Source organism: Cnephaeus nilssonii (genome assembly GCF_951640355.1).
Source record: "Cnephaeus nilssonii genome assembly, chromosome: 7".
In the NCBI taxonomy this organism is placed as follows: Eukaryota; Metazoa; Chordata; class Mammalia; order Chiroptera; family Vespertilionidae; genus Cnephaeus; species Cnephaeus nilssonii.
Genome location: NC_137078.1, coordinates 95,830,803 through 95,966,201, shown reverse-complemented (window position 1 = coordinate 95,966,201; position 135,399 = coordinate 95,830,803). Strand labels below are relative to the sequence as shown.

At 44.7% G+C, this 135,399-nt stretch overlaps 1 protein-coding gene across 7 annotated transcripts; it reads left to right on the top strand.

Moving 5' to 3' along the window:
• Positions 1 to 21,708: 21,708 nt before the first annotated feature.
• On the top strand, positions 21,709 to 131,501 carry PRDM2 (PR/SET domain 2). 7 transcript variants are annotated; one of them, XM_079777447.1, is made up of 10 exons: positions 21,709 to 21,726; positions 38,209 to 38,280; positions 52,216 to 52,333; positions 53,948 to 54,051; positions 64,727 to 64,879; positions 71,936 to 72,062; positions 96,161 to 96,271; positions 101,397 to 105,768; positions 127,276 to 127,419; positions 130,875 to 131,501. In XM_079777447.1, exons 2-9 carry the CDS (start codon positions 38,272 to 38,274, stop codon positions 127,394 to 127,396), a joined length of 5,115 nt encoding a protein of 1,704 aa, XP_079633573.1. In that variant the 5' UTR covers positions 21,709 to 21,726; positions 38,209 to 38,271; the 3' UTR covers positions 127,397 to 127,419; positions 130,875 to 131,501. The 7 variants fall into 7 exon arrangements, with proteins under 7 accessions (XP_079633573.1, XP_079633571.1, XP_079633574.1 ...); XM_079777445.1 differs by lacking the exon at positions 21,709 to 21,726 and adding an exon at positions 22,229 to 22,339; XM_079777446.1 differs by lacking the exon at positions 21,709 to 21,726 and adding an exon at positions 31,997 to 32,013.
• Positions 131,502 to 135,399: the final 3,898 nt, after the last annotated feature.

Below are 135,399 nucleotides of genomic sequence, written 5' to 3'. Positions count from 1 at the left end.
TGGTAGGACTTTCACCAAATATTCATACAAGACATTATTGTAATCTCACACACATTCTTTCACTCACAAAAAGGAGGGGATTCCCCAATGCCATCCTGTGAGGCTAGCATCCCCTTAATACTACCCAATACCAGCCAAGGAAAAGCCCAAAAGCAGTCCCTCTCACTCATGAACAAACAGGCGAAAGTCCTATAAACACATGAGCAAACCAAATCTAGTATCATTTGAAATGGATAAAACGCGATGAGCCAGTGGAGTTTGTACCCGGAACGCCAGGTGGTTTATCCTTAAGAAAATTACTGTTATTCACAACATTCAGAAAGTAAAAGAGAAACAGCATATGATTGGTTTAATATATGCAAAAGGAAGCATTTGATAAAATGCAACGCATCTATGATGAAGCTTAGCAATCTAAAAACCTGCAGCAAATACATTAATGGTGAAATGGGAAAGCTCTTCCCTGGCCAGCAGGAGCAAATCAAGGACATCGGCTGTCATCCTGTCTCCACGCGAGCACAGTAAGACAAGAAAAGGGACAAAATCGTGCATCGAAAATATAAACATGAAACAGGGGGAGAGGAAAAGAGCCCTGTGGTGTTGGATGGAGGGCATGATGCTGATTCATTAATAAATAAAAAAAAAAGCGCTACAATTACATCCCATATTTACGTGCCCATGTAAAATTGTAAAATAAGAAGAGAGTTCTAGCTAGCTGTCTAGCTCTGTTCCTTCCTTCAAGGAGGACTCGAGCAACGCAAATTGGGAATCAGTGTTTTTCTTAGGATATCTTTGTCTTTAAAAATCTCTAGCAAAGAAATCGCACCAGTTACATAAGATTCAAGAATAATTTTTTAAAAAATCAGTTTATGCGATGGGAGTGACAACACGATTAGAAAATTCTAATGTTGAAGGAGACTTTAAAGATGATCTCATTCAAAAGGAAATCTCTTCGATGTTTGGCTGTTGGAGGAGGCACCCACCCGCTCAGGGGAGGACGGGAGACCTGCTGCCTCCACTCCGGAAGCTCTCCAGTGCAATGATAGAAGGGCTCGGTGTCAAGCAAAGAGGAGCGACCCACTTAGGGTGACAGATCGCAGCTGATTCGATGCAATGGCATGCTTACTAAGCGGTGCCCTAGCACCAGCTAGTGGCGAGAATTAATGAAGACGTTATTTGCCAGGAAAAACAGAACATTTGTCATAAGGAAATTTTGCATTTCAATTTCTCGAGCAGTTTTTAGGCACCTTCCACAGTCCATCATTTTTACCCTCTCGACTAAATAACTCAGACATCTTCATAGAAAACGCTGAAGGGTGCTGTTTTGCTGAAAAAAAAAAAAAGATGAGGGACTTGCATCCGCAGTTGTCAGAATCCTGGGAAGATCGTTGAGGATGGGGGTGGGGAAAGAAGGGAATGAAAAATCGTTGTGTTTGGAAAAAAACTACCCTTGAATATATAGCCTTCACAGAGCTTGTGAGTGCGTAGCAATTTCTTGGTGTTCACCCTAATTCAGTCTGAAGGGTCCTCTAGTTGTCCTTGAGAGCAGTTATTAACTAAGACCCCAGCCCAGGTATCGCCACCCACATGATGGAAAATCTGAAATTTCAAACAGACCCACCCCATCACATTCTGAGCCAGCTCTGACACCGTCTTGCTCTGTTCTTTTGTGTAGACAAAGAGAATTAAGGGCTTCTCCGGCTAATTTTCTTTTTAAAGATATATATATATATATATATATATATATATATATATATATATATATAATTGATTTCAGAGAGGAAGGAAGAGGGAGAGAGAGAGATAGAAACATCAACAATGAGAGAAAAATCATTGATCGGCTGCCTCCTGCACGCCCCCTACTGGGAATAGCGCCTGCAATCGGGCATGTATCTTGACGGGAATCAAACTGTGACCTCCTGGTTCAGAGGTCAACACTCAACCACTGGGCCACCCTAGCCATGCTCTGTAGCTGATTTGACCCTGGTAGCTAGCCTGCTCTGACACCGTCAACGTAGCTTACCTTCGTTATTGCTTCCACACTCAGAAAATCCAGTGCGTCCACGCAAGCACATGCAGCGTTAATTCATGATGATCACGAGGTGTGATTAAACTGCATGCAATAGCTAAGAGCTAGAAGCCGCACATAATTCAACACGTGCTTATTTCAAATGACTCTGCGGTGGGTGCTGATGGGTCGGAGATTAAGTCCCTGACCTCACAGACCTCACAGTTCAGTGGCGAGAAGGAGACGCCCACTGCCAGATAATACAGAGGGGAAAGAAAATGTCCTTCAATTCCTAAATTGTTAATAACTGGCACCGTGCGAAGATTTACAGGGAGGATCTCCTTCAGTCCTCGCACCACAATGAGGTAGATTCCGTTCCTACCTTCATTTCACACGAGCAGAAAAAAATGGGGCTTCAGAGAGAGGAGCAATTTTCCTAAAGCTGGAGGTGGTAGCAGTAAGAGGAAGTCCATCCTTTTTACCCTCTCGACTACATACCTCAGACATCTTCATATAACATGCTGACCACACGGTCCGCGTTGTTAACACGTCTCTAAAAGACTTCTTAAAAAAAATTAAAAATAAGCTTTTTTATCCTTCAACCCAGGATAGATGTATTTACTCTTGCTTATCGATTTATGTTAGCATGGACGCATGGACAGGTATTGTACACTTTGATTTAGAATCCAGCACTACCTTCCTTATTTTGTTGTTCAGCTTGTTCCTAGCCTTGGCCATTGGGAGATGTCGCAGCTGGCTCATGCATCCCTTTGACATCCCCCATCATTATATTTTTTATTTATTTGAGCACCTTCTTACTTTCTGGCACTACAAGACTCCCCAGTCTTATCATGTAAATGTCCTTGTAGGCTGTGTTTAAAAACTATCTTAGCCCTAACCTGTTTGGTTCAGTGGATAGAGCATCGGCCTGTGGACTGAAGGGTCCCAGGTTCGATTCCAGTCAAGGGCACATGCCCGGGTTGTGGACTCAATCTCCTGTAGGGGGCGTGCAGGAGGCAGCCAATCATTGATTCTCATCATTGATGTTTCTATCTCTCCCTCTCCCTTCCTCTATGAAATTAATAAAAATATATTTAAAAAACTATGTTAATCTTATTCATTTGATCAGGTGCACTGAAGCCCAGTGTACATGAGCCCAGATTTGTGGCTATACACTGAGTTTCCCCAGTACATTATTTCTGTATTTCTTTTTTTTTTAAATGTATTTTTATTGATTTCAGAGAGGAAGGGAGAGGGAGAGAGAGATAGAAACATCAATGTTGAGAGAGAATCATTGATTGGCTGCCCTCTGCACGCCCCACACTGGGGATTGAGCCTGCAACCCAGACATGTACCCTTGACTGGAATCGAACGTGGAACCCTTCAGTCCACAGGCCAACGCTCTATCCACCAAGCCAAACGAGCTAGGGCTATTTCTGTATTTCTACCTTCCTTTTGGATGGAAGTGGCAGTCGGCTGGGTTTGACCACCAGCCTCTGAAGCTGGATTTGACCCCGGAGCAGCACCGATTTATGACAATGGCATTAACTCAGTGCTTTCTGTTGCTCCCAATAAACTGAAGAAATTATCAGTCTCTTCACATCATGCTGACTGTTTCATATTCTGCTTTGGTTGAACAGTTGGAGTCAAAGGAGGCCAGAAGAATCTAACAGCGATGTGCCCTCTTGCAAGGTTTCCCAACCTCAGCCCTGCTGGTGTTTGGGGCTGGATACTTCCTTGTTGTGGGTGGGGGCTGTGCTGTCACTAGAGTGTTTGCAGCATCCCTGGCCCCACCCACTAGATAACAGCCGCACTCACCACGTTGTGACCACCAAAATGTCTCCGGACATTGTCCCAGGTACACCCAGGGGCACAACCACCTCCAGTTGAAAGCGCATTTCTATAATAATAGCCTGAGACATTTCTATTTGCAGGCTCGCCACAGAGAGGAGGCTCGGGAGGCCTGGAGTCGACAGCCGGGCCCTTTTACCGTGGAATCTGATCAGCTTTGATTCACTGGGCAAGTCTAGGCAAAGGCAACCTTCCAGGGCCAACCAGGCTGGGTGGCATTTGGGTAATTTGAAAAGTGATTCCGAAGGTGGGGAGGTCGATCTGTTTCGTTCATTGAAACACCTGCACCCAAGTGGTGAGGGTTAGCTCTGCGGTCCTGGCCGAGTTCCAGCCCAGGTGAGTGCAGCTGCCTGCGCTGGCTTTCCTTCCCATATCCGTTGGGCACACGGTGCCTTTCTTCTGTTCGACACTGCGTGACTAAACCATAATTATTATCTTAGCTGCCAGAGATTAGTCAGGGGATATTAATTCCTGATCTGTTTCTGACGTTTCAGTTGGCCAAGCCCTGGAGGGTGAAACGGACAACTTGAGTTTCCCCACTTTGGCTCCGGGGGATGGAATCGTGGAGAGAGAAACCTCGGAATCGTCTTGCCGAAACAGGAAAACGACCCAATAGTTCATAAATCTGCGCAGGACTTTCTTGGGTGAAGACCAGTCTAGAGGAAGTGAAACAAGCTCATCACAGAGTCCAGCACTTCGCTGTTTAGACACAATTGAAGGACCGAGTGTCCTTACGTTCCTGAGGGCACCCAACTTGCCTCTGATCTGGCGCCCTGCTTACACCTGCCCTTTCAGGAAACTGTGCCCTTCTACGACTCTTCTCAATCCTTGTTCCCAGTAAACAGCCAGTCCTCTGTTTTAACCCCTGTAGAGGCCTTGTCCCTGCATAGCAACAGAGTGAATGGAATAAACCTAGGAGACCAACTTGTCCAGGTCTGTTCAGGACTTTCTGATTTTTGCACTGAAAGTCTGGGTCCCAGGAAATCCTTCGATCCCCGTCAAACCAGGATAGTTGGTTACCTTAGCTCCTTGAAGGCAACATCCATATCTCTTGTGCTGTGACCTCACCCCTCGCCAAACACACCTCTCAGCATGTAGGTCTGGAAGTGATTTTGCATCTTAAAAAAAAAAAAAAAGGTTGGATGTGAGAAACGGAAACTAACTGCAACTCTCTGACTGGCCACGAGGAGGCGTGCCCTCCCACATATCCAGTGCTGCCTGTAGGGAAGAGGAGGCCAGTTCTGGGTTAGCAGTGCTCAAGTTCAAATGCCCCGACACTGAGTGATTGTCTAAAGGGTAGAAATTTTTTTAAAAAAAGTCAAGTCAAAGTCATCTTTAGTCCTTAAAAAAGAAAGAAAAAGAGAAACCAGTGTTTATGAAACTTACCCTCCATTCTGAGTACCACCAGGTTCCAGGAGTCTTACGTCCCTGATTCAATTTGCAAAGTGACAACTGTGGCTAAGTAGCCGAAAATCACAGAGTTGGGTGAAACTTCAAAGACCACCATCTGTCCACTACCAACACCCTGCTATTTTAAAGAAGAACCATGAAATGGGAGAGTTACACTCTGTTCCCTTGGCCCGAGGCTGGAGGTGGGGGTTTGGGATGCTTAACGGAGGCCTTGGTCCATGCCGGTCACCAGGAACAGGGCTGGGGTGCAGGCATCACTCCCCAGTGTGCACACCCACAGGAGGCTGGGTGGGAAATGGGACGACAAGGGCCCCAGAGCGATGGGGAGGCAGGGAGTCCCAGGCCTTGGTACTTTCCGAGCCCACAGAGAGCAGAGGCCAGTATTGCTGAGCCACGTGACGGAGCTCAGAGAGCAAAGCGAAGGTGATGTGGACAGAGTCTGTGGCTATTCAGCATGAGAACTGACCGGGAGTCCTTAGGAGAGACTCGGGGAGAAGGGCCAGGGGGCACTGCACGTGCCACGGACGCCAGGCCACCTGTGCTTGCCGCCTGCCAGAAAGAACTGGCAAAGCCAACCCCAACTAAATCCAGAACTGAAATACCAAGAATAACCCCCAGGGGGGAAAAGCATCTGGTGGTCATTGTCATCAAAACGAAGAAAGAGGAAGAGCAGGGCCATTTTTAAAAATATATATATATTTTATTGATTTTTTACAGAGAGGAAGGGAGAGGGATAGAGAGCTAGAAACATCGATGAGAGGGAAACATCTATCAGCTGCCTCCTGCATGCCCCCTACTGGGGACGTGCCCCCAACCAAGGTACATGCCCTTGACTGGAATCGACCCAACCAAGGTACATGCCCTTGACTGGGACCCTTGAGTCCGAAGGCCGAGTCCGCAGGCTGACACTCTATCCACTGAGCCAAACTGGCTAGGGCAGAGCAGGGCCATTTTAATGAGTTGTTCAGTATCTTCCTCCTGGGCTTAGGGCAGAAGACACGCGATGTTCTAGAAAGGGCGAGGGTGGCTGGGTGAGGGGCTCCTCTTAGAAGAGAAGTATTTCAATTCCGTTTGCTTTAGGTTCTGCTGCTTTTCACCCCTTACACACATGCTCAGGCGTCCTGGCCTTCGCTGGCTCTTTCCTCTTCCTTTTTTAATGAAAATGCTCAGCGATAGGGTTCCCTATGACATAGAATTGATTTGTGTGGGTGTGTGAGTCTCTACCATTTTGATAGTCACAGCTTGGGAGACCCGCTGAGCTGTCAGGAAAAGGATTCATCTTTGCATTACCTTAGCCAAAACATCTGTGGTTTTAAAAACTATAAATTATGCATATAAGCATTACCTATGGGCACCTGGGGTGGGGCAGGAACCAGGCTGAAGGGGGCAATGGAGGGAAAGGGGGGTATCTGTAATACTCTCAACAACAAAGATTTTTAAAGAACAAAGAAAGTAAATGGACAAAAAAAGCAAGAACTAGAAAATAAAGAAATAAAAACAATAAATTAGATTACAATATTGGTCCCAGCTTATTTGACTGCCACCGAATGAGCTAGGCTAACATTTCTGAATGGCAAACAATCCTTTTCCCCATGGGTATCTTTTTATCCAGGGCAATATCCCTTTAATTCAAGGCATGAAAAATGAAGCCCGCGTGATTTCAGGATGAGCACTTTCAAGCTGTGAGGCCTAAAAAAGGAAAACATAGCCTTCCAAGAGAATCATCTCTCCAGTAACAAAAAAAAGTCCTTGGCTGACAGCTCTCTTCAAGTGCAAATGAGTGACAGCGAGAAGTTTAAAATTCTCCATAAGTTGGATGGTACTTCTGGCCCCTTCATGTAAATTTTTAATGTAAATATTGATATGTCATCTGGTTTTGCCTGTTGAAAATCACTTATGCATACAAAAATGCTCAGAATTTGATACACGTGTTCACCGTTCCTTTCCTAAGTCCTGTATTCTTCTCTTGGGGAGCAGAGAGTGTACCAACTTCAAGGTGGCAGGACTGAAGGGCACCCCAAAGTTTGCCCATAAACCATCGAAAGACCTAACGCAGGGGTCCTCAAACTTTTTAAACAGGGGGCCAGTTCACTGTTCCTCAGACCGTTGGAGGGCCGGACTATAGTTTTAAAAAAACTATGAACAAATTCCTATGCACACTGCACATATCTTATTTTGAAGTAAAAAAACAAAACGGCAAAAACACCCGCATGTGGCCCGCGGGCCGTAGTTTGAGGATGCCTGACCTAATGTGTTTACGTAAGTGAAGGCCTAATCATTGCCCTGTCCGGTTAATTTCTTCACCAGGCTCATGAGAAAGGAGTCTGAAACCCACAAGAACTGGCATGCTGAAAGGCCACCATGCAAAGAAGGATGAGGGTGCCAGGAAAAGCCTCAGTCCGGGGTTTCTAAAACCAGTAGCCTCTGTGTTTAGTGGGGTTTCCGAGGACAGGCAGCTCTCCAAATGTAGGTCAAGGCATTTTATTATTTTTTTATTTTTTTAAATATGCATTGTATTGATTTTTAGAGAGAGAGGAAGGGAGAGGGATAGAGAAATAGCGACATCATGGATTGGCTGCCTCCTGCACTCCCCTACTGGGAATCGAGCCTGCAACTCAGGCATGTGCCCTGACCGGGAATCAAACCGGTAACCTCTTGGTTCCTGGGTCACCGCTCAACCGCTGGGCCACATCGGCCGGGCGGTCAATGCATTTTAAGTGTCATTATAATTCTTTACTTATAAACAAATAAAACACAATTTAAAATTAAGAATAATCGTTTTTATATCAATGAATAAAATAATGCCGTTCCTTCTCTTTTAAGAAGGTTTCTGTATTTTGCTGATGATAGATAGGTTGAGCAGAAGTCTGAGTACAAATCCAGTTGGTTTGGGTTTTGTTTTTTTAAATGTTTTATTAGTTGCTCTTTTTCTTGGAAGTGATAAATCTTAAATTACCTTAATTTTTAACCCTTTGCACTCGCTTGCTTTTTTCTCGATTCCTTTATTCTAATGCTAACCGTGTCGAGTCACACTTGACATCCGAGTGCAAAAGGTTAAAAACGAATGTATTGTCTTGCATAATCAGAAAGTTCAGGGATACTTCCAACTTCAGGCATGGCTGGATCTAGGTGCCCAAACAATTTCATCAAGAATGTCCCTCTTCATCTATTGGCTCCTTTTCCCCCTCCCTGGGTTGCCTTTATTCTAGGCCTCTGTCCACGTGGCGGCAAAGATGACCCCAAGCTGCTTCAGACTTGCATACCTTCTGGCCTGTGCTCTCAAAAGGACAGAGAGCATCACTTTCCACACGAGCCCCTGCAAAAAGCTCCCCAAAAGACAGATTGGTTATAGATCCAGCTTCCCAGGTCTAAGCCAATAATGGTACCCAGGAAATTCTGGACTCATTGGGCAGACTAGGATTCGTACCCATCCCTCAAACTTAGGATGGCATCCATGTAGACCATCCTGCCTGGAAGAGGAATGGATTATTTCCCAAGAAATTTGAGGATGCTGCTACCAAAAGAACTGGGGCAGTGGTCGGCAAACTCATTAGTCAACAGAGCCAAATATCAACAGTACAACGATTGAAATTTCTTTTGAGAGCCAAATTTTTTAAACTTAAACTTCTTCTAACGCCACTTCTTCAAAATAGACTCGCCCAGGCCGTGGTGTTTTGTGGAAGAGCCATACTCAAGGGGCCAAAGAGCCGCATGTGGCTCGCGAGCCGCAGTTTGCCGACCACGGAACTGGGGCATCGTGCAGGGAAAAGCAACATGTGTCCACTTCCTGTACTAAATTAGAAATTCCTCCTTAGCATCTGTGCCACTGAGAACGGCAGCAAACAGTTGGCGGCTCTCTCAGACAGTTATGACTATGCAGCCAGACCGGGGACCAGAAATTGTGGGCAGGTCTCCCAGGAAAGGCTCTTTCCAGTGCTCCATCCCAGGCAAACTCAACTGGCATGTCACATCCATTCTGGAAGTCTCCATTTTTACTCAGGAAAGAGCAGAGTGTGAATTCCTGTTTCCTGTTTGGTTGTGCGTGACAAGGAAAGCCGTTCTTTGTATTGTGTTAAGCATTTGGATGTGGTGTCAAGATCATTGCCAACAACACACTGAGTTCTTTCTTTTTCTTTTTTTTGTCATCTCCTTTAGAAAAATATGTTTTTATTGATTTCAGAGAGGAAAGGAGAAGGAAAGAGAGATAGAAACGTCAATGATGAGAGAGAATCACCGATTGGCTGCCTCCTGCACGTGCCCCACACAGGGGATTGAGCCTGACCAGGAATCGAATGGTGACCTCCTAGTTCAGTGGTCGGCAAACTGCGGCCTGCAAGCCGCATGCGGCTCTTTGGCCCCTTGAGTTTTTAGCAAAGGCCAGCTTAGGAGTACCCTAATTAAGTTAATAACAATGTACCTACCTATATAGTTCAAGTTTAAAAAATTGGGCTCTCAAAAGAAATTTCAATCGTTGTACTGTTGATATTTGGCTCTGTTGACTAATGAGTTTGCCGACCACTGTCCTAGTTCATAGGTTGACGCTCAACCACTGAGCCGTGCCAGCCAGGCTTTTAAAAAACCTTTATTAAAACCCGGGCATGTGCCCTGACCAGGAATCGAACGGTGACCTCCTAGTTCATAGGTTGATGCTCAACCACTGAGCCATGCCAGCCGGGCTTTTATAAAACCTTTATTTTTATTGAGTTATTTCTTCATTGAGTAGAGAAATTTATTGATTCTGGGGGGTGGTGGAAAGCAAACTCTTAATGGTTGAACCATATACACCACAGTGTATTCTCCTTTAAAAGTCTCATTTATTTTTCTTTTTTAAAATACATTTTATTGATTTTTTTTTACAGAGAGAAAGAGACAGGGATAGAGAGTTAGAAACATCAATCAGCTGCCTCCTGCACGCTCCCTACTGGGGATGTGCCTGCAACCAAGGTACATGCCCTTGACCGGGATCGAACCTGGGACCCTTCAGTCCACAGGTCAACACTCTATCCACTGAGCCAAACCGGTTAGGGCAAAAAGGTCTAATTTCTTATAGCTTCAATGTTAAAAACTATGCAGTTTCTCACTCCGGTGAGAAGCTCCACGTGGCGGTGCCGCTCAAGCGTAGCACCAGCCATGGCCGAAGCGGTCTTTGTTGGATCATCAGCATTACGGGGAATGTTTTCGTTATCATCAGCTCTAAGAATTTTTTACATTTCCCCTTTTTATTTCCTCTGTAACTTATAGGTTATTTGTTAATATTATTTCGTGTTCCAGACATATGGTATTTTTGTGGTCATCCTTTGATATTAAATTCTAATTCTACTGAAATACAGCTGAAGAACATGGTCAATATGGTACCTATGATCCTATTCCTTTGGAATGTATTGAGGTTTCTTTTATGATCTAGTTCATAGTCTATTTTTTTAAATATTTTTTCCATATGTATTCAAAATGTGCAGAAACGTGCAGGAAAAGATGGTGTGTTCTGTTTTTTGGTGTATGGCGTTTGTTCTCTCCCATATATATTCAACATAGCAAAGGTCTGAAACATAAAACTAATAAATGCAAGCATACTGTGCACTCTTGTAGTTCTTTCATCAGTAAAGCAGGAATGAGCATCATGCTGGAGCCATCTAAAGTAATAGCTGCAAAGAGCCACTCCATGGCCCTTCCTCATCCTGTGGTGGGAGAAACCCTCCCAACCCCAACACCCCCGCCCCCCGCCACTCCCCCGACCCCACCCCCATGCTCCCTAGAGTTCTACGTCCAGTCCTGTCCTGTCCTGCGGCCTTTGGAACTTTCTGCCTTGTAATCTCATTATCGGCATACTTGTCTTATCTCCCCCACTAGACTGCTAATTACCTGCACAAAAGTAGAAGCTGCTTATAGGATGAATAAATGAATGGATTCCTGATTTGTTTGGTCAAATCACTTGCCCACGTTGAGTCTGGTTGGAAAAGTGATTTGGGCCGCAAACGCCAACATCCCAGCTCGGTAAGTGTCTGCGATGACAACTTTTCGTCCCGTTTTCCTGTAAATATTTGACCATCTGATTAACCGCATCGCAAGTGTATATGAAAGTCTGGATCCATCCCTTTGAACTGAAAGGGCGCAGAGGAACCTTTTCTGGCTCTTGGTCCCTGCCTTCTCCAGACCCAACTGACCTTCGGGCAGGCAGTCAGCCTGAAGGCGCCTTCCCCGTGTGCAGGGGTTTGGCCCTCCCATGGCCCTTCCTTCCCATGTCCCCTTCTCTGAGGCTCTGCTGACGGCCTTGTGCTCTCTCCCCCCCCCCCCACTCTCACACCCCCCGCCCCCCCCCTTCCCGTCCAGCCTCAGCTCCTTCCACACTGGACACATGGAGTCACAGTTTGCACTTTCCCTCAAACCCATCGTACACTGGCCGACCTTTAACATTTTGGCTCCCCTCTCCCCCCGATTTGTAATGTTCCTAGTTGTCAAGATGCAACTTACCACCTTCTCTGAGAACATTGCTGCTGACCTCCAGGCGGAAGCCCTCCTTGGCTCTCCTGGAATGTGTATTATTTTTTAAAATTTTAAATTCTTTATTGTTTAAAGTATTACATGAGTCTCCTTTTTCCCCCATTTTGCTGTGCAGAAGCTACTCCCACCCTCAGCTACTCCTACCCCCTAGCACATCCCCACCCCCCTACTGTCTGTGTCCATTGGTTATGCTCATATGCATGCATACACGTCCTCTGGTGGATCTCTTACCACCCACCCCACACTCCCCTGCCTTCCCTCTTAGGTTGGATGGTCTGATTGATGCTTCTATGTCTCTGGATCTGTATTTGTTCATCAGTTTATGTTGTTCATTACATTCCATAAATGCGTGAGATCATATGATATTCATCTTTCTCCGACTGGCTTATTTTGCTTAGCATAATGCTCTCCAGGTCCATCCATGCTGTTGCAAATGGTAAGGATTCTTTCTTTTATACAGCAGTGTAGTATTCCATTGTGTAGATGTACCACAGGTTTTTGTTTTATTTATTTTTTCAAAAAAATTTTAATTAACTTTTAAAAAATATATTTTTATTGATTTCAGAGAGGAAGAGAGAGATAGAAACATCAATGATGACAGAGAATCATTGATTGGCTGCCTCCTGCCACCCACTACTGGGGATCGAGCCCACAACCCAGGCATGTGCCCTTTACCGGAATCGAATCTTGGACCCTTCAGTCCGCAGGCCAATGCTCTACCCACTGAGCCAAACTGGCTAGGGCATACCACAGGTTTTTAATCAACTCATTTGCTGATGGGCACTTAGGCTGTTTCCAAATTTTAGCTATTGTAAATTGTGCTGTTGTGAACATAGGGGTGCATATATCCTTTCTGATTGGTGTTTCTGATTTCTTGGGATATATTCCTAGAAGTGGGATTACTGGGTCAAATGGGAGTTCCATTTTTAATTTTTTGAGTAAACGCCATACTGTTTTCCACAGTGGCTGCACCAGTCTGCATTCCCACCAGCAGTGCATGAGGGTTCCTTTTTCTCAGCATCCTCTCCAGCACTTGTCGTTTGTTGATTTGTTGATGATTGCCATTCTGACAGGTGTGAGATGGTATCTCACTGTCATTTTGATTTGCATCTCTCGGATGATTAGTGACTTTGAGCATGATTTCATATGTCTCTTGGCTTCTGTATGTCCTCTTTAGAAAAGTGTCTATTTAGGTCCTTTGCCCATTTTTTTATTAGATTGTTTATCTTCCTTTTGTTAAATTGTATGAGTTCCCTGTAAATTTTGGAGATTAAACCCTTATTGGAGATAACATTGGCAAATATGTTCTCTCATGCAGTGGGCTTTCTTGTTGTTTTGTTGATGGTTCCTTTTGCTGTGCAGAAGCTTTTTATTTTGATGTAGTCCCATTTGTTTATTTTTTCCTTAGTTTCCATTGCCCTAGGAGCTGTATTGGTAAAGATATTGCTATGACATAGGTCTGATATTTTGCTGCCTGTGGATTCTTGTAAGATTTTTCTGGTTTCCCGCCTCATGTTTAAGTCATTTAGCCATTTTGAGTTTATTTTTGTGTATGATGTAAGTTGGTATTCTAGTTTCATTTTTTTGCATGTATCTGACCAATTTCCCCAACACCATTTATTGAAGAGACTGTCTTGACTCCACTGTATGCTCTTGCCTTCTTTGTCAAGTATTAATTGAGCATAATGGCTTGGGTTGATTTCTGGATTCTCTATTCTGTTCCATGACCTATATGTCTGTTCTTGTGCCAGTACCAGGCAGTTTTGAGAACAGTGGCTTTGTATATAGCTTGATATCTGGTATTGTGATCCCTTCAACTTTGTTCTTCTTTCTCAGGATTGCTGTGGCTATTTGGGGTATTTTTTTATTCTATATGAATTTTTGGAGAGTTTGTTCTAGGTCTGTGAAATATGCCATTGGTATTTTAATGGGGATTGCACTGAATCTATAAATTGCTTTGGGTAGTATGGACATTTTAATGATATTGATTCTACTAATCCATCAACACAGTATATTCTTCCATTTGTTTATGTCTTCCTCTATCTCTTTTTTCAATGTCCTATAGTTTTCTGAGTATAGGTTTTTTACTACCTCCTTAGTTAAGTTTATGGAATGTATCCCTTTTTAAAGGCACCTTTGTGTTAGCACCTATTCGTCTGGTTACTTGGTAGATGCTGTCCATAGCCAGGAGGCCATTGGCTTTATGAGAGTAGGGACTGAGTCTTGTTCACCTTTTTAAATTGAGAGGTGGCTCTGCCTCTTGGGTCAGTTTTGGAGTCTGCACTTAGTTATTCCTGGGTTTGAATCCTACTTTGACCATATACTTGGACAAGTCACCAAACCTTTCTAGGTGTCAGTGAATAACAATAATAATACCAAAGGTATAATAATAATAATAATAATAATAATAATAATAATACTTGAGTCATGAAGTTAGAGATAATTATAGAAAGCACTTATCACAATCTCCATCACATAGTAGCAAGATGCTTATTAAACAGGTATCATTTCTGTCTCCTCTTTATCTGTTACAGTGCCTTACTCATAGCAGGTACCCAAACAGGTTTGTGAAATGAACTATGAGAGTTGGGATTATGAGGTTGGTGTATCGTAAACATTGTATCTCTCTGAATAAATAGGAGCCTGAAGAATGTTCCTCGCACTGGCTTAGAGCAAGAAGCCAGAAAAGGTTGAAGCTGAAATGGATCTTGCCAAGGTGATAAAAACAGGTAAAAGTATTTCACTTTTATTGCTTCTCTCAGCATTTCAGATGTTGTGTTATAAAGTTGTACACCTAAAGTTTATATAATGTCATTAACCAATGTTACCCCAATACATTTAATAAAACCCCAAGAAAAGGTGGAAGCAAGCCAAGCATCTACAGGGAGATGAATGAATACACAATATGTACTATATACATACAATGGAATAGTATTCAGCCTTAAAAAAGGAAGAAAATTCTCACATATGCTACAACATGGATGAACCTAAGGACATTATGCTAAGTGAAATAAGCCAAATATACAAACTCATCTAGACAGAAAGTAGAGCAGTGGTTGCCAGGACCTGGGTTTCAGGGAGAGGAATGGGGAGTTATATGTTAAGGGGTGTAGAGTTTCAGTTTTGCAAGATGAAATTCTGTGTTATGTGCATTTTACTACAATTTTAAAAATGCTGTAATCTTCTGTAAAAGATTAATTTCTTGCTAAAATATTTGTTCTTCAATAACTACTATAGCCATAGTGTTTCATAGAGTGTATAGAAAGCACAGATATACATATAGTATACAAAGAGATAAACAGTATATCTATGATATTAAAATTTCATGGTGGAGGAGGCATAACTAGGAATAAATGTCCCCAAAAAGCTTCTGGGGTGGAGAAGGTAATGAAAAAAAAAAAAAGGTTGAGGAATATTCCTTTTCCTTGAGTTCGTGTTCCACATTCCAACTGAGCAGACAGATGGCTGACAGAGAGTCTAGAAAAGCAGGTATAGAATAATCTCTGGTAGGGTTTCTCAACATTTTGGTGTTTGGGACCAGATAATTCCTTGTTGCAAAGGGGGCTGTTCCGTACATTGTAGGTGCCTAGCAACCTCCGTGGCCTCTCCCACTAGGGGCTAGTAGTATCCAGCACCCAGTATGACAAGCAGACTATCTCCAGATGCTGTGAAATGTCCATTTGGGGGCAAAAATCTCACCCTGGTTGATAACCACTGCTCTGCAATTAGGTAAAGTTAATAATAACCTGGCCTATGTGTAGGTTTGAGTAGAGGCTCAGACAGGTTGATGACAATGTCTGGCAGGTACTGGCAGGCGCTATCTTGGCTGTGACATCTGTATGGCTACTGCACATTGTTTAAGTGATGACCTCTGGGACAAAGAAACGCCATGCCTTCTGACCCTGTTTGTGAAACTTTGGAAAGGTGTCATGTTTCTATTGAAAGCCAAAGAATCTGATGAGGACAAGAGAGTTTAAATTTGGGGGGAGGGGTGGAGGAGGAAAACATAGGCAAATTAAATTGGAAAAAAAAAAAAGTGAATTTGATGTGCAGGCCCGGAGTGCTTGCTTAGCTGTAGCTACAGAGCCTCTATTTAAGTGACAAAACAATGCACAGGTCTTTATCAATCAATACTATTGATTGAGAGAGCACTTGTGCCGACCACCATTCGGATAATGGAGGCGTGCACAACTCTGTTTTCACTCTCAAGGGGCTGAGAATATGCTTTGGAATTAAGACGTGCATGTGCAGTAATTAGATCAACATGGGGCAGAGTATATGGAAAATTGCTGGTGGGGGTCACGGAGGAATTCGTAAATAATCAATGTGGGATTTACTCCTATATTGGGCTGACTTGTGTCCCTCCAAAATTCACGTCCACCCGGAACTTCAAAATGTGACCTTTTTTTTTTGGAGATTCTGCCTTTGCAGATATAGTTAGTTAGGATGAGGTCATACTGGAGAAGGGTGGGCCTTAAATCCAATGACTGGTATTCTCTTAAGAAGCTCCTGTGAAGACACAGAGAGACACAGGGAAGAGGGCTATGTGAAGATGGAGCCAAAATTGGAGTGATGTGTCTACAAGCCAAGGAATGCCAGGGCAGCCACCAGATTCTAGAGGAGTGGCCTGGGACAGATCCTGCCTCGGAGCCTCCAGATGGCACCAACCCAGCCAACACTTTGATTTCGGACTTCTGGCCTCCATAACTCTGAGAGAATAAATTTCTGTGGTTGTAAGCCACCCAGTTTGGGGTACATTGTGAAAGCAGCCCTAAGACCGTGGTCGGCAAAATGTGGCTCGTGAGCCACATGCGGCTCTTTGGCCCCTTGAGTGTGGCTCTTCCACAAAATACCACGGCCTGGGCGAGTCTATTTTGAAGAAGTGGCGTTAGAAGAAGTTTTAAGTTTAAAAAATTTGGCTCTCAAAAGAAATTTCAATCGTTGTACTGTTGATATTTGGCTCTGTTGACTAATGAGTTTGCCGACCACTGCCCTAAGAAACTAATATAAGTCCTAAGGAACATTTCATCACAAAGGTGGCTTCCTTGTCCTAACTGGTTTGGCTCAGTGGATAGAGTGTTGGCCTGTGGACTGAAAGGTCCCAGGTTCGATTCCAGTCAAGGGCATGTACCTTGGTTGCGGGCACATCCCCAGTAGGGGGTGTGCAGAAGGCAGCTGATCGATGTTTCTCTCTCATCGATGTTTCTAACTCTCTATCCCTCTCCCTTTCTCTCTGTTAAAAAAAAAAAGGTGGTTTCCGAGGAGAGGCAAAATTGGTGTTGGGGGAGAGAAGGGATGATGAGTGAATTCTGAACAGAAAGTAAGGTGAGAAAAAACAAAGAGAAAAATATTTCCAGAACACAGGTGGGGTGGTAGAAGCGTGGGCTCCTGTAACACAGGGTTCATGTGGATGATGAATGGGCGCGGCCTGGGTGGGTCGGATGGGCCATATCGTCTGTGGACACCCCTGTAAAGGGACGCACAGGAGCTTCCAATCTGGGAAACGAATGCTGGCTGGGATTTACTGCCTCAGTGCGATCTGCATGTTCCTGAGCCTGATTTATCTTCTGTTCCTTCTCATGCTGCTTGCTATTTCCTGCTGAAAAATATTTTCACTTACGTCTGTGTTGCCAGCCTATATATTTTATTCATGCTCTTGTGGTGAGTTAGTGAATTAATTCTGCCTTCGAGGAAGACAAAAGCTACAATAACTTTCCCATTGTGTTCTCTGGAACAAGCATTGACCTTTGAACCTGTTAGCACTAGAGCAGGGGTGAGGGACCTTTTTCCTGCCAGGGGCCATTTGGATATTTATAACATCATTCACGGGCCATACAAAATCAACTTAAAAATTAGCCTGCTATGTTTGGTCAAACATTTAATGAACTCACCCCTACTGCCTCGGCAGGGCCAGACCAAATGATTTCACGGGCCTTATCTGGCCCACGGGCCAGACGTTCCCCATCCCTGCACAGGGGTGTTCTGAAACAGGAGTGAATGTTGTTACTTAGGGACATCTGTGGGGGAAATTCTGAGCCTTTTAATGGATTTATTAACGCGTTTGTTTCTAAAAATGTGGTTTAGGAAGTGCGATGGAAAAAATCTAGAAACAGTGTTGTAAATTTTCTTATAAGAGGGAGTACGTTTATTTTGGGGGCCATGAATTTGAATCGGTTAGGAATGTTGGCATCTTGGAGTTGGTTTTCTTTCTCTTCTTTTACATGGAAATAAAACATTGAAATAAGGAGCGGGTGCAAACCCTCATGGGCACGTAGGGAGCATAAGATGCTGTTGTGGTCTCACGCTCGGCTCTGCTGTGCTTTGGGAGCACGTGCCGTCTTCTCCACGAGACCCCAAGTTCGTGGAGGACAGCGGCGGTGTCTTTGTCCTGGTGTCCTCCCTAGTGCCCGGAGCGTGTGGCACTGAGAGCATCTGGATGACCGGGAAGCAGTGTGTGTGGCCAGTAGACAGATCATGGACTTTGACAATGGACAAGCCCTTGAGTCCTGCCTCGGGCACTCACAGTTGTGCTCAACAGTCTAAGACAGTTGCTGCTGCTGTTGTATCGTAATATAAGGTGCTGGCGCAGACTGGCGCGCAAAGTTCCCCTCCTTGTCCCCCGTTTCACCATGAAATGTCACCATTGCTAAGATTCCCCCTATACATTTTGTTGTTGTTGTTGTAAATCCTCACCAGGGAGTGAAGGGACAGAGGGAGGGAGAGAGATGAGGGGGAGAGAGAAAGAGAGAGAGAGAGAGAGAGAGAGAGAGAGAGAGAGAGAGAGAGAGAGAGAGGGAAACATGAATACGAAAGAGACACATCCATTGCATCCATTGGTTGCCTCTTGCACGCACCCCAACCGGGCTGAGATCAAATCTGCAAGCCAGGTACGTGCCCTCGGCCAGGGCTGATCCCCCTATCCGTTTTGAGGCTGTAGAAATTTTCACACTGAAATGATGCAGCCCCAAATGTCTATTATGCAATAACACGGATCTTTAACCCCTAGAGTTTCTTTAAACTTCATTTATTCTTTCCTAAAGAGAACCCGAATCCAAGTTTCAAATCTTTTGACTAGGTGGGCTTGCTCACAGGCCATTCTGTGGTTTCCATTATAGCCATATGCTGTCTTTTCAATGCACGATGCCTTTAGTCCACACATATTTGCTCTAATCCAGCCACATCAGAAGAGCCAGGGAGACTTTTTCTCCCATTGAAAGTGTCTATGCATGTGCCAGGCAGTTCTGGGTACTGGGATGTTGTGATGATGATCATATCCTCTGTAAAGGTTTCGCACACCAAGATACAAAGCCAGCCAAGTCCCCATACGAGTCATACCTGTGTAGAGAGGAGTTTCATTCATGCTATCCATTTAGACAGAGTGTATTTTACACTTCCATCCCTAATACAAAAAATGGCCCATGAAATGTGGTAAAAATATCTGTTTCCTTCCCTCATCCTCTAGCAGTATACCTCACTTTTTCCAAAGAGGCCAAAGAGTAATATTTGACATCTCAGACGGATGATAAATATTCATGAAATTATTCATGAAGTATTTGTGATAGTTCATGTCTTTTTTAGAGTGATTTGATAAAATACATATATTTGTCCTGAGAAGTAACACAGGTTGTAAAATATAAAAATGGTAAAAAATACACAGGTGAAAAATACACTATGTCTGATTAGCAGGGAATTTAGAAGTGCTGAGGATATACTCAGCATGGCAGGCTAAATAATGATCCCCAAAGATGTGCCCACTTCCTAATCCTATATAATAAAAGGGTAATATGCAAATCAACCCAACAGGGGAACGACCAGTCGCTATGACGCACATTGACCACCAGGGGGCAGACGCTCAATACAGGAGCTGCCCCCTGGTGGTCAGTGCACTCCCACAGGGGGAGCACCGCTCAGCCAGAAGCTCTGAGCTGGGCTCATGGCTGGTGAGCGCAGCGCAGTGGTGGTGGCAGCGGGAGCTCCTTGTGGAGCGGGCCTAAGCCATTAGTCAGACATCTCCTGGGGGCTCACGGACTGTGAGAGGGTGCAGGCCTGGCTGAGGGACCCCCTGAGTGCACGAATTTCGTGCACCGGGCCTCTAGTCCCCACATAAAAAGAGATTTTGCAGATTGGATTAAGTGAAGCATGTAAGATGACAGGATAACCTGGATTATTGGGTGAGTCTTTAAATGTAAGTACATGTATAAGAGGGAGGCAAAGGAAAATTTAATCACACAGAGGAGAAGGTGATGTGAAGATAAAGCAAAGAGAGATTTGAAGATGCTGGCCTTGAAGATTGGAATGCTGTGGTCACAAGCTGAGGAATGCTGATAGCCATCTGAAGTTGGATGAGGCAAGGAATGATTTTCTTCTAGAGCCTCCACACAGAGTGTGGCCCTGTCGATGCCTTAATTTTGGCGCAGTGGTACTGATTTTGGATTTCTGGCTTCTAGAACTGTGAGTGAATCCATTTCTGTTGTTGTGAGTCACCCCAAATGAGGTACTTTGTTATAACAGCCACACGAAACTAATGTGCCCAGTCATTTTAGATTGTCAGGGGGAACAACTACTTACTACTCTGTCAACCACTTCTTGGCATGATGCAATGTAGTATAAATTCTGGTTCACCCTCTCACTTCTAACTTAACATTCCTTTATTTTTCCTTTGCATTCTACTGCAACCGGATGGCAGCTGGGTTTCTTTTAGATTTTTGATTTGTACATTGGTGTTTTGATTGTGGATGGAATGGTGGAGTCTCCCTGACTTTTTTTTTGCAGACACTTCCGGTGATTTTGATGCATGGATCATGCTTCCAGGCACTGGTCTAGGTAAGGGGTGGAAGTCTGATCAATGCTCTGACCCACACCGGAGTATACTATTTTGGTGACATACAGGGGAGTATTACCTAGATCTAGGGTATCTTTGCCTTGAACAGCGGAATAAGCAAACTCATGAGGGTTGATTTCTTTTCTTCTTATGTTCCGTGCTAACCCTGCCATGTTTCAAGGTCTTCATAAAATTTACTCGGATATCTTCATTTGTTCACTATGACCGGATCATTAGGTACAGCATCACCCCTTTGCAATATGCTGGTACATCATGATTTCTTAAGATTAAACCCTAGTTAGCTATTTTCAACCGTTTTCATCAGATACAAATTACTAAAATTCTGAGGCACACCAAAAATATATATATTTTTGATCTGACAGAAAAAAATAGGTATAACTTTGATTCATTCACACCAAATGGCTATTTTTGTGTTGTTTGTTGTCATTTTTTTTCCTCCTGGTTAATCCTAACCCGGGGATATTTTTCCCCTGATTTTTTTTTTTTTTTTTTTTTGAGAGAAGGGAGGAGAGAGACACAAAAACATGGATGTGCCACATCCATTGATTACCGCGGTATGTGCCCTTGACAGGAATTGAACCCGGGACCCTTCAGTCTGCAGGCCCACGCTCTCTACACGGAGCCAAACCGATTAGGGTTCGTTCAGGGCCCCTGACTAAATACACAGGTATTGCATGTTTTACACATTCTTGCAGCACACCCGCTGACAATCGCTGCCCCAGTTCCATAAACGGAGCTGTGTGCCCCCCTCCTAAGTTTCCAAGGTGACCCTGCGTCTAACCTCCTGTCTGTCCCCCAGGCCTCACATTGCCCATTCCATTGAGATTCTTCCTGATTTCAAGCTCAGGTCGTAACTTTATCTGGAAGTGCTCCCAGCTTCACCAGCAAATGCCATTCCTATGCGACAACTCCCAGCTCTATCTCATCTCCAGCCTCCTTTCCAGCTGCCCGCGAGCCATCTCCCCTCCGACGTCAGCCCAGTTCATCGCCAGGAGAGGCCAGGAGAGCTTCTTCCGCACCCACGCCTGTCGCCTAGGGGCGTCCTCCGATGTAAACAAGCTCCACGAGGACCAGGCCAGGGTCCTGTCCGTCCGGGGCCGGAGCCACAACCCCTGGGACGGTGCGGGCAGCAGGGCGGGCGGGCACTGGACACTCGTGCGGACGAGGAGCAAAGAGCCGCAGCGGCGCTGCCCTCGGGGCGTTTGATCTTTTTGGGGTGAGACTAGCCTGGTCCTCTCGAGGCGAGCGAGCGAAGAATGGGGTGGAGGGTCCTCGGTGATAAGCCCATTTCGCTCCCCCTCCGTCTTTTCTCAAAGGCTGTGGATCCCCGTAGTCTTTCAGTTGCGCTGCACCCCAATCCTTCGGTGCGGTCCCGCCCGACACCGCGGGCGCGGGCGCCGGCCGCCGGGGTTTCCGTCCGGAGTCGCCGCGCGGGCTCCGCGGGGTCCCCAGCGCGAGTCGTCGGGGCGTGAGCGACGCGGGACGTGCGCGCAGCTCGGCCAGCCGGGGCCTCGGGGGGGCAGCGCGTCGGGGCGTGTGCGGCCGGGGTCGTCCGGGGAGCGCGGCCGGGGCCTCCGCGACGGCGCGCAGGGTGCGGGCTCCCACCGACGTCACTTCCGACCGGGGCCAAGATGGCGGCGGCGCGGCCGCGGGCGGCGGGGCGTGCGGAGCGGCGGCGGCGGCGGCGCGGGCGGCGGCTCTCGGCGCTCTGAGGCGCGGGGGCGCGGGCGCAGGTACGCGGCTCCGGGTCGGGCGGCTTCCGGGACGGCGGCGGGACGCCCGGCCCTGCCCGCGAGCGGCGAGGCGGCAGCGACACGCCGAGGACCCGGGCGCGCAGGGCCGGGCGGGCGGGCGGGCGGGCGGGCGGACGCGCCCCCTCCGAGGTCCGGGCGTCCCGGGCCGGCGGGGACCCCGGAACCAGGCGCGGCCCGCTGGCGGCCGGGGTCCCTCCCGCGGCGCCCCGGCACCCGGGCCGGCCCTGGGGCCCGCGGCGGCGAAGTTGCGGTTCGCTTTGTCGCCGTTGGTGTGCCGCGCGCCCGGCGAGGGGACGCGTGCGGGTTGCGGGCGGCGGCGCGGGGCGGGCACGGCCGCCCGGAGGAGGCTCGCGCGGGTCCCCGGGCCGCTCCGGGGTCGGGCCGTTGTGCCGCTTCTCTTTTGTGTGCAAACCGAGCGCGTCCCCCCCCACTTGCAGCCCCCGTGTGCGTCTGGCGTCTTTGTGTTCCCCAAAGAGTTTCTGTGCGGGTCCAGCCTGGAGGTGGTCCCCCTGCCGCGGGCCGCCGGTGCGTGTTTCTCTCTGCGGACGTGCGCTCGTAGGTGGTTCTGTCGCTGAAGATGTTCGCGAACCTGCTTTTGATGGTGGCGGGTGGGACCTGACCTGGACCTAGCAGGTCGGGGTTTCTGACCCAACCTCCGAGGTTCCTTCCGCCCCGCGCGGGGTCCACGGAGCCACGACTGGCCACCTTCTGTCGGGGTGGGGGGCGGGGACCTGCGGGACCGACCCCACGGCTGACCGGGGAGCTCGCGGCTGACCGGGGAGCCCGCATTCCCTGCGCTGCGCAGCCGTAATTTCCCCGGAGAGGAGACCCGGGCGGGCCCCTCGTTTCCATTCAGTGTTGTAGGCGGTTTGGGTTTTATTTCCCAAGTGGAGCGCCTTTCGGGGACTCCCACTAGGTCCTTCGGTCCCTTAAATCAGACCCTAAATTGGCCATACCTAGAACGCGACTTTATATATATATATATATATATATATATAATCTAAGTATAGATATATATTTAAGTTCTTGTTTGCTCTAGGTTTATTGTTATAAGCAACCACAACGTTGTACAATTCAGTGATTCTTGTAAACATCCTATCAGTTTGATCAGTTGCAGCTCCTAGTATTGGGGACATGGAGGCCTTTTTAGTGTTTTTTTTTTAACCATGTTTTGAAATGTGCTGTACACATATTGAGGAGGAAGTGAGACACACAATCCTATGTTCTTCCTTCGCAGGCTTCTGTTTTTGACATCGCGTGCGGCCGCCCCATCTTTCTCTAGAAGCTTCCTTGCAAACGCTTACGTGAGCACACTCGTGGCCGCGTAGACTCTCCGTGTCGTCTTGGGGGGACCTTTAAAGGTCATCCCAGTGAAACCTCTCACTCCAGCTGTGGAAGCTGAGCCTGACGTTCACGGCGGGACTGACCTGGTTCCCTGCTTCCCGGGTCCCAGGGCTCCCTTTTACACCTTTTTGTTGTTGTTGTTTTTGGTTGGATTTGGAAAGTCAGTATATTTGAAGTGCATGGAAAAGCGCCAGGCACAGGATAGTAATGCCCGATAAAGATTCGCTTTGGTGGACTCTGAAGGTGGTTTCTTTAATTGAAAAGTTGGCATATTCAGATTGTTTTTTTTTTCTTCTTATTTTGTAGACAGCTCCTGAAACAGTATGGTTTAAATTTGTAGTGATGTATTAGTTTGTAAGTATAAAACATTGCGAGATTCTCACTGTAGAACGATTAGAAAATAGAGAAAAGCACACACACAAAAAAATAGAAATCAGGCATAACCTTCCCACTCCTCAGATAACCACTGTGATCATTTATCTCTATCGCTGTCCATGTGTGTATTTCATATATATATGTGTGTGTGTGTGTGTCTGTGTGTGTGTGTGTGTGTGTGTATATATACGTATATATTCACTTCTGTATATTTATGTTTTATACAGCCCTAGTCGGTTTGGCTCAGTGGATATACGGGGTTGATGTCATCTTGTGTATATTGTTTATAACCTGTTTTCCCGTAGGATATTGTGAGCCTATATCGAAGCCATTAAAGTTTCTTCAGTATGATTTTAATGGCCATGTGATATATAAATGGGCCATAACTTATTTATCAATTCCATATTGATCTGTAAAGTTTCTATATAGCCTGAAATTTTCTTTTTATTAAGATTTGTTCAAAAGGTTTTTCTATTGTGAATTTTAAATTTTTGTAATCTTTCAAGATATCTGAAAATGTAAATTCTATGTTTTTAGCCCCTCAAGATGCATTTTCCCTACCAATGCAGTTACAAAATCAGCACTGTTTCAGCTCCCTCAGCTGGGCCCGTGCAGTTACACACGTACATCTGCATGCGTAGTCTTTTGATGATTATTTTACATTCGGTGTTTTATTTATTCATGGGACTGTTTCTTGAAGCTGCCGCTCTCTTTTCAAGTTCCAGATCTGATGTACAAACCTTTTAAGTCCTGTTAAACCATAGACTTTCCGTGATGGAAAGCACCGTAGGTTATTTACTATTTTCCTGTCTTCTGACTTGCTTTTCGTGCTATTTTTAATACCCGGGCAGAAAAATAAACTGAGCTGTCACTAGAAAATGCCACAGTGGGGAGTGAAAAGGGACAATTGGGGAAAATTGTCAAATTTGCATGGCGATCCAGGGAGTTTCCAGATGATGGGGACATTACCTGACAGTTATTACTGCTCTCAGCTGCGCTGTCACCCTTCAGAGCGTTTGGTTAGAGCAGTGGTCGGCAAACCGCAGCTCGCGAGCCACATGCGGCTCTTTGGCCCCTTAAGTGTGCCTCTTCCACAAAATACCACGGCCTGGGCGAGTCTGTTTTGAAGAGTCTATTTAGAAGAAGTTTCAGTTTAAAAAATGTGGCTCTCAAAAGAAATTTCAATCGTTGTACTGTTGATATTTGGCTCTGTTGACTAATGAGTTTGCCGACCACTGGGTTAGAGGTCTGGACTAGTGTTCTGTTTTTCTTTTTTGAAGTTAGAAGTTATAGTTAAAGCCATAAAAATCATCTTCGTAGAGCGAAGACGGGAAACTGTGGACTCCATCACTGAAAGCAATATTTAGGTTCCATGAAAGCAGGGTTTCTTACTTCGGCACTATTGACATTGGGGCTGGATAATTCTGCTGTGGGTGCCGTCCCGTACATTGTAGTATGTTTAGCAGCATCCCTGGCCTCTACCCACGAGATGCCAGCAACACCTCCCAGAGTGAGACGACTGATAGAGTCTCCAGACATTGCCAGGTGTCCCCTGGGGGGCAAAATCACCCCCGTTCTGGACCGCTGCCTTAAAGGAAAGCTCCTCTAACTGGATGGTAGAGTCACTGAAGCAGTTTATGGAATCTCTTTAGTCAAAATACTAAGAATAGACTGTATGGTTTACATGAAGTCCGCCTTGCAGCTGGGGAAAGGACTTAGTGGCCTGTTTTTGGCTTTATGATTCATTGAATGGTCACTTTCAGCCGTTCTGCTTTGGCATCCCTTTTGTGGCAAGGGATGAAGCAATGGGAGGTAACTTGGAGACTATGCAGTTTGCATGCTGAGGATCAGCATCCCCAACATGTAGATTCAATTATTAGGAAACTTAAATACATTTGCTTAGAACCAATGAATGGTGAATAAGTTAAGCTCATGATCTAGTATACTGAATAGCACAGACACAACTGTCTTTTTCTCAAAGAAAATGAGGCTTATTGAAGATTGATGGTAGAAACCAAACTAGTTTTTCTAATAAAATCTCTCTTTTTTTAAAAAAAAAAAACAACCAGTTCACAGTTAGGTACCAGAAATAATGGATTTATCTTGAGGAGATAAGGTTTACTTATGAAGTGCTTATGTAACTTTAGCTTAATATTTATATTGTAAAGATAGCTTACTGAGCTTCATGGCAAACATGCATCATTATGCAAATTTTCCTGGGTGAAATAAGTGTAAGTTGTCACATCTTTATTTGTAAACCATAAGAGTATAGATAGTATAGATTGAATTTTAATGTGGCATACTAACGAACTCTTTAGTTAGAATTTACTGATAAGTAAAACATAAAAGAAGAGATATGCTGTAGGATTATTTGGTAATAGTTTGGTTTTTTGAAGAACAAAAACAAAAAACAGTATCTGCATAATTTCCCTGGGATGAATGCATGTGTCATTTCAATATTCTTTCTTAAAGAGAATGCCTTCGGTTCTCCACCCCCACCTCCCTGCAGTGTGAATTAGAGTTTTGTACGTAGTAAATCTGGTCATTTGGAGTGAAATATGCTTATGATGTTTTTCTCAGCACTGTATGGTACTTATTCTTAGAGTCTTGGTTCATGTCATACCTATACTGTGTTTTCATTTATTAGTCCTTTGGAGCATGCACTAAAGGAGGTTTCACTGAATACGTTATGTTTGCCAGCCATTTTGGTGAAAAGAGTATTTTGTAGCTCTTGCAGTAAATCATATGATAGGCTTTGCTTTGAAAGAGCTAAATTATTTCTTGGCACAGCTTGCCTGAAACGTGTATAGCTAAGTGCAACTGTTGGTTTGATTATGGTGGACTGCCTGTCTGGAAATTGGTGAAACCTACAGATTTTATAGGTGCTTGTAAATAGTTCTCCTAAGACTACATTAATCTCTGGTGGGGAAATTCTGTGGCATTTTCAAATCACTTAAATAATGCCATCAGAATTTAAAAAGGGTTTTGAGATTCACCAAACACTAAATAACATATATTAGCATGAATCCTGTGCATTAATTACCCAAGGCCTTACTAAGACAATGTAAATTAGGCAAAATTTGGAGTATGAATATAAAAATGATATTCTAAATGTTTCTCACTCTGTGAGAATTATTTTAGGGACTTTGCCATAATTCTGAAAGACCTAGATTTAAAGTCCACCTGAAAGGAGTTTTAAAAAGGAGGGCTCTTGGGATAAATTTAGATTTTTTTTTTTTAATCCTCACCCGAAGATATTTTTCCATTGATTTTTAGAGAGATTGGAAGGGAGAGGGAGAGACAGAAACACCAATGAGAGAGACACTCCAATTGGTTGCCTCCTATATGTCCCCGACCAAGGCCGAGAGCCTGCAACCGAGGTACGTGCCCTTGATTGGAATCGAACCCGGGACCCTTCAGTCCGCAGGCCAATGCTCTATCCACTGAGCCAAACTGACTAGGGCTAAATTTAGATTCTTAATGGTGAAGCTCTATGACCACTTGTCAGAGGTCACTGAGCAGGTCTGTTCACCTATTTGGAGAGAGAAATACTGTATCAACACAGTCGCCTAGTAATTTAAGTGAGCCTGACCTCAGAGCGCTGAATAAGCCGTATCACAGGTGGATCACAGAGACTGGTATTTCTGGCAGTGGCAGGGGCAACTGGGGTGTTTTGAGATGAATAGATGAAGACGAAGCAAGCACTCTGAGATACTTTAGGTCAGTGGTCGGCAAACTCATTAGTCAACAGAGCCAAATATCAACAGTACAACGATTGACATTTCTTTTGAGAGCCCAATTTTTTAAACTTAAACTATATAGGTAGGTACATTGTTATTAACTTAATTAGGGTACTCCTAAGCTGGCCTTTGCTAAAAACTCAAGGGGCCAAAGAGCCGCATGTGGCTCGCGAGCCGCAGTTTGCCGACCACTGCTTTAGGTTAATAGCATTTCTCCTAATGGAGTAGGTATTGAGGGATAATGTGGTACAATGGTCGTGAGAAACCCTTCCAAGTTATCTGAGTCCTCCAGCTCTTTTTCTAAATCTCCATCCCCAGCCTTGAAGGCAGTCGGTGCTGGGACATTTTCCTCCATTGGAGGGATGCAGCTTTCTATGTAGCCTCCCCTCAGTCTCTGAAACAGAGCTCAACCCTTCCTCTTTTTTTTTTTTTTATACAGATATTTTAAAAATATATTTTTATTGATTTCAGAAAAGGAGAGGAGGAGAGAGAGAGAATCATCAGTGATAAGAGAGAATCATTGATTGGCTGTCTCCTGCAAGCCCCCTACTAGCGATTGAGCCTGAAACCCAGGCATGTGCCCTTGATCGGAATCGAACCGGGAACCCTTCAGCCCACAAGGCTATGCTCTGTCCACTGAGCCAAACCAGCTAGGGTTCAACGCCTCTTAATCACTACTCCTGACTGCTCTGCCTGTAAAATCTGTTCATTCTTTCAGTCAGTCATAGTCCATGTGTGGGGCTTTTCACCATCGTCATTTACCTCCTGTTCAGTTAGGAAACATTTTCTGTGTCTGCCCTTTCCCCACCGATGTCCTTTCTCCTTCCTGTTGATTTACTCTTCCTAAACTGTTAGACATTCTTTAGTTTGTGATCTCCCCTCCCCTTCCCCAGTCTGAAAGAACTCCTGGCTCCACATTGCTCCTCCCAGGTGGCCAAGCTGCCTTCCTGATGGGCAGTCCTGAAACCAGGTTCCCCCAGCCTCCTGCCCACATGTGTTCATGGGCTCTGCCTCTAACTCCTCTGCCATGGTTCTCTGAAGGCCTTCAGGGCTGTGGAGTGGGGTGGGAGGGAGGTTGTGTGGGACAGTAACTTCTTACACAATATCTGGGGAGCCCTAATTACAGGGTCAGGTTTACATTTAACCTGGAACTAACTCCCTACCAGCAGGACTATCCCATGTAGTCTGTCACAATAGGACTGTCCCATGTAGTCTGTCACAACAGGACTATCCCATGTAGTCTGTCACTGCTCTGCTCCTACTGAATATGGGGCGGGAGGGGGGGGGGGGAAAGAGCTGTTCTCCCCAGTCCCTTCCACACCTTTCACAAAGCCAGATCCTTCACCATCTCTTCTCTCTGGGTATTTCTTCTTGAGTCACACTAGTTTTCCACAGCCAATAGCACCAAGAGACCATCTCTCATTTTTATCACAAATGGGGAGGCATTTATTTTTACCTTGAAACAAGGACTGCAAATAATTTATTTTGAGGAAACGTACTTTCCTTTAAAAAATAAAAACTCATGTATGTACGAGAGCTTCTTAAACTGTATAGAAATACACCGGCATTGCTATTTAAAAATGCTCTTGAGAACAGAAGTAGGGACATATTTAGAGGATAGACTTCAAACCTCAGATTTTACTTAAAGTAGAAGAGTTGCTTTCTACCCAAATAGTAAATACCTTAATAACCGTGGGAGAAGACCTATAGAATCTTGTAGTGATATGTGTGGCTGCGCAAAAATAGATCTGGCGTAACTTCGATTTTGTTTTAGGTTGTTTACTTATGAATTTAGGAAGCCCCCTTGTCTCTTATGTGTGGTTTGTAGAACATGCGTGTTCCATGTATTTTATCCTGTAGGAAAATCCCAAAGAGGTCCGAGTGGCCAGTTGTAAGGTGACTATATTAATGTTTAGAGAGTTATACGTGAGAAAATGAATACTTAGTGCCAGGACCAGTGTGTGATATTGCTGAAGCTTTTGTCCCTTTTTTTTTAGGAGATGCAGAAGACTTCCTAGGGTTTCTGAAGAACTCTCAGTTTTGACTGTTTAGTCACAAATGTAAATCTGCATTGGCAACTCCAGTGGAGAAACAATAAAGGTGTTAACTGAGAATGCATTTTATTTTGGGAATTGTGAAATGTGGCATCTTACTTTAGAAATTTTGTGTTTAGCATTTGAGTGTTAGGAAAGAATTGACTTAATTTTCCTTTTATATACCCAAAGTTTTTACACATCTGACATGGGGGAAATGTTAGAAAAGTATAGTTTTACTAGTATAGGAACTTCTTTGACTTTAATGCTGTTTTTCAGAATCTGCATCCAACAGTTGCTTAAGTTGTACTGTTCCTAGGAGAGATGGCAGTTGTAATAATCTTGAATCTGTGGCACAGTTCTCATCAGAAAGTAGTGACTGGCTGGAAAGCATTTGTATTTTCACCCACCCCCTTTTCATTTGGATTTTTACCAGTTAGTATTGAAAATAAGGAAAGGAAATTAACTTTTTAATTCAAGAGTATTTTGATTGGATGGAGTTACTTCATCCAGGAAAACTGACAATTTTTTTTTGTTTTTAGCATCATAGGAAGGAGTACCGTTAGTGAGAGTAATATGTTGTAATTTCTGTAGAGAAACTAGATAGTTTTAATTGTGGGGTGGGAGGGATTATTGTAGGAACCCTAAACAAAACGTGAACTTTGTGATGTAATGAATTACATGTTCAGTGCAATGTAATGACATGATGCATACATTTAATCAAAAGAAAAAGGGAGAGCACATGTTAATAGCTATCCATAATGTCAGCCAGGTAAATGGTAAACAATCAGCAATTGCTATACATTTATTGCTAAGCTACCTCTTTATTAATGGAGGCTTGGAGCAGTATATTTTGAAAATTTTGCCTTTAGTCCCTCCCCCCCACCCTTTTTTTTTTTTTTAAGTAAATTCTAGTGGAGGAAAAAAATCCCAGGGGGCCATAATCTAAATTTAGACTTATGGTGCTTTCCTAGCATATCCACAGGCTTCTTATTTAACACTTTGCTATGGTGTTTAACTTACATACTGCAAACAAAAGCTCTAATCAGTATTATTTTCTCATTGGCGCTCTGCGGCTCTAAAATCATTCGGAACAGCAGACCCTCTATGTTTCCTGTCTGTTAATGCGGAAACTGTGTTGTCTGAATCAAATGCCCCACCTGGAGAAAGTGCTAAACTCTGCTTCCTTATTTAGGTTCGTGTCAGGACACTGCTCTATGAATTTGGTGAGTCAGGTCCCAGGATATATGTCTGTGGTGTTGTGGGCCTCATTGAGGAAACTGATTGATTGAAATGGGAGAAATTACTGGTTTATTTGTGAGCTATTCTGTTCTCTGTATCTCTCACATACTTTTTAGGTGGGGAAATTCCTGTGTGGTCTGCTCTGTTAAACCATTGCCTTTTTGCCTTGGTAGAGATCATTCTAGAGGGTGAGAGACACAAGCAACCAGTTTCCAGGAGTAAGAGTTCACGCCCTTTGATTCAGCAACTCACCAAATATTTGCTGTATTCTCAGTCTCTGTGTTCTTCACACACTCACACATGATCTCTTTATTCTTTCTTAAAAAATATTTTTATTGATTCCAGAGGGGAGAGGGAGATAGAAACATCAATGATGAGAGAGAATCATTGATCAGCTGCCTCCTGCATGTCCCCTACTGGGGATCGAGCCCGCAACCCGGGCATGTGCCTTTGACCAGAATGGAACCCAGGATCCTTCATTCCACAGGCTGACACTCTATCCACTAAGCCAAACGGGCCAGGGCTGATCTCTTTATTCTTAAAGTGATAAACATGTCAGGTTTGATTTTTTTTTTTCCACTTTAGCTTATGTGGTAATATAGTCTGCTTTTAAAAGGAAAGTTGGCGGTACTTTTTTCAGTGTGAAACTAGATGTACTGGATGATTATCGTGAAATTGTGCTTCTTACTTTACTTTTTTATTATTCTTTAAAATTTTCACCCTAGGATATTTTCCCATTGATTTTTAGAGAGTAGAATGGAGGGAAGGGGAGAGAGAGAGAGAGGGGGAGGGAGGGAGGGAGGGAGAGAGAGAGAGAGAGAGAGAGAGAGAGAGAGAGAGAGAAACATTGATGTGAGAGAGGCACATCGATTGGTTGCCTCCCACACACACCCAGACCTGGATTGAGTCTGTAACCAAGGTATGTCCCCTTGATCAGAATCGAACCCGGGACCCTTCAGTTTGTGGGCTCATGTTCTATCCACTGAGCTAAATGGGCCAGGGGTGTGTTTGTTATTTTAGAAAAGGAAAATGATTTTCCATTTAGCAAATTCTTGGGCAGATTCAATATTTATGAATTACATGCTTTTGCTTAATCCAATGAGTAGTAGGCGCTAAATGTTTTCATATTGATATCTGGAATTTATAGGCTGTAATTTGGTGATTTCATTCTTCTGGTAGGAAATTATGAGTGGTAGTTGTTTTTTTTAAAATAACATATATTAGTTGTGTTTGTAAATTAATAAAAATGGCTTTTGAGAAATTGTCACAGTTTAGATTATATTTCCCAGATTTCCCCCAGATTTTCCAGACTTTTCAGATTATTTTTCCAGAAGTTTCTGAATTGCAAGAATCTTTTAGTCAGAATAAGTGAAGAACAGTGTTAAACATTATAAATCTATTCCACTAATAGCTTAATCATCTCTGTGTTTGCCACAATGATACTTTTTAACATGAAAGCTCTACTTGATGTAGTTTTAGAATAATTCTTATGTAGGTCATAAACTTACCAAGACTCCTTTCACAAAATGATTTTTAACACTTTTGTTTATATCTAGTCCATGATTTCAGTGCATTTATGATCTTTTATATTTTGCTATAAACATATTGTTCTCTTGTTTTTGTTTACTCTTTGTCCATAAGCTATATACTGCTTCCTGAATCTTAAAATTTACAGTTTCTTGTGAGTCGATGCTTCAGTGGAATTCTTTTGTAACTTCAGAAAGTAATATTTAATAATTAATATTAGGGACCTCTAAGTGAATGTTGCAAATTTAATGAGTTATTTTTCAAATAGCCCCAAAAGATCCAAACTTATTAAAAAAATAATTATAAAATGCCAGCTACTTATAGGTGAATATACAAATTAAATCAAATAATTATTTTTCTAGTTCTCTCCTCTCCCTCCCAGACTTAAACTAATCTTTAAAAATCTGTTACTGCTTTTACTCTGCCTTTCATATAGTTTTGTAGTTTTTACAAGACTCCAAAGGGCAGGCATGATAGTTCAGCCTGGTGTGTGTGTTACTGTTTGTCTTTCCTTCAATCTGTCTATTGCAGAGGGTGCGTGATAGAGAGATGGCTGGGGCTGCAGGACGGGGCAGCCTGCATATCTCTCTGTTTTCTAGCCTCTCACCATCCATTTCAGATGACAGCAGCTTAACAGTTGTTGAAGTTGTCTTGACACTATAAGGGACAGGATTTGAATAAAGACCTTACATTTATTATTGCTATATTGATACTGTTCCTGTATAATCAAATAATCTTTATGATATTAAGTTAAATATTTGTAAGGATGATTTGTCCTAGAATTCGGAAGCAGTATATGTATATTATTAAAATCTTGGATGTGTAAAATCAAGATCAAGCTCTTATTTTTCTGGGAGTGTATGCTATTAGTAAAGAATAGTTGGTGATAAAAAGTTACAGGCCCTATGTCTGCCTACTGTCCTTTATTTGATAAATGTCAACAAGGTGGAATGAGAGGGATATATAGAAATATTCGAGAAGGTTTAGTCAGGCATAGGAATCCAGACAAGAAACTAAGGCATAAGCCAGGGTCATAGAAGCCCTAGGGATTTTTAAGTATTTACCTTTGGGAAGCTAGAGGCACTTAGTTATTTACCACTTAAAAATTTTTGATAGAATTTTTAAGTTTTAGTGGCATGCGTGGAAGAGTCCTCTGTGCCTCTATCAGTGTAGAGTTTACACTGATAGGATTGATAGTTCAAGTTCTCACATGTGGTAAAACTTTGACCTTGAGGTTTCTGTATTGGTTATGTGGGTATGTGAAAACAGTGCTGTGACGTCAACACCGAGTATGAAAGTTAGGTGGGATGGCCATGACACTGGCACAGGGCTTGGCGGTGCTGGAGGAATCTTAAGGAAGTTACTTCAATAACTGATTTTAGAGTTTTAGAGTACAGTTTGTAGGTGCTCAATTGGGATGGTATTTGGGGATGTGTAGATGGTTTGATTGTCAAAGTGTGGGAAGGCACTATAGCATTGATTGTACAGGGCAGTGCTAAATGGCCTTAAAGGAGGGGACAGTCGCTCACAAGAGTTGCCCAGTCCAAAATGCAGTGGTCCTCAAAGTCTCAATTCTTTTGTTGTAACATCCCTTATTTTGAATAAAAAATATAACTTAAAATGTCATTTGAGAAGTTAGTGTTGGATTTGCAATGCGTTTGATATTGTAAAAAATTTTAGATATATTATTTGACATTGTTGTAAGCTAAGAGGGAGAGAGAAAAAAATATGAGGGTCTGGTTTTTAGCCATTAGGATTTGAAGTGATTGACAGAAGGGTCCAAGCATGTAGGTATGTAGTGAACTCTAAGAAAAAGATGTTAAGGTCCTTTTGTTCTCTGGAAAGAAATGATGAATGCATTCCTATTTGGACAAAGAGGGAATGGCCGTGTAAAAACAGAGAGAAGATTATTAATCCTGTAACAATCTGAATTATATTGTAAAATTTTTCATTAAGAAAAAATTGAGATAACAGTAAAAGAACAGTTGGCCCTCTGTATTTACAGGTTCTGCACCTACAAATTCAATCAACCAAGGATTGAAAATATTCTGGGGCAGGGGTGTTGGGGAGGAGGTGCGGGGGAGTTAGGTTGTTGCAGATGTGTACCATGGAGTTAGACCTACGATGGTTGATGATTGCATCTGCACTGAATATTTACAGACTTTTTTCCCTTGTAATTATTCTCTAAACAATACACTGCAACAACTATTTACACAGCATTTACATTGTATTAGGTATTATGGGCAAGCTAGAGATGATTTAAGTATATGGGAGAGTGTGCCTATGCAGGTTATATGCAGATATGCCATTTTATTTAAGGTGCTTGAGCATCTGAGGATTTTGGTATCTGTGGGGCCGTTGGGGGTGGGTCCTGGAACCAATCCCCTGAGATACTGAGGGGCTACTGTACGTGGATATTTTGGATATGTGGTTTCAGATGTCAGGGTATCTCAGTTGTTTGAATTGTGCCTGTGAGCTAGCAATTGCAAAATGGGAAGAGAGAGAAGAACATGTTTTTTTGTTTTTTTGTTTTTTTTTAAAATATATTTCTTTATTGATTTCAGAGAGGAAGGGAGAGGGATAGAGAGATAGAAACATCAATGATGAGAGAGAATCATTGATCGGCTGCCTCCTGCACGCCCCCCACTGGGGATTGAGCCCACAACCGGGCATGTGCCCTTGGCCGGAATCGAACCTGGGACCCCTCAGTCCACAGGCCGACGCTTTATCCACTGAGCCAAACTGGCTAGGTCAAGAAAATGTTTTTTAAAAAAGAGGGAAAAACAAATGGAAAGCACATGAAAAGAAGGAGGCAGCATCTGAAAAAATGGCAGTTCTATTCTTTTATGTCCTTAGGATAAAAACCCTGGTGTCATTTCTGACTTCCCTCTTTCATACCTGGAATCTAATCTGGTATCAAATCCCGGGACTCTATTTTGCAGATTGATCCAGGATCCAGCTACTTCTCATATTTTTTTCTACTACCTGGGTCAAACCACTGTCGTCGTCTCTTGCTAGGTTGGGCCATTAGCCTCCTAAGAGGTCTGCTCGCCTTCTCCCTACTCTCTTACAGTCTCTTTGCAATATTATTTTGAATTAGCAAAACATAGTAGTTAGCCTATCTTATACTTTACAAAGTGCTCCACTGGATATTTTAAGTACCCACCTGGCATCATACATAGTTACTATAGTTTTATTGGGCATATTCCCTATGCTGAAATTCACATCCTTGTGACTGTGTTGTAACTACCCGTTTGTAGTTCTTAGTCTCTCTAAATCTAAGTCACGTTAGGTCATTCCTGCCACCTTCAGCCTCCCAGTGGCTTTCCATCTCTGGATGGAAAAGCCATAGCCATTCTGGTGAACAGTGCTTACCTTGCAAAACATTGTATAGCTCTTCCCGAAGATCTTTCATTAAAACATTTGCATTTTATTGTAGGATTTTTTTCGTTCTGTTCCTCAAAGAGAACATCCTGTGGCCAATGTTATTAATTCCACCTCTAAAAACTTAGTGAGAAGCAAGTGAAAAACATGACATTTTATTCACTCCAGGACATTTTATTCAAAAGATTTCTCCTATTGGGACCGCTCATCAGTCAGTAGGCATTTGGGGTAGAGAGCGTCAGGCATGCACACCTCCTAGGCCACTAATCTCATCACTGTTAGACAGTGATTGTGCATTTTTAAATTGATAACAATCTTCAGTATCATAGAAAAGGATCAATTATATTCAGTATAGAATGAATACTAAAGAAGGACATGTATCTGAGAAAAAAGCTCAATATTAAATTTGAAAAGAATGGACTTCATGGGTTAACCTTCAGTTTTCTGAAATTGTGTTCACTGAGTATTTACTTACGAGCTTATATTGGTTTGGTTAGACTGAGCTCTTCAACAAGATGCAAGTTATGGAATACATTCCCTGTGCCAAGTATGAATAAAAGCTAGTTTAGATGACCAGGCCCTAAAGGTGATAAGGTGAGTGTGGTTAAGTAGCTCAAGGGAAAAGAAATCCCAAACTGTCCTTGTTAATGAACAGGGTAAAATGTAAAAGCCCCGTTCTGCATGAAGTGGGCAGGCAGTGTTTTCTCCTCATATGCAGAATATCATTGAGTTACAAGTTCCTTGGTTTAGTAACAATCCTATCTAATAAAAGAGTAATATGCAAATTGACCATCACTCCAACACACAAGATGGCCGCCCCCATATGGTCAAAGATGGCTGCCCCCATGTGGACACAAGATGGCTGCCAAAGGATGGCCTGCAGTGGAGGGCAGTTGGGGGTGACAAGGCCTGCAGGGGAGGACAGTTGGGGGGGATCAGGTCTGCAAGGGAGGGCAGTTGGGGGTGGTCAGGCCTGCAGGGGAGGGCAGTTAGGGGTGACTGGGCCAGCAGAGGAGGGCAGTTGGGGGCAACCAGGCCTGTAGGGGAGGACAGTTGGGGGGGACCCAGGCCTGCAGGGGAGGACAGTTAGGGGCGACCAAGTTGGCAGGGGAGGGCAGTTAGGGGGTGGTCAGGCTGGCAGGCAGAAGCAGTTAGGGGCAATCAGGTAGGCAGGCAGCGGTTGGGAGCCAGCAATCCTGGATTGTGAGAGGGATCCCAGATTGGAGAGGGTGCAGGCTGGGCTGAGGGACACCCACCCACACACACACACACACACACTCCCCCCCCCCCGTGCACGAATTTCGTGCACCGGGCCTCTAGTTAGAACATATAGTTCTAAGATGAGCAGTGTCTTTGGGGTGTAGGAAGAAGAGATTATTGTAAGTAAATTCATGAAGAAATATAATTATGCTTAATGGTGTGTGTATGTATACATGCTGAAAACTTAGAATATTACAGTGGAAGTGCTCCTGAAAGTGGCATGATTTTCATTTATTGTGAAAAACTTCAATTCACTCGCAGGATGTATATTGCAGAGAGGACCATCTTTATAGATTGTTATTTAGAAACAAGTATGTCACATTCGTTTGTAAGAAACGATTTTGTATTCTTGTTATTTTATTATACTATGAGTATATTGAAGAAGAAATTTAAAGGAACAATTGTAGTTCTTTCCAAACAGCTTTTAATGAAACATTTGCATTTTACTACAAGGTTTTTGTTCTGTTTCTCAAAGAGAACTCGCTATAAAAATGTTATTGAAATCGCCTCTATTTCAGGAACTTGAAAAACAAAATAATGTAAAGGGGTCTAATTGTGTTTGTATTCAACTCAGGATTGATATAAGTAAGAGAAGGACAATTAAATTGCATAATTTATGCAACAAGGCTTTGTGTTTCTATGAACAAAGCTAACATTTCTCTTTAGGAATGATGCAATTCCAAAGCAAAAATTTGATGTCATTCTAATGAGTCTGCTTTCAATTGTAGAGTACAATGAAGCCCTGGTAAAGATTAGCAAGAAATCTTTTTTATTGTAGCTAATAAATCTGTGAAGTAAGCTCTCAGCATAGATCGAAGTTGATCTGGCATGGAGTTGCTTTATGAATAGCCCTTTGAGCAAACTCTACAGTTCTGTATGTGGTTTTAAATCACTGTAAATTTGTAGGCAGGTACATATTACAATTGTCTGTTTTTCTTTTTAGGGCTCATGTAATCAAAGAAGTTTTTGTTGTGTGTATCTTTTCAGAACACAACAGGAATTGAAAATGAATCAGGTGAGTTTAAATATAAGAATTTATACAAATACATTACCTAGATGTTAGACCAGTTCTTGATTTCTAAAAGATAGTAACACACAACATTCATTCCTCCCAGGTTTTCCTTTCTGTTCTTAATGCCATTAATGAATATATTGCTTTCATGGTGTGCGTTTTGGGGCGTGGGTTGGCATTTCTATGGAACCCTGAGTAGAGGACTCATTCATTCTTAGGGGACCTAATTCAGATTTTCTTTCTTTTTTACCCCTCCCTTGCTACACTCTGGTGTTATTAATTATTTTGTTTTGAGGCTTACTAAGCTTTTATTTTTAATACTTTTTATTTTGTAATACCCATTGACTGAAAAGAGAGTATTAAAAGTTTTGTTGTTGTTTTTTAAAGACCAAAATTGATCAAACGGGAAACTTTAAGATGCTCTGTCTTTGAAAAATACCTGTTCATGGAGTAGAAACAAGAGGGCAGATATTAAAATGTAAGATGTGCTTCACCTCAGAGGGGTTTGGGATTACCTGGAGATTAAACAATTCTGCTGTGGACATTTCTGTAGCCTCAAGGGTGTTTTGATAAGTAGAACCTGTTATGTGGATTTAATATGTTCTAAAGTAGAATTCTTATTTTCTGATCTTAATATTATTCACTTGCAGTTACAGAAATTTATGGGTGTCAGAAACATTCTCTTTTGAAATCTTTATAAACACATTTTTTAAAAAAGGACAGAACTTAAATATGTGAAGTCTATAATTTTTAGTGCTTAGCTTAAAACTACCAGTCTGGAAAATATTTTGTATCCCTCATCAAGTGGAACTTGGGACACCTTTTTATCAGTTGCAGGTGCCTCTAACTGAGATCACAAGTCCAATTTTATTAGGTGGCCAAGTTTAATAAATTCAGTCCTGTGTTGGATTGAGAGATGTGAAATTTTTGGAATGGATTCTTTGATTTCTTTTTATTACTTTCTTTATCAAAATATACTTATTTTAATGCAGATGACCATACGTCATAAAAATGAATCTGGTGAACACATGGGGCACGTGGTTTCTATTATTTAAAAACTTGCAGATTTACTGACATGCTTTTGAAGGCAAATGGTTTTTGAAATGGTAAAATGGGGGCGGGAAAGAGAACAGTGGATTTTCACAGTCAGTGCCCATAAAGTTATATGCATATATGTGTCATAGATTTCATATATTTTCCCACTTTAAGACTGATTCTTAATGTGAACCTTGTCACCCAAAGGAGCTTGCTTTTCTAAAATGGCCCAGGAACTGTTGTTAGTTAGAAGCCTTGATTTTGGATTAGAATGATCATGCAAAAAAAAAAAAGAATGATCGTGAAAGTTTCCAAAGTGGAATCTAAATGTTGACATTGCTTTTGTTGCCTCATTGTTCAGCAGTCATTATCTCAGTGGCTACAGCTTGCACCCTAGGCTTAATAACGCTTTAATTCTTACATCTTATTAGGCTAGTCGTATTTCTGATATTTTATTTCTTTGACACCTCACACATTCGCTTCAATATTTCACTTATATCAAATGAACTTGTATTTAAAGAAAGTCTTCATGCCATTTAAAAGAGTTGTGACCATTTCTTTTTTTGGCTTTTTTACAATTTCATTTTGCGTTTGACAAGTTTTAATATCAGATCTGCGGAGGACTGCCTTTGATGCTAAACGCCAAATATCAATGGAAAAGGGTCCTCTTATGTTTCTAATGGTTAGCACATTTCTGATGTGGGTATAATTTAAATGGCCTGGTAGTAATGCAACTTTTATTTGTATTATAAAAATTGTCCACTTTTTATGAGTAAAATTTCAGCATCTTTAGTTATATTTTCATTATTTGAGGAATATTAGTTACATGATATTTAGTCCTGATTATTATGTCATGGCAAAAAAAATCTATGACTGTTTTTCAATAGTTGTCCCAGTAATTTTTAAAAAATAAGAATTGTTTCAGTACATTTTATGTTTTTCCCTCTTATATTTATTCTTCTCATTTGTAGCCAGTGAAAATGAGCAATGCATGCTTGAAAACTTCAAAATAACTACACAAAAGTATAGATATTCAAAAAGTTTTAACTTGAACCAGATTGATTTGTAATTCAAATCTTGATGGTGAGATTAGGGTTAGATTTTTCTCTCTAAGGACTGATCCACATAGCTTTGATGAATGTTAGCTGTCAGATATGTCCCTTGTGATGGGTGTGGTCTCTAAGACAATAACACAGCATCATTCATTCATGTATGTCTGACAGCCGAGTTTTAAGGACTCAATGACCCTAGGAGTGAGCATATCATATTGTTTACAAGTTAGTCCTTTAGAGGAAACGAGACTCCAAAGCCCAATGCCTGCTGGTGTTTTAAGCACCGACTATTGAAGCAGCATTCTGGACTGCTCAGTGTTACCAGTGCATTTTGAGTAGTTGCTTGCCAGGCTTCCCCTCCAATCCCAGCCCTGGAGCATGTTCTTTTCCTTCTTTCTCTTCTGGTCTGTTCTCCACTCAGCACTTACCCTTTCTTACTATCGCTTGTCTTCCCAGTTCAGAACCCAGCTTGCTTTCCATGTGAGCCTTTGTTCTTCTAACTGAGCCCAGGCCTGAGGGGCAGGCAGGAGGAGCAACTCTCCACCTCCTTCCCTCGCTGTCCGTTTTCTTTTCTCTCCGTTTGCAAATCATAGATATCCTTTACTCCACTTACTTTACACATCCATCTAAATAATTAACTGTGAGATGTTCCACTATTTTTCTTCTTTTTCCTAGATTTATCTAGGAGAATACAGAACTTTATAAATGGTTCTCTCCCTGAATAAAGAGTTTAGAATGCTTTATAGCAGTTCCTCACCTCCTTTCCTTCAATGTCCTTTCCTTATAATGTTAATGAGATGCCTTAGGAAGTTAACTCCTGTTTGTATCACTTAAGCCCAGTGGTCGGCAAACTCATTAGTCAACAGAGCCAAATATCAACAGTACAACGATTGAAATTTCTTTTGAGAGCCAAATTTTTTAAACTTAAACTTCTTCTAACGCCACTTCTTCACAATAGACTCGCCCAGGCCGTGGTATTTTGTGGAAGAGCCACACTCAAGGGGCCAAAGAGCCACATGTGGCTCGCGAGCTGCAGTTTGCTGACCACGGACTTAGCCCTATGGTAAAATTGTTTCATTTTACCAAATTTCACTTAATGTTGCACAATCTATGGAATGACATTAAATGAGGACTTACTGTACTTTCATAGAACATCCAAGGTGAGTGAAGTTCCATAATGCAGCTATGCTCATAGTAGCTTAAAGTAGGTATGTTAGAGTTTAATGCCATATTCCTATCTATTGAGTGCTTTCCCAACATGCCAGGCATTTCGTTATCGCACATACATTTTCTTATTAATTCAGTCTTCATCGCTACCCTATGAAGTATAGGTTTTTTAACCATTTTATGGATGAAGACATTAAGGCCCAGAGAGGTGTTGCCCATGATCATTCAGACATGTGGTAGATCTTGGATCACCCCCAGGCCTGTAGATTCCAAAGCCCAGTTCTTGCTCGCTGTGCTATATTGCTATATCAGGATAAGCTGTGTGATGCTGTGCTAACAGGCTGCTCCAAAATCTTTGGGGCTTAACAACCATTTATTTCTTGTGCTCAGTATGCATCCATTGTAGCTCTGCTATTGAGGTTGCTCAAGAACCAAGGATGATGGAGACTTTGTCTCAACACATGTCACTTCTGTTTACATTTAACTGGCCAAAGTTAGTCATATGGCCACATCTAACTTAAAACTCAGGTGTTTGTGTGTGTGGGGGAGCAGAGCATTCTGTCAAGTGCCTAGGAGAACAGGAGAACTGTAATATTGGGGTACAGCCCAATCATTCCAGCTTTATTGATATATATTTAATATATAACATTCTGTAGGTTTTCACCTTGATGTAATACAATGGCCTTGATTACCATTTATTGAGTCACACTCAATTTTCTAAAAAGAACCTTTGTATAACTCTTACTACTAATATTTGAAATTTCTACCAGTATAGTAGCTTATGATTGCAGCATCTCTCTGTCCTGATCAATAATCTGTGGTAATGCCAGTAATTTAGCCTCCTAAACTTGTTTTAAAGTTTTATATACAAAAAAAAAAAAATTAAAGGAAGGTAAATCACTTGATACTGCAAATGTAACCCTGAGAATTGTGATAAGCCATCCATATTTCCAGCATCCCATCACTCATCCTGCGTAGACTGCATCCCAGTATGCTGTGGATTCTGCAGTGCAGCAGATAGGTAAGGGCTCTGCTCTTCAACTTACACACTCGCAGAGGGCAACCGTGCAAAAGCAGGAAGGTCAGTTCAGACAGTGAAAACTGCTGTGAAGACAGTGCAGCGAGGCAATGTGGTAAAGAATGCTGGGCGAAGGCAGGGGGAGCTTCTCTGGATTACATCGTCAGAGAAGGCTGTTCCAGAAAGGTGGTTAACAATAGAATCATAATAAATTAATAGAGTTCTTAATAATAATAATAATTGAATAATAGGCCCAAGTAATAAGCAAGAACCAGATATATGAGGATCTGGGGAAAGAAAATTCTAGGCAGCGTGAACAGACAGTGCAAAGGCCTCGAGGTGGGAATGAGCTTGCTGGTTCAAGGCATAGGGAGCAAGCCAGGGCGGGAGCTTGGCAACACGTGGGACTCTGGGACAAGATGAAGTTTGTATGTGAGGCAAGGGCCAGATTTATAGGTCCTTAAAGGCCATGGGAAGAAGTTTATATTTTATTATAAGTTCAGTGGGAAGCCACTGGACAGGGACAGACTTTGCTTTCCATTTTTAGCATATCATGCTCACTGTGCCGTGAGACTGGATTGTAAAGGGGCAAGAGTGTGGTAATATGCTTGCTCACTATTGAGATTAACACCATATTTGAGGGCATTTTCTTCACTCGGACAACTTAACGGACCTGCCAGCTTTGGGCAAGAGGGTACTTTTTAATGTTTCAGTACTGTTTGACTGCTTTTCTTTTCCAAAGGCGGTATATAAGATTTTCTTATCTATGTCCCCATCTGTTTATTGTTATTGCAGTCTTACTCATTCCTTAACCACATATAATTTAATGCTATTTCAGTAAACTGAAGCTTGTTTGATCCCCACCCCCACCCATTTCCCCCAAGAATAGTGAAGTATTTATTTCAAGTTTCATTGGAGTTGTTCACAGAATTTGAGTATTTTAATGCTCTTTAATTCTTGGATATTATTTTTTTTTGCTGGTAACAATGATTATTATGGTGGTTATTAGTCTGTGGCAGCAATAATATATCTCTTATTTTGAATATATAATGATATGTCTTAATATTAAGCAGTATTACTCTCTAGTATTAGTTTTGATCAAATGGTATTTAAAAATTTTGGTGCTTTAATTAAATCTGATAAAATAATTTATGGCCATTGTCTGGGTAGAGTGTGTGAAAGAAGTACTTCCGTAAATTTAAATGAAATACCAGGAAAATTGGCTTATTCTTATCTTTTACACAATGAAAACATGAGTATATGCTGTCTGTGTCGGGGTGCATGCAGCCTTATGTCACAGGAGGCAGTGCCAGGGTCATGCTGTAGAGCAGTTACCTCACCCATCCCAGTGAGTTCATCTGAGTGAGGAGAGGGAGTGGAGCAGGCTGCTTCCGAGGAGCAGAAGGGGGGGGGGGGCAGTGAGTGGTCACTGCAAGGACAGGCCAGAGTAGACTTACTCAGGGAGAAGGGAAACTGTTCGAGGGTTTTGAATTGGTTTTTAAAAAATCTCAATTAAAACGTGTTTTTTTCCTATGACATTGGTATTTTTGTTTTTTATTTCCTTGGAGCATTAAAGTTTCAACATGATTTAAAGAGAGTGTAGGATTTATTTACTTATTTATGTGCAGTGAAATGTACTCGTTTGGAGTGTATGGTCCTGAGTTTTCACACTGATGTTAACTACCACCTCTATCAAGAGACAGGACATGTCTGTCACCCCAGAAAGTTCCTTTTTGTGGCTCTGAAGTTCTCCCCTCAACCTCTGCCTCAGGCAGCTACTGATCCGGCTCACTGTCCCTGTGGGTTGGCTTTTGCTGTTCTAGAATTTTTCATAAATGGAGTCAGTAGCTTATTCCTTTTATAGAAAATATTTTATGGGCCATCATCTGACCATCTAGATAAATCTCTTCATACCATATTTCTAAAGGTTAGGGGAAACCCTGGGATGGCTTTCTATCTTTACTTTTAGATAGCTCCTCTACTTTTTTCTAATTCTAAAAATATATATTGTGTAAAAAATTGAAACTACTTTGGCTATTTTAGCATATTCTTAACATTGAATTGTATTTTTATAAGTAATAACTTATTTCTATAAGTATAAATGCAAATTTTATTTTTCATTCTTTTTAAAAAAGACTTCCAACTAAGATGGTTTCTATCCATGATGATTTAAACCTCAATTAATGAGTGTATAGTTGAGGAAATTAATGTGTTTAATAATGATTACACTTAAATTTTATTTTGAATCACATATTCTAAATTTATAAATTCGCAATTTATAAAATAAAATCAAGTTCAATGTCTTTCTGAAGATAATTGAATTATTTTTGAAATTTGAAAAGTAATTTAGGAACTTTAATAGCATTTCCCTATGCAGTATAGAAGACGGTGGCAATATAGAAGAAGGCTTGCATTTTATGTTACCCTGATATTAATGCTTTGGTAGAGAAGGTTTCAGGATTGTTTAGCTCTGCCTCACTTTAGTTATCTTGTGACTCACATTCCACCTTCAGTCCTGGCTTTGCCAATCCAGCTGCGTGACCTTGAGCAAGTCACTGACTTCTTGGTATTTGCTTTCTTACCTGTTAAATAGGAATAGTAGTGGTGCCCACCCCATGCGGAGTGGTCAAGAGCAAAGTTAATAAACATAAAGCACTAAGGTTAGTGCCCGGCATATATGTAGGAAACACTGTGTATTACTATTATATCACCATTCTTATTTTCAGGCAGTAACTAAGTCTTGATTCTGCCTTTATAAAATACCTCCTTATCGAACTCACTGCTTGATTACTGGTCAGGGCACATGCCTGGGTTGCAGGCTTGATCCCAACTAGGGGGCATGCAGGAAGCAGTGGATGGATGATTCTCTCTCGTCACTGATGTTTCTATCTCTCCCTCTCCCTTCCTCTCTGAAATCAATAAAAAATATATTTAAAAAAAACTTTAAAATAAAATAAAATACCTTCTTATCACTGTCATTGCTTGAGTTCAGACCCAAACATCCCTTGTTTGGGCTGTTATAGAAACTTCCTAATTGATTGCCTCGCTGACATCTCTCCCCATTGAATCATTTTCCCCAAGCCTTAAGTCCTATACTTACTTATACAGCATAAAACTGACCATATAGGAAATCAGAGAGGTGGACAATCATCATGAATTGTTTAGAATGTCTTCATGGATGAACTGGGATCTGAACTTGACCTGGACGGATGTAGAGAATATTGACTGGCAGAAGAATTGAGGGCCATAAGGACCAGTGGCCTGGGTTCATTATCAACTAAAAACCTGAATTGCAAAAGCGCCCCCCCCCCCCCCCAGGAGTAAGAGACCTAATTTGGTGAAGGGAGGAGGAGCCAGAAGTTGGTGCCTGTAGGGGCCAGGGAGTCGACTATGGAATAGAAAACCTCTTGACATCCTGTCACTCCCCTGAGCAAAACCTTCTGGTGGGGTCCCACCACTCTCCTATGCCATCCAGTCTCTGCCCTGGCCTCAGGGCTCTGCAGATTCTGGTGGTGGCCACCTCTGCTTTCTCCCTGGGTCACGCTGACCTGGCCATAGTGGCCTCTTTTCCTGAACATGCCAAGCTCTTTGTCTCCCCAGACATTTCCCTGGAATGCTCAATCCTTAACACATGGCCTTATTCCTAAATCAGAACATTTTGAAACCTAAGATTAATCACATACCATTAGCCAGCAGAATGTCATAGCTTCCCCAACACTTCCCTCTCCATACCTAAGAGTGAAGAAGGTGGATAACATCTTAGTATTATTATAAAAACTAGCTCCTGGTCCCCGGAGAGGGACTTCCCAGGCATCCCCGGACTATAGTGTGAGACCCCACTGGTTATAATGTGGACTCTGGAGTCTGACTATCTGGACTTGATCTTGGCTCCACTACTTTAAAATCTTGTAGCTTAGGGAAGTTACTTGACAGAGCTACTCCACTGCATCGTATTTGAAAGTCCAGACCCAGAAGCCTGCCTGACTGGGTTTGTACCCTAGCTCTGCCACTCATTAACTGCAGCTCTGGGCAGGTTTCAGTTTTCATCTGTAAAAGGGATCATAAAATTACAGCCAGAGTGGTAGTGTAAAGGTTAAACGAGGCAATGCGTAGAAAGTGCTTGGAGTAGTGTCTGAGTGGCCTGCACACTTGGTCAGTGTTAGCTTTGGTGGTTGTGAGGTAATGCATGGACAGTGCTTAGCATAGACCTTGGCCCAGAGGAAGGAATAAATGTCATACTCCCTAAGTTCTCCTGCACCCCAACATGGCAGAGGATAGTCATCCTGGGCTAGAGGAAAGGTGTTAGGAGGAAGCAGCAGAGGGGCCTTTCAGATGCCCCACAGCTGGAAGAACTGGAGAATCAAAATGTCTCTAAGGTTTCTGTGTGCTGGGAAGCAGGAGAAGAGCAGTTCCTCTAGCCAGTGAGCTTTGTGGGGCGGGGGCCAGATCAGCTTTACTAACCATTGTTTCTTCACCACTCAGCACAGGGCCGAGCAGGCACCCAGGAGTGTTTGTTAATCATTGAGTGGTGGACTGAGTGCAGGAGGGCCGCTTGGCCATTTATTGGGGAAGGGAGTGAATATCAACTACATTTGAGATTGAGGTAAGAAGTTGGAGACATCAAATTAACAAGATCAATTAATAGTTAATAACTAAGTAACTTATGGAATTAGGTATGTTAATTAAATTAACTTATATTTAGTGTGTTAGTTACATTCAATACATTCCATTCCACATCAGTTCATTGAAATAAAGGGCTCTTGTGTTTCCTGTTGCATAGTAGGGAAGTCTGGAAGTCCTTGTAACTTCCTCCATACTTGTCACAGCGATCAGGGTTAAAAAGCCTTAAAATGCGAATGTGCCTTTATTCTGGGATAGCAAGGATGGGGTCCTGGGAGAAGGAGCAGCCAGGGTTCCTTCCGAGAGCTTGCAGCCTGGTCTGTGGTTGGTTCCTTCTCTGTAGATCAGCAAGTGGTGATGCATTTCTCCTAAAGTATTATTACTCCTGCCTTCCTCGCCTTCTCTGCTCTACGCACATTGGTCTTTTGCCTGTCACACCTAGCTTTTTCCTAACTCAGCAGTGGTCCTTGCTGGTTCACTTTCCTGGCATATTTCACCCCATATCATCGCGTGATTCTTCCTAGGTGTAGAGAGGTCTTCCTGAGCACCCTGTCTAAAGTAGCACCCTACCCTCTCCATTACTGTCTTTCTTGTGCTTGGTTTTCCTTTAGAGCATCAGTATCTACCAGGCATGGTATATCTTTGATTTTGTTTGCCGTCCTCACTAGAGGGAAACTTTGTTAAGGCAAATGTGATGCCTGAAACATTGCCTGGCCCATAGGAGGGACTCAGAAATATTTTACTAAATTAAATGATTAGATATTGCAATGTCTTGTACACAAAATCGATCTGGGACCAAGATAGATGACCCTGTTTACAATATATTACATCTGATACTATCAAGATATATGCAAAAAAGAGATTCCAGTTTATTGAATGTGTGAGGGAGAGATTTTTTTAAGCGTTCTTTTGTTTCAAAGGTTTACTTTATAAATTGTTTGCTTGAAATTGAGAACATATCACATATTCCAATAAAGGGTTCTTGTATCAACCCAGGAAAACACCTATCGCAGATGCAAGAAATTCAGGCACACATGGAGAAAATACTTTCTGATAGATGACCCTGCTATTTTATTACTATCCCTCCTTTTTCTAAAAAAGATTTCAGTTAGCTTACAAGAATCATTTAGTCATTCAAGTATTTAAGTGACAAACATTTTATGTTCCTACACAATATGTCTTTATTGCACTCTGATGGGGAGGTACGTTAAACTTGAAATTATACAAATAATTGTTTAAAATTGTGATAAGACCTATGAAGGAAAAATAAGGAAGGGGAGAGGATGGTTTCCTTGGACAGGCCAACCCACCTTCTGCTTCTCGAATCACTGATTTTCTAAAAATGTTCTATGCAGGGGAGATTCCGACAGCCCGAGAGGTGAGAGGAAGGCCTTGGAGCTGCCAGGGCTGGGTGGCTGCGTAGAGATAGAAGTTGAATTACGTTCTAGTGTAAAGGGTAAAGGGTTCTAAAATAAACAGAGAACTAGCTATTCCCAGCTAGGTAAACGAGCCCAAATTATAAAGAATGGATTGGCTGAAAGCAGGTAAGTAAAAGTGTAGGAATTTTCCTTACTTCTTTCCCCTGTGGCAGCTCTGCTGAGGTCCTTTATATTCACAGTGTTTCACCAATTTTAATATACCTGGTCTGCAACTTATACTGATGTTACAAATTTCCTGTGGGAATGGCCATTCTGTCTTAGGTACCATCTTCTGCTGACATTTCTGTGGACATTTGGAGGTTTCAGGGTAGATGTTCTTAGGTTATCTTCCAGCAGAATCTTTTTTTCCCCCCATCACTCCGCTACATAAGACACGCCCACCAGCCAAGCCACGCCCACCAGCCAATCAGGGCAAGTATGCAAATTAACCCCAGCTAAGATGGCTACCATTGGGTTTCCCCGGCAACAGAAGAAGTTAAGCTTTCCACACACTCTGGCAGGCCCAGGCCTTCACTCAAGGATACAAAGTTTCAATTATAGAAGGTAAACAAATCCAAGCGGCAGCCACGGATCCAGCAGGAGGCTTGGCTCCGCTCCAGGCTACAAAGTTTCAATTGTAGAAGGTAAATAAATTCCAGATACCAGGGCCTCTGCTTGGGTCACCAGCAGCTTGGCTGGCCTGCAAACCACCACAGGCCCCTTGCTCAGGCCTCTCCACGCCCCAAGGGAACTCCCACCCTGATCCAGGACACCCTTCGGGCAAACCAGCTGGCCCCGACCCGCGCACCAGGCCTCTATCCTCCTATCTAATAAAAGAGTAATATGCAGATTGACCATCAACCCAACACACAATATGGCTGCCCCCATGTGGTCAAAAATCCTGTCCCTATGTGGACACAAGACGGCCACCACAAGATGGCCAGCAGGGGAGGGCAGTTGGGAGGCACCAGGCCAGCAGGGGAGGGCAGTTGGAGGTGATCAATCCTGCAGGAGATGGCAGTTAGGGGTGACCAGGCTGGCAGAGGAGGGAAGTTGGGGGCAAACAGGCTGGCAGCGGAGCAGTTAGACATCAATCAGGCTGGCATGGGAGTGGTTAGGGGGTGATCAGGCTGGCAGGCAGAAGTGATTTAGAGGCAATCAGGAAGGCAGGCAGGTGAGCAGTTGGGAGCCAGCAGTCCTGGATTGTGAGAGGGATGTCCGACTGCCCATTTAGGCCCAATCCCACTGGGCAGTCGGACATCTCTTGGGGGTCCCAGATTGGAGAGGATGTAGGCTGGGCTGAGGGACACCACCCCCTGTGCACGAATTTCGTGCACCGGGCCTCTAGTTAAGATATAATTGACAAATCTGTAAGATATTTAAATTGTACATTGTAGTGAATTGATATACATACATGTTTTGAAAGCATTCTGACCTTCCAGTTAGTTAACATATCCATCACCTCTCATATCATATTTATCCTTTTGTGTGTATGTGTGAACATTTAAGTTCTATTCTCTTTGCAAATTTCCTTCAGTAACAGTGTTATCAACTGTAGTCATCCTGTTTTACATTAGAGGCGCAAACCTAATCTAGCAGAATCTTAACTGGAAACACCACAGTGGTTATGAGCTTGGGCTCCGGGGTCAGACAAACAAGGTTCAAATTATGGCCCTGAGCAACTTAGACCATTTCCCTAGGCCTCTTCATGTATGTTTGTGTGTGTTGTCTGGAGGAGGCACTGACAGTCCCTGCCTCCTGTTCTGTTTGGAGTAAACTCTGTCATGCATGTAAGATGGTTAGCACAGTGCCCTACAAGGAGTCCCCGGGGAGCTTCTGAGTACATGTTAAGTTGTTAACATTACTGTGATATTGCCTGGAAGTATCAGTTTAGGTTAGCTGACACTGTCTTTTCAAAGCTCCTGGGGAGGTTAGATGATGTCAAATTCTTTAAAATCTTTGCTTAGGAGTCCTTTCTCTTACTGGGAGTGATAGGACTCATAACTTGGACTAGTACTTGTTAATATTGCTTAATTTATCAGTGTTAAAAAAAATAACTATTATATAGCCTAGGGCAGTGGTCGGCAAACTGCGGCTTTTGAGCCACATGCGGCTTGCTCTGTTGACTAATGAGTTTGCCGACCACTGGCCTAGGGTACCAACTACCAATTTTATACCTTTCTCTGCTTTGAAATTTATTCACATTTCCATAATTCTAGTTTATACATTAAAATTTAAAAAACGGGCACTATATTTAGAAGTGAGAAATTTTTATACTTTAGCTAATTAAAAATGCCAAAGGGTCATTTTCTGGAGCACATTTGGTATTCCCAGGCTTTGGAAGGCACTTAACTTGTGTGTGATTATGTTGGGGCCAAAGCTTCTGAGGCATATGCACTGTCGACTACTCCATGCAAGGCAGGCACCCAGGTCTTCAGTGCCTGCTTTTGTGCATTCAGCTCAAAGCAGGCCAGAGAGACCTTCATTATGTCTTGCTCATTGCTGTGGGATTTCTTTCTCTTGAAGCAGCCTATTGGTAGTTTTTTAAAAAATTGAAATTCTGGGAGTACTCAAATTTGGACGATATTCTTTTCTTGGCACAAAACTTTCTTAAAAACTACAAGAGCTTGATTGTTGTGGGAAAATTAATCTTTTTAGCTTAGAGTTTGCTATTTGCCCACGTTGGTTTCTTTGAAAGTTCTTGGGGAATGTTTCCCTTTGCAGTGAAATAAAGAATACTCAGACTACAAAACCCAGAATTCTTAGGTGTCATGATACACACATGAGCTCTTTAGGGTATATGTGGTACCAGTTAACAGATGCTTGGTTTCCCTTTGACTTGAAAGTTATTTGTAAAATAACAGTCATGTTTTACCAGTTGACTTACTAGTAAATCTCCCCTTTTCATCCCCTTCTGTACATATCTAATAGTAATCTTATTTCTTAAGATTACAGTGAATTTGAACATATACTTTGGTTAGTATAAAAATGTCTTTCTTAGAGACTGTGATATTGTGGTGACTTTGCTGTTTAATGACTTGGTAGATGGTGGTGAATTACCTGTTTCCTGGAAAGTCGCACTCCCCATAAAGGGCCAGAATAAGTTATAGTATTCTTGGTTGGAATAGTCAAGGCTCTGCCAGGGGTATTGGTGGTGGAGAATGAAAGCATGGATCGGATGGGGTCCGGCTGGCCATGGTGGCCTTTACAGTATGTGCTGAAGGCATTCATTTAATAAGGAGTGTTGATTATGAGTTTTTAAATGTTCTACTATGCTGATGGTAGCCTTTGATTTAGGAGTAAGTGTAAGCTTAAGCTGCCTGATTCTCTGGGAGTTTAAAGCAATGTGGTACCGGAGATTACATATTTTGAAAATGGCTGTGGGTGGCTGGAACAAAACAGATTAACAAAGACATGCTTGAAGGTCAGTGGTTTCCTTTGGAGACTCACAAACAGACATCAAAGCAACTCTGAAATGCTTGACATCATGCTCTTGGTCTTGGGCTTGGCTTGCCAGATTTAGCTTTCAGTTACATGTTTGCATATTTGCTTATTGGACCAGAAAAAAACAAAATGCTAACCGGGATTTCTTCGTTTTGCTATGATCCTTCTGTTTCTTGACTTGCAGAACGCTACTGAGCCTGTGGCAACCGCTGAGACCCTGGCCGAGGTGCCTGAACATGTGCTTCGCGGACTTCCCGAGGAAGTGAGGCTTCTCCCATCTGCTGTGGACAAGACTCGGATTGGTGAGCACTAGGGCCCGGAAGGAGCAGGGCAAGGGACTGCAGGCTGCGGGCGGACTCCCTTTGAGGCATTGAAGGCAGGGAGCTCACCATAAAAGCAACAGTTTGTTCTCTGACTTAGAAGATTATGTGGTGTTCGTGCAGTTTCCAGACAAGAATCCAGGGTGGACGTACATCTTGTGTGTTTGATCTTATTTTTGTGTTTTAATCTTTGGTCATAAGGCTAAGGAAGTAAATGATAAAAATTGAGTCAAAGTACAGTCATGTTTATATCCTGTTTTCTTTTTTAAAGATGTGCTTTTGATATTATAATTTATGTATGTATATGTGTGAATAAATTTTTAATAAATGCTTTTTCTAATCCTCATTGGAATCTATTCAGTAACTTGAGCATTTAAATTGTATCATTCACATGAAAGTGTTTGATTTTATAGCTCCACTGATTTATTATTAGCTGTGTTATCAAACAGGATTCATAGCAGACTTACAGAAAAGTGGGATTCGTATGTCCTAGCTGAACAGGACTGGCTGAGATGCCACCATCCTGTATGTGAGGAAACTGAGGCCAGAGATGAGGGAACCTGTTGTCAGCAAGAGCCACAGCTGGGCACCGGTTCCCTTGACTCCCATTTTAGCCACGGCTGCTTCATCTGTCTGTCTGCCTTATGGCCAGTTCAGAGGAAATAGAGACACCCTTAAGAATACCCAGAACAGCATACTTCTTGGCTGTTTGAAACTCCGCAAAGTGAGTTGTCCCGTAGCTAAGATTTTAGGAAACAGTGAGGAGAGGGTTTTTCACTTCGAACAAACAAACTTCAAAAATATTTATTAAAAAACCCTATATTTATAACCCTTTTTAAAAGCAACTCATGTTTATTGGAGATCATTGAAATATGTAGAAAAATAGAAGAGTTTAAAAATTATTTGTAGTTTGACTACATTCCAGTATTTTTCTCTTTAATTGTGCTATTTTCCAAGTATTTGTGATTGTACTGTCCAGCTAATTTTACATGTAAAAATTAAAAACAAGCAAATACATAAAACATTATTTTTTATTATAAAACAAAATAGGTTTTTTAGAGGCTATTTGGAAAATACAGAATATAAAGAACAAAAATCACTTTTGAAGACTTGAGTTAATTTGCTTTCACCTGCTCTTAGTTGATTTAACATTATCTTGCCTTTTAACTATTTTGTGAAACTGAATGATTTTAGTGCTTCAATCTTTTTTTTTCTTTCCACACCGAGAAGGGTGGTAAGACAATCTGAGTCACAGCTCCAGATGATAGCGGCACTGTTAGACCTTGGTTCTTGAGTTTGGCAAAGACAGAATTCAGAGCCAAGAACTTGAGTACAAGACGTTTATTTAGCCTTTTAGAAAAAAGTCACAGAGGCAGAAGAAATGAGCCAGCTGGGCTGTGTGACTCAGAAAACAAGTTACAGAAGCGAAAGAAGGGCCCTTGGAACTTAAGAGAAAGAAAGCGAAAGATACGGGCCTAAGGAAAAGAAGGGGGTGGGAAGGCACAGGTGTGCTCTAGAGAGAAAGAGAGAGCACACTAGTGCTTCAGTTTTTAGGGTAACCACATACATTATAAAAACACTGGTTTTCTTTTCTAGGTGTCTGGGCCACTAAACCAATTTTAAAAGGCAAAAAGTTTGGACCATTTGTCGGTGATAAGAAAAAAAGATCTCAGGTTAAGAATAATGTGTACATGTGGGAGGTAAGGAAGAATTTTTTTTTTGTCTATCAGAGTTCTATACATTTAAACAAAATCTATTCTCTTAAGGATTTGACATTCGGAAATTAAAACCACCATTTTATTGTGTTCTTTAAAAATCAAGAATACTTTTATTAAGTAGAAAATGTGTTTCCATGGATGCAGACTGCTGTTTACATTTGTATTTTGAGACTGCTTGGCCATCCTCAACAATAAATGTCAAATCCACTCTTTATATTCCCTGTTCAGGGCTTTTGCTCTGCAGCCAAGACTTTCGTCTGTCACTTTACAGGCTTCCAGATAGACACCATAAAAGACACCCCAAGGTGGCCGCAACTAAAACACTGTTCGGGTCTTCTCTGTATTTTAGGAAGTCATCTGTGTTGCTGGAATATTCAGAGTTGAATATATTTAGCACATGGCACATTTATATTGTGCTTTGAACTTTTCAAAAGCCTTTTATTCGGTTTATTTCATGTTCTCCCAACAATTCTGGAAGACAGAGCAGAACATTAGCACCCTCCTTACAGAGGTGAAGTGGTTCAGAACAGAGGTGAACTCCTCCTTCCGGTGGGGCCCAGATGTTGAGAGTGGTGTCGATGCAGAACTAGAATCCACATCTACGGACAGTGAGGCAATGAAAAACGTTTCATTGGTTCATATCCTACCGTTAGCTTTGTGACTCTGGCTAAAACCCTCAATTTTAAAATGGAGAGATTAAAAAATATCTCATTAAGGTAGCTGTGAAGACAAAATACGTTGTTAATTGTTTCTTGGAGAGTTGCATGGGAATTCACCAATTGTGTGGAATTTAGTTCAGATGAGGTACCCTCTGGAAACTCCTCATGTTCTTACAGGAACTGAGTGGTGTGACTCCTTTTGAAAGTAAGTGGAGTTTTTTGCTGGTGAGGAAAAGCATTCCAACCAGATTGTCTTAAATTGAGTCACATCTGTTTCACATGTAAACATGCAAAAGCCTAAAAATAAAATATGCATAGGAAGTGTCTGGATACTTTACATCAAGAAGTTCTGTGGCATTTGTACGTTTGAAGTATATTGCGGTTCTTCTCAATGTTATAAGCAGTGTTTCTTAACTTGAAATTCCGATGAATTCTCCCAATAATTTTGAGTTTCTTTGTTGTGAATCCCTTATAATAAATCTAATGGCAGTTAACCCAAGGGGCCTTAGGAATGAGGACTTACCCTGAGAATAATTACATTTGCTATTTCACCACTTTCGAGGTAAGAGAGTGCTATATTTGTAGAAAAACTACCCAGCCAAAATATGCTATTACCCTAAGTGATCACAAATATCTTGCCTACAAAATTATGCTCCAAACCACATTTTTAATTTTACAAGTTTCCCAAGGGAAACAACCAAATATGCTCTTCTGGGTTAGTGCTCACCTGAGTGAGGATAATGTCAGGGACCCAGGAAATGTGTGCTTTAGTTCTGGGTATAGAATGCTAAGCTTGAACAAATGCCACTGATATTAAACCCAAGTTTATGGTACCTATTTCACCCAACATAGCAGTTTGATATTGTTGGGCATATTGTATAAATTATTAATGGTGCCTTTTCTCCATTAAGCTTCATTTATATTGAAATTCCTGCATAGTATGAATTCATAGTAGCTTGGTGAAAATTGTGATTTGGAGCCATGGCATGCTAGGGATTCCATTTCTACTATAAACCCATTATCATTCCCTTGTTAACTTAAGATACTTCTGCTTACGGACTACCACAGTTTGTGAACCTTCATGACATTGCCAGTTCTTGTGGGGCAGGTATGAAGATTTAGTTTTTGTCAGGGCTGGCTTTTCCTTCCTCCCGTTTAAAAAGAAAAATCTGGAGTCTGGGTTTCAGGGCTGGGTGGAAAAGGTGAGGGGATTAAACAAACAAAACAAACCTCTAGACACAGACAACAGTGTATGGTGATTACCAGAGGGAAAGGAAGTTGTAAGAAGATAAATGTTGATGGAAGGAAACTTAAGGTGGTGAACGCACAATACAATGTACAGATGATGTATTATCGAATTGTACACCTGAAATGTATGTAATTTTATTAATCGGTATCACCCCAATGAATTAAATTTAAAAATCTGGATATCATTCACGTAGTTCCAACCACAAGGTATATATTCCATACAGAAGCCCTTAAACTTTTTGCTCTGTTAAAAATAGATATATATGACATATATATGAAGAAGTAGCATTTGGCAAAGTACAGGGCGCAAAAATTATAATGAACTTATCTATATACTAGAGGCCCGGTGCATGAAATTCGTGCATGGGTAGGGTCCCTAGGCCTGGCTGGCAATCAGGGCCAATCAGAGCCTTCTGGCTGCTGGCCAGGGCCTTCCTTCATTCCGCACCGCCCCCTGGTGGTCAACACACATCATAACGAGCAATCGAACTCCCGGTCTCCCGGTTAAACTCCCTGTCGAGGAGACAACAGAAACTTATCATTAAAGTCTCATCTTGGCATTTGTTCTTCAATTAAAGCCCCTTATGAACAGCTTATCTTTTAGCAGCCTGGTCTTTTGCCCCCACTAGAACTCCATTTTAAAGCTAATCAAAGACAGTGTTAAATTGTTTTTCTTGAGCCCCTGATTATCTGTCACAGTCTTAAGTCCTCTAAGCTTTCACTGGAAACATTCTATTAAATCAGACATAACAGGAGAAAAACAGTAGAGTATCCTCAGGGTGAATGCACAAAACAGGTTCTCCAAAGAGGAGAACATTCTGTGATCAGTTCCTGGTGGGGAGCTGCCGGCCAGGTGACATGCTGGCCTACATGTAATGAATGCTTCCCCGACCACCCCACACCCGCTGGGCAGTCTGCAGGATTCCTAAAACAGCTTCTGATGAAAACCTTTCAAATTCACTTCTGTGGGGCTCATATTGCTTCTGATGAACAGAACTTTTGAATTGCTTTAATGTCTTTTTAAAAAAATAGGCTTTTAGAGCACTTTTAGGTTCACAGCAAAATTGAGCAGAAAGTACAGAGTTTCTTTATAAACTCCCCGCCCTGCCCCTATACACAGCCTCCCCCATAACATCCTGTACCCCAGTGGTACATTTGTTACAATCAATGAACCTGCATTGACACATCATTATCACTGTTTTATATTATGGTCCGTTCTTGGTGTTGTTCACTCTAATGTTTTGTTTTGTTTAACTTATGAAGGTTGTACACACTCAGTGCAAAATGACATAAACAATATAGAAAACTATAAACAGGAAAGTAAAAGTCATCTGTGAACATGCTGGTGGACATTCTTTTAACTATTACTCTGCCTCTGTTTTTTCTGTCTCTCACATACACTGATATAGAAACAAATGCTTCATGCAGTTGAGATCAGACAGTACATGTAATTTTGTAATGTGCCTTTTTCTTTCAATATGTTATGGACATAACTCAGATATTATTTACATCATTGTTTCTTTTTTTTAATATGTTTTTATTGATTTTTTTTTTTTTTAGAGAGAGGAAGGGAGAGAGATAGAAACATTGATGAGAGAGAAGCGTCATCGATAGGCTGCCTCCTGCATTCCCCCTACTAGGGATCGAGCCCACAACCGGGGCACGTGCCCCGACCCGGAATCGAACCAGGTGACCTTTTGGTTCCTGGGTCGATGTTCAACTGCTGAGCCACACCGACCAAACTACATCATTATTTCTTATGCTGCTTAGAATTCTACTGTACCTTCCATGTTTAACCAGTTGGACATTTAAATAGTTTTAATTTTTTCATGATATTAACAGTTCTTTAAATATGGAACCCTGTGTACATAATTGCTGATTTGTCTGCTTATCTTCTTAAGATAAATTCCTAGAAGTATAATTAAGTCAAAAGCTACTTTGTACATTTTAATTTTTGATAATTTATTTGTTTTGTTTTTATTGATTTCAGAGAGGAAGAGAGAGGGAAAGAGAGAGAGAAACATCAATGATGAGAGAGAATCATTGATTGGCTGCCTCCTGCACATCCCCTACTGGGGGGATTGAGCCCACAGCCTGGACATGTGCCCTGACCGGCAGTTGAACCTGGGACCCTTCAGTCCTCAGGCTAACGCTCTATCCACTGAGCAAAACCAGCCAGGGCAATCTTTGATAAATTTTCTTTAACAGACCTCTAGAAGGATTGTGGTAATTTATATAAATATCATGAGCGCATATTTCTTAGCTTTTTAAAACCCAATATTAATCTTTTAAACAATGTTTTCCCACATTCTTATAAATGAAAACTGATACTTCACTGCTTCTGTTTGCATATTATTCATTCAGGCCACAAATTTTGAGTCAGGAGGATGGAGGATGCATTTCAACTGAAATTGATAGAGAAATTATATCTATAATGAGGCTTTAATGTAATTTTTTAAATAAATTTTTTTCTTTATTTCCACTTTTACATGAGGATAACAAGCTCCTCATAGAATTGTTTGGCTACAAATTAGATGGTGTATATGAAATTACTTGATATAGATGTTGCTGGTTCAACAAATATTAGTGGAACCTGAATATCAAAGATGAACACTTGAATTATCACATAGAGTATAAAACATTTTTTTTAGTTGAGTACTTTTTAAAAGATTGCCAACGTTCGTTTTTGCTTAGAATTTCTTTCTCTTCTAATGTCAGAAGGTATCCACAGTATTTTGAAACAAACTGTGGAGTGAAGGGCGGATCCTGGAAATGACTTTTGAAAGCTCTCTGAGTTATTTACTTATGCAAACGCATTGGTGGGAAATGCTATGCAAGTTGGGCTAGTGGAGAGGTAGACATCCTGTCCCCCCTTGAGTCCTTTGACAGTTTAAACAAATGGAAATATAATTAGGTATTGTCTGTCTTCCAGGAACAGATAGGGAAAGGGGGAAGTGGTGTGTAGATCATAGTGTTGGATTCAACAAGCTAGATCCCCAGAGAAATAAAGATGAAAAGGAGCCTCAGACAATATGACAAACTAGAGCCACTGGAATGGAGCTGGGACCCCAGGAGAAGGTCCATCTCTAATGTGTTAGAGCCATAGTGGGCGGGGAATCTGTAGACTCTTAACTCAGGGGGGGGGGGGGGGGCGGATGGCGGGGGGAGAGCTGGTTTAGGTGAATAAAAGGTTTATCTCAGCAGGAGACTATAGGTATGAAGAGGTGTCATAATTGCCCCGTGTTAACTCCTGGGGTGGTTATTGCAAATTGAGAGTAGGTAAGGACCTCCTAGGCAGTCAGTTTAGGATTCTAGTTATGGTACCTTTGCATTAATTGAATAAGATTTTTTTATTTGTAACATAAAATGTTACAAATTGGAGTGTGTACTAAATTTTGAACTTGTCATAAAAACATGGAAATAGATTTGCTACATATCATTTGCTGAGTTTGAGCTGGGGGGGAGTTTCACCTGCCTTTGCATTGTCTTTGAGAAGGGATGGTAGTTGGTTCTCCACTTTCCACTATCCTAGAAGGTGTTACGGCACTTTTGCAGTCTAGTAATGTGTAGTTTACATTTTAAAAATTCTGTGACATTTTAGTGATTAGGTTCTGTGTGCCAGCTACTGAAAGTAATTGTTTGGAAAACAAGGTTTGACCGAGATAGGAATTGTATGTAAACACATTTTTTATTGCAGTTCTTACTTATAAGGTTGAGTCTCAAGACAAATGAGAAAGCTCCATTATTTTTTAACCTTTTGCACTCGGATGTTGAGTGTGACTCGACACGGTTAGCATTAGAATAAAGGAATCGAGAAAAAAGCAAGCGAGTGCAAAGGGTTAAAATGTGTATGTGTGATGATGTTGGGAGGAGGAGGAAGAGGAATATTTTAGCTTAGCATTGAGCGGACCTTGGCAGCTTTCATTCAAACTTAGGTTTTCTTTCAAAAGACTAACTTGCTCTCCCCACCCACTTCCTTTGTTTACTTAAGAGATTATACTAAATCAGTGGAGAAAAGGTAGAAAATTTAGATAAGCAGCAGAAAAAAAATATGACAACCCTACTTCTCAGAGAAAACCATAATTTATTAACATTTATATTTACATAGTTTCAGGTGTTTTTTTCCTCCATATAGTCATATGTCTAAAACAAAAATGGTATTATATAAGCCATACTTTCTGTAAATGGCTTTATTTAATCATCAATGTATTGTGACTATCTTTTATACCAATAATTCCACAACTTCTGGTTATCTTTGTTTTCTTCTAATTATAGAATGTGTGCTTATTGGAAAAAATTCTTAAGGAATACAGAAATATGTAACAGAAAGTAAAAATTTCCACATAATTATTTATGCAGTAGTACTTGAAAATTTACTTAGTATTCTGTTGTGTGCATGTATTATTATACTCTCCGAATCCATAGAGATTTCTGTCTAGGAGTGAATTTGAAACAGGTCTACAGTAAACTACACTGCTGTGTACATCTGTGTACATACATCCTGGTGTGATGGCTCCAATGTCTCATGAGACTAATTCCTTTAAATGTATATGCTGGTCAAAATGCATGTACATTTCAGTTTGTGTGTGTGTGTGTGTGTGTGTGTGTGTGTGTGTGTGTGTGTTAAGGACTGCTAAATTCCATTTATTTATTCTTTGATCAGCATTGGGGAATATTTGCTTTTTTTTTTTTTTTTTTCAAAACTGTAATTGGGTAATGCCAAACAAAGTAAGTGAACAACTCTTAGAGTGCAAAATGAAAGCACCTTATTGCGTAGAGGTGCACAAGCAAGAAAACACAATATAAACTTACCCATATTTTAAGTAGTTGTGTGGTGGGTAAATGCCCTTTAAAAACATTTTCAATAGAAAAATGACTTACAAGTCAGTTTACAGAAGATGAAAAAATTCAGTGCGTATTTATTTATTTGAGAGAGAAAAAACCATCAATATGTTGTTCTGTTTATATTTGCAGGAAATGTTTACTTTCTAATCTTGTTTTTTTTTCCCTTAAGAAACAATTGTGACCAGTTTGATAGGTGAAACAATTTTAATTTGAAGTTATTTTTTTATTATTATTAGGTAAGTTTAATTTTTATGTTCACAAGGTTTTGGCCATGTGTATTTCTTTGTGAATTAAACTTGTTTGCACATTTTAAAAAATGGAAATTCTGTAAACTTAAGCATTTTAGTTTAACCCTTTGCACTCAGATGTCGAGTGTAACTCGACACGGTTAGCAGTAGAATAAAGGAATCGAAAAAAGCGAGTGCAAAGGGTTAAGTATGACTTGGCAGATGCCTTAGTCCATTTTGAACCAAAAGGAACCATCCTATATAATAAAAGGCTAATATGCAAATTGACTGAACAGCGGAACAACTGGTTGCTATGATGCGCACTGACCACCAGGGGGAAGACACTCAATGCAGGAGCTGCCCCCTGGTGGTCAGTGCACTCCCACAGCGGGAGTGCCTCTCAGCCAGAAGTCTGCGGGCTCACAGCTGAGAGGGTGCAGGCCGGGCTGAGGGACCCCCCCTCCCAACCCCCACAGTGCACGAATGTCTTGCACCATAAAGAATTCACTCAAGTGGCATACCTTGCTGTTTGCAAAGGTCTGTATTGACCTGGGAGCCAAAAAGTTGGGCACAGCCTGTGTTGTTAGCCTAGGTCCGTGGTCGGCAAACTGCGGCTCGCGAGCCACATGCGGCTCTTTGGCCCCTTGAGTGTGGCTCTTCCACAAAATACCACAGCCTGGGCGAGTCTATTTTGAAGAAGTGGCATTAGAAGAAGTTTAAGTTTAAAAAATTTGGCTCTCAAAAGAAATTTCAATCGTTGTACTGTTGATATTTGGTTCTGTTGACTAATGAGTTTGCCGACCACGGGCCTAGGTGGATGGGTAGACTCTTGATTCCTCTCTCCAGCTGCCAGCTGGAACTTGGTGCCGTTTTCCGGTCTCATCTCTGGCTCATTGATGTCTGTAGCCACGTCAGTATGTGGGTTGAGAGTGAGTGGGATTTCTCCATCCATTGTGATATATCAAAAGACTTTTATCCACAAATTAGTAAAAAATAACTAATACAGACTGACAGTGTTAAAGAACAATTACTCCATTTTCCTTATCATGCTGACAAACATGATAAAAATATCTCTTAAACTTTTTAAAGTAAAACAGCTTATATTATTTTGGTGTGTAAGGTTTAATTTTTGCACCATGATGCTCTCTCTTCATAATATACCACTTGGGGGCTACTCTTTATCTTTATTTTAAAGGGAGAGGAGTGTGTGTGAGTCCTGAGGGTGAGTGTGACAGTAAGTTTTGAAAAGGAGTCTGATATGACATGGATAACCTCTCTTTAGAATGGTGCAGATAGGTGTTTTAGTAAACAGCAATTTTTTAATAAACTCACTGGGGGTACTTACAGGATAATGAAAATATTCTCCTTGGCACTTATGGTGATTAAATAAACTAACTGAAAGCCCCTTCCAGCATGGTTCCTGTCACATAGTAGGTGCTTATTAGATGATGGCAGTTATACATTTGTATAATGGTATCCTTTCATTCATCCCATAGTCATTTATTGAGAGCCTACTCTTTACCAAGTGCTGGTCAAGGTATTGTAGGCATTGCGGGGAGTGGAAAGGCTAAAATGTCTTCTCCTCCTGGAGCTAATACTGCTGTAGGGAGACAGTCACTAAGTCAAATAAGTACGTAGATGACCTCATACTTTAAAAGAGCATAATTGCTATGAAGAAAAGTGAATCGGGGGTGGGGAGACGGGCTGCTGATAGGAAGAGAAGGCTTTGCAGTTTTAGCTCGATGGTCAGAGGAGGGATGGGTACGTAGAGGTCAAGCAGACCTGGGGTTCAACCCATATTTACTACTAATTAATTGAGTGACTTTGGGAAAATTATTTAACTTTTGATCCTCAATGTTGATGCGTTAAAAAAAATGAATCTGCGGCATAGGGTTAAATGAGATAATATGGAAGGTATGTAGCATTATCCCCGTATGGTTAGTGTCCAGTAAGAGGGGCATGCCCAGTGAGCGGAGAGTGGAGGGGGGAGCTTTTTGTTCCAGAAGGGAGGCTGCAGTAAAGAAGAGTTAGTGTGGGTGGGAAAGAAAAGAAGTGAGTGGCAGCAGTCTCGGCTGTGTGTGCAATGGAGGCTTCGAGGTTCTTCTTCCTAAAGAGAAAGTAGAAGACTCATTTCTCTTGGTTTGTTTCTGACAGGTCTGTCACCAGTTGGTTCTGTAATTTTATTTCAGTACCTAATCAAATGTCTTGTAGTCTAGTTCTGGGGAAGTAAAACATGTATATATGTATATGCAAAGATAAAGTTAAAAATAGTTGCTAAATAGATTTTCTTTAAAAGGAAGGAATGTTAAGTGATGGAGGCACCTGGGAGAAGGAATTGGCTGAGATTGGGTGATCAGGGAAAGCTTCTTGCAAGCGTAGATTTGATCTGACTCTTGAAAAGATGGGTTGGGTTTTGGTCTTTTTTTTTTTTTTTAAGGACGCTGATATTTTCCATTATGTTCCATAGTACCTCAGTCCTGACAGGTGCTCTAGATAGGGAAGTGTTTAAAGATGAGCTGAGTTTGCAGAAGCATCATACCCTATCACCCACTTGGAAGTTAATGCAACTTGTTTACTCACTAACTTCCTGTCAGCCCTGCAGTGAAGGGACCTGCTGGACTGTGGCGCCTGCAGGACTGGGCGACATGCACAGCAACCCAGGAAGCCAGGGGTTAGGGTGCTGTCAGCTCATTCTTCCAACTCTGTCTTCAGGGAATAGAGCTGTCACTTGTCTTTGTGTACATATTTGCAAAGCATTTGGAGATCATTCAGCATATTTACTATAGCTCTTCAAGTTTAGGAGAGAAAAAATTACTCAAGCATAGATAGAAAAATAACTAATGAGGATTACACAGTTTTTAAAAAAATATGTTTTTATTGATACACACACACACATACACACACACACGTATAGTAGTACATTTATATTTAGAGGGAGAGAGAGATAGAAACATCGATGAGAGAGCATCAACATCGTTCAACTGCCACCTGCACACCCCTTGATGGGGCTCAAGCCCACAACTTGGGCATGTGCCCTGACCAGGAATTGAACCAGTGACCTCCTGGTGCATAGGTTGACCCTCAACCATTGAGCCACACCAGCCAGAAGGATTACACAATTTTGGACCACAATTTTCATCTTTTATTTTTTCTTTCATCTGTTGCTTATTTATTTTGTTTCTGTGAAATGATTTTATATAGTATCTATATCTATCTATCTATATAAAAGGCTAAGTGACCGACCGTCCGACTGATCGGCCAGTACATATGACACGCACTGGCAATTTAAAAATAAACATTGACTCGCACATGCGTGATACATATAAAGCTCTCACTGGTGTCAATTGCACGTGTGTGTTTCAATCTGTCATTGTCGATCATGAATTTGGTTGTTTTTGTTGACATTCTGAAGCTGAAAGAAAGCAGCGTGGTGAACAGAATATGAAGACCAACTATGGCACAGCATACCTCTGCAGCTGACAGAAGCCTGCGTCATTGACAGAATGCCAGCATTTGCAATGACTATTTCTTCTGATTATTTTACTTTCAGTGTGCACGAATCCATGCACTGGGCCACTAGTTTGCATATAATGAAAAAGAATTGTCTTAAAAATTGAAAGTGGAAACATTTTAAAGATACTGTCATTTTAACAAAGGTATTTTCTTTCTTCTCCCAAGGTATATTATCCAAATTTGGGATGGATGTGCATTGACGCCACCGATCCAGAGAAGGGGAACTGGCTGCGATATGTGAATTGGGCTTGTTCAGGAGAAGAGCAAAATTTATTTCCACTGGAAATCAACAGGGCTATTTACTATAAGACTTTAAAGGTAAAGAGTGTTAGAATTAGTCTCTGTTACTCTGCATGCATTTTTGCAAATACCGTCCTTAGCTGTGACTGACAGTACAACTTTGCAGACATTGAAAGGATTATACTTGAAAGTGGTTCATCAACACATTGAAGGTCTGTGTTTTAAAATATCCGGTTACCACCGCTTCATGTGCATAAGAGCACCAGAGCATGAAGATTATGTTAAGTCATTATTTGCTGCATCTTTATAGATACTGATGAGTTAAAACGTGTGGCAGCTACTTCCCTCCTCCTAAGATACTGATGCATCAGGAACTGTCTGACAGGCTGATTTATCCAATGTAGGAAACCGCCAATAGCTCTGGCAGTTCTGTGCTAACTGAAAACAGTCTTGGTCTTCAGTGTAATGTAGCCTTGGATTAGGTTTTTCCTAAATTTTATTAAGAATTGGGATTAAGTAGAACATGTTTCTTCCTTTGTGAAATTTTTATTTGGAGACATTCATTGCTGAGATGAAAAGAAGAGGAAAGTAATTTTTTAGGGTTTGAGGTGATGTCAGAGGTCACTGAATACATCAGGGAAGTGAGTTATTGGGAAGCATTGAGTGTGGCTGCATTTCTGCAAGAAACAGGCCCCTGTCTGTCTCTTGTCACTTCTCTCTGAAAACAAATCTGCACGCGTCCTGCATGGACATGTTCTCGAAGGCGGAGTCTTGAGGCTCTAAAGATAGATGATTGTTGCTTTTTGGAATAGATATGTTTGCTGAAATTGTTGTAAGGCAAATTTCTCTTTATTCACTGACTTCTATTAAAAATGTCATGGATTAGGAGGACAGGCCATGAAAAAATGATCTCCACGACATTAAAAACTCTAGTTGAGCATGCATTTGGGGTCATGGTCAGTATTGTGGCAGGCTGGGTTTTGCCTGTCTGGTAGCACTAGAGCTTCTGGAAGTTTAGTGAGCATATAGCTGCTTAATTTTCCTGTCATTTTTAGACAATTGGATTGTCCTCTGCCTCATACATACCCACATTCTTGCTTCCAGTCCCTGTAGGAGCGGTATTTTTGTTGTACTTTCTAATTTAATACTTCTATAGCCTTCTCATTTTCTTTCTGCTGTGTTGTAATAGCATGATTTTCTAGTGGGTATTACTATACAGTTTCATTACACTGGAATTTGAAATTAGATTTAAATTTGATTCAAGAATTCATTGTGTTTCTCAGATTTATTTAAAGTGGGAAGGTATATCTGGTTGAATCAGTGTGGCAGAATCCTGGGGGAGATGAAATGCCAGCACAGGGATGAATCTGAGACAGTCAAGGAAGGAGAAAGGAGGTTTCAAGGGAGAACAAGCCCAGGGAGATGTTAGGACCCTTTGAAGTTCCGTCATCAGACTGCTCTCTCTGATAGCAAATCTGAGAAACACTGAGAAGCAAGAGAGAGAGTATTTGGGAGAGTGAACTCTGAAGCCAGGCTTCTGCATTAGGTCCCAACTTGCTGTGTGACCCAAGACAAGTTCCCTTATTTGTGAGATATAGATAATAATTGTATTCATAGAGTGATCATGGTGATTTCTATGTACTGGTGGAGCTCTTGGGCCTAAGAAGTGCTCAATAAATGGGAGTGCTATTTTTGGCGAGGTGGTATAATGTGGTTGGGGTGAGGACTGTAGCAGAATGCCTTGTGAGTGGATTTTGGCTTCCAGATGTGTGACCCTGAGAAGTTAATTAAACCATCTGTGTCTTACTTTTTTCATCTGTAAAAACGGAGTCAATAGTAAAATTAGTATATAGTTGTTGCAAAGATTAAGCAGGATGGTATGAGTAAGGTTCTGTGATGTGTTCCTAGTCTCACCAAGTACTCAAAGTTGTTTACTAGCTGCACTGCTACGATGATTTCTGTCTCTCTTCTTCCGAAGTAACATAGTTCCGATCTTTGCAGACCTCCCCCAGTCCCGACCTTAGATGTTTGCTCAGGTATGCACAAGACCTTTCAGAATTCTTCTAGCGATTATCTAACTACAGATTAGGCTTTCTGTAAGTTAGATTTTGTAAATAAGTTACATGTGATGCTCTTCTGGGCTCACCTCAACTGTCACCTTGATAACTGGAAAATCCCAATATTGATTTAGTTGGTAATAAAATTAAAAAGTATTTTAAAGCTTTGAAAGTTATCTGTTAACCTGCTATCCATTCTTTTCTTCATTAGTTTGACAAATATTTAGTGTCTAGTAGGTACCAGGTATTCTTCTATAGCAGTGAGCCAAACAGATAAGAGCTCTGGTCTCAGGGAACTTCTAATTTATGGGGAGGAAGCAAGATAATAAGCAAGTGAGTAAGTAAACAAAATAATTTCAGATCTTGAGGAGGGCTTAGAAGACAATAAAATGTGATAGAGACTAGGGAGAGGGCTGCTTTATCTCTGGTGGGCCAGGGAAGATAAGTCAGAATGAATTCCCCTCACTGGCCTGTGTGGTCAGCCAGCCACACACAGATCTCTGCAGGAAGAGCAGTCCAGGCAGGGAGGCCCCAAGAGAAGCAGAGATCTTCAGGTGGGAATATGCTGGAGTTTGTTGTTGTTGTTATCTTTAAGGCCATTGTGGTGGGAACAAGGGAAAGAATGTGAAATGGGTCTGGTGAGGTGGACAGGGGCCAGCAAAGGTGTGGCGGAGTTGTCAGAAGGGAGAAAAAGTATGAGTTTCTACTCTTCAATTCAGTTCACGCATTCCAGAGTTGAGGTTTCTTACCTGTGACTTTTAAAAGGTCAGGTTGGGGACTAGATTATAGGGAAAGCATGGACGTGCTTTGTGTTCCTGTAATTCTGGAGTCTTTTATTTTGACTTAGTGTCAAGAATGTTTTTTGGAACCTTTGCCTCTTCCTATTTGGTCTTAAAATTTCAAGTTTATATTTACTGGTATTTAGAGAAGAGAGTATGCTTGATTATGGTAAGCCTGTGAGAATCCAGAGGAAAAGTTGGAAGAGTTTAAAAGTCTTTCTGTTTTTCTGGTTATATTTTTTTGTTAAATATCAAAATACATTACAAAAAAAGAGGTTGTTTGGACTTTTGACTTTATATTTTTTTAATGCAGCTTTTATATTTCCTGTGTTTAAGAACAAAAATTTTTGTTTATTATGAAGTTTGACTTATAAAATCTTAAATGTGCTAAGCAGTAAAGACAAAAAAACAGTAGAGGCAAACAGTCATTGATTTAAAAAGAGAGATGATATTTTCCTCGTCATAAAGGTCTATTATTTGTGTATCTGTTTTAATATGAAGTTGGGAAGTAATTAGTTCAATAATGTAATCCAGGGGTCCTCAAACTTTTTAAACAGGGGGCCAGTTCACTGTCCCTCAGACCGTTGGAGGGCCGGACTATAGTTTAAAAAAAACTATGAACAAATTCCTATGCACACTGCACATATCTTATTTTGAAGTAAAAAAACAAAACAGCAAAAACACCCGCATGTGGCCCGCGGGCCGTAGTTTGAGGACGCCTGATGTAATCACCTCAGTTCCTAAAAATTTTGAAGGTTATTCAAACAAATCACATTGCTTTTAATTCATCAACTCATTAGCCATTTAGAAATTTTATATTAGACTAGAGGCCTGGTGCACGAAAATCGTGCACGGGGGTGGGGTGGGGTGGGGTGGGGTGGGTTGTCCCTCAGCCCAGCCTGCACCCTTTCCAATCTGGGACATCCCTCTCACAACCCAACAGCTTGCCTGCCTGCCTGCCTGCCTGATTGCCCCTAACTGCTTATGCCTGCCAGCCTGATCACCCCCTAACCACGCCTCTGCCAGCCTGATCAATGCCTGACTGCTCCCCTGCCGGCCGGATTGCCCCTAACTGCCCTCCCCTGCCAGCCTGGTCGCCCACAACTGCCCTTCCCTGCCAGCCTGGTCGCCCCCAACTATCCTCCCCTGCCAGCCTGGTCGCCCCTAACTGTCCTCCCCTGCCGGCCTGGTCGCCCCTAACTGCCCTCCCTTGCTGGCCTGGTCACCCCCAACTGCCCTCCCCTGCAGGCCTGGTCGCCCCCAACTGCCCTCCCCTGCAGGCCTGGTCCCCCCCAACTGCTCTCCCCTGCAGGCCTGGTTCTCCCTAACTGCCCTCCCCTGCAGGCCTGGTCCTCCCTAACTGCCCTCCCCTGCAGGCCTGGTCCTCCCTAACTGCCCTCCCCTGCAGGCCTGGTCCTCCCTAACTGCCCTCTCCTGCAGGGCTGGTCCCCCCCAACTGCCCACCCCTGTAGGCCTGGTTGCCCCCAACTGCCCTCCTCTGCCAGCCTGGTCACCCCTAACTACCCTCCCCTGCTGGCCTGGTTGCCCACAACTGTCCACCCCTGCCAGCCATCTTGTGGCAGCCATCTTGTGTCCACATGGGGGCAGCCATCTTTGACCATATGGGGGCGGCCATCTTGTGTGTTGGAGTGATGATCAATTTGCATATTACCTCTATTATATAGGATTGAGGTAAGAACAGATTCTGGTATGGTATTTTTTTTTTGGGGGGGGGGCATGTTTTTATATTGTGTTTTTTTGAAGTGAAAAGTTTGTGCTGATATTTAACGTCATCCATTGCTAGCACAGTTGGTACCCTCAGAAGACTGGAGTGGATTGGCCACGGAAGCTTATGCTGGGAGTCTGGGAGGTACCTGGGACAGGGCCAGTGGGTGTCTTCACCCTGTGTCCTGCTTGTGTTGTTTGGATTAGGAATAAATTGGGAATGCTTTTTTTCCCTCACTCCTTCCCATGTTCATTTTTACTTTGGTTTTATTTAAGTCTTTACATGTTTCCATGAACTCTAATCATTTCAAATATTTTATGATACCACCATTTCATAAATGCGACTTAACAACAAAAAATAGAGAAGCAAACTGTACATTTGGAACTATAAATGGTTTATTTAAACAAAAAAGCCTGTTCCTTTAACAGAAACATATTACCTCATCAGAGTGCCAAAAAGTATTGTAATGGCTATTTAATTCATAAAAAATCTTATATGCAACTCATAAAATCTTATGTATTTTAACTCATTAAAATCTTATACATATTAGATTAATATGTTTTTTGTGTGTTTGTTTTGTTTGTTTAGGTTTAACAGACTCAAGAAAGGAAATGATAGTACATTGGCTTAAAGATAAGAAAATGGCAGGTTTTAACCATCCTTGGGGGAGCAAAAGAAACAGTGGCTTGTTTATTTTAAAGACTTTAGAATGTTTTAATATTTGAACTATATAAACAGTGAGTTTTGCAGAGAATGAAACAATAATATTTAAAGGGCATTATCTAGGTCTGAACTTAGGAACTATGTTGTTTCTAAACTGACATCTTAGTTTACAAACAAGGGCATCTTCTTCCATAACCTATAGTGCAGTGATCTAAAGCAGGACGCTGATAAGGTGTATAGTTTATTAGCTAATCTATATACCTTATTCATATTTTGTCAATTGTTCCAATCATGTCCTTATAGGAAAAGAAAACTCAGTTGCATTCAGTTATAATGTCTTTTTCTTAGTCTCTTTAGTTTGCTTTTATAACCTTTCAGTTTTGAGAGAGCTGGTCACTTATTTTGTAGAATGTCCCACAGTTTGGGCTTCTCTTGTGTTTCATCGTGATTAGATTACATTTATTCATGTTGGGCAGAAATCTCCAGAAGTGATGCTGTGTTCTCTTCTGTGCATAGTATCAGGAGGCACATATGTCTAATATCATTTATAAAGATATAGTTTTTATCTTTGTGATTAGTAAATGTTTTAGGGGGAGTATTTTGAAACTTCACAAATATTGTTATTCTTCAAATTTGTGCTTATAAGTTCCATCAATAATTCTTGCCTGAATCAATTATTACTGTGATGATTACCAAGTGGTGATTTTCTATTTCCATTTATTTTTAATTGAATTTGTTGGGGTTATATTGGCTAATAAAATTATATAGGTTTCAAGTGTATAACTACAATACATCATCTGTATATTGTATTGTTTGTTCACCATCCAAAGGCATCTCCTTCTATCACTATTTATCCCTCATTTACCCTCTTCTACCTGCCTCCATTATTTCTTTTTCATTGATTAGTTGGGATCTGCTTTAATGAAGAGTTTTCCTTCTTATTTATTTATTTGTTCATTCATTTATTCATTTATATCAGTATGGCCTCATTGATTCTTATTTTATTCATAAGGTTTTAGGTAGAAAGATACTTGTGTTGACCTTCTCAGAAGTATTTGAACAGATGAGTCATTGTGAGAGAAACCAGTAAGACATTTCCCTAAATTCTATTTAGGAGTGTAATCTTTACACTCAGTATATTTGTTCTTCAGGGTCTTGTTCTAGGTGTAATCAGTATGTTGGTGGTATATGTCCTCACTACTGACATGAAAGTTAAGAATTAATGTTTTAGGAGCATAATACATGCGAGGTATTTTTAGGTTTTCCTTGTAAATTGTCACGTAAACTCGATGTGTGGTACAGAGGGCGAGACGGTGAATTAATTCTCTATGGACCTGAGTAGGGTGGTGGCAGGGCACAGATAATACACTGCCAGGACGCTTTCCTGTCCTTTTAGCTTTTCCGTGATAGAATTAGCGGCGACTTAAAAATGTGCAGTGGCATATAGTTCTTCCTTATCAGGCTTAACTTGCTCTTGGAATCTGAACCGTGCACTGGAAATTAGATTTCAGCACTTCTCTCTCCGAACCTCCTGGTCCTTTCTGATTGTGCTCTAAATTGCTCATCAGCTACATTTCATGAGCAAAATGGTTCCGGGCTTTTCTTTTTTCCCTTCTGTAAGGGTAGTCGTAAGGCTTTGAGCAGTAAGATTCGCAGCGTGTGGCAGTTTTGAGTTTACAGCAGTCTCTCTCAGATCCGTAGATGGCCATGGACCGTGGAAAGGAAGCGGGCGGGAAGTGAGGTCCTCCCTCCAGCAGAGGGTTCCTTCCCGCAGCCGTCCCCGCCGCCGCAGAGGGTTTGGTAGCCCTTCCTGCCCGGCTGGCCTCTGGCTCGCGGCCCCTCCCTGCCCCCGCCCCACCAACAACCGCCGCTCTGATTGGCTCGGCGCCTGTCTCTTCTCTCCCCGCAGCCAATCGCGCCGGGCGAGGAGCTCCTGGTCTGGTACAATGGGGAAGACAACCCCGAGATAGCAGCTGCGATTGAGGAAGAGCGAGCCAGCGCCCGGAGCAAGCGGAGTTCCCCGAAAAGCAGGAAAGGTAGGAGCCCGCCGCCGCCGCTCCCTCCCGGCTCCGGGCCGGCAGGATCCAGGCTGGGGCGGCGCCCGCAGCTCTCGGTGACCTTTTCCGGACTGACCGCCTGCTCAGGATCCGGCCCCCCCGGGCCGCTGCTGAATCACGGCGCCGGACGCTGCGTGGGCTCTTTTCTAACTTGGGGCTGGGAATCGGGGCGTGGAAAAGTGCATGGACCCCAGCGCTGCCCGAAGGCTGGTTGTCACTGCGCTCCCGGACGGCAGGCTAGCCGGACTGACGGGCGGGAGCTGCAGCCGGTCTCTTCGGAGCCGTGCACTCCGGGTATATTCTTAGCTTTTTGTGCTATTTGCCAGAGCGCGCGTCATGAAATGTGTTTCCACAGTGACATTTCCAGGTCCGCAGAGTCCCTGGCCTCGTGTCCACCCGGGACTGCAGTGAGGGCCGGTGGCGCTGCGGCCGGGCTGGGAGCTCCTGTCCCTTGGAGGGCAGAGCAGGCTGGCCGGCCGCACACCGCCACTGGGCGCGGGCAGGTCGGGCACTGTCACTGCTCCGCGAGGGGCTGGGCCCTGTCACTCCGGGCCACCCCGCACTCCCCCTCCTCCCGCGGCCGTGCCTTTGCTCTGCTCTCCGGGATGGGCCCTGCCTCTCTCCACCCCACCCCACTCCACGCGGCGCAGCGCGATTGCAACACTCTCCGGGGTGGGCTAAGGTCTTAGCACAGCTGATCTTCCCGAAGTCAGACCATTAGCAAAATGGAAGTTGAAGAGTATGTTTTGTCACTTTTGACTCAACTCCAATAGTGTTGTTTTATGATGTTTTCAAGCCAAGGTAAAGCGTAGTCACGCTTACCAAAGGGAGGGGATAATTTCCGGGTAGGAAAATAGTTCGGTTGCATATATCATATTTCTAGCTGGCATTTTGACACGTTGTTGGGATTTTTAAAAAAAAAATAAAGATTTTTAATGTGAAATTGTGAATCTTCCATAGAGCCTAGTTTGAATATATGCCAAGGAACAATATGGCAGTTTCTTACTAATCTAAAACTTTTGTTTTTGCTCGCTTTAGTCTTAAGTAAATTTTTATGGTCATCTGAACTTAGGAGTCTACCCTTTACTCACTACATTGCAAAGTGAATTGTGGAAATCACACTGTAAAATCACAACATAAACTTGATTTAGGAAAAAAGTAAAAATGATACTTAAAAGTGTAGGCAAGAAATGCTTTTTGACTTTTCCATTACATATTCTTTGTATTTCACAGTATAATGAGAATACAGCTAACTCATCCAAGAGACAGTTTGTGGGCCTTTTACTAAATACATGTTCTGTATTTGTTGAACATGTTTTTGCTAATGTTTTAGGTCATTAAATAATTTAATCCTGAATTAGATGATCAGGCTCTAGGAAATTCCCAGTTTTTTTTTTTTTGTTTTTTTTTTTACTGTTTTAACTGGGTATTGAGATTTTGTTTCCATTAGGCTTAGTGCATAATTGTTTGCAAAGTGTTCACATAATTCACCTTGCTCCTTTATTTAGTGTTCATTTTGTTTGTAACTAATGTCTCCAGCCTCTCCAGGTAAGTTGTGATTTGCGGGGCTAGAGTTTGGGGGGAAGGGAAAGTGTTTGCTCTGCTACTAAACCTAACTAACTGATGTATATAAATATATATATAGCTTAATGGAATCATCACTCTAGGGCTGTTCCGTTTGGCATACTTTGGCGTGCATATTTAGAACATTTTATTACTTTTTGCTTTTCTTCTTAATATATCCTTTAATTTTAAAAATCCATTTATTTAGGTAGATTCAGGAGGGGAAAACTAAAAGTAAACTTTTTGTTTTATTACATGAACTTACACATCTTTGTATTCATACCTGCCTTAATTGCTGTTTTTTATGTTGAGTTAAATAGTTCATATTTCTTTTTATCCTATTATTATTTTTATAACTACTCAGGGTAGCAAGCATATAACCAAACTGAATCTTAGGTTTTAATTAAAATACTTGGGTGAGGCTCATTCTTAGAACTTAGTCTGTTTTTAACATATACTGGTAATGAGTCCTGTTTGAACTTTATGACCTAAAGTTTGGAGAGTTTAAATAATGAGTCAAGCTTTTTTTGTTTTTCAATTAAATACTCTGTGAAGGGTAATTTATAGCTTGCAAAGATCTGAAATGAGAACTTTTTATATGAACCCGGTTTTATATAGGCCTTAGACATTTTAATATCTTTTCAGGTAGTGATGTCAGTGAGGAAATCTACATAAAGCTCACTCAGTAGCAATGTTAACTTAGTATTTCTGAAAGCCAGATGTTGAAGATATGCAGCTGACAGGTAGGTTGCCAGTGGACCTAACTTCATTCCAGTCATGAGGCAGAGAAACAAAGGGCTGAATTCTGCGTCGTTCTGGGCCTCAGCTCCTTTGCATGACAGCTGCTATGCCTACAGCTGTGCATGCATGTGGTGCCTTTCAGAATTCATCAGATCGCTGGGGGATCATGAGGCGAGTTCTGGGCAGTGAAAAGCCCTGATTCCTTTACATTCAAAGTGGTCTCTTCTCTCTTTCCTTCTGAGTCTCTGTCTTTAATTCTTCATTCAACTGATGCTTGTTAAGCCTCTGCCATGTGCCAGGCACTCTGCTGGGTAGTATTTCGTAATGTTGAGCAAAAAAGCAGCAGTAACTCTTCTTATGGCGCCTGTAGTCTAGAGACACATGTTAAGTCAGTAAGTTGCTGATCAGCGCCTAGATGGTTGGCATGGAATAGGCCCTCCATAAATATTCGTTGATTGGCAAACAAAGACACACACAAACCTTCAATGAAGGAAAAGAACGCAGCGCTGTGAGAACACAGTTCACATTGTTTCTGACCAAGGAGCATGCCGTTTTGCCATGGGCCAGAGATGTACACACCTTGGGCATTTTGAGCTAGAATTTTGAATTCTCAGTTTTGTAATTTGGCCTAATTTCTTACATATCTGAGCAGCCCCTGTAATGAGATTGAACATGGGCAGTCCCTTGGATGGGACAGATTAAACTTTTTGGGTATAGAGGAAGAGAGAGTTTTTTAGTGTTAGGTGTTTCTGGTTATTTTAATTTGAACCATAGGAAGGTTATAATCTGGGAAGTAACATAGAAGGGCCAAATTTGGATGTATTTATCATCTTCTCCATCTCTGCCTCCTATTTGTTAGTATGAATTGAATTTGCTTTTTAGCAATAAACAATGACTATTGGCAAGTGCTTTTTTAGATTATAATAGAATATAATCACAGAATGTTTTGTTTCCCTGCCCTCTTTTGGCTACATAGGAGCCCTACCTGAAGTTGTTTTACCCTGAGTAAACAGGGCCTTTATACAATTGGGCTTAGTGGAAGGAAAAAAAAAACACAACGCAGGACCCCTGGGTTTTTACCTGGTAACTGGGTAAATTATGTCACCTCTCTGGGGCATAGTTTCCATAGCTTTAAAAGTGGGTGCCATTGTGCTGCCTAACCTCACATGGTTGTTGTCAAGAGCAAATGAGATTATAAAAAGGAACAGCTCTGTGCAGCGTGTGAGTCCATACTTGTAAGTGCCACCAACAGTGCCTAGCTGACAGCTACTTAGGTGTTTCTCACTGAGGAACGACTGAGTTTGTGACTCATTAATCAATCAGTATTTATGGAGCACATGTGGAAGCTCAAAATAAGCAGTGGGTCTCTTCCGCCTCTTGCCATGGCTGAGCCTCACTTTGTGCCACTTTACTCCTTTTGTAGGCCTAGTTCAGACCTATTGACTTTTCCTGTTCACAGCAGATTAGGAAATTAGAAAGGGAGAGTTACTTATAGCAGCAAATAGTTTTGTTGCTGATAGCTGGACAATAAAGAAGACAGAAATTTTATGAGAAAACCAGTAATGAATTAGAAGGAGCACAGTTCCTTAACGTCACTTATATATATATGCCTGAGCGACCAATACAACAGGTTAATCAAACAACCTGTCGACCAATCGTTATGACGACGCACTGACCACCAAGGGGCAGACGCTCAATGCAGGAGCTGCCCCCTGGTGGTCAGTGCGCTCCCACAGCCAACCTCCTGTGGCCAGCCCTGATCGCCCGATCACTGGCCAGGCCAAGGAATCCCACCCATGCACGAATTCGTGCACCAGGCCTCTAGTCCTTTATAAAAACTGTAAATAGTCCCTGAGAGTATCAGCTAGTTGATAGTATTTATCTAGGTGACCTTTAGTCACCACAGAACAGTTAAATTATAATCAGCTTAAAAAGGAAATTTTATCTGTCTATACAATCACAGCCCTTCAAATTAAAAACCTCCATACTGCGATGAACACTCAATTTTTTTGACATTGTGCATGTTTGAAGTTCTTTCTTCAAAGGTGACAAATCCTATAGAAATTTGTAGTCAATTTAGAGACGTAAAGGATCCACATGGAAAATAACTTGATCTGAGGTAGTTTACAAACAAAGTAAGTGCTAACCTAAAGGACTGTTGGCGTTGAGAGAAGGAAAGGGACCTCTGGGCTGGGATGGCTGGGAGTCTTTATTTAGACAGGGTGGCAGGATGGGCGCATTTCAGAATGGAGAGCAGAGAGGACGTGCAGAGGAGCCTTAGGGACTGTGAGCAGGTCAGTGATATGAGTGTGTGGATGATCTCCCCCAGATATTTAACAAGTAAGTGCGGTTTCTGCATCAGACACTATTCTGAGCGCTGAAGGTACAGGTTCCTGCTCTCACGGGATTGACATGCTAGAGAGTGAGGGGAACGGCCAGCAAGATGAACGACAGGTCCTGTAATGTTAACGAAGTGGGTATGTGTGGGGTGTAGAGGGGTAGCCAGCAATGGCTTGTTAGAGACGGTGACGTGAATGATACAGGGTGGGCCCGTCAAGTTCTAGGGACTGAGCTCCAGGAAGAGAAGCTGTTTGGGTGTTACTATTAGCATTTTGGGAAATTTATTGATGGGCTGGTGCATAGTGAGGGCCACCTAGGAATTCACATGAGTATTTTTGAATTATGAAGCTTAATTTTACAAATGGACATGTTGGCCTCTTTTCTACCAGGCACTGCACTTAGTGTCTGGATTGGTAGGGAATGTTAGAGAGATGGCCCAACTATCCAGGGGGGAGTTTCTCCATTTTATTGCAGCTCAATGCAGGTCAGACTTAAACTCAGTGTTTTAGTTGATGTCTTTGGGGTCCAGGATAGGGCGGGGAGGGTGGGCAGAGGAGGTGATGCTGCTTTGTGGTCACAAAGTGGAGCACAGTGGGAGGGCCTGTGATAAAGTGAGGAGGGAACGGAGGAAAGAGTAACGCATGAGGCGGGGAAAGAAAACTCACAAGGACATGAGGTCAGAGGCCACTGCTGGACAACAGGTAGAAGCATAGAGATGCAGCAAGAGACTCCGATGGAGACAGAGCCTCGTGGGCAGGGGTGTGCGGAGCTGTCGCAAGACACAGTAATGAGCGTGGGGTGGAGCTGAATTGTGCTGAGCACTACCACGGGCATTCCTCGTTAGCCTGTACTTCTGGGGTGTCCAAACCGTCTCCATGGTTTGCACCAGCTCCTGCTGAGGAAATGGAAATTAGTGAGGTTGGATAACTTGTCTAATTGAGTGTCCGTTAGAACTCGAACCCAGGTTTTCCATGCCTTCTCCTCCGTAGAATATGCAGCTATCTGTCCCCTTTCACCTGTGGTGGGCAATAGCAGTGGAAGTGACAACCCTGGTTTCATTGAGAATTAAAATTAGAGAATACATTTAATAAACAGAAAACAGGTGGGCTTCAGTGGCGTTTGATCTCCTCACCTTCCATAGCAGCGGACAGCTATTCCAGGCTCCTTGGCCAAAGCCGAAGGGCAGAGGCCTGGCTGCAGGACCGAGGCCTGGGTAATGATGGCAGACAGACCGGAACCTTCTGGGTGTGTGGTAGGCAGGTCCTCTGTCCACTTGCTCCCCGGCGCTCCCCGGAGTTCTTGTTTATAGGGGGTGGAACAGGGTGTTGGCAGTTGGAAGTGGCGATGTTTCTGTGGAAATGCGGCCCCAGCTAGATGGCTTGTGAGAGGTGTCCCAAGTAGAGGTGGCCTTGTCCCCTTTACAGCTCTCGCTGCCTTGGCGTTGAGTGATACCTTTGCTGAGCATTCAGTGTCCCATCTCTGGTGATCGCCTGCCAAGTCATTTGCTACTACTGTTGTGGTGGTCTGTTTTTGAAAACGCAGTACAGTTTTAATATTTTTTCTAAGAGGAGGAATCAGGTTAAATTTTATAATTCTGCTGCTACTGAATTGCCCCAAATTTAGGTAAATCAGTTGATCAATATTTTTGTTTTGTACCTTTGATACTTAATGTCATAACCTGGTTCACAGGTTAATTATGTGGATTAACTAAAATATTCCAAAGCATTTTTCCAAATTTTTATCCATATTTTACTGGATGAACTTACTAAAATTCCATTGTATACCATGGTTAAAAACTGCTTAAAATATAATTGAGTGAATTAGGAAATATGCTATGTTCTGTCTATACCTGGGTTGTTGTTTTGGTTCTCCTGTCCCTATGTAAATTGGAAGGTGAAATTTGGCCTAATTCAGAAAAAAGTTTGATTATGATTACGTTTTCTAAAAGGCAAGAAAACCCCCACAAGATTCTATTGTAGCGAGTTCAAAATAGTTTACTTGATTTTTAAAATTTCAGTTGTGCTTTTCTTAAATATGAATACTAGGTTCTTTTTCTGAATTACGATTACTTGCTGTTTTTAAAAATCATGGAGTGTTTCCTGGGCATTTTGACATTTTTATTTACAAATAAACTATTATAATATGGGATCGTAAATGTTCATAGGAGAGATACAGAGAAGAGAAGAGAGTTTTATATTTGAAGTTGCCTCTAAAGAACTGAGGAATTGGATAAGTACTCTAAGAACACCATTATGTAGGTTAAAAATGAAGACATTTCTTTCTGTTAAAGGTGGTTGGAGAGTTGCAGCCTCAGGTAGAGTAGCATGGTACTCTATCTGTTCACACTGCACACTGCCAAGGACAGTCCTGAAGTTTGGTTTTATTGATGTTAATATTTTGGGTGATGTCGGTTAGGGAAGCTTGAATGATACATAAAAGCAAGAGTTATTTGAAAACACTACTATTGTTTCTCAAAGTCGAAAAGATATAAACACTGAACTAGCCATTTTATTTATTTTTTAACCACTCAGATTAAACACGTGTCAGGCATTACAAGAGTTTTTGGCTGAGTATTTTGATATGGACATATCTCATAATTTGACATTTATTTGCACATCATGTCATTATGTGATAAATTACTGCTTTCTATTGATGGTGACCATGATGGCAATTGCTTTTGTTTCTTTAGCAAGTCTCGCAAGAACTTAGCACTGTGCTTGGTGCTCCATATAAGGACAGTGCCTGACTTACCATGGTGTCAGTTACAATTTTTTGATTTACGATGGTGCAGAAGTGATGCACATTCACTAGAAACTAGCTAGGGGCTAAGCTGTGGTGGTCAGCAGGTTAAATGCATTCTCGACTACGGTATTTTCAGTTTATAATGGGTTTATCAGGGTGTGGCCCCATCGTAAACCCAGGAGTATCTACCTCATTGCTGATCCTTCCATGGCCCCGCAAAGCAGTGGTCATTTCGATCATTGCCCTCTGAGGATGAGGAAACCGAGGCCCGGAGGGGTCACGTGGTTTGCCCAAGTTCGCCCAGCTATTTAAATTACTTGGCCTTACCTAAATCCAGTTTTTATTAATAATGTTTCTAAGTAGAACAGTTACACTGAGTAAGTAGCAGTGTTTTATAAGGCTTTGCCAATTAGTCAAGATGAATTTTCACTACTTAGTTTGAATGGCTCACTTTAATCCTAAATAATAAGGTAATATAGTATGATTAGGTGAAGTCTTTGGTATTGGAAAGCTAAGTTATGGTGAGAACTAGTGCCTTCAGCTATTCTTCTTGTGGGGGTTTATGGACTGAATAGATTTATTGTATTCCTTTGATCACCTAAAACAGTTTTTTAAAACACTGACAGAGTACATTTTATTCCTTGCTAGCTCTTGTTAAGTGTTTTTTTATTCTTTTTTAAAAAATGTTTGTTTTTTTAAAATTGATTTTTAGAAAGAGAGAAAGGGAGAGGGATAAAGAGACAGAAACATCAGTGAGAGAGACACGTCATCCATCCCCTGCCTTCTGCACGCCCCCTAATGGGGATGGAGCCCGCAACCTGGGCACGTGCCCTGACCGGGAATTGAACCAGTGGCCTCTTGGTTCATGGGTTGATACTCAACCACTGAGCCACAGCAGCCGGGCTGTCTAAGTGTTTTTTAACATATTTGTCTGCTCGAGCTTCTGAATATGTCATTTCTCTTAAGTTTTATATTGTTTTTGAAATCAGTTGAGAAAACAAGAGCAGAGGGAGACGTTGCCTTTGCCTGACTCCCTCGGCAGTTCTGGTGGCAGAGCTGCCTCGGTGGTCTCACCGGTGATTTTAAGAACCGCATGGTGTGGGGCTTCCTCCTCTGTGCCAGTGTTTTTCGTTGAGAATGACTGGCCAAATACTAAGAATGAATGAATAAAATATAATTTTAAATGTTTTTATAAGCTGAGTTTTATGGATCGTGAACATGTTTTAATTAACATACACTAAAAATTAAATCTAGAAACTATAAGTGCAATTCTGATTTGTGAATATCATTGAGTTTAATCACGCTTGTTATTGGTTTCTTTCACTGTCTTCAGTAAAAATTAGGAATTTTGTTTGTTTTGTCAAATGCTTATTTGGGGGGTAGCTTTTTATTTTTTCCTTTTCCAAGAGAATCTCATTTGAAGCAGTACCTTCTTCAAAGGTTTTGTTAACTGATAAAGCTGTGCCTATGCTAGTGACTTGACTCATTCCTGAGAAAAGCATGAAAGGAAGCGAGAATGAGAGAGGAGTTGCCCTAACCTGTCCATGTGCACTCTTGAATTTTCCTAATGAGGGGCAGGGTTTGCTTTCTTAATTGTATTCATTTCACCACAGAGTCTATAGAACTTGTATGTGTTTATAAAGTTTTAAAAATTTCTTGAATTTGTAACAAAATGTAAAATGGCCTTTTCTATCTGCAACTTTTACTAGAGGACTTTATTCAGTTGTTCCTTAAGGATTAATAAGTCCTTAATACCACACCCTTTTCCCCCATGCCTCAGACACATGCTTAGTAATCTGAATTTTCATTTTTCAAATTTCTTAAGTATTTTCCTTTTTGTTCTACCTTATTCTCTAAAGATTATGAAGCAGTAACTTTAAAAGGTTAAAACTCAGTGCATATATTAAGAAAAAGTCTTGCGGGATTATGGGTAAGAGACTAGAAAATTTTCAGTGTTTGTAGCATTTGTTATAGCACTTTCCTCTTCCCATTTCTGTGGTGACCTGACCCTGAAACTTAAAATGTGTTTTATTGAAGTTTTAATGCGGTAAATGTTGTATAGTTATTTTAAATGCTCTCTATTGGTTAACACATTTATTTTTAATATACAGAGAATATTTGAATAGTTTTAGAGGCAAGGGATTTATTCTAATGATAAAATGATATTGTGTGTGTGTGGTATATACAAATGTCAGTTTCTAAAATAAGATTATGACCTCTAAAATCCTTGCTAATTTGATACTTTCAAAATTTTGACTTTTATATGTTTTTATTAGTTTATAACCAAAACCTAATTTTGCCCTTCATGAATGAGCTGTCCTGTGCTAGTTTACATACATTTGCAGAGGATTATCTTTGCTTTGGTTAAAAAGAAAAGCAATAAATACAGCTTAGGTTAAAGTCCCCTCTTTCTTTATTTCTGTGAAGCTACAGTGATAAACAGTCGTTTGCTCTTGTATTTAGAATCCTAACTCTCTTGATGTAGTCTTTTGTAGGTTTCCTAAGCCATCACATGCCACAAAAATGAAGGCAAACTGGTTTGTTCACCCATGTTTAGAACTTCTAAATGGAATATGTGCAGTGTTTGAAGTTGCAATACAGTTTAGAATGGGCAACAAGGTGATTTTTGTGCCTTTTGTTATTCTTTCCACTGTTTGGCTTCTTCCGGTCAGTTTTCATTCTCTTGCCAATTTGAGGGGTAAAATATGGCTCTCTGGTTCTATTGGCTGTGTTTTTTGTTTTTAATATGTGAGATTATCAGGACCTGTTTCTCCGTGGAATACAGTAACTACTGGCTCCAAGCAGAATGTCCGAGGTCCCTGTGAGGGCCTAGGGCTTCCTTGCCTCCACCTCCTGTCTTGGTATCTTCTCTGTGAGCATGTGAACTTGGGATCAGTGGAGACCTACGTCTTCTTTTCATTTCTACTAGGTTTACAGTGTAGACAGAGCGACCTAGTTAGTTGCAGTTTTGATTTTTTTTATACGTGGAACAATCTTGTCTATTTACACATTTTGAATTGTAATTTTTGTAGGGTTAACACATTAAATTACAATTTCCTTCTTACTGGTATCCAAAACAAGTAATAAAAAGGAGTGGCTATCTCACTCTTTCTTGGTTGGAATTTTGAACAAGGGCTTAAGATTCCAAATTTGCTTGTTTTAAGAAATTTTACTAGCTTTTAAAAGTATTACCACAGGAGGTATCTTTTCCTTACTAGGTATAATCATAGGATTATTTGATAATGAGCAAATTTGAGTGTTAAGTTTAATAAGTATCTATTTGCAGTTTTGTTTCTATCAAAATGGTAAATTCAGGATAGGAAATAATGTAAATCACTGTCTGTATGCCAAAGTAAATTAAATTCATGGTTGTAGTAGAGTGTAGAAAACATTAAATCAAAAGAAAAGATGATACTTAACCAACTATTTCTGACTCTCTTCAGTTTTTGAGAGACAGGGTCCTCTAAACCTCATGGACGACTGTCAGAAAGTAAGAGGAATTGGTAAACTATTTTCATAGTTAATGATTGCGTTAATGCCTTCAACCCCAACTTCAATTTTTATGCTCAAGCACATTATAAAAACAAGTAAACAGCTACCAAAAGAGTTGTTTAGTGGGGTGGAAGTATACTGGGGCTTCACTACTGCTTCTGTATTAAAGATAACCTGATTAATACTTTGCAAAGGGATAGCTATTTAAAAGGAATCCTGAAATGTGTGTGCGTGTTGGGTGGAGGAGAGAAGGGAAAAATTGCTGACCCAGCTATACCGAATACGGTGGCATGCTGGAATTACAAGGCCAGATTCACATCCCAGTTCCCATTCACACCAATCAGTAGCAGTGTGACTTCCGACAGGTTACTCTACGTGTTTTGATCTTCAGCTTACCTGTCTGTAAAATGGGGATAAGACCTACCTGTAGAGTTGCTGTGAGCCTTGAGCAAGAGCCTCCTAGGAACATGCGTGGCACACTGACCTTGGTCTGTTCCATTGTCATTGGTGGGCACCAGCAAAATTAGCTATGTGGTAACTCAGCCTGTCCATTAGCTTATCAAGGCACTCTGGATTTAAAAAAATAAACAGTTTCAACATGTCCTTTAAACATGTAGTTTGCTTTGGTGACATGGAGTAGATTGCAAATTAATGAATGAGGTAGATTGCAAATTAGGTAAGAGTACAGAGCTGCTTTTGAGCTGCAACTAGATACACATAAAGGTACTAGAGAATTCCTCAGATGCTAGAGACCTGCTTCTTTCTTAAAAGCTGTCCTGTTTCACTAGTTACCCAAACTAGGACACTGGTGGTTACAGGTTGGAGATAGGGAACTCATGTTTCACTGTTCGCTTGCTGCCCAAATGAAGGTGTGTTTTTTTCCATTTTTTTCCTGTTCTTCGGTCTTACTTTGGTGTGGTCCGAACCATTTGAAGTGGCTCTGTTTGACTGTTATTACCACGTTTTAGGCACGTGACATTTTAGGTAAACTTTGGATACATTTTCTTAGATGTTAAATTATCAGACAGTCTTGAAAATCCCTGTGTGGCAGCGATTTCAGTGCTCTATGTGATAGATGAGGAAGTCTGTCAGCTCACATTCTTCTGGATGTGAATCAGGAAAAAAGTGTGAAAGAGCCATTTTCTTAGGAGAAGTTACTAATTAAGTTGACAATGTCAGTTTTAAGGAAACAAATGTCCTGATTACCTGTGCAACATTCTATTGAGCAATCTGAGCTGTCAGGGTTTTTTTTTGTTTCTGTTTTGTTTTTTTTTTTACTCCCAGGGATCACACACTCCCTTTCATGTGAACTCACAACTTGACTTGTAATAGCATAGAAGGTCCCTGAATCCTCACACTTAGTGTTCATGTCTATGTGTGGCTATCTGGGGACTGGAGCCTTAGGTGTTACCTGGTTTTCAAAGGGGCCTCAGGTTACTTCCTTTGAAGGTTAGGAACCATTAAAGTATGAACTCGTGTATTTAATTTTAAAAATTAAGCAGAGACAGCAATAAAATCAGTGGATTACAGACTTAAAGAATATTTACAGCTTTTGCTGTCAGAGCATTAGTGTATATTGATGGGGACGTGGTGTTTGCCAGCATTCTCACCTCTCAGTTAAACTGCCCTCGTTGGCTTGTACATTTCCTTATGATATCTGGGTGGGATCATGTGAACTGATGTAGAACAAATGAACAAAAAAATGGATGAATTTGGAGTTGTTGGTGGAAGCAGAATGCCATTGTCTTCATAAGAAGGAACATATGCTGACAATCAGGCTTGTAGGCGTGGCGTTTCTGTAATTTATTTAGCAGAATCTGCTGTGGCTAATCCTGACAATTGATTCCATTTATTGAGCCTGTGTCAGGCACTCTGCAAAATTCCTATGCACATCATCTCATTTTTCTCCTCCCCTGGACAGAAGCAGGTAGTTATCACCAGTGTGTATCATTGGTCCCATCTGCCATGAGCAGGATTATTTCTCATTAATCCAGGCATGGCCCAAGACTGCACAGGACAGTTTCAGTTCTGTGATTTCAGTTTTGTGGGCTTCTGTCCTTTGAGGACCTATATTATTGAGAGTGGCACCCAGCAGTGGAGAGGGAGAGGAGCCAGTCCAGGAAGTCCAGGATTGTCTCACTTTAATTGGAGTCAGCTCTTTGCAGGGAACACGGGTCACACAGGAACCGTTTGGGAGCAGGTGAAATGAGTGACTAGATTGAGAGTGAGACCCTCCCATCATGGGCATTGGCCTAGGAGACATCTGTGTTTCAAACCCTAGTCCTCTGTGAGTCCTTTCTCCCTGGGGGCCTTCTTGTAACCCCATACTGAACATGAGAACCATCAACACAGGACAGTGTGGGGTAATCCTTGGAGACTTGCAGGGTGAGACTTAGTGTTTCTGAAAGGCTGTGACCTCAGTGCCGGAGCCTGTTGGAAAAGTTGGAGGTCCAAGCTGTGCTCCTGAGGAGGGCCACAGGTTGAGCTCCCTCAGCAGACTCTGAGCATCCTGCTGTACCGGCTGCATGGCTGTTTACATCACCCAGCTCTCTTCCCAGCCATCACTCTGTGCCTCCCTCCCTCCCTCTACCCACTGGCCTGCTTTCTTCTTCCCTCCTTCCTTCCCTTCCCTTAAAAATTTTGTTTTAATGAAATATAGATTCTCTGGAATATTTTTTCTACTCAGAATTTGCTTCTCGTTGACATTAGTGGGGCCTTTCCTCAAAGGGGCTTGTTTTGTACAAAGTTAGATATAAAACTTCAATTTTAAATTCCACCAGTGCAGACTTCTTTGTAGTAAAATACATAAATTCCCTGTAGCTCTCAACAAAGGGCCTTGTAGATAATAAGCACTCAAGAAAAATTATCAAAATACTTCTACTTCACCATTCTTCCAGAAACTTTACAAAGCATGTAGAGCAACTATGTCACATTTGCCGCCGGAGGGCCACATGTTTGACATGCTTGATCTAGAGGAAAAATTTTTAATCTAAAAAAATAGTGAGTTTGAGCTAAAAAAATTTTTTGAATCCTTACCCAAGGATATTTTTTTTCCATTGCTTTTTAGAGAGAGAGGGAAGGAGGAAGGGAAAGAAACAGCCATGTGAGAGAGACATATCGAATGGTTGCCTCCCCCACACTCCTTGACTGGGGCCAGGATGGAACCTGCAACCCAGGCACGTGTCCTTGACCGGGAATCAAACCTGAGACCCTCGCGTCCGTCCGTCCCTGGACCAGTGCTCTAACACTGAGCAAAACCAGCCACGGTGAGCTTGGGCTAAATTTGAGTGATTCTGTAGTTTGATACAAGCTAGTACATCAGAGAATAGATGTGTTGTTAAATAGGCTAGTAGGTTTGTTTTTAGGTGGACATCAATAAAAAAATCTGGAAGTGAATTTAAATGTAATTTATGATTTAAAAGTAATTACTGTATGAGAATACATTTTAGTTCCTCTGTTTCTTGAGTCTGAAAGATGCCTTGGCAGTTTGGAGTTGTCGGAGTGGGTGAATTTATGCTAGCCAGTGTGCATGCGTCAGCCTAGAGCAGGCCAAGCTCTCTGCTGGAGCAGCGAGTGATGCCTCAGCCCATGAGGTTGGATAGAAGCACATCTGCAGGCCAGAAAGGCACTGGAGGACAGCTGAGGGCTTGGACAGAAGGCAATGAGGTCACTTAGCAATAGTCATGAAGAGTCTTAAAAATTATCCTGGAATGAAAGTGTGTCATTTCATGGTAGATTCAAGGGATAGGGCAACCATGTCAAACTCAAAGGCTAACACGGGCCAAATACTAGTGAATGAGGCATGCGGCTTGGGGCCACGAGTTTGACATGCTTAGGTTAGGGAGTTTCGAATCTCTAATAAATTCTCTTATTTTTATAAATGAATTTCTTCTTCTTCTTTATTTATTTTTCTTAATCCTCACCCAAGGATATTTTTCCCATTGATTTTTAGAGAGAGAGTGTAAAAGGAAGAGGGGGAAGGAAGTGAGAAAGAAACATTGATGTGAAAAAGACACATTGATTGGTTGCCTCCTGCAGGAGCCCAGACCTGGCCGGGGGATTGAACCTGCAACCCAGATATGTGTCCTTGACTGGGAATTGAACCCTATCTCCTTTGGTACATGGGCCAACACTCTTACCATTTAGCCACACTGGCCAGGGCTATAAATGAATTTCTTAAACCACTACCAATGAGGATTATTCAAGTGCCATTGTCTAATTTTTGCACTTTAGGAGAAGCAAAATAAAAGTTAGTATTGTGCTCACAGTCCACTGCCAAAACATTGATCTGGGAGGCACTCAGTATGATTGTTTAATTTAGATTTCTGATTTAAATAATGCTGGCTATAATAACCAAACACACACAGTGAAACCAGGAGAGAGGAGGCATGTGGCTGTTCACAGGAAGACCAATTAAGTTTTTGTTTGGAGTAATGTGATGCATAGGGAAAAAGAGTTGAAGGATGTACACCAAAAACCATCAGTGGTAATTTGAATGCTTAAGCAGTTTTGACGATTTAATGTCTATTATGAATATTTTAAATCCCTCTTAAATCTTTATAACTGTGTGTCTTGTGGATTTGGTGTTTCTGGGGATAATGCTTCTTTTCTGGACAGTTACACTGGGGTGTACAGGTGAGAGTTGGAAAACAGAGAAACACTTCAGCAAGACCTTTTACTGTGCAGGCAAAGGAGAAGGTTGAGGCCTTTTCCAAACTGTATTTTATAAAATTACATATATTAATCTCAACCAAAGAAAACATTTTCAGTTGCCTCACTAATTTTGCTTTTGTAGGTATTTTTAAGAAAAATCTTTCATTTATCTTTCTGCATAACGTAAGCAAATGTTTACCTAGAAAAATTAGAAAATGCAAACAGATAGGAAAAATAGGTATTATACCCTCATCAGTGATCACATCAATGAGAGACATCTGTCAACATCTTAAGGTAGATCAGTTCAGTTTACGTTGATGGATAACCAGTAGACTGATTTTATTGAGTGATTTGACCATTGCTCCTATTAAAATTTCTATAAACATGTAAAGATTGAATTCTAAGTGCTATAATTGCTTCTTGACTCAGATTTATATCTAGTTTTTACTTCCTGGAAATATTTTAAAATTAAGTTTTGTAGTTAATTCATCAGGATATAGTATTATAAAATTTATCATGGACTCTGAGAGGGAAACAACGCCTTTTCCTTTAGCTGAGACAATTCTTTAGGGTGTGGCTGTCCCCTCTGTTTTAGGGGGTTGCCAGGCACTTTTCCCCGCTTAGCTCCCAGTCCTGGTTTGTTTGGCCACAGGGGACTAATACCTGAGCTTGAATTAAATTCTGTACTTTGTATTTGCCAATTCACTTTTTATATGTGAGGTTTCAGACTTTAGGTATATATTATTTCCCTGTAAAATAAAGGCTCCTGAAAATCCACAAGAAGAACGCTAGAAATGAAAATAATTTTAAATTAGAACAGAATAACAGTTTTAAGTTTCAGAGGTATTTAATTAGTCTCTAAAATAATTTTGTTTATGCCACAATATTTTCTGAGGTTCCGAAGAGTATAAGGAAATTTAATGCCTTCCTAATTTGAATTTACAGAAGTTTATTTCTAGTATTTGGAATTATCCAGTCAGAGCCACTAAAAACCTTTTTTTAGAGAAATTAAAGGTCCCTTCAGATGTGCTCTTTGCTGTTTTCCCATCAGCCTGACATTTGGAGGAGCCATGACTGCAAAGGCGGCGCACCCCGCTGGCGGGACGCAAGCATTCCAGGAATTTATACTGTGATCTGCAGCTCCGAAATATCCAGAACTTTTCCATTGTTTCTGTTGGAAGCAAAGTCTAGAGTCCTGATTTAATACCATGACCAACTTAAAACGAGAGAGGTTTTATTTTTATAATTTGCCTCCAGGTTACAGGCAGCTCTTGGCGAGTTTACAAAAAAGATTTGAAATTATGCCCAGGGAGCTTAACAGAATTTCTTACCATCACGTACATTTCAGAGTTACTTTATGTGTCAAAGAAATCTATAGAAAATGTATAGCGTATTACGTTCATAAAAACCAACTGTTACAGCATCTTATTGCTTCAAATGTCTCTCTTTCAAACACACGGACTGGTGGGCTAAGGCCCCAAGTGGCTTGTTTACCCACTGATCTCACCTTGGCCATTTGTAAGGGCCACTTCTGATCAGCTGATAAACACATCCCCCTGTGTAACCTTTGGCCTTTATGGTGACAGTTTCTGATGCCCGGTCCTCATAGTTCTGCACCAGGTTGCCTGATCATCCTGTCAGTGGCTTTTGATGACCTCCCTGTTTTGTTTTTTTTAGCATACATTAAGGATATTGAAATAATTGAAATGGACTGTTATTTCCTTGTGGAAAGTTTAGTTTTATATATGTGTCCAGCTTCTCTCCACTCATCACTCCAGCTGCAGAATGTTAAACTACCACAGAGTAAAGCACAGCTGAGGCCGTGCTCTGACCACCCTTGACCAGCTCACACATAACATCATTTTGGCCATTCGTTAAGCTAACAACTTTGCTATTATCCGTAGATTCTCCTTCCTTGCTACCTGATCTTTTAGAGAGCTTGTTTTTTTTCTTTCTTTAATCCTATAAAATTCATTTAATATGACCTTCATCCCTCCCACTACCCCTGTTCAGCTTTTCATTTGCTTTCAGAATTCTGACTTACCCCTGGGAACCAGATATCCCCAGTGCTGATATCAGTGCCACACTGGCCTACTTTCACGAAAATCACACCCTTGCCTTTCAAAAATTTTAAAAAGATGTATGATGTCTTTATTTAGGATGAATTTCTCAAACTTGCCTGAGATGCAGATGGCACTGTTAATTTGCTCTCTCTTTTTTTGTTACTCCTCACCCAAGGATACTTTTTCCATTGATTTTTTTTTTTTTCTTTTAAGAGAGAGAGTGGAAGGGAGGGAGGGAAAGAGAGAGCGAAACGTTGATATGAGAGAGACACATCAATTGGTTGCCTCCTGCCATTGCCCTGACTGGGGCTGGTGCATGCCCTTGACCAGGAATTGAACCTGAGTGTCTTTGGTGTGCAGGCGGACACTCTGACCACTGAGCCACGTGGGCCAGGACTCTCTCACCTTTTAATGCAGCCCCTTAATTCTGTCATTTGTCTCTCTCCTGTTCTCTATGGTCTGGAACCTCAGTTTAGCAGAGTGCTGGGTCGGAGCCTCTCTTCAATCTCATGTGAAGACGTGCTTCCGATCTTCCAGTTCCTGTGAGTGACCCTCTCATTTGGGGCAGGAAGAAGAGGAAGATTTTATGACAGAATGGTTGTGAAAGCGGGAGTTTCCAGATGATAGTGTCAGGGCTGCGGAGAGTAATCTGAAGAATGAAAGACCCTCCCTCCCCACCTTAACTAACCCCCCCCCCCAAAAAAAAAGGTAGGACCATCAAACGCCAAAGGTGAAGGAGCAACTTGGGGCTAATAAGGGAAGAAATGTTGGGTTTTGTAATTTTGAGAGCAGAGGTAACCGTGGGGAGTGGAGAGTCCGGATGGAGTGGTGGGGAGCCGGGAGCTCACGCACACCCCCCTTTGGAGAGTTGGTGTGGGTCCCTGTTCAAGGCAGCCCATTCATTTCCCCCAGGATCTTGCATGGCTCTCGCTGATGGGGTTTCTCCCGTTTTGGCAGTCAGCTGTGCATCCGAGTAAGATGGTGAGCTCCCCAAAGATCAGATAGACCTGCTGGTACTGAATTCTGATGTTATACTTCATAGCTGAGTAGTTCCCCAGTGAGGAGGCAGCGCATGTAGAGTTACATATGGTTCTACATGTAATTCCTTTAAATCACTGAATGCAGGAGCCTTCGCTGTTGTAATAATTTTTTAAATGTACCTTATGCCATCCTTCTAGAATTTTTCATTCTCTCTGATGCCTGAACATTTTAAAAGAGAAACATTATTCTCTAGAATTTCCTAGTGTTTATTCACTTTATTGGGAGAGTGCAACATAGTCCAGAACTTAATCACGTGGCACTTGAGGCAGTTTTGGCTTTGCACCTCCCATCCAAGCGCCAGCAGTACAATGCTTCACTTGTCCTTCAGCCCCATCATAGCTGTCGGGTTTCCCTCCAGGGCAACTATTTCACTAGAAAATCCAGTTCTATTGATATTACTTAATGGTTAATCGTATTTGCTCAGATTGGTGTTCTGTGCTGTTGACTGATACTTGTTTCTGGCATAAGATAAAATTGAAATGGAAAAATATCTGCATCCCACTTTGCAGTAGAAGTCTTTATACCACTTCCATTTGCCCTTGAAACTGAGTGAAGTAATGGTTGTAAAGTGCTTTCTAAACAATAAGGTATCCTTATCATGACACTTTTAGTCTTAAGAAATAAATGTACTAGTAGGAGCACTTTTAGCATCATCATTCATGGGTTTTAATTCTGACTCGAGAGCTAATTTAGTTCTGTGGCCTGGGGCAGATGACTGCACATCTCTGTTCCTTGGGTGTCTCTGAAATGAGAGGCATGGATTGGGACTTTTTGGTCTTAAATAGCCGAGTGGTGCTTAAGTGGTAAGAACATCAGTTTTACACTATGGGCACGACACAGGCCTGAGAGTAAGTATACTACATCCCATCCCTGACGAAGAACACAGAGGTTATTTTTATTTTTGTTTTTTGGTGAGAACCTTGCAGTAGACAACTGCTGTTTTCCTTCTGTTTCATTTCGTTTTCTTCATCTTTGTGTGTATATTTCTTTTCCTTATATATAAGCATACAGTTTTGTCCTGTGCTTCATTATGTTCTTTGTCATTGTTTCCATTTCACTTTCCTTGTGTTTCATTCCTATATCTTTCTTGTTTAGAGCAAGTGGAGCACGCAGCTGGCAGTAGCCTCTGTGTAGGACCCTTCAGGAACCTGATGGTAAGTGCACACGTGTACTTACCAGGCTCCCAGTGGGCTCTGCCACACCAGCTCGCACAGTAGAAACCAGCTAGTCCCCTCGCCCCTTTGTCAAACCTCATTCAGGTTATTTTTGATTATAGGTTTGTTTTTTATTTTAATTTGATTACATATAGAACAGAAACCAAGTACCCAGAAAAAATGTACTGATGTAAGGAAATGGAGCAGTTTCCAAACCTGTAATTGCAATATTTGGCTTTGTGAGTGACACCAAGCATATCTTAGTGTGAATCGGGACTCTCAGGTTCTAATTTCTGTTCTGTCAGAGACTGAGTAGTCACTGTGGGGGGCCCTGGCCTTTGGTTTCTCTTGCAAAATAGCAGGTAGGCCAGGAGATTTCAATAGCTCCTTCACCCTAGTCTAGGGTCCTGATGGGAAGTAGCTCGAGTGTTAGATGTTCTGATGAACATTTCCTGTACCAGATAATCTCAGGTCCATGAAAGAATGATAATTAGATTCATGATAGTTGCATTTCTATCATAAACTAAGTCTATCTTTGTTCACCAAAAGGTACTTGGGAGGTAAATTTAATTGTTCCATTCCTTCTTTTTTAGAATTGGTTTATTAGTGTTATTCAAATACTTCCTTTAAATTTTATAATAAATGTATGAACTGCAGAGCCTCACCTGTCTTTAGTAACCTATATTATACTAGAGGCCCGGTGCACGAAATTCGTGCACGGGGGTGTGTGTCCCTCAGCCCAGCCTGCACCCTCTCCAATCTGGGACCCCTCTCACAATCCAGGACTGCTGGCTCCCAACTGCTCGCCTGCCTGCCTGCCTGCCTGCCTGCCTGCCTGCCTGATTGTCCCTAACCACTTCTGCCTGCCAGCCTGATCACCCCCTAACCACTCCCCTGCCAACCTGATCGACACCTTACTGCTCCCCTGCCAGCCCAGTCACCCCCAACTGCCTTCCCCTGTCAGCCCGATCACCCCCAACTGCCCTCCCCTGCCAGCCCGATCACCCCCAACTGCCCTCCCCTGCCAGCCCGATCACCCCCAACTGCCCTCCCCTGCTGGCCCGGTCACCCCTAACTGCCCTCCCCTCCAGGCCTGGTACCCCCCAACTGCCCTCCCCTGCAGGCCTGGTACCCCCCAACTGCCCTCCCCTGCAGGCCTGGTACCCCCCAACTGCCCTCCCCTGCAGGCCTGGTACCCCCCAGCTGCCCTCCCCTGCAGGCCCGGTTACCCCTAACTGCCCTCCCCTATTGGCCTGATCACCCACAACTGCCATCCCCTGCCAGCCATCTTGTGGCAGCCATCTTGTGTCCATATGGGGTGGCCATCTTTGACCACATGAGGGCGGCCATCTTGTGTGTTGGGGTAACGGTCAATTTGCATATTACTCTTTTATTAGATAAGATTGGTTTAGCCCAGTGGTTCTTAACCTGGGGAACAACCCCACCCCAAATGTTCCAGGGACATTTGGCCAAGTGTGGAGACTTTTGGTTGTCACACTAGAAGGTGACACTGGCATCTAGTGAGTGGAAGTCAGTGATGCTGCTAAATGTCCTCCGATGCCTTGGACAGCCCCACAACAGAGCGTGATCTGGTCCAATGTCACTTGAACTACAGTTGAACCACTGGTATCCAGCCTCTAGTAGTCTGCGGTGGGATGCTCTAGGGAGCTCTCTGAATAGGATGCAGATATTCCTACTGAAAGTGGCTTCTCTTCACAGGGCATCAAGGTTTCCTGGTTATGGGTTTGAAAGAGGGCACCTGGGGGCAGGAGGGATACTTCTCTTCTCGCTGGTTAGGTTTGGAGAGTCCAAAAATAGACATTTGACATTCAGGATCAGCTAGGTGTTCTCATACTTACTTAGGCAGAGAATAAAACTTCAAGTGATATTTTTACCTTTTAGATAGTTATATGATCTCATTCTGAGTACATATTAATAAATGGTATTATTAAAGTTGTACTTTGCTTTATTATAATATAAATCTAGAAATCTAACTTAGTACTTTGTTCACATAGGGCAATTTACTCTCTTTATATAGCCTGCTCACTAGCCTCTATAGTATTTGAGAAGTTGCAGAAAATCTTTGAGTTGCTTTTGCAAGGGACAGTAATACAATAAATTAATGTCTGTATTTCTATTAAATTGTACAGTGTGATTTTTAAAATTCACGTAAGGTTTAGGCATAAGGAGGGAAGGTTTAGACCATACCTCTGTATTTATGTATTTTGAAAGCTCATACCTGTAGAAAGTAGTAGCAAGTAAGAATTCAGTAAGAAAGGTCATATTTCTTGGCCTGTTTGGAGTACATGAGGTGGTACTGATGTCTTACAGCACATTTGTGGTTTTGATCCAGGGAAAATTTTCTGAATATAACTTTGGAATGAAATGTCTGAGGGGGCAGCAGGAGTCCTGACGTGGGTCTTACGAGGCATGACCTGCGGAACTACAGCAGTTCCTGTTAGTAGCCAGTCACTGAAATTAGCATTGTTTGCTACCAGTAATCTGAGATGGACTGGGCATATGTCATCATGAGGATAAGAAAACTGGTGGAAAGGTTAGAATCCAAACTCCCTAAAGCACAACTGGATTCCTCAGGAGCCGTTGTCATTATCAGATTTACGCCAGTGCTGTTGACTGCGGGAGAAAGACTTGAAAGAGGAGGTGACTTGTGGCCGTGTCATGTGTTTTCATGGCCTTGCCCCTTGCAGAGGGCATGGGTTTATAATCCTTCCCCCTGGAGACGTGAATCTACCTGCTCCATGAAGATTCTGCTGCTGTGCGTGGCTCCAGTGAAGTCCTGAGTTCCCTTTAGCTGCCTTTGGAAACGAATGGATTGACTTGTTTTCAGATTGTGTTTGAGTGAACTCTCTCACACAGTTGCAGAAAACTTCTGTTTTCTTACTGAAGAATTAGGGATTCAAAATGGTGTTTTAGAATCTTCTTTTTAAGACTAACATTAAATGGCTGATTAGTAAGTATTTTATTCATTTTTTCTTGTTGAATCTCTTAAATATTTCTCAAAATCTGGTGATGTTTTTTAGGATTAATATCTGGTTTGTATTGTTTACAAATGTTTCTATTTTTAATCATCATGATCTTTGCAATGATAATATTTTGTGTCTCTGATCTTAAGTTTCATCTGTTACCTACATTTTAATTAATTATGCTGCTCTGTTGTGATTCTCTGTTATGGAGAACACCATTTTCCAGAAACTGCCGATGTTTTCTAGTTTGTCATTTTACTAAATCAGAGATCAAGGTGGCTGTTCGTTGCGAAAGAGAAAGCTCAGGAGGCTGTATGAAGCCTGTTTGAGGAGAGCATTGCAGAAAGAGAAGGGAACTGTTTGGGGAAGGTGATGGGACCTGTTCTGAATCTGAAAACTGAAAAATAAAAGCTACCAGGCATAAGAAACTTGGAATTTAAAAAATGGCCAAGAGGGGTTGCAAATTCTGGTTAAATCCTAACGAGACCAAATGCTGAGCCTCTAGTAGTAGTAACCGGTCTAGAATTGTTTATCTTTACTGAGAATCTTGGTGACTTGAGTTCACTGTTCCAGCTTGTCAGAAATGTGCTGCATTTTCATCTTATCTTCTGAACTGTGGTATCACTTGGAATTCAGTTAATGATTCCTGAATCCCAGCTTCCAAATTGTTAATGAAATATTGAATTGTTCTGGACCTCGAGTTGAGTCCCTCAGGACCCTCAGAGTGCCGTGCCGGCTGGCCACAGTGAATTATTCATAATTACTCTGCTTTGATATTTGAGCCATTGTGCATGAGTATTCCTTACAATTCAGTGGAATCTCAGCTTCTGTTGTTTTACTTTGACAATTATAGGTGTTTATGTCTTAACTAAAAGGGCCCCAAGTTAACCCATATTGTTTTCCCTATGTGCTTCTTATAAATAACCAGATTTCTGCCAGTCCCTGTTATGTGTATGGTATTAAAACTGAGAGCTGTCATCTAATTTTCCTGTGACATCAGTATTGTTAACTTTTCTAGAATCTATTATGCTAGTTTGATAGTTGCTTTAGAGCTATGAGGGAACTGGTGCCCAAGATTCTGAAAAATACAAGATTTATGGGTTTCTTTTTTTCTCTGACATGATTTAAAAGTATTTGTATTCATCATCTATTCCTTTCTTTAGGGATTGAAGTGATAGTTGCCTAGAAATAGACAGTTTGCTCTGATTGGATTAGTGATGGTCTCCTTCAAGAATGCGGGGTAATAGTGAATGAATGAACGAACAAATGAACAAACAAATAAATAAATGGTTTATTTGTTTCAGGGAAGAAAAAACCCCAGGAAAATAAAAACAAAGGAAACAAAACTGAAGACATACAGCTGAAGACAAGTGAGCCAGATCACACCTCTGCCAATATGAGAGATTCTGCAGAAGGTAGGCTGGGGTGTTGGGCTTGCATGATTTGGGTGTGTATCACCATTTATAATTTTGTACTAGAGGCCCGGTACACAAAATTTGTGCATGGGGCGGTGGGGCAGGGGAGGGTCCCCTCAACCCAGCCTGTACCCACTCCAATCCGGGACCCTTCGGGGGATGTCCAACTGCCAGGATGGGGCCTAAAACGGCAATCGGACATCCCTCTCACAATCCAGGACCACTGGCTCCTAACTGCTCACCTGCCTGCCTGCCTGATCGTCCCTAACTGTCCCCCCCCCACCACCGCCGGCCTGGTTGCCCCTAACTGCCCCCCCTGCCGGCTTGGTCGCCCCCAACTGCCCCCCCCCCGCCAGCCTGGTTGCCCCTTACTGCCCCCCCTGCCAGCTTGGTCGCCCCCAACTGCCCCCCTGCCAACCTGGTCACCCCTTACTGCCCCCCCTGCCGGCTTGGTCGCCCCCAACTGCCCCCCTGCCAACCTGGTCACCCCTTACTGCCCCCCCCCCTGCCGGCCTGGTCGCTCCCAACTGTTCTCCCCCCCCCCCCCCCCCGCCAGCCTGGTTGCCCCTTACTGCCCCTGCTGCTGGCCTGGTCACCTCAAACTGCCCCCCTGCCAGCCTGGTCGCCCCTCACTGCCCCCGCCAGCCTGGTCGCCCCACGCAGCCTGCTGCTCAGTCATTTGGTCGTCCCTCGCTAATCCCCCTGCCGGCCTGGTCACCCCATGCAGCCTGTTTGGTCGTCCGTTCAGTTGCAATGATTGCTTAGGCTTTTATTATTATAGATTTCTTTGGCATGCCCGCCTGAGAGTCATTCAAGAAAAGAAACAGCAAGAAGGTCCCCTACAAGCCCTTCACATCCCCCATCCTCTTCAAAAAATGTACTATAGACCTTCCTTGTTAGAAATCAAATTATGCTTGGTTAAAATAAAATGAAGCATTGTATATGATTGCATTTACAAATAATTTACAAAGTTCAAAACCATGAAAAAACATCTCTAATGACAGGAGTCAGACTAGTACACATCAGTACTAGTCCACTGATGTGTGGGTGGGCACGTTGGTGTATTTACTTGTAAACAGTTTATCTTGCTCTATGCTATGATTTGCATACTTTAGGTATGTTTTGCAGTTCAGTTAAAAAATTACTTAAAATATTAAACACCTTGATTTTATATATCAGAATGAAAAATGTGCAGAGTGAAAAATGTTCTTTTGTTAGAATTTTAATTTCTATTTTATCTCTCGTGTTTCTTCCCACTAAATTTTCTGTGGTCTCTTCTGAGGACTAATATTCTAGTCCCTCCATGCTGTAAGAATTCAGAGACATGGGTTGAAAGTTAATCAGAAAGGCAGATTGCTCAGTTGAGCCACCATATCGAGACTATTGCTATTAGAAAAGAGGGAGTTATGTCCTAATTCGTTATGTGGCCAATTTATGCAAAGACCGGAGCTTGGTCAAGAGTTGTTCATAGTGACCCAAATAGGCGAATTTCAAAATGTAGGCTTGTGACTTTCAAGAAACATTTGTAGAGAAAAAAGCCACCAGCAATATTTTTTATTCCTGTTAAGCCATTTTGTTAGCACTGTTTGTGGTGATGACGTTCATAAAGGATTGTAATTTCCGGTGGCATTATATGAAGCAAGAATCGACAAGTTTACTTCCCAGAACCTTATAAAACTAAGTTCTGCCCGCTGATAGCAGATTTGCTAAGACATTTGTTTGAACAACAAAAATACTAAGGACCCTCCCTACATTTAGTGGCAGAATTAAAAACAAAAATTCAGGAGCCCCTTTCCCCCTTCAAAATTCAAGACAGTTATTTTTTTCCTGATATAACATCAGGCCCCATGAAAAAAAGGTACTTAATATTTACCTTTTTGTGGAATAAATGGTTAAAGTGTAATTGGTTCTGTACAGTGTAGTTGTCATTCCTGAATGTTCTGCGTATTCTTAAAAAGTGGTCTGAGCAAGCAGTCCAGACTCTTCCTGTGTTCCCCAAACCTCCCGTTATGTTTAAAGCTCAGTGACCACATGGACACACTCTGGTGTGGGCCTTACTAGTGAGCAGAGCTGTGTTTTGGTTTATATTGCTTTGGACAGTTTCAAATCTGAAATTGTTTACCAATCACAGAGAAAGAAATAATACATTTATATATTTTTTTCCATTAAAAGAAGCCACAGATTTTGGTCCAAAAAGAACTCCATAAAGAAATTTTTGTGCCTTACAGATGTTATTTTCAATTTCTGTAGTCTCATTCCAACTTTTTTTTAGCAACATGTTGGGTCTGTGTTGAACATGTAGTATTTCAAAGGGAGTTAGCTCCTAATTTGAAATACATTACCACCATCAAATGACTGGTTTCTCAGTTTGTGGAAAACTCATGGGATTTATGAAATTTGTCAGGGTGGGGGCGGGGAATGGGAAGACTGGTTTCTGTTTAGAAGCAGAAGCCTCGTTGCCAGTAAAATGGTGGGCATATGGGTAAAAGGAAGACTGATATTCCGAGGAGAGCTTGCATTTAGAGAGCTTGGCACAGTTGGCTTTTTAACCCCCACTTCCCCTGTATCCAGGCATTCACCAGGTCTGTGACAGGCTCTTCTATCTTGACAGTCTGGCCACTGTTTTCTGCCTCCACTGCTTCTTTCCACTGCTACATGTCTTCATGTAAGCAGCAGCATCTCCCTTCTAATACCACTGCATCCGTATTGGTTGCCTGCAGTAATGTGTCTTCCCCGTCCCTTAATCCACATCACAGCCAAAATCTCCCAACTGGCACCCTCCTGCTTTAAAATATCTTAATGGGTCCCCATTGCCCACAGGTGAGTCCAAAATAATTCACAGTGTGCTATATGTTTTGATTCCTCCTGTTGCCTTTCCTTTTCTCTCCTTGACCTTCACGTTCAGCCTGCCCAATACTTTATCTAGGAAGCCTCCCCTGATCAAGCCACGTACAAGGTCCTCTTGTGTGCTTCTGTGGCAGCATGTACTTCCACGGGCGTAACCATTCATTTATTATAGTGGTGTTGCCTGCTTGCTTTCATGTAGCTCTATAAGGATAAGGATCTTGACAACGTTGTTCGCCTAGTACTGGCATATAGTAAATACTTGCCCAGCGAAAGGGGAAAGATCCAGTTAACAAGCCAGGAGGTCCCAGAGCTTTTCTGACTCCTCACGCGTGTACAGCACAAGGGGCCTGGCTGCACAGACAGGGGGCGCTGTGGAGAAGGGACACTCTCTGTCAGCCGTAGGTGCACTGGGACAGCTCCTGTCTGGGAGTCCCCGCTCTCCTTCGGTTTCTCCCAACCGCTGTTCCATCTCTCTGCTTTTCTTTATAGCTAAACTTGAAAGAGCTGCTTATAGTCTCCCTGTCTCTCCCTCCTTACCTTCTTTTAGGAACTCTTACTAGGCATTTGTCCCCGCTACTCCACTGAAACTGTTACCATGATCACCACACAGCCACCTTGGTAAAGGGAATTCTCCATTCTCAGTCCTTACCTTACCCAACCCATCAGCAGTTCTGGACACAGCTGATCACTCCGTCCTTGAAACTTGGTTTATTTAGCCGAAGGCCACCACTCTCTCGATTCTCCAGCTACCTCACGGGTCATTTCTCTGACCTCTAAGTACTGGAGTCATCTGGGGGCAGTCTTCCCTCCTCTCTTCTGTCTGCATTCACTCTCCAGGTGACCTCGTCCAGTCCCGTGCTCCAAATACTATTTTGTGTCTAAGGACTTGTACATTTCTAGGCTCAGCTTCTGTTGAACTCGAGTCATCCATAACTGCTTAACATCTTCACGTGGATATCTGTCAGGTACCTCAAAGTTTTAATACATCAAAATGAACTCTACTTTCTTCCAGCACACACACACACAGCCCAAACCTGCTCTTCCCGCCGTTTCCTACTGCTTAGCAAACAGGATTATTGCAGTTGCTGTGGCTCCTCTCTCTCACCACAGCTAGTCAGCAAGCACATCTTGTTAGTTCATCTCCAAAATGTATCCAGAGTCTGATCATTCCCACCACCTCCCCTGCTACCCTAGTCGCCACCCTGGCCCTTCTCCTGCAGGATGCAGCTCTCGTCTCCCTGCCTCCACCCTTATCCACCTGGAGTTCCCTATCTTTCTTGTACCAAGAGTGATCCTCTTGAATATGAGTGAGTTATATCATATTTCTGTTAGAACTTCAGCTCCCTGTTTCACTCCGAGTAAAGGCCAGCAGCCTGCACGGTCCTATGTGAGTTGGCCTCTGATCGTATCTTCTGCTCTCCTGCCTTCCTCCAGTCTCCTCCATCCCCCTCCCCACATTCTTTCCAGATTCCTTGCTATTCCTTGAACACATCCAACAGGTTCTTGACTCAGAACTTCAGTATCTGCTGTTTACTCTGTCCAGAGGGCTCCCCCCTCCCCTACATATTCACATGACTCACTTTTTTTAGGTCTCTGCTCAACTGTCACCTTACCAGTGAGTCCTTCCCTGCCCACCTGGGTTTCTTCTCGGGCATTGAGACTCCTGAGTTGCTAATCATTTGATCAGGCTTAGAAGAGATGGTCCCTAAAGTTTCTTTTACTTGAAAAAATCCTGATCATCTGGAAACTGTTCTAGCTTCTAAAAATGTAGATTTAGTCAGGAAGGGAGGAGAGAATCATTCCATTCAAGGAAGATCACTAAGAATCTAACCTGGTAGGTAATATATTTAACAACTTTCTTATTTCAGTTTGGAATCCTGAGAAATTGGAATTCACAACTAGTCTCCTGAAATTCAGTGTCTGCTACTCCAACACAATTTTAGGCACTACAATTTCTATAAATAAAAATGTTTATATATGTGTGACTAAACACAGAAAAGATTCTAAGCTCCAAGTGACTCTTTGTTCACGTATGTCTCCTCTCTGCCCAGTGTGTTGCCTGGTTAATACAGGTGCTCTGTAAATATTAGCTGAATGAATGAAATGGATTTAAATCCAATACAACTTTATAAATGAGAACGTATAGCTGTTTGTTGTTAATCATAACCTCCCTTACACATTTTAAGTGCTAAGAGAAATAACTTGAATAATAAGAATTGATCTTAAATCGGCTAGTTTTGCCCTCACCTCCATGCTTCTATTTCCCTCTGCTTTCTAGGTGCCAAAGAAGAGGATGAGAAGCCCTCAGCTCCAGCAGCTGAGCAGACAGCTGTTCAGGAGGTGGTTAGTCAGGATGTGCTTCCAGAACTAGGAACCCCTCTCCCTGCCTGCGAGCTGCACACAGAACCAGACAAGAAGCTAGAAGCAACAAATTGTGAGGTGAATGACTTGGAGGAAGAGGAGGAGGAAGAGGAGGAGGAAGATGATGGGTTGGAAGAAGAGGGGGAAGAAGAAGCTGACATGCCAAATGAAAGCTCTGTGAAAGAGCCAGAAATACGGTGCGATGAGAAGCTAGAAGATTTATTAGAAGAACCAAAAAACATTTCAAAAGAAACTCTCGAAGACTCTCCAGAGGTAACTCCTGTTATCAAAATTCCCAAAACTAAGGAAGAAGCCAATGGTGATGTATTTGAAACATTAATGTTTCCATGTCAGCATTGTGAAAGAAAGTTTACAACCAAACAGGGGCTGGAACGGCACATGCACATCCATATATCTACAGTCAACCATGCTTTCAAATGCAAGTACTGTGGGAAAGCATTCGGCACCCAAATTAACAGGCGGAGGCATGAGCGTCGCCATGAGGCAGGGTTAAAGCGAAAACCCAGCCTAACACTACAGCCATCAGAGGACCCAGCTGATGGCAAAGAATCTGGAGACGGTGTCACTCCAAAAGATGACTCGAACCCTCCCAGTCTTGGGCAAGACTGTCTGATGTTGAGTTCAGAGAAAGCTTCCCAAGAAACAGTAAATTCTTCTGTTGCAGAAGAGAATGGAGAAGTCAAAGAGCTTCATCCCTGCAAATACTGTAAGAAGGTTTTTGGCACTCATACTAATATGAGACGGCACCAGCGCAGAGTTCATGAGCGTCACCTGATTCCCAAAGGTGTGCGGAGGAAAGGAGGCCTCCTGGAAGAGCCCCAGCCGCCCGCAGAGCGGGCCCAGCCCCCCCAGAATGTCTACGTTCCCAGCACAGAACCCGAGGAGGAAGGGGAGGCAGATGACGTGTACATCATGGACATTTCTAGCAATATTTCTGAGAACTTAAATTACTATATTGATGGTAAAATTCAAACCAGCAGCAGCACCAGTAACTGTGATGTGATTGAGATGGAGTCCAGTTCGGCAGACTTGTATGGTATAAACTGTCTGCTCACTCCGGTTACAGTGGAAATTACTCAGAATATAAAGCCCACACAGGTCCCCATAATAGATGATCTTCCTAAAGAGCCTTCCAGCAGCACAAACAGTGAGTCCAAGAGACGGAGAACTGCGAGTCCTCCCGTGTTACCCAGAATCAAAGCTGAAGCAGAGCCTGAGCCCATAGCACCCTCGTGCTCCTTGAGCCTGCCCCTTAGCATCACCACAGAGGCCGTGTCTCTCCACAAAGAGAAAGGCGTGTACTTGTCGTCAAAGCTCAAGCAGCTCCTTCAAACCCAGGATAAACTAACTCCTCCCGCAGGGATTTTGGCAGCTGAGATCACTAAGTTGGGTCCTGTCTGTGTGTCCGCTCCTGCGTCCATGCTGCCCGTGACCTCCAGTCGGTTTAAGCGGCGGACCAGCTCCCCTCCCAGCTCTCCACAGCACAGTCCTGCCCTTCGAGACTTCGGAAAGCAAAGCGATGGGAAAGCAGTGTGGACTGATGCAGTTCTGGGTTCCAAAAAGCCCAAGTTAGAAAGTCATAGCAACTCCTCCCCGGTGTGGAGTTTGTCTGGGAGAGACGAGAGGGAAACCGTGAGCCCGCCATGCTTTGATGAATTCAAGGTATCCAAAGAGTGGGCCGCCAGTTCCACCTTCAGCCCTGTGTGCAACCAGCAGCCACTGGATTTATCCAGCGGTGTCAAACAGAAGGCTGAGGGTACAGGCAAGCCTCCGGTCCAGTGGGAATCGGTGTTAGATCTCAGTGTGCATAAAAAGCCTTGTGCGGACTCGGAAGGCAAGGAATTCAAAGACACCAACGTGGCGCAGCCAGCCTGCAGTGCTGTCAAGAAGAAGAAGCCGACCACCTGCATGCTGCAGAAGGTCCTTCTCAATGAATACAATGGCATCGGCGTGCCCATCGAAAACACGGCAGATGTGACCAGGAGCCCGAGTCCTTGTAAATCCCTGGATCCCCAAGCAGATCCTGACCTTGGGCCTGACACGAGTTTATCTGCCCCTACTGTGGAGTGCCCACCTGATGTTTCTCCTCCATCTCCTGCCTGCCAGACACCCTCTCTTTCCTCCGGGCAGCTGCCTCCTCTCTTGATGCCAACACATCCCTCATCCCCTCCGCCCTGTCCTCCTGTGTTAACTGTTGCCACACCACCTCCTCCACTCCTGCCTACCATACCTCTTGCAGCCCCCTCTTCCGGGGCGTCTCCTCTCCCGTGTCCCTCCCCACTCTCAAATGCTACTGCGCAGTCCCCACTTCCGATTCTTTCTCCTACGGTGTCTCCCTCGCCTTCTCCCATTCCTTCCGTAGAGCCTCTCATGTCTGCTGCCTCTCCGGGGCCTCCAACACTTTCATCATCATCTGCATCTTCATCTTCGTTCTCTTCATCTTCCTCCTCTTCCCCCTCACCACCTCCTCTGTCAGCAGTATCATCCGTTGTTTCTTCTGGGGATAATCTGGAAGCCTCTCTCCCCATGATATCTTTCAAACAGGAAGAATTAGAGAATGAAGATCTGAAACCCAGGGAAGAACCCCCGTCTGCAGTTGAACAGGATATTGTTCAGGAAACATTCAACAAAAACTTTGTCTGCAATGTCTGTGAATCGCCTTTTCTTTCCATTAAAGATCTAACCAAACATTTATCTGTTCATGCTGAAGAATGGCCCTTCAAATGTGAATTTTGTGTGCAGCTCTTTAAGGCTAAAACTGATTTGTCGGAACATCGCTTTTTGCTTCATGGAGTTGGGAATATCTTTGTGTGTTCAGTTTGTAAAAAAGAATTTGCTTTTTTGTGCAATTTGCAGCAGCACCAGCGAGATCTCCACCCGGATAAGGTGTGCACACACCACGAGTTTGAGAGTGGCACCCTGAGGCCGCAGAACTTTACAGATCCCAGCAAGGCCCACGCAGAGCATATGCAGAGTTTGCCGGAAGATCCTTTAGAAACGTCGAAAGAGGAAGAGGAGTTAAATGATTCTTCCGAAGAGCTTTACACGACCATAAAAATAATGGCCTCTGGAATAAAGACGAAAGATCCAGATGTTCGATTGGGTCTCAATCAACATTACCCAAGCTTTAAACCGCCTCCATTTCAGTACCACCACCGAAACCCCATGGGTATCGGTGTGACGGCCACCAACTTCACTACACACAACATTCCACAGACGTTTAGCACTGCCATTCGCTGCACCAAGTGCGGCAAAGGTGTAGACAACATGCCCGAGTTACACAAGCATATCCTGGCCTGCGCTTCTGCCAGCGACAAGAAGAGGTACACCCCCAGGAAAAACCCAGTACCGCTGAAACAAACGGTGCAGCCCAAAAACGGTGTGGTGGTTTTGGAGAACTCTGGGAAAAATGCCTTCAGACGAATGGGACAGCCCAAAAGACTGAACTTTAGTGTCGAACTCAGCAAAATGTCACCAAATAAGCTCAAATTAAATGCATTGAAGAAAAAAAATCAGCTTGTTCAGAAAGCCATCCTGCAAAAAAACAAATCTGCCAAGCAGAAGGCGGACTTAAAAAATGCTTCAGAGTCCTCTTCGCACATCTGCCCGTATTGCCATCGGGAGTTCACGTACATTGGAAGCCTGAATAAGCATGCTGCTTTCAGCTGTCCCAAAAAACCGCTTTCTCCTTCCAAAAAAAAAGCTTCCCACTCGTCCAAGAAAGGTGGGCATGTGTCACCTGCAAGTAGTGACAGAAGCAGTAGCAGCAACCACCGCAGACGGACCGCAGACGCCGAGATTAAAATGCAAAACACGCAGGCTCCTTTGGGCAAGACTAGAGCTCGCAGCTCAGGCCCCACACAGGTCCCACTGCCTTCCTCGTCCTTCAGGTCCAAGCAGAATGTCAAATTTGCAGCTTCGGGGAAGGCCAAAAAACCAACCTCCTCTTTAAGGAACTCGAGTCCCATCAGAATGGCCAAAATAACTCACGTTGAGGGGAAAAAGCCCAAAGCTGTGGCCAAGAATCATTCTGCTCAGCTCTCGAGCAAGGCGGCCCGGAGCCTGCACGTGAGGGTACAGAAAAGCAAGGCCGTCTTACAAAGCAAATCCGCTCTGGCCGGTAAGAAAAGAACAGACCGGTTCAATGTAAAATCTAGAGAACGGAGTGGCGGGCCCATCACCCGAAGCCTCCAGCTGGCAGCTGCTGCCGACCTGGGCGACAGCAGGAGGGAGGACAGCAGTGGCAAGCAGGAGCTGAAGGACTTCAGGTAAGCTGTCTCCCAGGGCCCGAGGAATTCAGCTCCGGAGCGTGGGGGCGGGAAAGACGGTTGGAAGCGAACAGTATACTTGCCCAATGGCTTTTTTTTCTTCTTCCTGTGTAATTTTGACATAAGCACTTAAAGGAAATGGGGTTGCTTAAGTTATAGGCCGCTGCAGAGATGGATACCGCCTAGCTTTATCTCAGACCCAGGACTCGCAAAAGCGTGCCATTTCTTTTAGGGCCAGTGTGAACTGAATTTGAAACCATGAAAAGCTCTTAAAAGTACCCTGTTATGAAAAGATGAAATCCTCTTAAACTTCCTATCTTGGGTAATATCTCAGTGTCACTTTTATTTTTTCTGGATTATAGGTGGTTTCTTCTGTTAAAATGGATCTCTGAGGCCATTAAAACCACATTGCAATCTCATCAATATTTCTGTGACTCAAGCATAGTTATAGTAACGGAGAATGCTTCCATTATTCATGCTTCTATTGTTTTCATTAAAAAAACTTACCTCATGGGTTAGAACAAAATGCACCGTACTCATTTCAAAATGCCTTAAGTTCCCCACCCCCTCCTCTCTCCAGCGTAGGGTGACACAGGCCAGCTCCCGAAGGAGAAGCAGCCGGGAGAGAGCTTAGAACTGCAGCAAGGCCAGGCTCCTTGGCTCCCCAGGCACATGCCGAAACCCAGGGCAAGTCAGCGTGGCCGTCAGTGCCTTTGTTTCCCAGTAATGATGTAAGAGTTCATCTTAGATTTGAGGTGATTTTACTGTTTTGTTTGTGTCCTCCCTATATTCAGAAGTGTTCTCAGTGACACAAAAACAGGGCGATAGTTAAATTGGTTATGTTGACTTCTCAAACTTCCTAAGTCACTTAAATAACCTTGGTTTGACGCACTTTCTTGGGATTCCTGCTGTTTCCTAAAAAATGCCTACGGGTCAAGCTCGTGAAAAACTCACCATCAGATAGGATTTCTGCAAAATACTTCAAAACCTTGTCCTTTCGGCGTGAGCTGCCGGACTCGAGGCTTTCTTGGCTATCCCGCTCGGGGTCTGCAAAGTCTTTGGTGTTTCAGGCAAAAGCAGAATTAGCGTTCACTGGGGAGTGGTCTGCCATTTGGGGAGGTCGTGAGGATCCAAAGGTATTGTTACCAGTGCACAGCTGATGAGGTAGAATTCTGGGTGCCCGTGTGCCTTAAGTCACGGAAAAAGAACAATGTAGAGAAGAATCGTTAGCCAAGACTAATAGTTAAAAAGCTACTTCAGAAATGTACTAAACAATTAGTTGCTAGAGAGATAACTCAGCATCTGGTCTCTGGCCATGCCATATGCATAAGCACCTATTAGCCGTTATAGTGGCCTGCTGGAGTGTTTTAACTGTACCTGTTAGTACTCTGTCTTTGCTCTGGAAGTTCCTCAGCAATAGGAGGTTCTTGAACTCGAGTCCTTTACAAAGATAAAGAGCCAGAATATGTCATCATTTTTACAGACGACTACAAAACATGCCCCGGGTGGTTGATGCTTTAGAATGCACTATGCGTACCCCCCTTTGTCTCCAGTCTTGTCTGAAAGAATCATTTTGTACTGGATCCCGTTTGTACAGTTCAAGGGTAAAGAAAAGTTCTCTGAGTAACTAAACTTCCCAAGTTCATTCAATTAGCCTCTTACTCACCCAGTGCTCTTGGAAGAAGGGGACCAAAGTGCCTAATAAAATTGTGTCTCTGTTTCCTCCAGTTCATTATAATTATTTTGCTTCGTTTCATTGTTTAACAGAGGGTTACATTGCTGGAGGGAAATTTGGCCTAAAAGGAAGCACAGAGAATCAGATAAGAAAACTTGTTCTAACTGGTAGGTGGCAGCAGCAGCATCCCCGGTAGCTGGCCCCCCTTGGTGTCTGTCACTGAACTGTGCTGTGGGCACCTCCGAAGGACGTGTCTTACAAGGGGTCCATTTACAAGTGACCATAAATTTGTGAAGACGGCATCATATTCTGATTATCTGGGCACAAGCGTGGGCATTTCTTCAGGGAGTTTGTTCTCTTTTCAGTGCCTTTAGCCCATTTGGTATAAAACCAGGATTCCTGAACTCAGGCCTGAGATTATCATGAGGGCTTTAGCTGGCCTCGTCCTTGGTACATACTTGTGTTACACTGGTAAGGAGTTGTTTTAACTATAGTCGCCTTCCCTTTCAGTGTATTTCTACGTGTAAATTTTATTCAGGGATGACTTCATGGCACATGGTCAGAAATACTCTCTTCTCTCTGTTCTCATTGATTTCGCTTTACTCACCCTGTTGTGTACTGAAGGACTTCCCACAGCACTGGCAGCGTGTTTCATCATAGCCATCTGTGCTTAAGAGCCAGCCCCCAGCATTCACCACAGATCATTACAAAAATAAAATGATGTTCATTTCCTCCCATATCCATCTCTGCCACACCACTCCAGATAGGGCTCGGGCCTTGCCAGCGTGTGCCTGTTGAGTAGGGCCCCCAAGTTCCTGAACACTTCCAGAATCAACCTGTTGCTGTCTTAACATTTGTCATATGGATCTGCTCACCTTCTCTTTAACATGGTCAATTCATATAAGGTTGTGTTATGTTGTCATTTATCTTCAGTTTTCTTATTTTCTAGGAACTTCCTGTAGAAAAGCCCCCCACACAAAACAAACCTTAATTGACTAAATAAAGATAATGCATGCTCAACTTAGGATAAGCACTACGGCAAAGGATGCGAAATCTACCAAGCTTGCAAGACCATTTGAAGCTGTCTCACAAATCTGCAGGCTTCTTGTTGCCCTGGTTAGAGTCAGGCATCTGCGTCTTCGCTGGTGCCCAACACGTGCTGGGCACCTGGGTGATTGAGATGCAAGAGGTGCTGTAAGACGGGCTAGATGAACTGGCCCATCGTCACGGGACTGATAACTCAGATGTGAGTGTGGCCCTGGTTTTGGCACATAGCAGAGGAAGGAGTGATTTGAACTTAACCTTGCAAAGCAAGTTCTCTTTTTTATCAGTAGTTTGTTGTAGATTTCAGGGATGACAAATTCTAATGCACTTGTTTTAAGTTTTGGTCACACACCAGCTCTTGATGCCTTTTAAGTTAATTATAGACAGAGGCATTTAGCTTCTCTCTCTGCCTGCTTTTTTTATTTTTTATTTTTTTAAATCACAAGCTGATGGCCAGCATAATGGAGAGGAAACCCGATTGGATATGGACTCCTTTTGTATGCCTCTTCCAGTTTCATGTGTGTTTATCCAGATGGACATCCTCTCCAATAATTATGTGGCACTAATTTATAACTATTATATTATGGGAGACTATGTAGCAATATACCAATGCCTAGGATGCATCTCAGGCCTTGAAAGCTGTATGTCTGCACTTAAGTAAAAAAGTAAAAATAAATTTACATACAGGCTTACACTGCAGTCTCTAATAGAGATTTAAAAACTACAAATTGGCCTTTTCCTGGGTGTATCATTTCTCCACACATTATACATGCTTTCACCCTAATTAATGACTGAGTTGGTGGGAAATGGCTAGGTTATTCATGAGTTTTTTTTCTCCTTTTGTTTTCAACTTTAAAAGTAATCTACCTCTTAAAATGTGTAGTTTAATACTTGTTTGGTGAATTTGTGCCATTTTAATCCTTTCACTATCATTCCCATTTTGTTACATTTCTGTTCTGGGGACTTTTGTGTTGAAATATTGTATAAAGCATTTGTAGCAGTTTAAAAATAAAATATTTAAAATTATTTAAATTGTTTTGGATGCTTCAATTGTATTGTGATTTGCCTTTTACATTTGTGTTTGAGTTGTTAATCTGGAGTGTTCTTGTACTGGAGTTTGCTGTTAGTTATTTTACTGTTTCTTGTTGGAGAGTTATGATATAAAAGACTATTTTAATGAAAACATTAAAATTTACAATTTGACATACAAAAGGGATTGTCTGTTGATTTGAACCAATGTAGCCTTTTAAGAAAGAGGCTAATTGTAGACAGACCAGCTAAGAGTGCTGTTTGCTGTTTATCCCTTCCAGGATGAAACAAATCATTTGAGCTTGTCAGATGTACGAAAGTTTTTTTATGCTGTTGCTAGCAAGCACTTACTAACTAGGGGAACTTTAAATGATACATTTTATATCATTGTAACCAATAAAAACTTTCTAAAAGCTTGTGAAAGGACTGCATTTTGTACATGGTTGGGAGCAGTGAAGGGCAAAAAAGGAAGAGGCCCGTAGGAAAAGCGTTTGAAGCCGCACGCTGTGCTGTGCGCTGTGCAGGGTCCGCCCAGAGGACCTCCTCACGTGTTCCCATGTGGCATTGACTCTTTGTTATTTCAAATCCTTACCTACCATTGAGCGGGTAGCCATGAAGTCGGACAGTGTGCTCAGAGGTACCTCGAGAGTGAAATAAAGCATTTCACAGGTAGGGTCTCCACTTCCTCGATGCTTGCTAACAGATTACTCTGGTTTGGGGATTTTTATTGTTAATCCCCAAAGAATGAAACAAAGAAGTTGGAACATCTGTATTGAGTTTGTGTGGGATTGCTGTTTTTCTTGAGATGGAATGTTTGCAGTTTCGTCAAGTCCCACATGATACCGCACTGTGGTTCTCATGCTTTACATCAGTATGTGTCATTCCGAAGTCTTAGGGGAAGGCGGTAAAGCTGAAGGAGTGATCATTGTCTCCTGGCCAGATGTCCTCTAGTTCATGATACCCCCCTCTTCTCTCCCCCCCTCCCCCCAGAGACCCAGCGGGAGGGGGGGAGAGGGGAGGGCGGTGTCACAGGAGGAAGTGGGGAGGCGCTGGGTTGGAGGAGTTAGGACTTGCTTTCTGTGTTGGCTGTTGAATGGCCCTGCACTGCGGGCTGAGCACACACAGCTCCCTGTGGCCCGCACACTGGGAGGAGAGGGCGCTGCTCATGGAGGAAGTGGGTTCCACCTTGGCCGTCTGCTCGCCATTCCTCTCCCTTCACGCCGGCAGCCAGCAGGCCCCGCACATCCACTCCTTCCAGCCTCCTGTGGCCTGCTTCGGTGGCTCAGCAGTGGGCAGGTTATTTCTGGATCTTAGTTCCAAGTAGGGAATGGCTAGGTGGTCTCTGCGTTTTCCTTCGTCGTCTTACTGGGTGTGGAGGCTGAGACTTTGGCGGGACTGGGAGTTTGCCTACAAGATGCTGGGCCTTAAAGACACAGTGCTGTGGGATATTTTTGAAAAAAGAAACTAGGTCCAGATTGGTGGGACTGATGAGTTCCATATTACTGTTAAATTCTTCCTAGACAAAAACAACAGGGTCAAAAAAAAAAATCCTTGGAACAAAACCTGAAGTTTGAGTGGGTGAGACCTAGAGGGAAAATGTACGACTGACTGCTCATTGGTTGATCGGGTCAGGCTCTGTGCCCCCGTCTCCCGTTTGGAGACCACCCAGGCCTAGTCCCGACCTCCAGTCGCTGTGGTTCACTTGAGTTCCTCGCCTGCAAGTGGTGACAAGCTTCTGGGAAGCTGACAGCTGTCGCTCGCTTTCCTTTCCGTGTGCAAGGTTCTGCCCTAAGCGTTTTTCAGGCTCTTGACAATAGCACCCTGAGGTTGGTGTCATTTACCGATGGGGAAACAGACTTGGGGGGTGGGGGGGGTTGAAAGTGCCAAGCTGGGATTTGAACTGCCTCCAACCTGCACCATCCTGTCTATTATTTTTATAGCTTCCCCCCCCCCCAAAGTTTCATTTCCTCTAGATGTAAAAGCCTCTTTACAGTCTTCCCCTGCATTTGTGAACAAGTCTTCCTGCTGCAGCAAGACCGTCAGTAGGAGCAGCTCCTGGAGCCCCCGAGTCTGGTTTCACTCTGAACGGTGGGGTGTGCGCCCACGTCACGGGCCGCTCAAGTCCCGCTGACTTTCTAGATTGATCTGATTAGTCAACAGGAATCGTATAAGGAGAATCAAGCTCACTATCATCATATCCTCTGGTCTTGGAAGTGGTTCTAAAGAAGGGCCCGGGGAGCCTGGGGAGCGTCTCGGTTGTCACTTGAGAACGTTGACCTGTTGGGCATTAGCCCAAAAAGAAAGCTGATCGGGGCTGGCCTCCCCCCTCGGCAAGTATGTGTTACGTGCAAATCAAAGGGTTAACTTCTGCCGGTAGTAAGTTATTTTTAAAGTATAGCATTACAGCCAGGAGAGTGTGCGTAGGTTTTATTTACTTTCTAGATTAAGAATTAGAAAAGCCCTCACGACTGCAGTAAATTGCTTGCAGTTCTGTTCTGAGCCATTAAAGGGGCTTGGAAATACTTTTATTAGAGTTAGCTTGCTGAACTACTGGGGTAATGGGATTTGTACGTGCTTCTGTTTTCTGCCTCACTTGTACCAGCTGGATTCCTTTTCAACTATCTTACAGAAAGTGACCCTAAATTCAGGCAGGTGTCCCAGAGAACAGAGGTTTTTATGGAGGATTTCTAGTGCCTAAATGTGCCTTCCCATGTCCAGCTTATAAAGCACAGGGACAAGCCAGACAGAACCCACGGTTCTGAACATTCCTTGGTAGGTGCTACCTGAGTTACCCAGTCTGGGTGAGAGCTTGGGTGTCATTTTAGCAATGACAGAAAGCTACAGAAGGTTTTTAAAGTACAGGTTTCTATCCTGAACAGATTTAAGAGTATTTCCATAGTAATGTTTAGACAGGAGCCTGCTGTGCAGTCTGGAATTACGCTTAGGTAACTAATGAGTGTTAGCATTAAATCGTAAGTGTAGCCCTAGCTGGTTTGGCTTGGTGGTTAGAGCATCGACCTGCGGACAAGGGTCCCGGGTTCAAGTTCGGTCAGGGGCACATGCCCATGTTGCGAGCTCGATCCCTAGTAGGGGGCAGGCAGGAGGCAGCCAATCAATGATTCTCTCTCATCATTGCTGTTTCTATCTCTCCCTCTCCCTTCCTCTCTGAAATCAATAAAAATATATCTTAAAAAATATTAAATTTCCAGTAGGAATCTTTAAAGGCCTGGAGTTTGTTGCACAGGTAAGTTAATAACAATAGGGAATATAGGCCTTAAGGCAATTTTCATATTTTACCTTAAAGAAAATAGAATTTCAGCCCTAGCCGGTTTGGCTCAGTGGGTAGAAGAGCATCCACCCGTGGACTGAGTGGTCCTGGGTTTGATTCTGGTTGGGGACACATACCTCAGTTGCAGGTTCGATCCCTGTTGGGGCGCGTGTGGGAGGCAACCAATTGATGTTTCTGTCTGTCCCCCCTTCCATCCACTCCCTCTAAAAAAAAAAACCAATAGAAAAATATCCTTGGGGGAGGATTAACAAAAAATAAAAATAGAACTTCAATTTTAAATCATTGCATTTGTTTTAGTATTTAATAATTGCCAAAGTGATATTTTAATATTCTTATTGGACTGAGATTATTTAAAACTCACATGGATTCAATTTGTCTTGCAGTAACATTCTCTTCTCACTTGGTTTTTTATAATCACATCCAACCCTTGCCAACCCAGCTTGAGTGGAGGAACATTTTTGGATGGCTGTTCCCAAGCTGTTCCTGGACTCGTAAAAGCAGGCACATTCTCCAAAGCAGGCACATTCTCCAGTAGTGATTCAGCCGGTCAGCCATTCAGAAAACATCTTTAATGGTCCAACTGGATCCCAAAGGTGCTGGGCTGTAGATCTGTGGACGCTGTCCTGTGTCCCGGGGCTTGCCGAGGCCCCTGGGACATGGCCACTGTTCCGAGGTCTCTGCATGGCGTTCTCAGCATTTACAGAGAAATGGAGCCGGGCAGCAGCCTCACCTGCATTATGTCCCACAGATCCAGGTGAGAGAGTGCCCAAGCCCGAACGTCTGATTCCAGAGCCCTGTTCTTTTTTTAATATATTTGTATTGATTTTAGAGAGGAAGGAAGGAGAGAGAGAGAGAGAGAGAGAGAGAGAGAGAGAGAGAGAGAGAGAAACATCAATGATGCGAGAGAATCATTGATTGGCTGCCTCCCACATTCCCTCCCTGCCCCCCCCCCCCCCCTTGGGGACTGAGCCTGCAACCGGGGCATGTGCCCTGACCAGGAATTCAACTGTGACCTACTAGCTCATAGGTCGACGCTCAACCCCTGAGCCATGCTGGCCGGGCTCCAGAGCCCTGTCCTTAAAGGCATTGTGAAACCTCTGAACGCACTGTGTCCCCTAAATGTCTCCTGCTGACCTCATCGCCCAAAGAGGGGTTTGCTGCCGAGAGGTGGTGTAGTGTCATCCGTAGCTTCAGGGTGGCGGCCATGATCACAATAGAATTCAAAGTTCAGAGTTTGCTGCAGGCCTCTGGCCTCCCCTGGAAGAGATGGTGCGGTGCAGCCAGTGCTGGCCTGGCTGGGAGGCTGCGTGGAGATTTCATCCCAGGCAGTGAAATGTGGGTGAGGCACTCGCTCTGCCCCAGAGCTGCTTGCTCAGCTGTCACCTCCTTCAAGAAGCCTTCCCTGACCATCCACTCTGAAATAAGTGTCGTTGTCCCTCTCCACCTGTTCTTGGAGACCCTTACGTCTTCATGTGTTCTGTTCGATCTGTTAGGTTGGTTTACTGAATGCTTCTCCTCCCAGGATGGGGAATCCACCCAGGGAAGCTGCCTGTTGCTGCATGTACAGCAGTGCCTGGCATGTAGTAGCCGCTCAATAAATATTTGTTAATTGAATAAAGTGTCTGCATCCTGGCTTCATCACTTACTAGCTCTGTAACCTTGGGCAAGTCATGCCACCTCTCTGAGCCCCAGCCCTCCTTTCTGTAAAATGGCAGTGATCAGTCCAGCCACAAAGGATGCTTGTGAAGACAGACAAGCCCGCGAGGACCACAGATGCCGCTTTGCGCTAGTAAGTGCTTCGTAAACGCTAGCCGCTGTTGTGGCTGTTGGGACTGAAAGAGTCTGTTTAAGGCTGATCGGACGTTGTGGCTCCCCTCAGAGCTGACTTACCATGTGTGTGATTTCATGACTGCAGGGGTTGCCATAGCCGGAATTCCCCATCCTCTCCTGTCGGTGCCCACAGCGGGCCCTCCAGGGACCCCAGGGGCCTTTGGCCGCCTCGTGGGGCCTGAGCTGTCCCGTGGGGACCGTAGGTGCTGCCTTTCTACACGAGGCGCTCCCACCCACCAGAGCTGGGGAGGGAGCTGTGAGACAGGCAGGCACTTTGCAAGTCAAGGTGAGAAAAGGGTTTTATTAAGTCAGCGCTCCATATAACTTTCTCTTGGTTTTGAATTTCAAAGCACCTCCCTCCATATAACTTTATTTCCCTTGGTTTTGAATTTCAAAGCCAAAACGTACGTTTAACAAGGTAGCTTCAGAAGAAAACATTTCATTAGCTCCATGTAAATGTAACCAAGGAATCCCAACTTAGTGACATAATGTAAGAACCAGCACTGTTTTCAGGGCTTTTCCTGTATTACCCCATTTCATCATTAAAAAAAATACTTTCCTGTCCTCCCATTTTTCAAATGGGGAGCAGGCACAGAGAAGGTCAGCAATTTGTCCGAGGTCCCAGGTGGTCAGAGCAGCCAGGTCCAGGCAGTGGCCTCACCTGTCCGTCAGAGTCTGCTCTGCCTCTAGTCCCCTGACCTGGGAGGGAAGCCTGGCTAGGCCTGGTTCTTCCCAGTGGCTTCTTAAGAAGCAGGGAGCCCTAGCCAGTTGGGCTCAGGGGATAGAGCGCTGGCCCAAGGTTCAATTCCAGTCAAGGGCATGCACCTGGATTGTAGGCTCCATCCCCAGCCCCGGTTGGGGCGTGTGCAGGAGGCACCCGATCATTGTGCCTCTCTCACATCAATGTTTCTCTGTCTCTTCCCCTCCCACTCTAAAAACCAATGAAAAAACACCCTCAGGTGAGGATTAACCACAAAAAGGCAGGGAGCTGCTTGCTGGTAAGCAATTGCTCCATGTGGCTGAGAAGCACCCGTTGGTTTGAAGGAGCTGAAAGGGAGGCGGTGAACGCACGTCTCCGTCCTCCCTGGTCCTGGTCCATTTTATCTGCTCTTGGGAGACCAGACTGCGCGGCTCCAGCCAGGCCTGGTGTGACGCCACCCGCTCTGTTAGGGAAGGAACAGGTTCAGGTGGTGACTCGTCCAAACCTTGCTGTCTACTGTCGACTTTTTTCTACTTCGTAGGAGGCTCTCCAGGCCACGGTAGGCAAGTAGGTTCCCATGGGCGCCCGGAGAGCCACTGCCTGGGGCGCTGCATCGGCGGGATTCAGAGGTGATGTCTCGCTCGGGGTCAGAGGGCCCCGTGCCAGGTATCTGCCTTGTTTGCAGAAAGGGTCGGGGGCAATGGCTCTGCCGCATGCGTGTTTGCTGCCAGGAGGCTAATGTATCTGCTACTTCCCTGCTTTTAAAAACAGCACCGGGCACAAGTTCACTTTTCTTGGAGGCTCATGGTAACCGTCAGTGAAGACGGTTGTGGAGAAGTGATGCCCTCAGAGGCCATCCAGGCATGCAGGATCCGGATGCTTGAGGTGTGACTTAATGTTTCAGGAAGGATGTGCTCCTGGCTTGTTTTTCATTTATGATTTATGGATGTTGTCTGCACCGCTCGCCGCCTCCAGATGTGCTCTGTTAATCCCCTATGGGCTAGGAAGCTCGATCGTGGTCCTATTAATAGTTCCTGTAAATAACGAGGTAGGTAGGGCCTGAGAAGACACCAGGGGCCTCCCCGCGAGCGGAGTGCGTGAGCAGCAGGCACAGACATGCTGGCGTGGTTTGCTTGTTAAAAATGTCCTTGGTCCTTGGCTGGTAAATGACGTTTGCTGGACAAATGACCTCTAGATAGGAACGGGTGAAGTGTAACACACACACGCAGATCGCTTTTTCCTTTTGAGCCACAAGTTTCATAAGCAATTTGGGGAGAGAATGAAGTGGAAGTTGGGGTAGAATGCACAGTCTCTCAGGGAAGGTTTCTTGCCCCATGAAGTACCTTAATTCTTAAACAGTCGTGTTCTTCTCTGTACCTCATGCCTCCGTGCTTTGTTCTGGGTTTAGAATATTTCATGTGGTGCCTGTGCTAACCAGTGGCTGAGTCTCTGAGGAAGTGCCTGGGGCTCAGTCCATCCCATTGCTTGATAAGGAAGACATGGGTCCCCCTGCCCATTGATTTGACTTTCTTTCCTTTCCTCTCTAAGTCAGTGTATTACGCCAGGAGTTTTCCAGAGTTTCTCTGATGACCAGTGCAGAGGTTCAGAGGTGTTCTGTCCTCTTACCTTCCTTCATATTCAGGCTCCTTTGCATTTTACGAGTGAGTTGGGTGGAAACAGGCTGTGTTGACTTTGTCCTCATGTAGGCGCCAACCACTTTGAGGCACCCAACAAATTGGTGTTGGATATTGTAGTTGATGTATATGCTCTGTGGGGTTTTTTTGTTGTTGTTATTCTTTTTGTAATTCACTATAGTTAATATGTTTATATCCCTTAAAACTATTTGTAAACATGACAGGTAGAGCCGAGAGTATCAGCTAACAACAGGTGGTTTATAAGGTGACGTCCTGAATCATGCTGGACAAGTGCTTAGGTGAGGGGACAGTATTTCCTGGGCCCAGGAGACCTGTTAATGACAGTGTTCGGAGGGTGGGGGAAGGGGCGCGTTTCCCACCTGTGTTCCCAGGTGTGCGAAGGGGCCCTGGTTGGCATGTGTCAGGATGTTCACGTGGTGGACCATCTGCACCACTAGCCACCTGGGGGCTTATTGAGAATCCAGACCCGCAAAACTGTTATTTCTGGGGGTGGGTCTTTGAAATCTTTCTTTTTGTCAGCTTCTCACATGAATTTTACCCAGACTTCAGAGCCTTCCATTGGGTCTTAAAAAGAAAAGCAGAAGTGATAGAAACGGTGGAAATGGCCTTTTGACTTATCCCAGGAGACATCCCAATCCCAACCATCCCCAACTTTCCGGCCATTTCTCCAGGTAGCGGGCTGTGAGCATCTGAGAGGCCATCTCGGCAGCAAGCCCAGTGTGACCCCATAAAACATCCAGGGGCCGTCTTCTCAGGTCTGCATCTTGTGACGAGCAGGCGACCTCGTGTGACCAGATCTGTTAGACACAGATCGGAAGAAAGCCTGGGGAAGAACTAGATGAGTTCTCACCCGATTTGTTCCAATTTGCAAACTCTCAGATCTGCTTGTGTAAAACTTGCTTGGAGGCTCAGGCACAGAATGAGGGCGAGAAAGATTTGGGGGCAAGGGTAGGCAGTAACAGTGGTTGCCTTCAGACACCGAAAAGATCTCTTCTGAAAAATCCTTTCTCTTTTTTCCTGGGTGTAAAATAAGTTAGACATTCTGTGCTTTATTCCATCCCCAATCCTCCAAAATAATACAAGACAACACGGCAAATGAAGCAAACCCTAAGTGTATTCCCAGTGTCCTACAGAACCCACGTCTTGGGGTGCTAACAAACTGCATGCGTGCACATGTACACACACGTACACACACACATGCACACGTGTGCACGTGAAGTCAGGTCCCTTGTGTCCTTTTTCAGAGCTCTGGTAGCCTCTGCGTTTCCTCCTCAATGTCACTCACACCCTGGGATTTTGTATTATAGATTATGCAAGCAATGATGACCTTCCTCTTCTCGAACACATGCCCCCCACGGGCAAAGACCAGGTCTGTTTGCTTCGCTGCTGTGTCCCAGCGTCCAGCACAGCATCAGGTATATAATAGGTGTGATTGGTCGGTATCGATACGAATTATTGGAAGGCCTGATCTTGTTTAGTGTGTGGACACGAAGGCTGCCACGCTTCCTTAGGCTCCGAGGACGACACCTCGTGACGGTGCATGACGGCACATGGCAGCAGATGTAAGTGCAGAGTTAGAAATCTGATTCCCAAAGAGAACACTAAATCAGGATATTGCTTCATGTGGCTGATTTGAAGAAATTTCTGTTAAAAAGGATAAATTAAAAAATAAATGGTGCTTACAGGGCGCCTCCTTAGGCTCAGCTAGACTAAAGCTATCCCTTGCAGCATTCTCGTGCCTTCAGAGTGCTTGGCTGTGCCACCATACCTGGCACAGAGCAGCTGTCAGTTAAGTGGGGGAACTGAGTTTATACATTAAAGCTCAGAAATCCTGCCCAGACATGCCTGTTTGGCTCCAGGAGCCCGTGTCTACAGCTAAGTGTCTAGGGCTTCGACCCCGGCTCTGCTCCTGCCAGCTGTGTGTTCTTGGGCAAGCTGCCGAACCTCTCTGTGCCTTAGTTCCTCATGTATAAAACGTGGTAGGACCCACTCAGAGAGGCCTTGTGAAGATGAAGTTCGCCACTCCATGTCAAGTTTGGGCAAGGCGCTCGGCATGTAGTGACCAGGGAAATGTTAGATGCAGATGATAATGAGGATGTACCTAGAAAAACCTGTTCCACCGACCCCGGGCCGGTGACCTGCTGCTAACGTGGAGGAGACATTAGGACGGTTTTCATTCCATGTCAGACATGAGTCCGTGGGCACCCCAGTAGTGTGGCTGGGCCGCGTGTCTGACCCACAGGGAGGGACCCTCCATGTAGACCAGGGGTCCTCAAACTTTTTAAACAGGGGGCCAGTTCACTGTCCCTCAGACTGTTGGGGGGCTGGACTATAGTTTAAAAAAAACTGTGAACAATATCCTATGCACACTGCACATATCTTATTTTGAAGTAAAAAAACAAAACGGCAAAAACACCCGCATGTGGCCTGCGGGCCGTAGTTTGAGGATGCCTGGTGTAGACAATGAGTGGGCCTCAACCCAAATGGAACGCAGGGTCCTGGTGCTGCTGAGCAGCCCGGAGGTGCCAGCTGGTCCAGGTCATTTAGCACCTGCGGCCGCCTCTGTCCCCTCTGTGACATAGGTTGATCTGTCCCATGTTCCAGCCCCAGCCATCCTAAGCCCATTGGAGGTCAGCCCGGAGACAGGGCTTTGGGGCTCTGGGGTGAGAGAAGGTGCCTGGGCACGCTGCTATCCAGTCCCCTGCACCCTCTGAGGATGCCCTGGCCCTTTGGGCAGCATCCCTACCCCGCTGACTAATGCCCCGTTCAGACTCAGCAAGCGTGGCTTTCCCACGGCAACGCTAGCCTGTGCCTGGGATGCCCCGCCAGCCAGACACACCCAGGCCTCGGAGACGCCCCCGAGCTCCCCGAGGCTTCTCCATCAAGGCAGGCGCCTCAGACGGTTAGCATCCAGAGATCCTGTCACTGGGAGATGCCACACAGGACTTCCGAGACCCTGAGTCCCAGTGACTCCAAGATGTGGACGTGGCTCCTGGAGCTGACTTCGTCATCTTCCTAACGTCTTGGTCTAAGTTGACTTTAGAGGACGGAGCGGTTGCAATAATGAAGTCTTAGCGTCCCTCATAGGGTTTTTCTATTTAAAAGAGCTTTTTCCCTCTGGACCTCGTGGGGGACGGGTGCCTTTCTGCCCCACACTGGGAAGCTGCTTTCTGTGCGTTCATGTCCCGACACACGTGTCCGTGTGTTCTTCTGGGCTTCCCTCCCATTCTTAGAAGTTTCCTTTAAAGAGAGCAGCCTGTCCCACTTGGCTAGAGAGGAGGAGAGGGGATGGCATCTGGGCACTAGCACTGATGTGGGGGCAGGAGCCAAGTGCCCTGAGAGGGAGCGGAGCTGGGTTCTTCCCGCCTCGCTGGGCACTGCACCGGTGGTGCTGCCTCCTGCGGGCATGACGTCTGAGCCACGGCACTGAGCGGAGCCAGGGGTGCGGCGAGGGAGGCCTGCGGGGTCGGAGGCGGGCTCCAAGAATTGTCGGGAAAGGAGGCACCTGGTCCCATGGTTGGGGCGGGGCCTTGGCGGTGAGAGGACCTCCTGGAGGTCACTTCCTTGGACAGTTTGGTCCTTGAGCGCCACGGACGAGCACATTTGGGTTTGCACTGGATGAGGAGCCTGGTCAGGCTTGCCCTTGACTTGTCCAGGGACCATTCTCAGAGCCCATCCTGTGCCAGGCAGGTGGCAGGCAGGTGGCTGGATGAGGCGAGAACAGACCTGCCTTCGCCCTTGGGGCTCAGTCCGGGCGGGGGGGGTGGGGTCAGCAGGGGCTGGGGACAGTCACAGAGCGCCAGGCGCCCTGCCTCCTGGGGTTTCCTTCCCCAATTCCGCTGGGCTCCCCTCTACCCTTCCTCCCCACCATCAGTGCCCCATGTAAACAGTGAGCCCACCTGTGCCTTCTCACTTCTTCCCAAGAGCAACTTGCTGGGTGAGCTCCTCCCTCTGGCTTCTCCCGTCTGAGCGAAGGGCTGCTTGGCATGGACTCTGGGGTCCCCTGTCCCCCTCCTGTCCTGGCAGGGTGGCAGGCACTCACAGCAGGGATGTCCTCCTGGCAGCTTCCTTTGCCCGAGGTCATGGCCGGGTGGGACAGCCCTCTGTTGACTGGGTTACGAGCTGCCACAACGCTGGGCATTTGGAGTTCAAGCCAAACATGTTTGGGGAGCTAATGGCCTCTGGAGGCCGCAGAACCTGGCGTCAAAGCCGCACGGGGCAGTGGCGTGATTGGTCCTGGGACGCGTGGAGGCCACGCCGGGAGCTGGCATGGGAACAGGGCCTTCCCGGGCTGAGAGGGAAGGAAATCCATCTGCCGAGAGGCGGATTCAGCTCCGGAGTGGGGTCAGCTCCGCAGATCCTGGCTCCCGCTTCCTCTCCTCTCCCCCTCCCCCGCCCCCCCTCCTGCCCTTCTAGTCATGTCCTTCTCTGTGACCTTAAATGAGTCAATGACCTTAACTTTCTGTGCTGCTGTCCTCTCAGCCGTCAAAGGGGCACAGTACCCACGTCACGTGGTTAGAGGATGATTGAATGAAAAAGCCGCCAAGCGTTGCTGGCAGGGCTCGCGATGCCAACTCCTCACCGTCCTCGGTAGGTCCCTCAGGGACTGCCCCGGCCAGTGGTCTCAGCCTCGGCCCTCGGCCCTCGGCCCCCAAGGACCACTTGTATTTTCCTCCCTCGAGCCCTCCCATGGGAAAGACTTTCTCTACAAAACGTCCCTGGGCACTAGGCCCCCGGTCCCAGGCTTCAGACCCAGGCCCCTCTTAGACACTGCCATCAGCCCGTGGCCTGCACCCCTCGCCCACGCTCCCCAACTCCTGTGTCAGATGCCTCTCCAGGGACCTGGTTAAATGTGGCGTCTGAGCCAGGAGGCTGGGTGGGGCTGGGTGGCTGCCCTTGAACCAGCGCCCCAGGACTGCCGATGCTGCTGGTCCCGGGACCCACTGAGTGGGTGGGTCATAGACCCGTGGCTCTGAGAGCCCGGGCTGCACCCCAGCGAGCTCAGTCAGAGACTAGGGCTGAGGAGTGGGCCTCGGGGCGGGGGGGGGGGGTTCTCCCCTCTCCTGGGCCTCCAGCGAGCCTCGGAGAGTGGGACCCCACGCCAGGGCTCCTCTGAGCCCATGCGGCTCCAGCGCAAAGCCGGCTCCAGCCTGCGTGGGCGGCTTGTGCGTCCTGCTGATGGCCTTTTGGGATATTGACAAGAGCTCCTTGTCCCCATCACGACAAGGACTGTGTCGGAGGGGATCCAGGGTGTGGTGTCAAGTGGCCCTGGGTGCAGATGCCTCTCCAGGGACCTGGTTAAATGCTGTACCCCAATTGGCTGAGAGAACATAGACGCTGGGCTTCCTGGCCTCTGAGCCACTGTCTCCTCCTCGGTGAGATATGCATCGGCACAGTCCCTGCCTCGGGGCTGCTGGGAGGGTTTCAGGAGCTCTGGGACCCGCCCCCCTCCCCCCCCCATCCCGAAGCATTTCCCGCATATCACATGCTCAGTGGATGATGCTATACATTTTTTTCCTTGGTTGACATCCTCATTTTACAGGTGAGACCACTCTGACCCAGAGAGGGAGAGGCATTTTCCTGAGGCCACACAGCAAGTAGCGGGGAACCTAGGGCTGACCCTCCAGGCTCTTGCCTCCCAGCCCAGGGGCCTCATTTGAGTAGCAGGGGCCTCCCTGGAGCAGAAGGGGCTGCCCTGTTTGGAAAGCTGGGGCCAACCATTTCTGGAAGCGGCGCTGGCTGGTGCCAGGAAGCAGGTGGTGGTTCCTGTAGCTCAGGGGTCCTCAAACTTTTTAAACGGGGGGCCAGTTCACTGTCCCTCAGACCGTTGGAGGGCCGGACTATAGTTTAAAAAAAAAACTATGAACAAATTCCTATGCACATACTTATTTTGAAGTAAAATAACAAAACGGCAAAAACACCCGCATGTGGCCCGCGGGCCGTAGTTTGGGGACGCCTGCTGTAGCTTCTGCCTGTGGCCTTCACCCAGCCTGCGGGCATTTCAGCATCATCTCAGGTCGTCTTACCCGCATGCCTTCTTTGCTTCTCCCTTGCCTCGGGCCAAGCTGACTTAGATGTTTGCCCTCTGAGGATTCTGGAGAGTTGTGTAAGACTCCGGGCGGGCGGCTGTGTGGCCCAACCAGCGTGGCCATTGCTTTCCAGAAGGTCCCTCCTGACGCACGCGGGAGGGAGAGGTGGGAGGTGGCCACGGCAGGCAGGGGTCTCCACTCAACGCCCAGGCAGCCTGGCGGAGCACGTGGATGAGCGTGTTGGCCCTGTGGGGCCTGGAGAGCTCTGGGGAGCATCCGGGGGCTGGCAGCTCCTCCCCGCCCAAACCCTGTCCCTTCTGTGCCCCCTTTACCCAAATCTGTGCGACTGAGTCTCTGGACCCTGCCGCCGGCCCTCCTCTCCTCTCTTCAACTCGCCTCTTTCAGGCGTTTGTCTCTGCCTTGTCTCGGAAACTGCTGTTACCACGGTTACCAGCAGCCTCTAGGCTTCTACAACGTCCTGGTCGTTTGGTTCTCAGTCCCGTCTTCCCCCATCGGCAGCTTTGGACACTTGTTCTTCCCTCTTTCCGGGACACCTCTCCCTGGGCTCGTGACACCACCAGCGCTGCCCCGAACCCCTTCCTCAGTCCCTGGACTCCTCCTCTTCGTCTCCACCCCGTGGGAGCCACCCAGTCCCCCCAGATGCCGACCAGCCCCAAATCCATCAGCGGTGCATCTCAGCCACCCACATGATTCCCCCCCCCCTCCCCGCTGGGTGTCTAACACCATCTCAAATTTAGTCCTTCCAAAGCAGACCCCCCAAGAAGCCACATTCTCCTCCCGCTGTCTTCCCCAGCTCGGTGAAACGGAACCCATCTAGACTCCATCTGGACTCCGGTCGCTTTCTCACCTCTGCCCCAGCCCGACCTCCAGTCCATCAGCCCTGTGGGCCCGATAAAGGTGTCTGTGTCCAGCCACTTCTCACAACCCCACCTCCTCAGCCGGCCCCAGGTCCACGCTGCCGTCATCTCTCACCTGGAGGCCGGCAGTCGCCCCCTCACTGGTCTCCTCCATCCCATTCTTGCCATCCTGCAGGCTGCGCCCGACACGGTGGCCACGTCAGGCCAGGCCACTCCGCTGCCCAGAAGGACCACCTGGCTCCATGCCTACAGCCCCTCCCGCTGCCCCATCTTCCCTCTGACATCCCAGGCAAGTCTCACCCCGGGGCCTTTGCACGTGCGGCTCCACGGCCTGGAGCACACGAGGCCTGGGTGTCCAGGTGGGTCCCTCGCCCGCCTCCTTCGGGTCTTGGCGCACCTGCTTCTGTGAGGTCTTCCTCCTCCACCTTGCAGCCCGCCCACCTGCCCGTCCGCCCCACCGGCTGCTCCGAGCTCTCTCTCCCCTCTGCTTCCTTCTCCCCACAGTGATCCCTGCGGTCTGACTGCCACATGCTCCTTTATTCGCTCTCTGTCTGCCAGGACGGGAAGGGGGGCTGTGACCGGGGCTCTCCGCTGTGTCTCCAGTGCTCACAGCGAGCTGAGGGACGGTGATTGTCATCCATCGGGGGGCTGCGATGAGCCGCTCTGAGAGAGGGAGAGGAAGGCTCTCAGGAGGGGGGGCGGCTGGGCTCCACCCCCCACTGTCCAGGAAGTGGGGGCAGTCCTCACCTGGGTCACACTCTCTCACCTGCAGGCCCCACGCGTCCGGCGCCTGTCCCCAGGCCCCTGTGCTAGCGAGCGCTTCCTGCACAGGCGGCCGGCATCTCCTCATCTCCACGGGCTTTGGCTTCCTCTGGGAACCGCCTCTTCATGTCATTCTGTTCTCTGTTCAGTGACGGGCACTTTGCCCGAATTTATTTAGTGTGTACATGTCCCTGGCCCAGCAGCCCCTGGCCCTGGGCAGTCCCTGGAGATGCGGGGCTCTGGTGTATGCTGGCCCCTCTGTGATGTCACCAACTCCCACAGCCCCGTGACATCGGAGCTCCAGGAAGACCCCTTGGGGTGAGGGGCCCCCTCCCCTCGGGGCTCATTCGCCTGTGAGAAGCTCCAGGCAGGCAAACCCCGGCTCTTAGATCCTTCGGGGCCCTTGTTGCCCTCGGCTCAGGACTCCCGGGACCCTCCTCAGGGTCATCTTCTCCCGGGCCCTGGCCGTCCTCGCCGTTTCTTCAGTTTTGTTTTGCGAGTGTGGGTCAGCGTGTTCGGACATCTCCTTTGCCAGAAACCCGTGACCGGGACTGTGGCCCCCTGGGAGCCAGAGGCCCGAGTCCCCGCCTCGCCCTGGCTGCGAACTCTCCCGAAACGGCGTGTTCCCCTCTGCGCACAGTCACAGGCAGACGGCGAGGTGGCCTCTGTCTCGCCCACTGAAGCTGCCTGCAGAGCGCGGGGCAGGGAGCAGGCTGCCCACTGTGCCGGGCTCCGTCAGCGACAAGAAGGCCCGGGTGGAGCCAGGACACAGAAACCCCGGTGGACACAGAGCGGTGACGAATCCAAAAAGGAAGGGCAGTCGTCCCCCCTGATCCGAGGGGGACACATTCCAAGACAGACCCCCAGTGCGGCCCCGAAACCACAGGTGGCGCCGAACCGTATGTTTTCCCTCTCCATTCGTCCCTATGATGGAGTGTAGCTTATAACCGGGCACAGTGAGGTATGAGCACCAATAACTGCTAAAGTAGGACCGTTGTAACAACGTGCTATCCCAGCAGCTCCGCGAAGGGGGTCTCTCCCAAGACATCTCATTGGGCAGGACTCACAGCAGGACCGGGCTGGACGGGGGCGATGCACCGCGGTGGGTGGGAGCGGGGATTGCAGCTGCTCAGGACGGCGCCGTTTTAAAACTTGAGAACTGTGCATTTCTGGGGTTTTCCATTTAATCTTATCAGACCGTGATTGACTGTGGGTAACTGGCACGGGGGGACGCAAAGTCCCAGGTGAAGGGGTTGGGGGCGGGGGGGGGGGGGGAGGCGGGGGGCTGTAAAATGCCCTGTGGAGCTGGGAGTTCCAGGAGACGGTGGGGAGCTCCCTGAGAGGGGGCACTTGAGCAAGAACGCGGAGCAGGGCGGGGCTCCTCGGGCCACTGGCTGTAGTCAGTGTCTGTCTATACATTCATGTGTCTTAACAGATTGAGGGCTTCCTGGTCAAGTGGGCGCTGTTAACACGGGGGGCTGGATCGTTCTTCCTCGTGGGGGCCACCCTGTGTATGGGAGGAGGGTTAGCAGCATCCCGGCCCCGCCCACCGGATGCCAGTAGCATCCTCCCTCCCTCCCCCGATGTGACAGCCAGAAATGTCTCAGGACATTGCAGCCACGTGCCCTGGCTGAGGACCCCTCCTGTGAGCCCCGCTGTCTCAGCGTGTCCCCATCTCCTGCTCCCTCGGGCGGAGCTGGCTCCCAGCCAACACCTGGAGCAGGTGGAGGTCTCCTCCCACCTCTCCTCGCCTGAGGCCCTGCTCTTCCATCTGGAGGGGGCAGACCTGGGACCTGGGACCAGTCACTGTGCCCCTGTTTCCTGCTCTGTAAGTGAGGGATATACAGTGTCCGCCGGGGAAGGTTCTATGAAGACTAAGACATACAGAAAACGCTTAGCACAGTGTCACTCCTGTTCAACACTCATTTATTTTTGTCATGCCAAGCTGGGGGTGCAGCAATCAACAAAAGCAAGGCCCTGACCTTGGGGTCACAGCTCAGGAGGGGGCAGACTCATTATCCTGCGATTCTGATTCAGTGTAACAAGTGCTGTGATGGGGAAGGCCAGGGGTGGTGGGAGCCGGGAGGAGGGACACTCGTCCAGGAGTGAAAGAAGGAAGGCTTCCTGGAGGAGGTGGTCTGCCGGCTGGGACCTGAAAGATGAGTACAGGTTAGCTGGGTGAAGGAAGGGGTTACCTGTCTTAAAAAAAAATTAAAAGCTTCCCTGAAAAATCAAGTCCAATTTAATGGGCTGTGGTAGCAAACGGGATCCTGGTTCACACCCCCTCTGTGATTCCTGACATGAAAGTGGGGCCAGGGCGGAGGTCAGGTGCACAGGTAACAGCCTGGAGGGACCGGCCCTCCCTCCTCTCCCCACCACAGGCGATGGAGGTAACTTGGCGTTAAACACCTCCCCGGTGTCTTGGAGGGAACAGCGCCGTGTCTCAGAGCCTCTGGGGGAGGGACGGTGGTGGGGAGAGCCAGGGGCGCTCACGGGCTTGTATCAAAGCTCACAGCCCATTGGCCTCCAGGGGCCGGAGAGGTGGGGCCGACACCCGGCCTCCAGGAGCTGCCTGGCTGGGCCCCTGGTGATGGTGTGTCGTTTCTCTTTGCACAGCTACAGCCTCCGCCTGGCGACCCGATGCCCCACGCCTGCCGCCCCGTACATCACCAGGCAGTGCAGGAGTGTCAAGGCCACGGCCACAGCTCAGCTCCAAGGACCCCTCTTCAAAGAGTAGAAGCTTCGCCTGCTCCCTGACAGGTGTGAAGAGCGGGGAGCAGCTTCTGGATCCTTCTGGTGGCTCCGTGGGGAGGGGAGGCTGGGCTTGGGGCTTGGGGTGGCTGGGAAGGAGAGGAAGGGGGTGGGCATGATGGCTTGCGGCGGACCCCGTGTGCCAGGTGGGCACGGGTCTTCCTGCAAGAAGGGCGCATAGTGGTGCAGAGTGCGGACCCTGGATCACCTGGGTTCAAATCCCAGCTCTGCCCCTTACTGGCTGTGGGACCTCAACGAGTTAGTCTCTTTGAGCCTCAGTCTCCACATCCATAAAATGGGACGATAGTACCTACTGCGTGGGATTGTGAGAATTACAAGTGTCAAATGCATGCAAAGCACCTAGAACAGTGCCTGGCACATAGTAAGCAATAGGTAAGCATTAGCTATCATTATAGTAATAATAATAATAATAGCCCTAACCGGTTTGGCTCAGTGGATAGAGCATCGGCCTGCGGACTCAAGGGTTCCAGGTTCGATTCCGGTCAGGGGCATGTATCTTGGTTGCGGGCACATCCCCAGTGAGGGGTGTGCAGGAGGCGGCTGATTGATGTTTCTCTCTCATTGATGTTTCTAGCTCTCTTTCCCTCTCCCTTCCTCTCTGTAAAAAATCAATAAAATATATTTAAAATAATAATAATAATAATAATAATAATACTCAGCACTTAATTGATTCCCTCAGAGGCTTTAAGCCCAGAAAAGATTTGAAAGTAAAAGAAATACTCATCTGTAAAATAATAAATTTAGATTTACATTGAACCAGAAGTCTCTTTTCTAGATTCTCTGATGGCAAAGCCTGAATCATTCATAGAAACCAGACTTTCCATCTTTGGGGGGCTGGGCTGGTCAGTGATTTGGGCCAGGCGTGGGTTTCCCTGTTGGTGACACAGCGTGTCTTCTTTCACTGTGTCCCCAAGACCAGCCTCTCAGCATAACTGCAGGACCTTGACATTGGGGCACCCGTTAAAGATACAGACCCCAGGGCCCCACTCGGATGTATGATCAAGCATGCTGATGCGCAGGGCCTGGGAGCCTGGTCAGCCCCGGTCAGGGCATGGACCTGAATGGATGCCTCCTTTTCCCTTATCTTCACACATGTGCAGCTTCCCAGGGAAGTCCGAGGTCAGGGTGAGGACTCCTGCTGTCTTGCAGATGTCCCTTCTGGCTGTGTCCTCACGTGGCGGAGAGCTCCCACTGCTGGCAGCTCTCTCCAGCCCCATGCAGAGGTTTGGGGGAGGCTGAAATGGACAGTGTGTGGTTAAGCGCACACTTTCTGGAGTTGAATCCTGGCGCCAGTAATCCTGGCGGCTATTTCACTTCTCGGTGTTTCACTTTGCCCATCTGTAAGAATGTCCTAGGTAGGTTGTATGTGAAAAGCACTTAGGAAAATAAATGCCTCGGATGTAGTAAGCATCCTATAAATAAGCACTGCTATTATTATTCTCATTGAATTATTATATTACTAGAGGCCCAGTGCACAAAATTCATGCATGGGGGAGGGGGGAGTGTCCCTCAGCGCAGCCTGCACCCTCTTCAATCTGGGACCCCTCCAGGGATATCCAACTGCCCGTTTAGGCCCGATCTAGGCCTAAACGGGCAGTTGGACATCCCTCTCACAATCCAGGACTGCTGGCTCCCAACTGCTCACCTGCCTGCCTTCCTGATTGCCCCTAACCTAAGGTGACCAGATCATCCCGCTTTTGGCGGGACAGTCCCGATTTTTAACAATTTGTCCCGCGTCCCGCGGCGTTTTAAAAAAGTCCCAATTTTTGAAAAGATTCAGCATTGTTGTAGAAATGCTTAATTTGTCCTGGGACGCGGGACAAATTGTTAAAAATCGGGACTGTCCCGCCAAAAGCGGGACGATCTGGTCACCTTACCCTAACCGCTTCTGCCTGCCAGCCTGATCACCCCCTAACCACTCCCCTGCCAGCCTGATTGATGTCTAACTGCTCCTCTGCCAGCCTGTTTGCCCCCAACTTCCCTCCTCTGCCGGCCTGGTCACCGCTAACTGCCCTCCCCTGCAGGGTTGATTGCCTCCAACTGCTCTCCCCTGCAGGCCTGGGTCCCCCCTCCCCCAACTGCCCTTCCCTGCAGGCCCGGTCACCCCCAACTTCCCTCCTCTGCTGGCCTGGTCACCCCTAACTGCCCTCCCCTGCTGGCCTGATCGCCCACAAATGCCCTCCCTTGCAGGCCTGGTCCCTCCCAACTGCCCTCCCCTGCTGGCCATCTTGTGGCGGCCATCTTGTGTCCACATGGGGGCAGCCATCTTTGACCACATGGAGGCAGCCATCTTGTGTGTTGGAATGATGGTCAATTTGCATATTACTCTTTTATTAGATAGGATTACTAGTAGTAATACTCTAATAATAATTATTATTAATACTAACGATAACCAGGTTCCCTGAGTGAGAGAATCAAACCTCTGAACTTGACTCAGCCCAATTCCAGGCTCATCTTCCACCCAATGCAGCAAACACTGTGAGCTGCTCACGTGTGCCGGGCTCTGGGCCACGTGCTGTAAATGGGGCTCCCACGGAGGAAGCATGGCCATGCCATTCCCTCGCACACTCAAGCTCTGGCGTGTGCTGGACCTGGGTTCAAGTCCCACCTCTGCCACTTGTCAGCCGCCTGACCTCATAAAGGTTACTTTTCTTCGAGCCTCCATTCCTTCCATGCAAAATGGGGGTCTCTGTCACCTGCCACGAGGGTTGTTGCCAGCATTCGAGTGAAATTCAGTGGCAGCCTAACCCCTTTGGAAAACTGTTTGGCAGTATCAACTGGAGCTGAACAGACGCAAACTCCCGGACCCAGCGATTCCACTGCCAGGGATACACTCATATGTTATGTAGGTTCGCCCTACTCCCCAGCACTTCTGCATACACATGTGCACATGTGCACCATACGTGACATTTAGACCATGTAAGAATATCCCAGTGACATGCGTGATGGCCCCAAACTCCCGGACCTGCATTGGCAGTAGCCTAGGCCGGTGGCAGGATGATCCTCCCACAGACTCCCACAGCGAGGAGAGTGAAAATCCACAGCACGTGCCTGCAGACACGTTCGCCACAGAAGCCAGGCACAGAGGATGTGCACTGATTAATTTCATTTATTTAAGTGAAAAAATGGGGGAAATCAATCTACTAGCATGCTGCCAGAGGTCAGGATATTGGTTATTCTGGGGATGAGTGTTAGTGGTTATCCTAAAAGGGGGGCAGGGCCAGGGGCTGATGGGAGCTTGGGCCTCCCGCTCTGCTTCCTGATCTGGGTGCTGGTTACGCAGGTGTGTGCACTGTGCAAACTCATCACGCTTTGCTTTCCTCTGGATGGGTCCTGCACTCCAACAAACAGTTAAATCATAAAAATGCAGCGGGAGAATGCTTGAGCAGCCCATGGCACTGAATAAGCAGCCACCGCTATTGTTCTTTTCTTTGTCTCCTCAGCACCTGAAGTGACCTGGAATCAGAGAAGCCAAAGGGACTGGCCTTCCGCCCTGCAGGGAGTAGTGACATGTTCCAGTGCTGGAGCCTGTGAGAGAAAGGGAGTGTGAGCGTGCACGTGTGAGCGTGCACGTGTGAGCCTGCCTGCCAGCGTGTGGTCTCCAGAACCCTAGGGAGGCAGGGCACCAGCTGATTCCACACCAACGAGCATGTTCTGCAGCTCGGCCTTCCTGCAGGGGCGGGACCTCTCCTACTATGCAATTTTTCAAGAGCTCCTTGATCCTGCTTTTTGCTTCTCGAGTTGTCCTTCACCACGGCGGGGACCTTGGTCTGGCCCAGGGGTCAGAGCTCCAGGCGTGTCCGAGGAAGACCTTCAGGAGGAGGCCAAGCTCCCCTTCCAGCCGCCCTGCCCCCCGCCCTCATGTCCCACGTCCCTCACGATCTCTGGGAATCAGTGGCGTGCAGACATGTCGGAGCCTCGCTGACTGCCCCTTTGGCCTGTACACTTGGAAAACCTTCTTGGCCCGCTAGCCTGAGCTGTCGGCGCCTGAGTCATTTCCAGATTTGAAATCGTGGTTAGTCCATGTGCATCGGGAGAAAGCCATTGTCCCCTTGTATGGATCGGGTTCCTCCGTGGGAGAAGCAGGGGGGCCGGGGGGGGGGGGGGGCAAGGGGTGGTGTCCTGTGTCCGGGAGCTCCTCTGCCTCACTCGGTGGGACCAGCCACACTTTTCGTGTGTGAGCTTCTCAAATCAGCTGAAAAGGGAAACAACAAATAGAAATTGGGACATGCAAGTGAAGGTGGGACATGAAAAAGCAAAGATGGGGCAGGGAGAAAAAGAGATTTCTGGAAGCTCTCCATCACCGGCCAGGGGTCGCTGGAGGGGGCCCCTGCTCTGGCGGGACAGGCCATGCCTCGGAGACACGGGTGAGCTGAGCTAGGAGTTGGGACCCGGTGCGGGTCTTGGGTTTGGTGCCTTTGGGGCAGACCCCGGACGAGGATGCCTGAGCCCCCTCCCGCCTGTTCCTCAGCCCCCGTTTCCAATAGTGACGTAACCAGCCCAAAGTGGAGGGAGGGGACCGGGAGGCGTGTGCGTGGTCACACACAAAAAAAAGGGACTTTTTTTTCAGGGCTACTACGGTTGATCTTGCAACTCTGTAAATATGTATGTAGACACTTTTAAAAGCACGTATTTATGTCCCTGACTGTAAATGCCCCGTTTTTAAAGTTTTATAACTTGTGTTATTTAATGAATCAGTCGACCGGCTGCAGTGCGGGCTCTGACAGTGGTCCAGGAGAGAGTTCTCGCGAGGTCCTCACATGGGCAGAAAAACGCTGATCGTTGGCCCACATCCCAGCTTTCCTAGTTCCCACCCGGCTAACAACTGCTGTTTGTTTTAAATTGTTCCTAAACTGGAAGGAATCCTTTCGCCCGCTTCTGAAACTCACCCTCTTGAGCATGAAAATCCGTGGCTGTTCCTTAGCCTAACGATACGATGTTGTCCCGTGAATGTCAACACTCACGTACTGTACCCAGCCTCTCCATTCTTGAGGGTTCTCCCCATTCAGCAGCGAGGACGGCTTAGGAACCCCAAACCTTGGAGGTCACCTTCAGCCAATGGCAAATCCTGGGAATGTTGGGGGGTGGGGGTGGGAGGTTGGGGGCCACTCCTTATTTGCATGTGCAAACGTGCTGGTCAGCTGTCAACCTCTGAGACTGTCAGGAAATCAGCTCAGAGCTTCAGGAGGAGGGGGAGTGGCTTCGCTGGCCCGTGGGAGCTCGAGAGTGTGGGTTTGGACCTCCCAGGGAGACAGTTCTGTATCTGCCATGTGAAGAAAATTAACAATAAAAGTGTGAAGTGCGATTGTAAGGAAGAAGCGTGGGAGTGGTCATTTGGGTTCCTGTGTGTTTTGGTGACATCTGTGTTGTTGGGATGGAAATGGGTTGTGGGGGGGGGGGGTTTCCCCGAGGGCCCCACTCCTGCCATGAGAGGAAGCTAAGGTAGTGAGGGAGCTCACGGTGGAAACATCTTACCTGGTGATCAAGGTCACCTGCCTTCAAACCCCCCTCCCACCTGCCGCAGTCAGGTAAGCCATTGCACTAGGGAAGCCACCTGTGGCTGCAAGTATGTTCTCCTTAAACAGCTTTATGGAGATCTAACTCATATGCCATATAACTTCCCCATGTAAGCGCACAAAGCTATGGCTTTTAGTTCACGGAGCTGTGCAACCCCCTCCCTGCTATCCATTTTAGAACATTTTCACCCCCTTTCTCCCTAAGCCCCCGGACTTTTGCTCCCCTCCGAAGCACGGCCGGCCCAGAAGCACGGATGTAGACGTGCGGACTCGGGTTTCCAGCCAGGGTTGATTGGCAGCTGTGCTCCTTACTGGCTGTGTGACCTTGGGCTGGTCACTGGCCTCAGCTGGGTTCCTTGTTTGTGCCCACCTTCCCGTGTCCTAGCGAGGAGATAAATTAGCTACCACGGGGTCTCCTTAAGGCAAGTTAACTTACCTGCTTCCCGGATCACTTGGCTGATTGTTGAAGGAGAGATTCGTGGCCTTCGCCCCCACTTCCGCCGAATCAGAGCCATCCCGGGGTGGGTCTTGGTCACCTATGCTTTTGTTGACTAGTTCTATTGTCCCACCAAGTTCAATGCCCGCTAAGGTCAAGGACGACGGCCATAGCAACGACTGAGAATGAACATCCCTGGCCTGAGCCGGATCACCGTGGTCTCGGGGCCCGCGGGCAAGCCAGGTGCTCCTGGTTAATGCTGCTTCAGGACAAAAGGAGGCTTGAGGCCACAGAGCTAGCGGCTGGGCCCCAGGGGTGGGGAGTGTTTCTCTGAGCTTCCTGCCCCAAGGAAGGAAGCCTGGGCTCCCTACGGTGTGAGGTGAAGACAGAGAAGCAGTGATCTGGGTCGGAATGGTGGGGTGATGGGGTGTCCAGCTCCCTCTGACCTGCTGGGCCCAGAGGGTGTAAGTCCACTAGGCTATGGGACTACACGTGTCAGAATGCCCCATAGCTTTGCCTTGCTGCGGCTCAGCTGCGGAGACCAACTGCTGACCCCTCGCTGGAGGGGGGACCTGGGCACCAGAGGGGGACCCGGCCCAGGGTCCACCCCTTCTTTACAAAGCTGAGTGGGGTCAGGCATGACGTTCCCAGCACAGTGGGAACCACAGACTGCAGCCTGTCCCCACAGACGGAGCACAAAGTAAGTTTCCCCCTTTTCCGACTCTAGCTGCGAGGGCAGATGAGGGGCGGGGCCCTGACTTCCATGCAGGGCCTGGGGCCACTGAGAAGCAACAGCTGGCACAGATCCAAGAGAGAGGGTCTTCTTAAATTTTGCACCCTAATGCCTTACTGATTTCCCCCCTAGCCCTGGTCCTGCCCCCTGTGATGCTGTGTGTTTCTCTGGACGGGGAGGGAGGGGTGAACATCTCTGAATCTCTTCATGTTACTCTAAGAACCCCAAGGGCTTCCCCTGCACGTAGGATAAAATCCAACTCTCTTTTCTGGATTAGAAGGCCCTCTGGCCCCAGCCTCACCTTGCACACCACCACCCCCGGCTCTGCCCTCTCTCTTCTAAAGCCATAGCAACTGTCTTTCAGCTCCTGGACGGAGGAAGCGCTCTCTGCCCCAGAGCTTTTGCACAAACTAATCACTCTGCCTGCAAGGACTCCCTCTCCTCCAATAGACACACAGCTCTCAGCCTAAGTATTGTCTCCTCAGCTTCCTTCCCTGACCTCTCAGTCTAAGGTGGCCTCCTGGTCACCTGTCCCTTGGCCTGGTTGATTTTATTTACTACCTGAGATTTTCTAGTGTCCCAGCTTCTCTAGAATGTCAGCCCCTGGGAGCAGAGGGACCGTGTATGTCTATTCCTCTGCTGGCTTCAGCGTCCAGCATCCAGTAGGCCCTCAGGATTCACTGTGGGACGCATTGAGAGGCATTCCTGGGGAAATCTGACTGCATGGGAGTCCTTGATGAGTGGCAACCGGAAGCAGCTGTGTATGAAAAGGGCCGGTTTGCAGCTCCCAAGCCGGGTGCAGCGTTCTGCCCAAGTATTAGCCACGGCCTGCTTCTGTGTAGGGGTCTTCTGGTACAGAACATTCTAGTGGCCAGAGGGGGAGTGAGGGGCTTTTCCCTTTACATGTCACTGCTTCCGAGGAAGGGTTTCCAGGTAAGATCCAGCATGCCTCGTTACTTATGAATTTCAGATAAGCAAATGGTTTTTTTAAAGTGTAAGTATGCCCCCAATATTCCACGGGGCGTACTTACACTGAAAACAAAACAAAACAGCTCTTGACCGAAAACGAAAGTGTAACTGGGTGTCCTTTATTTTTATTTGCTAAACCGGCAAGCCTACTCAGAGGGCTCAGCCTCTGGGGATGCCCTTCTCCTCGGGGACCTCCTGCCGGTTCCAGCTGGTCATTCTGAGCGCTTGTCGGCCAGTGCTGGCCCTCAGCCCAGCAGCCAGGGCAGCGGGTCCCCTGCTGTTAATTAAAGCTCCTGCTTTGGATGGGAAGGTCA

Coding starts and splice junctions, on each gene's coding strand:
- PRDM2 (XM_079777447.1), top strand. Junction 52,334..53,947: donor TGTGGACAAGACTCGGATTG/GTGAGCACTAGG, acceptor TTTCTTTTCTAG/GTGTCTGGGCCACTAAACCA. Junction 105,769..127,275: donor CAGGAGCTGAAGGACTTCAG/GTAAGCTGTCTC, acceptor CTCTTTGCACAG/CTACAGCCTCCGCCTGGCGA.